The following is a 125,904-nucleotide window of genomic DNA, read 5'->3' on the forward strand; positions in this document are numbered from 1 at the left end:
TGTTCCATGTCGTAAGTGTCATGGATATCAACTGTGAAATTAAATGAGAAATGAAACATGTAAAAGAAAGAAAATCATGATCGCCATTAATAGCTGAAGCAACATGAGGAAAACTTCTGTGTTGTCTTCATATATGCAACTTTTTTTTTTCCATAGGAAGACTTTGTAAATCATTGACACAAGAAGGAATTACATCATCTGAATGAGGATGGACTATAAACAATCCTTAATTATATGCTCATTTTACAAGCTGAATCATTATTGTGACGACGGATGGGAACATGGATGCAGAGATCATGGTGGACTTCTACTATTATCATTATTGCTGAAAATAAAGGTAAAGGTAATGACAGGAGATAAAAAGATGAATAAGAGCAACTAAGCAAGAGAGGCAAGAGGGGGGGAGAGAGGTGAGATTTGATCCCCACAGAATATGCCAAAGATAATTCATATCTTACTCCATAACCAACTATCTGAATTCTATGACACTATTTAAAATAATAAGCCTTGTTAAAAATTACAAAACTACCCTTAAATAGAAAAAGAATACCAAATTGCCGAACTAGTCCTGATGACAAATGACACTTTAGCACATAGCACTTAAAAGACAACTAATTAAGATGACAAGAAAAATTAAATAACACAAAATCATAAAAACTTGTGACTAAGGACTTAGGTAAGCAACATGTATTGCATCTGCAAAGAACTTTACATTCCAGACTTGAATAACTACTGCAAGAATAATTAGAGCATATTAATTGTATTGCAAATATACTTAAAAAAAAGAAAATAAATCTACCAAGAAGATGACGTAATGAATAGCTATCTGGTAGAGGAAGATTGAAGGAGAAGAATAACACCATCATCCTATATAAGATTGGCACAAGGCCATCCTCATCAATCCTCAACAAAATTATTACAACCCTGGAAAGACATCACCAGAAGCTTGGAGATCTTAACATAAAGCAAGTCTGATTCAATCTAATTGAAGTCTTGGCTAACTAAAGCTAATTTTTTTATACTCATTTCAGATTCCAGTAAACTTAAATCTGCATTTTGCCGTCTAACACTTGAAAACGCTCTAAAAAGAAAAAAAGGACAGAATAAAAATGAAGAGTATTTACTTGTTTGGAAAACGAATACAAGGCAAGGGGGTAGAAGAGGAAGGAATGCAGTTTTTATGAACTGGAAATTTGCGAGAAGGTTTTTTTTCTGAATTCAGTAGCAATGGGTTGTGGGGGCAGCAGAAAATAAGAAGATTACATGAAGTCTTACAGACTGTTGGAGGTTGTGGCTTAGAAGAGTGGCTGTGCATGACAAGAAGGGATGAAAGGGAAGACAAATTAAGAAGAGGAGCTCATGTTTTAGATGCCAGGATACACGGATTGGGATAATAAGGAAAGAGAGAACAGATGATACTTAAGTTGAGGTTTTGTAATTGGAAGTGAAGGAAATGAAGCCGGATGTGAGCTTACACAGGAAACCTTAGAAATGCTTGGTTCGGTTGGACCTGTTGCAGGTTAATTAAGTTGAACTAGTCCAGTTCAGCAAGCCCAGCGATGGGTGGGTTCATGTTTTTTAACAGGGTTTGGGTTCAAGCGGTTATAATATAGAAATAGAATAGCTAAACTGAAGGAAAGAACTTAAAAAATAATTGGGTAGTTTGAAATTAATTCAATCTTCAAATTTCAGTTCAAATTGAAATTTGAACTGACTGTTTTGTGGGTAAGTAAAGGCTTTAGATGGGTCAATGCAGTGCATATTGAGGATTTTGCGGATGAATTTTAGTAGGGAGTTTAAATTTTCAAATTTCTAATTTTTAAGAGAAACGGCCTGGGCAAGACAGCAGAGTGGCTGCCATGGTTCCAGTGGCAGCATTTTTCAGCAAACAAGGAAAGAAAAATGCATAGAAAGTAATACAGCAGAACCTGAACAATAATATAGGAAAGGAATTGATGCTGCGACAGCAAAAACAGTTAAAAAATAGAGGAGCCTGAATTTCTGCACTGTGTCAATGCAGAAACAATAGAAGAACTCAGAAAGTTTCCGCTGACAAGCAAGAAGAAAATGCAGGGAAAGAAAATGGAATTGCACCGTGGCGACACAGAAACAAAAGTAGAATTCAAAATTTTCCCGGAGACGAGAAGTAAATGCAGGGAAAGAAAGAGAACAAAAATCCACAGTCTCACTTTGATACCAATTGACGATCACAAGATAGTGAAAAAGAAATAATACTGTACAGGAACAAATGGAGGGAACAAAGAAAGAAGAGATTATGAAAATTAGATAAATGATTATCTCAAAGGAAGGGAGGCAATTCGTAGGGAGAGAAAAAGAAGAACCTCATGCTACAGGAAACAAAGAGATTGATCCCTAGAGAAAATGCCAAAGAAATGCCACATTTTGTTCCCAACACAATCATCCAAATTATATGATCCTAAGCCCTATTTATAATAATAAGCTTTATCCAGAAAGTCAAAAAAATACTCGAACAAATAGAAAAATACCAAATTAGTGATAAAAAGGACAAATAACCAATAATAACTAACTTAAATACAAATATAGATGATTACTGATGTGGACATCCAACCGTCCATGCCTATCCAGGGAGGAGCTGAAGATCGACGGTCGTGATCGTCCTACGTTATCTTAAATTTTTAGTTTTAATTTTTATTTTAATTATGCATTTTTCATTTTTACCCTTAAGGGTCTAATTTTATGTAAACCCTAGGGGCATGATCGTCTTATTTTAGTTTCTTTTATTTATGAGGCCTATATATTGAGGCCCTTGCTAGTATAATGGTATGATGGAGTTTTAATAAAATTGTGTTATGCACTTTTGTTCCCTGGGAGGACGTTAGAAACAATCCCTATGGAGGGAATCGTAGGGCAACGCATCACCCGTCAATCTTCGAAAGAGTCCAAGGCTCGCGGTTCTATCTTTTTTTTCTTTGTTTTGTTTTTTCCTTATTTTCCTAAACTGCCACCTCCTCAAGCCCTCCACCAAGGCGCCAATCTTCTCACCCCATCACCTCCACGCCATCGGCCTACACCAACCCCTCCCTTCCTCCTCCCTTTCCTTGGCTGAAATCCACCAAGGCTCCACCCACCCGCCGACCACCTCCTTCCCTAACCCCACTTCCCTCCAAAAATCCATCTTTTCTTATTTAAGTTGTCATTAATTTAGAAAGATTTAAATTCAAATTAATCTAATTTGAATTTCAAATACATCCTTATTAATTACATTAACTTTGGAAACTTCTTTCATTCAATTAATTAATCAATTCTGAAATTGATTGGTTAATTAATCCCTAGTCCAAATACATTAAACCTAGACACCCCTATTCCCCCCTCTCTCTCTCTTAATCGGTCCCATATCCATGCCATCTTTAAATTCTCTTCCAAATTTGGCGCCAATCCCCTCTTGGTTGGCCAGCCCCTCTCCTTTGCCACCAAATTTCGAATTACTCCCTAATGCTTTCCTTATGGGATGCAAATTATAATAGGAAAGCAATAAAATCTATTTTCTTTAATTTGAAATTTGAAATTTCTTTCGTAATCTACCTTGTTTTATTTTAGGAAAGTTACTTAAACCAAACCTATTTGAATTTTAAATAGGTTTTGATTTAAATCAATCTTTCCTCATTTAAGGTTCTTAATAAGGCAAGCTCTAAATCCCCACCCCAAGCTTTACTTGCACCCAACCATGCCACCAGCCCTGCCCACTCCCATATATGTTCTACATCAATTTGGTGTCAGAGCATGGTTGCTCACCCGGGATGCGAACTTGACGAAGTCGAGCTCTTTTCCACCCCGGGAAAATGATGCGGACATCCAACCGACCATGCCTATCCGAGGAGGAGCTGAAGATCGACGGCCGTGATCGTCTTACATTATCTTAAATTTTTATTTGTAATTTTTATTTTAATTATGCATTTTTTTATTTTTACACTTACTTAAGGGTCTAATCTTATGTAAGCCCTAAAGGCATGATCGCCTTATTTTAGTTTCTTTTATTTCTGAGACTTATATATAGAGACTCTTGCTAGTATAATGGTATGATGGAGTTTTAATAAAATTTTGTTATGCACTTTTGTTCCTTGGGAGGACGTTAGTGACAATCCCTATGGAGGGAATCGTAGTTTCCACCAGCAGCATGATGATTGATTAATACAAATTCTGAGTTTTCTTTGTCTTTCTCAAAGTAGATTGTTTGAGTCAAGAAGAAAGGCCCAAGGTGTGGGCAATCGCAAAACCCGCCAACCTTTGGAAGGGTCCAAGATTCGTGGCTCTAATTATTGTTCTTCTTATCTCTTTTGATCTTCCCATCTCTTCCCCACACCACCAACCTACTCCACCCCTTCCTTCCCCTCTTTCTCTTGATTGGAGCCAATATCGCTTTGATAGCCTACTTTCCTAAAATATTATAGATAATTTGGGAAAGAGAATCAATCTGATTTGAATTCAAATTCAAATTTCAAATTTGATTTCTAGTGTTAAATTGAAAAATCCCTTAAATCAATCCAAATCAATTTCAAATTAAATGGGATTGATTATCACTCTTTCTAAAACTGAAATTTAATATTAGGAGAGTAAACCCATGCATGCAGCATGTCCCCCCCCCTTCTCTCTCTCTCTCTCTCTCTCTCTCTCTCTCTCTCTCTCTCTCTCTCTCTCTCCCTCTCTCTCTCTCTCTCTCTCTCTCTCTCTCTCTCTCTCCCCCCCCCATTAATTCCCCTTCTCCTTTGGAGTTAAATTTAAATTTCAAATTCCAAATCCCTCCAAATTAAAATATGAAAATTAAATTCATACTTTAAGTGGTTAGCCGCTCCCGTTCTGCATCAGTTTGGTATCAGAGTATGGTTGCTCACCCGGGACTCGAACTCAACAGGGTTGAGCTCTTTTCCACCCTGGGGGAATGATGCGGACATCCAACCGTCCATGTCTATCTGAGGAGGAGCTGAAGATCGACGGCTGTGATCGTCCTACGTTATCTTAAATTTTTATTTTAATTATGTATTTTCCATTTTTACCCTTACTTAAGGGTCTAATCTTATGTAAGCCTTAGGGGCATGATCGTCTTATTTTAGTTTCTTTTATTTCTGAGGACTATATATAGAGGCACTTGCTAGTGTAATGGTATGATGGAGTTTTAATAAAATATTGTTCTGCATTTTTGTTCCTTGGGAGGACATTAGTGATAATCCCTATGGAGGGAATCGTAGTTTTCACCAGCCGTAGGATGGGTCCGGGCTCGTGGCTTGAAATTCCTTGATGAAAGGTAATGCATCACCCATTAGTCTTCGGAAGAGTTCAAGACTCGCGGTTATATCTTTTTTTTTCTTTGTTCTGTTTTCTTTATTTTCCTAAACTGTCACCTCCTCAAACCCTCCACCAAGGTGCCGATCTTCTCACCCCATCACCTCCACACCATCGGCCTACACCAGCCCCTCCCTTCCTCCTCCCTCCCCTTGGTTGAAATCCACCAAGGCTCCACCCACCCACCGACCACCTCCTTCCCTAACCCCACTTCCCTCCAAAAATCTCTCTTTTCTAATTTAAGTTGTCATTAATTTGGAAAGATTTTAAATTCAAATTAATCTAATTTGAATTCCAAATATATCCTCATTAATTACATTAATTTTGAAAACTTCTTTTATTCAATTAATTAATCAATTCTGAAATTGATTGGTTAATTAATCTCTAGCCCAAATACATTGAATCTAGACACCCCTATTCCCCCTTCTCTCTCTCTCTTGATCTACCCCATATCCATGCCCTCTTTAAATTCTCTTCCAAATTTGGCCCCAAACCCCTCTTGCTTGGCTAGCCCTCTCCTTTGCCTCCAAATTTCGAATTACTCCTTAATGCTTTCCTTATGGGATGCAAAACACAATAGGAAAGCAATAAAATCTATTTTCTTTAATTTGAAATTTGAAATTTCTTCCATAATATACCTTTTTTTTTATTTTAGGAAAGTTACTTAAACCAAACCTATTTGAATTTTAAATAGGTTTTGATTTAAATCAATCTTTCCTCATTTAAGGTTCTTAATAAGGCAAGCTCTAAATCCCCACCCCAAGATCTACTAGCACCCAACCATGCCGCCGGCCCTGCCCACTCCCATATCCGTTCTACATCAATTACATTATACATTAAATAATAATGAAAAACACAAAAATTAATAACTAAAGATTGAAATAGATGACTTCAGCTATATACTCGCTTTAATTTATCAAAAATCCTTCGAAATAATTTCTTCCAATGTTTGACATTTTCATTATTAGACTTGTGCTTGCTGATTCACAAAATTTAAATATACTAGTGATGCAAAACAACTAAGAATATACTGTTTTTTAATGTAAATCTAATAAAAAGATATGCACAAAATCAAGCAAGCAATATCAAAACTCTTAATTCAAACAACAATTCATTTCATCTGAAGAAAACTAAAAAAACACAAAATTACGTGGACACATAGCATTGGTAAATTTGTGGCTAATTCCATATGCAGGAACAAGTATGGGTTCCCATTATTTCAATCTTGAAGACCCTATAAGACATATAAAAAATTTAGTATTAATATTATTTATTCTTACCTGTTCATAGCATCAGTGTGCTTCACATACAGACTGTTGTAAAGTGTTGCTTGCTCATAGCACAAAGGGAATTCCCCAGAGGCAATTCAATGTGTCACATTAGCCGTACGTTTTAGAAATAATGCTACGTGGTTATAATATATGGCTGTCATGAGCCCTTGTATTAGGAGACCACGTGCAAGCCTAAGAACTCCATTGAACCACTCGGAGGCATTTATTGTCATTATCCCGTAACGACAGCTACCATCATGTAACAAACTCCACTTAGTTGTGCAGTTGTGCTACCTTCAACCAACAAACTACTTTTCTTAGTTGTGCTACGTTTACTGGTCCTTTGATCACCAAGCTAATTTTTACTTCTATTTCATCCTTTTCATTGCTAAGGTCTATGATTCGTAACAGGACAGGATCATAAGTTAGATTCAACAAACATTGATATGCTTAAGAATACAAATGAAGGAATGAATGTTTAAGAAAAGGCAATCACATACAAAATAAAATACCAAGTTAATTAAGCAAGTCATGGACGCGAGCCAAAAGCATATTTGAATTTGCTAATATTAAGCAAAAAATAAAGAATGGTATACCTAAGGATCTTTTAGTACAATATAATATTTTTGGCATGTTGGTTGAGAGCTTAGGCTTCCAACTAAGAGATCTTGGGTTCGAGTCTTTGTGTATGCGTTGTGTGTGTGAGTTTGCCTTAAATGGCCTAAATGTCCAAAAAAAAATTCTGACATTTTTTTCAATCACTAAGGCTTAGTTAGCAGAAGTTGCAGCTTTTTGAAAAAGTAGTTGTAAAATTATTATGGGAAAGTAACTTATTTAAAGTTGTTGTTGGTATCATAAATATATTCTTTTTGAAAAAAAATATCAGGCAGCAACTTTCTTATAACAACCACACTCTAATAAATCTAATTATAAAAAATAGTTTTCCATCACAAGAATATTGAAAAACGGCTATAAAACAGTTACCAAAAGTAGCGGCAGTCTAAAAAGTCAAGTAGTGGGAATGCTGCTTTAAACAGACCCTAAGTCATTCAAGGTGGGATGTGGTATTCGATAAGCTGATAATGCATGAGAGTATTCGGACAGCTTGAAATGTTGGGTTGATCGCATCTAGTCAGTTTGTAGTTATGAGGGATGATAGATCCTCATACTTACAATGGCACCAATCTATTCGGGTTTAAAAACAAGCAAATCATAAACTAATCTAGATCTAGAAAAGGTCCATTTTTTCCGATCAACAAGATAATCATTTGTCATGCATTTTTAGGAAATCCTCTTTTTGAATAATCTATTGAAAATATAATTCTTAATAGTTTCATTATGAAGCCTGTTTTAAAACTTTTTTCAGCTAATTCAAACAAAGGATATTGGCTTGCACAGCATGAATTGGCATGCGTAGCAGACATAAACTGAATTCAAGTAAAAATTTAAAATCCATGGACAAATTATCAAAATTACAGCAACATGCGAGATTTTTCCCAGAAAGGGCATTCAAAATTCGGAAATCACTTAAGAAGCATAGATTCTACATCCATATGTTATTCCTTTCACCTAAGATCCGGACACTTGCGCCCCAACTCAACGAGAAGCCTCCCGCTTAAATTCTCACAGTTATGGAGGCACAGCTCCTGAAGCGACGAAGCACGCGCCAAATGCCCGATTGAAGAGTCATCGAGCCGGCTGCAGTCCAGCTTCAGGCTACGCAGATACGGGTTAGGAAGCAGTAACGTCCTCAACAGATCCAGCGTTGGCGCTATCTCCTGAACAACAACGAACCAAATCAGAGTAAGATGTAGACCTAGGGTAAAGCAGCTGCCCAATTTTTAAGTACTTTTGTTCTACTGGAAGGCTTACGAGGAGATGAAAGGATGGAGTGAAGGAAAGAGCGTGGATGGCGCAGGAGCGGAGATATCTACATGAGGCTGAGGCAGCGCAGAGGGACCGGAGATCAAGCTTCGAGAGAATCGTTGCTATGACGGCAGAGGGTAGACGCTCTTCCATTCCGAACAAAGGATCCGATGCCAGGTTTTTTTCTCGTCCGACCCTGCCGCCAGCGTGAAGCCTCGCTTCCACCTTGTCCTCGCGCCATCCGGCCATCTCCAACCGAAGTCGCCGGGAACTACTATTTCCGACCCGATCAATTGTCGATCACGAAAATACTTATGGGACTGCACTCACCACTTCGCTGTTTATTGATTTGTATGCACATATAAGAGTAGTTCAGAGTATAGATGAAAAACAACTTAGGCTGCATTTGGGACAGCTTTCTATCTGCTTCTTAAAGTCTTTTTTTTAATTAAAAAAATAAAATTTTTTACTAAAAAACTGTTTTAAGAAGCATAAAGAAAGCCGTCTCGAACAATTTTTTTACTGTTTCTTAAAGTAGCTTTTCAATACAAAAAATTTATGCACTGAAAATTTGCTTTAAGAAGCAAGAAAAGTGTCGTTCCAAACGAAGCCTTAGACTTGGCTTGAGACTGCTTTTTTACTACTTCTTAAACAATTTTTAAATACAAAAGTTATTTTTTTACTAGAAAGCTACTTCAAGAAACAATAAGAAGGCAGTCCCAAACGAAGCCTTAGGCTTCATTTGGTGCAGCTTTCTTAATGCTTTATAAAACAGCTTTTTAAAATCTGTTTTAAAAAATAGTAAAAAATCATCTCAAACAAATCATTAAGCATCGTTTAAGACAACTTTCTTACTAGTTTATTTTTTAAACTATACTCATAATTTATGTTTTGTCTACTGTTATTTTTGTTGCTTTCAAAAAATTTTATAGTAAAAGGATGATTTCTACAACATCTTTAAAAATTTACTCTATACATAAGTTTCATAAAGTAATAAGAAAGTTATCTCAAACTAAACTTTAATTAAAATATTTTTACTTATCTATGATATAGATTCTAAATGATGCATTTTACTATAATTGAAGAAAAATTTGCTACAATATAATTCACATTAATTATACAAGATGACTTCCATAGTGAAAGTCGAAGAAGCCTTGTAGCATTAGGGTTGTATCGAAACAAGAAACATCATTGTTGATGTGTTCAATCATTCTCCTCGTATGCGGGGAGACTACAAACACAAAAAAAGCACAACTCTTGGTGTCGACATTAGACATCACCATTGGTAGGAGAAATTATTCTGTGCAGTCACCGAATGGTTCAAAGGCAAATCAGAATATGTTGTCACCCGGTACCGAGCGCTACTTAGCAGTGGTACATAGCAGAAAAATGATGAGGTGTGTTCTCATTCATCTTTGGACGACGTTCGATGAACGCACAAAATAATTTTTCCATTAGTGGTAAGGGCAAGTGACATCCAAGTTGGCGGTGATAGATATTGACGAAGAACATGATAACTAAAAAAGAGGAAAGACGATAAAAAGTTAGAGAAGAAAATGATTTTTTTATTGATCTCATTAAAGCTTATACCCTTTTATTATACTACTATAACATGCTTTAACCAGTTGATGTGGAACATTATAGCTAATAGCTCTCATTAGGAATTCCTTATCTAGTTTGTTACAAGTTTCTCTAGAATATTCTATAGATGGGTTATATATGTATGCATTGAGTAGAAAAAGGGGGAAGAAATATTATACTCTTTGAAGCCTTAGAGCTTGTGTTCCTCTTATTCCCTGGATTGGGATCAAATCCTTCTTGCAGGTCAATTCTTTCGACAATCCACTACATCACCAGTGATATCAGGAATTTAACTGGAAACCTACTAACTAAACTCAATTAATATCTAATAATACAACAGCGCTAAAGCTTAAGAGAAACTCTTAAGCCACTGTGATGGTTCTCGGCTCCTACCCTATTGGCTTTGTGGTGGTTGTTGTGGGTGTAGGGGTGCAAATAAGTCAAGTCGAGCTCAAATCAGACTTAACTGGAGCTCGACTCGTGTAAAACCCCTCCAAATTTCATTTTTTTTAGTACAGTTAGTCTGTACAAACTAACCTTAGTACGGGAGGAACTGAAGAAAATTGTGAAAATCTGTATGGTTAGTACGTACGAACTGAGTAAAGTGCAGGTTCGTCCATACGAACCTGAGTTCGTCCGGGACGAATTTTTACCCGAGAGCATCGTTCAGGGACAAAATTAATTATCGTTTGTATGCTCGTATCCATATAGCTTCGTCCTGGGACGAATGGGAAACATCGTCTAGACAAATGTACATATCTTTTCTCTATTTTTGGACCGTTTGAGATATTTTGAAAAGAGAGAAAGCTGGAGAGAGAAAGAGAAGGAAAGAGAAGAGGAAAGCTCGGTTTTGGAGGCCGCGAAGCGATTTTTGTCCGACGCTGCTGTTAGAAGAATTGTTTGTCTCGCTGTAAGGAATCCAAATCCTATTTCTGATTTCGAAGATTTTGTGTTTTGATATTTTTCTGCTCAGTTTTGTGTTTCCGTTACCGAAATTCTTGCATATCTTTGTATTGACAAAACTTTTACCGCGTAACTTTTGGTATGTTATAGAAATGATGATTTTGCACGATTTGAGTATTTTCTGAAAAATTTTCACCGAGTATTTTGAATTATGTGTGATTTTTATCGAATAGAAAATTATCTTGATGTCGAAAAATAGTGCTTCAGTACAAGTAAAGTTTAGAAATGATGTTTTATCCGATTTCTAGTAATTGGTAGTTTTCTAAAACTGTGTATTTTATCTCTATTTGGGATTTATGTCGACTGTACGATAGTTTAAGGATTTTCTTAGATTGAGTTGAATTGTGTTTGTTGATTTCAATGCATTAATGAGATGTATATGAATGTGGATATATGATTGAAATACTGTGATATTATTGAAAGACAAGTAAAGACTGGTTGAACCGTTGGTTGAAAATTTACCTGTACAGGATGGTGGGCCGACGAGCTTTCCTTTAAAAAGGGTTTGGTGTTATCCTCTATTGATCACGTGATATAATGATTGGGAGTCATAAGGAGATTATTGTGCCGACGGACAAGGGTGACAACTCTATTTACTGAGCCAACGGATTACTAACATCGATACTAACCTTGAAAAACGCCTTAATAGCCAGTGATTGTACTTGTTAAGTAAGACTATTGTATTGAATTGCATGTTTAAAGTTTTGTTCTTATGATTTCATTATGGATTTATTGATTTATTGATATCGACGGATTTATTGATATTGAATTGATTTATTGATACTGAATGGATTTACTGACGGATTTTTGAGGTTATTGTCACTGCACGATTTCATTGATATTGCATACTGTTTACCGATTCTACTACTGATTCGTTGATACTATTGATTCACCGATACTACCGATTCATTGTGCTGATCTTATAGCACATGATACACTGAATACTGACTGATACATGTGATATAAGTGATACACTGATAAGACTGACAATATGTGATTCACTGAACACGTGATATAGATTAACTGTATTGCATGTGATACACTGAGCACGTGATATGGATTATGTTTTTACTATATTGATGTGATTTTAACTGTTCTTCACGATGTATTGATTTGATTGTTTTATATGATTTCATACTGATTGATATTATTGATCGGAGATTATTTCTTTATTTAATGACTTGATTGATTCTATTAATTGATACGATATTAATTTAACTGATATATTGATATTTATAAATTTTTTTACTGTTTACCGATTCTTCTACTGATGATTTTGGATTTTACTGATTATGCATTGATTACTATTTCTGTACTGATTTCCGTATCTGCATCGATTCAATGATCATGTGCAAGTGGCTAATATTGATTTGACTGATTGACATGCATATTGCTTCCGTACCGTGCTTTGACTTCAGTTGTAGGCTTTGGTGACCTGCTGTGCTATTTAAGCTCATTATATGTGGTTAATGATTTTAGGTACAGAACCTCCCGCATGAAGCTTCATACATCTACTAGTATAGTTTTAGTAGTTTTTAGTTCATGCATTGTTTTGTAGCATGTGCGGCTATTGTATATATTCTTTTGGACGCCACTTTTGAGATTGTAACTATGAAATGTGAATTATATTTTATGTTGTATTTATTTTCTTTAATGCAATTATCATTTATGGATGTTTGTATTGATCTGAGCGAAAAGAAAGAATAAGAAGAAAAGTATGTCGATGAATCCTTTCACTATAGATGCCTGGGATGTCACAACTCGCAAGCCAAATTCCGAGCTTAAACTCGACTCAAGCTCAAAAGGCGAACTAGAGATCAGGTTGTGCCACTAAAAATGAGCTTGTGTGTAGCTCATGAGACTTCTGTGGCCCGCCGGTCTGCCTTCTTTCCTCTTCCGCAGTTCACACCACTGTGCAATAATTCGATTATTTGATTGTATATTTACATTTATTTCAAAATAAATTTGACAATTATAAAACATATCATCAAATTCCTCTTATTAGGTCAAAATATCTGATCCCAAAATTTTTCCTATTTTATGTGTTAGTAAGGGATAATGAACATTTCAAATTAACTAATCATTTTTCTCCATAGATACAAAATAATTTTCTTAGCTCTCTATTTTTGTTCTTATAACATTTTGTAAAATGAAATATTGGTTTTATATTTAAAAATTACATTTATTATAAATTATTTTGCACATAATCTTTTTTTGACAATATAGTTCTCACTTTCCGTTACATTTTTTAGATTGTTTTGAAAATAATAATAATAATAATAGCCCTTAAACAAAACATTTGATTAGAAAAACTTAGCTTACATAAGATTGGTTTAAATGTTTATTTTCATTATTAATTCGAGTTTATATTTGGAATTAAGGATTAAGTTTTTTTCCATAAATTTATTTCCTAATGAAAATTTTAATTATTACCTTATTATGGAACCTTTTTTCTAAGATAGATTATGAATTCTCAAACTTCATGAGTGATTTAATGCTTGTTTAGAACGGTTGTAGTTTTTTATAAAAATTATTGTTAAATTATTATAGGAAATTATTTTTTTTTTAGAAATTACTATGGGTATTATAAATATGTTTATTTTTCTCTCATAACTTTATTATAGCTCCCACATATTAGTAAGACTTCGTTTGAGATAACTTTCTTACTGCTTTATGAAGCAGCTTTCCTGAAAAAAATCAAATTTAAAAAAAAATTGTACTAAAAAACTACTTCATAAAGCAGTGAGAAAGCTATCCCAAACTAAACTCTAAAGCAATTTTTTAGTTAAAAATTTTTTGAGTTCAAGAAATTTTTGTACTAAAAAATTGCTTTAAAAAAATAAGAAAGCTGTCACGAACTAATAAGTCTAAAAAAAAATTTGAATAAAAAAAGCAATTTCCCACCTCAAATTTTTCTAAAAAAATAGTATGAAATAACAAAAAATAGTTGTCGAAGGAAAGTGTGATTATGATCTGAAAGCAAAGCAATCAAAAAGTTATCCCAAACAAATACTTATGGCTTTTTCAGAAGCCTTTAACTTTTTGTTAAGATGTTGACAAAAAATAAATATTTTCAAAAATTATTGTGAGTATTATAAATATTTTTTTAAACAACAGGACAATAATTTTCATATTTATTTTCATAATTTTCATATTTATTGTTACAATAATTTTCATATAGGGAGATTTACATACATACCACTTAATATTATTCTATTTACATATTTAACACCTAAAATTTTAATATTACATAAATACCACCCATAGTTCATTTTCATATCAAATATCTAAGACTTCGTTCGGCACAACTTTCGTACCGCTTTCTAAAGAAGCTTTTTAATATAATATTTTTGAAAATTATAAATTATTGTATAAAAAATCATTTTATAAAATAATAAAAAAGCTATAGATAGACACCACTTTCATGGAGGCAAATAAACTTGTTTGATATGAATTTCTCTAATAATATAATTAATTGGCCTATAAATAATTTTATTTGAGAAAAATAGAAAACCCATGGGCTTAAGGGCTTAACCACAGTTGCAAGTTTGCAATAATGTTGTTAGTCTCATCCAATAAAATAATTAACTAGATAATATTTTTTTAATGATTGTAGGTGAACCAAAACTTTCATGGTGAGATGGATAATTTATCTTTCCTAAATCATAGGTTCAATTATTTCCTAATAGGTATATCAGATCATTTTAAAATAACTAAAGATTATCTTTATATAACCATATGATTTGTCTAACAAATATGATAAATTAATTTATTGGGATTGTAAATTTTATGGGGTTGGTATGAAAGATCCAAACCCAAATAGTTCAAGAGTTTATTTGCAAAATACATGTAATATTATAGATTTATTCTTTGGGTTTTATTTTATGAAATATGCATTTACTTAGTAATAATATAAACATTTTGCGAGCATTAAATCAATTTTAGTTGTTAACTGACAGTAAGTCATCAACGCCCGTCATCGTTTGACCATCATCACTTATTGACAGCTGATTTTGATGTTCATCGTTGTTTTATCACCATCGGTTGATCATTATCACCATCCATCACTAGATCTTCGTCTCTCTTCATGAACTCACACCGACAATCACTTGCTCAATTGCTTTACTTGTCATCAACTAATATCAACGTCATGATTGTTCCATCATAAAATTTTCACTTAAAAACCCTAATACCACTTGTAAGCTTCAACCTCATTTTATGTATATGATGCATGTGCAAAACTTCTGACGAAAACCTCGTTTTCCATTATCGCAAATCTTCAAGCACACAAAAATATCATAGTATCCTCTCTCAAAAATAAAAACATTTTAGAAAAAAATGAATAGCAGAATGAATGTCAAAGTAGTCTGACCTCTAATCATATATGAACTAATAAAATAACCCCTAAGAACAAGTTTTGTTTGGGACAGCTTTCTTACTGCTTAAAACAACTTTTTAGTACAAAAGTTATTTTAAGAAACAGTAAGAAAACCATCCCAAACAAAACCTCAGTCAAGTAATAGCCAATGTCAGTAATTCTCAAATTTCACTAAGAGATTCTTCAAAATTCTCAAATACATGGAGAGATAATAACAAAATGAGCACTACCAGTTATCAGGAACCAAAACTGAAGAAACTTGAATATGTTTTCCCATCAATTAAAGACATCATTGTAAATGCCACTCACACCTAGAAAGTAAGGACAAAGATAGGTTATTCAAGCTATGAAAACTTTCAAACAGATAATTGATTGGATTCACCATATGATTCATGACCTCCAAATGTACTGCTATGTCTTGTCTCCTATGCTCTCTTTTTCTTCAAAAGTAGAGAAGATCATCATCTTGCACCACATGCATTGTCTAAGATGACTACAGTTACTTCATTGCTCTTTTTTAGTGCCAAAAAACAGATTTGATATAGAAGATAATCGATTTAGAATTTTAATAATTACTAGGACTAAATCTAGCAAATGAAAATTTTGATCATATCACACATCATGTTTCTGATTCCCTAAAAGATTTATCTAAGAGATTCGCAATATAAATAGAAAGACGTTTCAGATACCACCATAGTCATTAGACATTTACTTTTGATGCATCCAATTTGGTACATTTGTATCCAAGAATTAATAAATTCCACCATGCATTCTTTACAAGATTTCTTTTTCCTTGAAAGTGAAATTTTTTTATGGTTCCAAAAATTCTTTCACAAAATAATTCATCTTTATCCTATTTATTAGTTTCATAATTTGACTTTTAATAAGGCACAATGGAGAAAAATGATTCATGTTGCTGATCCCATGTAGTAGGACAAAAGCTTGATGATATTGTTGTTGTAGTATAATGAAAACTATAGATTGAAAAAAGAAAATGGCAGAAAATGAATAGTAATCATTGCCATCTTCCTGTATCAAGTATCTGCAAGCTTGAAGTTTTCTTAAGGGTGGCTTTGTACTCCAATGGGCTCATTTTGTTGTTATTTTTTAGATTTTGAGCTAATTATATGGCAAATTCACATGCACATATATATAATACCTCAATCTCTCAACTTCTTAGGCTCTCAACTAATAGGCCAAGTTAGGCTGCATAAACAGACTCACTAAGCTTTATTTTTTAGGGCTTTGAACATATTTAAATGCAAATTAAATTTTATTTCAACATTGCGTAATTTGATAGCTTTACTTTTGCTGACCTACTGATGTAACTTTCTTTCTTTTTTTTTTCTTTTTTTTTTGGAATGGGATATCTACTCGCTGCCACCTTAGGTTGTGAGGCGCTTGGCAGCGTAACTAATCCTCTCAGTTGACCTAGAAGAGGCACCCACTCCAAATAACCTCATGGCCCGCACTTATTGGGAACCCACTCAAGAGACGTTGTCGCTTGAGGGGATTCGAACACAAGTTGGGGGGTTCCAAACCGTACTTGCCCACCAAGGAACCCCCCAACCTAAGCATCGGTGTGTTTCTTTCTTTTATTATCTAGAAAAGAAGAAAAAATACATTCTTTCAATTATTTTCTACCTGACCTTCCCAGCTTTTCTACCTTTACCAATCAAGAAACTTTATTCATTATTTTAATAAGAAGAAATAAAGGGAGCAAAATGCAGATCAATAGATGAAGAAGACCACAGAACAATTTCATATGGTCTATGAAATCTATGGAAGGTGTGTAGACTTTAATTAGCTACCTGAATCATTGCATAGATTCATGTCATGTGAAGTTAATTGAAATATCACTTTTTTGAGTGCTCAAAGAATCTTTTGGCATACAATGGATTTGCATAACAAAGAGCAGATGATATAAGTAATATGAAATCTGAATCTACCTAATGCTGCAGTGTTAATAGTGCCAAGACATAGGGAGAACAAATCCAAACAAACGACACCGGTCAAGAACTTTATGTAAAGGAGGCTTTCACGTCAAAGCAAAAAAATAAACAAAATAGAGGTTTGTTTGCTTACCGCACTCAAATCATCACTATCAATATCATGAATAGGAGTCTTACTGAAATTATTTGGAAATGTGCTCGTCTCGAGATAGGATATCGTTACCCTTCCTATGATTTCAATGATTTTGCTTATTTTGTGTTTTCTTAATTTTAATTTAGTCCAAACTCACAAAGTTGTGATATCTCAATTTTTAGTAAGCTTCCACCATGTAACTTTTAGTATGTTATAGTTTTAATCATTTTGCACATATTGGCATGAATATGTTGAATTTTTACCTAGTATTTTTTATATTTTGGGGAAAATACTTAATTTAAAACTTTTAGATAAATATAAAATTAAAAAAATAAGTATCAAAAGACCATGATATCAGTGTATGACATGCATACTTATTGCAATACAACTATTTTAGGTACATATATGTGAAAAAAGCACACTGCATTTTCTTATGAATTCTACTATTCTTGATTTATATGCAAATTTTATATGCATCAAAATGATAGAATAAGTTGAGTATTGAGTAAAATATCATATGTTTATCATATTTTACATTATGTGAAATGTGTGTATGCAAAAAATGATTGACTGATTTAGGTTTGTTAGAGACATATTACCCTGTATAAGAGACTGTGCCAACATACTTTCTTTTAAAATAAGATATGCGGTGTAATCCTAAATGATATGAAAATAGATGTATAACAAGACAAATTGATATGATATAACATGCCGGCGGACAGGAAGTAACGACTTATGATATGAAAGCCACATGACTTAAATAACTTGTGATATGACCGATTCCTGTAAATAGGATTGATATGATTAAGAATGATTTTTGTTAGATTTGTCTGTACAATAGAATATATATTCATACTGATAGTGATTGAATGATTACATGTATATTATTTCTATTGTCTTGCATTAATTTCAGTTATAAGTTCTGATAACCTACTGAGTTGTTAGCTCAATTTATGATTTTACATGTTTTTAGGAAGTGGTCAGGATCCAATAGAGTAAGGATAGATTTAGGATTCATGTTTTATTTTGTTTATGCAATTTTTTTTTAAATTTTATTCTTTTATAATCAAAAGCTAAAAGCTAGACTAATGAATGTATAAATTGAACTATTGGCTATTATACACGAATTTTGAGGGATGAATATAATTTTATATTTTGATGTATATGATTTTTAGTTGCTTTTGCTGGATAGATTTATGTTGATGAATTCATATAGGCTCTAATTAATTAATTAAGAGATTAAAAATAAACAATTCTTCTAAAATTTAATCTTGAGGTGTTACAGTGTCATTAACTAAAGAGAACTCTTTTGCATGCCATAAGATAAATAAATCTATCATATCAATGTACTAATTGATCTTCTAGCAATCTAGATTGATAAATATCAATTTCACGCATGCTAAATTTATATTTTATAAACTCAGTTTTGCACTATTCATCCTAAGTCAGTCATCTTTTTGAATATTTTCTTCAAGCAAATGTTATGAATATTAGAATTATATCATATATATAAAAGGACAAAAATCAAAGTAACTCATTTTGCAAATTCTTTCTAAGCATGTCCAAAATCAATTAAAAAATATATGAACTTTAATGTTAAACATCAATAGCATCCATTTGGGACATTTCTATCAGCTTTGTTTTTCAAACTACAATAATACTTGCACATAGCTAACAACTTTTGGATTGTAATTCATAAATTTTTGTTGTCTACGACCACTTTTCATGATCGAGCTCATTATTTTGCATTCTAGCAGTGCACCAACGTTCCGTGATTCACAATCCAGAGTTTTTCTTACAACATTTTCCCAAAAAAAACAACTAATATGATTGGGAACTCTTCTTATAATTTAAAACTAATTCAAATGTTAGCCAATACTCCATCTGTCTTCTCAAAGTCAATAAAATATACATGAATACAGCTCATTGGCAAGTAAAACAAGCTTGGACACAAATAAAACCATACTTAAATACTAAACTCGCAATTCTTTGTAAATCCAGTTTGTATCCAAACAGAGACAAATCAATAAATTAGAAATCCAGGACATTCTCCGGTATAATTCATTCATGATCACCTACTGCTGACTAGTGCAGGTCTATTTTCACCACAAACCAAATGGTTGAGTGGTCTTTCCTTAGATCTCTAGAGTAGAGGTTTAAAGTTCAAATCTTGCGAAAGCAATAAAATCTATTTTCGTTTATATGTTCAAATCCTTCACCTGCAATAGCTGCCCGTTGTAAATACTACTCTGTAGTTTTTCAGTTAATGAAGTGAACAAAGCCTTTAACATAATTAGAAGTTTGAAAAAATTCTACACTAAATAGAATTACTACCATAACGAAGAAGAAGAATACCCCACGTGACAAAGAATTCAGGCTTATCACACCCCAACCCCATTGCCCACCGAAAAAAGGAAAAAAAAAAAAAAACAATCATATACAGTCATAAGAAAAGACAAAAAGAAGCTTAGTTACTTGTTTATCTGAATTACTTAACATAATTCCATTGCCGGCCTTCCAAATTTAAATACACGCATAAACAAGAATTTTTCATAAGCGAATAAAGGAATATTACTCCAAAAAAAGCCATAATTCATTAAAAAAATTAAAAATTAAGAATGCAAGAATGAATCCCTCACAGGCCTACAACTTGTTTAACAGGATTACAAAATCTATTAAGCTGAAACACCCCTATCAAAGGTGGTTCTTTTTTCATAAATCAAAGGGAAAACATCGAATATCAGATCATATCCTACCTCAAATGTCAGTACAAAAGAATGTCAGAATCCCAGATATTTCAAATAGAAATTCAACATAAATAGAATAATCTGAATTAAATTTCATAGGATATATAAAACCTCTATCAGACAGATGCAAATTACAAAAAGCTAAAGCTACTTGCCCAAAAATGGTTGCCGCTCGGCCTTGGCATACACAAGAAAAGAACTTGAGAATCAAAAAATAAAAGCGTGCAATCAAAACAGAAAATTTCATACCAGTCAATGTCTTCAAACTCCTGATAGATAACAATAATTACAATCATAATCCCCACGACAACATTTATATATGTACACGATATCCCCAATACCCACAAGAACCACAATGTTTTTAACAGCGGCAAATTCACAAACACCTTACACACAACAATACTATTGCAATCCTTACACCAAAATATCAGCGCTTTCCATACTTATGCCAACATAAGAGCATGATGACGCACCTCCTAAAGATGTAGAGCCTGGAACGCTGCTCTCTTGCCGCCGCGAGCCACCCAAGCTTCTCCGACGATGACCGTTCTGAGGCCCATCCCTCGCCGTTAGCTTTCGAAGACCGCCGCGATGCGCACTGTCCCATCTCATCGGCGAAGATCAAAGAGCAGGGGGATCCAAACCAGTCATCTCCAACGCACTGTTAATCCATCTTTCTCATCTCTCTCTCCTCCAGCTAACTCGTTTCTTTCTTGATTCTGAAGGCCAAAACCGATTTTGGATGGTTTTCCTCTCTCGCGACAGAGTGGGCGGTATGCCGTTTTCTGCTCTGTTTCGGTGTAACCGTTTTACTCGGAAACGGACGGCTGTGATTTCGTACAGACATATTTCGGTGGCGGTCGATTAAGGGCCTGCGGCTGTCTTCGTACAAGCTTTCTTTGGATTTGGCTTCACGTGTAGTAAAGCAGCCGGGTCAAGATCGGCTCAAAATCAAAGTTATTAAGTGTTCCGTTGGTTGAGAGTTTTGACTATTAATTAAAAAAATTTAAATTTTAATCTTATATATATATGATATGTGAGTGAATTTACATTAATAACCCACCGTTGCTTAGTTTGGTTGGTGGATGAGTACGGTTGGGAACCCCTCAACCTATGCTCGATTCCCCTCAAGCGGCAGCGCCTCTTAAGTGAGGTTCAATTAAGTGCGGGCCAGGAGGTTTCTATGATACGTGCCTCCTCTAGGTCAACCGAAGATTAGTCACGCCGCTAAGTGCCTTTTCGAGGATAGCAGCGGGTGAATATCCCGTTCCAAAAAAAATGTATTAATTGACCTAAGTGTCACAAAAAAAAAGTATAGATTGGCTTACCAAGTACATAGACATACTATAGATTTAAATTCCATGATCAATAATACTTATCATAGAATAAATAATTTGCCCTATGTCACTTTAGCACGAGCATGATCCTAGCATTCCTTTATTTGACTCATTTCACTAATTGACCTTAAAATCCAGACAATTGCTCGTGTTACTCCATGTCAACCATCTTACAAGCACACTCTTAGTGCTATAAGGATACTAATATGTATATCAATCCACTCGAAAACCATCTTATCAGGGGGAGATTATTACGTGCGGATTCTGAATGTAACTTTTCATCGGGACTCATATTAGGTGGAGCTACATAGGCTTTTCTTATTATTATTTCTCTATTTTGTACACACTGTACATGCTCATGCATTTGATCACACACAACTATTGCAAGCTTCTCCATTCATGTCATAGGTTGTGTCTAAGTTTGCTTAACCATCAAATTTTCATAGAGAACCTCATAGATTAGAAAATTGCATAGAGAACCTCATAGATAAGATAAAAAAAATGAAATTTATCATAATATTAAAATTTTAATCATTAAATCATTCAAAATTTCAAATACATTAATATAAAAAATTTAAGAAGCTGCAATGATCGTAATAACTACAATGAGACTATTCTAAAATACATGAAATTATTACACCATTTTGTCTCAATGATTTTTTATATTTTGAAGATTTATTACAAGTCATTATATATTGCAGTCAAATATGCGCCATCCCCACGCTCAATAATTATCTTGAATGAGTGATTTATCCTTTTAATAAAAATATTGAAAAAAAATCTAAACAAGATCGCCATATTATATAGTGATGTAACATCAATTAGATCATCATTATCATTATCTAATATTATCAAATTTAGCAAGCATTAGCCTTTCATTAGTAAAATAGAATAAAATAACTTAGGTTTCATTTCTGATACATTTCTTTTTATTGCTCTGTTTTTCATAATATAATTATAATTTTTATTTGATTATTATTTTCAAAAAAATATTGTCTTTAAAAAATTTATAAAAATATTTTTTAACTTCACAAATTAATAAAAAAAATCATATGAAATGACGCCTTATACTCTCTCCACCCACGGCACGAAAAATTATTTTGGGTGGACATTGCCTATCATTTGAAGACGAATCAGGACGCGCCACATCATTTTTTTGCTATATAATGATGTTGTATACTAAATGACATGACGCATTCTGATTTAGCTTCGAAGGAGCACAGACATCCAAGTTGATGACTTTGTTTTTGCCGACTAAGAAAAGCTTGGTTTTAGCCAATCATGCCTATACACTATACAACCACAAATATGGCGAATTATTACGTCCGGTCACTGGACGTCCAGACATCCAATCTAAACGAGCCACATCACCCAAATATACTGTGGCCCGGTATATTTGAGTGACATGACGCGTCTGAATTGATATCCGAAAGAATCCAGACACCAGACGTAATAATTTGCCCACAAATAGTGAGGAGTGAAGGACCCCATTGTTTGGTAAATAATTGCGGTTGGATTCTCCCGTGCGCACCTCTCGAAAATAATATATATATATATATTTTTTTTAAGTGGAGGGCTGAGGTGACTGAAGCTTTGTGGGTAGGTATATTGCACTATATCATACCTTCAAAAAATAAATCATTATTACCTCTATAAGTTAATGTTATTCTAAATATTGCTTTGATTAAAATTGAGTTTTGATATGTTACCAAAAATAGTCTTAATTCAGCACGGATCTTAAAGCAAAATTGAGTTGAACACTTCTGAAGTTAAATCGGGGACCATCCAAACTCCGATTTCAGCAAACTTATAGTCGAACTGAACGTCTCGAAAAGATGAACCCAATGACATCAAAATAAGTCCAATCCTAGCCCAAATGAGTTTAAATCAAGGGTTCAAAGCTTTTTTGGGAGGTTCAAACTATAATTTGGATTACCAAATGAGCTTCAAACATGACATGCTTATAGTCGAATCGAGCGGCTCGACGAGACGAATCCAACGGGCCCAAGCTCACTGAATTCTGAAATCATTAAGGCATCCAATTGACCAATGAACGGTCCATGATCAAGGGATCGATATCAACCGTCCATTCAAATCACTCCCATTTTGACCTTGATCCTCCATATATTTACAAGACATGCCACTGTCAAAAAATTATAAATAGACCCCACTCTTCTTATGAGGGGGGAGGATAAGAAGAGAAGGAAGGGAGGAATTTGAGAGCTCTCTTGCCACCGACCACCGTTGGAGTTCCTGCCGATCACCGACGGAGTTATTGCCAACCACCGCCGGAGTTATTGCCAACCACCACCGGAGTTTCTCCCGATTATGCCAGAATTTTCTTGCCAACCATTGCCTGAGTTTTCTTCTGGACCGTCGCTAAAGTTCTTTCCAACCACTGACTTATTTTGATCAGTTCATCAATCGCCAGATTTTTGTTTGATTATTAACTTGTTGTAATTCTAGCATCTCCAAATAAAGGAGCAAATCAAACTTTGTAACCAATCCAGATATAATGGAAATTTCTCATCCGAGCCAAGCTCTGTGATTTTTCCCTTTTCGGTTTTCCACGTAAAACAATATCTGGTGCTTCTCTCCCTTAATTATCTGTTGATGTGTTGGATATACGTATATTGTTAAGACGTTATATTTTTTACTCTATTGTCGCATATATTCTAGTCCGCAACAAGTTTTTAAATTTAAAACTAACAAGAAAATTTAAGCTTCTTTTATAAAAGGCAAAAATCACATTTATTATTATTGTTTACTTTTAAAAGTAATCAAATAACAATTTTAAACAATATTAGAATTTATAGTAATTGCAAATAAAATTTTAATAATTTTGATGCAACTCTCTTTTAAAGCTATCATAAATTAATAATTTTGATTATAAAAAATAACTTATCATCATTAAAATATCAAAAAAGCTGAGATAATAATAATAAATAAATAAATAAAACACCAATTTAAAATAAAAATTATAAAACTTACGATTTGAGACAACTTTTTTATTACTTTTTAAAATAATTTTTTAATAAAAAAAAATGCAAGTTGAAAAATTTGTGTACTAAAAAGGCAGTAAGAAAGATATCCCATACAAAGCCTTAATATCACCAAGCTTTATTATCCTTTAATTCTGTAATGCAGTTTATAAAACTTGTAGAATAAATTTAAAGAATTCCATCAAATAAAAAATACGTTTTATTTTTTTATTTTTGTTATATCTCCATGCTAAAATCACATGGAAATGCATTGATCAGATTGAGGATTAAACCGTTAAAAAATGGTGGAGAGGTTGAAATCTTTGTCCGGTTCCAAACACAGAGAAGCCAATTAATCTAAAAAAAATGCCACTCCCATAAATAATCAACTAAAATTTTTGGGTCGGGCAGATCCCCAACCTCTACCATGAAATATTAAATTCATTAATTTGATTTTTTTTTCTTACTTTCGTGACACTTGACGCCCAGGCAGACGTGCCCTTGGCTAGTTGGCCGCAGGCGCAACTTGCGTTCAAAGACTCGATGGTTCTCAAGATTTTGCAATTCACGCCACGTATCGCATTTCGCTGCGCTCTATCGTATATTAATTCGAGTTTGAGCCTGCTATATCCTAGATTATGGGTGCAAGTATGAACAACCATCTCACTTGAGCTCGACTAGTTAGCACGCTCGTAAGTCAAAATTATGAAGCCAAAAAGCTTATATATGCTACGAGCTTGAGTTCGAGCTTAACAATGATCATTTGTTGGGTCAAGAACTGGTTGGATTTCTCCACCTTTTAAGCTAAATCACATTTCTCCCCCAAGAGCTCGAAAAAGCTCCCGTCACGATTTCAAGAATTTGGGGAACTTAGCGCTCACGAGTCAAGCTTGAGCGTATTCGTAATCCAAGATAAATTCAAGATCAACATACAAGCTCGAGCCAAATTTTAGGTAAGGCGAGCCAAATTTTAGGTAAGGCTCACGCCCGATCGCAACCCTACAAAATAAAGTAATTTAAAGCTTGTATCCAAAACTCACACTTTGCAAATCATAGAAGGAATTACCCTATAGAAATGGTGTCATGGGACTTGATTAGGCTGAAGGCCTTGATTAGTCCAGGTTCTACTCCAAAGCCTCAGAACTAAACAATACATCTTTTTTCGGAGTCAACATCAAAATGCCCTCAACGGTTCATGAAACCAAAAATGGAACAGGCAAAAGAGAAATCAATAGATATGGATGAGTTGGGAAGATCTGCAAATGGCAATTGAAAGCATGCATACAACGGATGGATGATGCCCAATATGAATAGACTTCTTTTTTGGGGTTTATTTGGTTGGATTACTTTAAAGTGTAAAGAATTTTAAATGCAATAATTTTATAAATTTTGGTGTTTAGTTGGAATAACCAATCCAGATATAATGGAAATTTCTCATCCGAGCCAAGCCCCGTGGTTTTTCTCTTTTCGGTTTTCCATTTAAAAAAATTTCAAGTGCTTCTCTCCCTTAATTATCTGTTGTGTTGGATATACGAATATTGTTAAGACGTTATATTTTTTACTCTATTGCCGCATATATTCTAGTCCGCAACAAGTTTTTAAATTTAAAACTAACAAGAAAATTTAAGCATCTTTTATAAAAGGCAAAAATCACATTTATTATTATTGTTTACTTTTAAAAGCAATCAAATAACAATTTTAAATAATATTAGAATTTATAGAAATTGCAAATAAAATTTTAATAATTTTGATGCAACTCTCTTTTAAAGCTATCCTAAATTAATAATTTTGATTATAAAAAATAACTCATCATCATTAAAATATCAAAAAAGCTGAGATAATAATAATTAAAAAATAAAAAAACACCAATTGAAAGTAAAATTTATAAGACTTAGGTTTCATTTGAGACAATTTTTTATTGCTTTTTAAACAGTTTTTTAATACAAAAAATTCAAGTTGAAAATTTTGTGTACTAAAAAGCTGACTTAGAATGCAGTAAAAAAGCTATTCGATACAAAGCCTTAATATCATCAATCTTTATTCTCCTTTAATTCTGTAATGCAGTTTATAAAACTTGTATCAAATGAAAAATACGTTTAAATTTTTTTTTTTTTTTTTTTTTTGTTACATCTCCATGCTAAAATCACATATAAATACATTGATCAGATTGAGGATTAAACCTTTAAACAAGGGTGGAGAGGTTGAAATCTTCGTCCGCTTCCAAACACAGAGAAGCCAATTAATCTAAAAAACTTGTCACTCCCAACCCCCAACCTCTACCATGAAATATTAAATTCATTAATTTGATTTTTTTTCTTACTTTCGTAACACCTGACGCCCAGGCAGACGTTCCCTTGGCTAGTTGGCCACAGGCGCAACTTGCGTTCAAAGACTCGATGGTTCTCAAGATTTTGCGATTCACACCACATATCGCATTTCGCTGCGCTCTATCCTATATTAATTAGAGTTTGAGCTTGCTATATCCTAGATTAGGGGTGCAAGTAAGAACAATCATCTCACTTGAACTCGACTAGTTAACACGCTCGTAACTCAAAATTATGAAGTCACAAGCTTATATATGATATGAGCTTAAGTTCTAACTTAGCAAGGATCATTTGTTGGGTCAAGAACTGGTTGGATTTCTCCACCTTTTAAGTTAAATCCCATTTCTCCCCCGAGAGCTCGAAAAAGCTCCCGTCACGATTTCAAGAATTTGGGGAACTTAGCGCTCACGAGTCAAGCTTGAGCGTATTCGTAATCCAAGATAAATTCGAGATCAACATGCAAGCGCGACTAAAGTTCAAGTTCGAGCCTGCCATTAATTTGGTGAGCCAAATTTTAGGTAAGGCGAGCCAAATTTTAGGTAAGGCTCACGCCCGATCGCAACCCTACAAAATAAAATAATTTAAAGCTTGTATCCAAAACTCACACTTTGCAAATCATTGAAGGAATTACCCTATAGAAATGGTGTCATGGGACTTGATTAGGCTGAAGGCCTTGATTAGTCCAGGTTCTACTCCAAAGCCTCAGAACTAAACAATACATCTTTTTTCGGAGTCAACATCAAAATGCCCTCAACGGTTCATGGAAACAAAAATGGAACAGGCAAAAAGAAATCAAGAGATATGGATGAGTTGGGAAGATCTGCAAATGGCAATTGAAAGCATGCATACAACGGATGGATGATGCCCAATATGAATAGACTTCTTTTTTGGGGTTTATTTGGTTGGATTACTTTAAAGTGTAAAGAATTTTAAATGCAATAATTTTATAAATTTTGGTGTTTAGTTGGAATGTAAAATGATGCAAAGTATAATAAATATAATGTAAAATTTAATAGGACACAATGGAGAAAAAGGATTCATGTAGCCGACCCCACGTAGTGGGATAAAGGCTTGATGTTGTTGTTGTTGTTGTTGTTGATGTTAGAAATGGCGCTCGATTGGAGATGATATGATTGTTACTGCATTTTGAAGTGGAAAAAAGGTTTTTCAGTTACAGATGCCCTAAATGTAGAACATATATTTTGGGTATTTAAAACCCTCAAAATTTTATTTTATATATATTGTATTTTTTTTTTTTTTTGTATATATATCATTGATATGTCACCAAAAAATTATCTTGATCAGGCACGAATCTTGATGCGAGCATGAATCAAAAGCTTCCAGTGAAATTAAATTAAAGATCATCTTAACTCTGATTTCGCCAAACTTATAGTCAAATTGAACATCTCGAATAGACAAACCCGACGACGCCTCATCCAGCCCAATCCAAGCACAAATAAGCCCAAATCAAAGGACCAAAGCGTATTTAGACGCTTTCAGAGCATCAATGAATAATCAAATGACTTCAAAATATGGCATGCTTATAATCGAATCGAGCGGCTCGGCAAGACGAATCCAACGAGCCCAAGATCGCTGAATTTGACACTGTTAAGACACCCAAATATTTGATAAATGCTCTATGATCAAAGGAACCGCTATGAGTCGTCCGACTAAACACTCCCACATTGCCCTTGATCTTCTCACTATTTATAAGCCATGACAATTTCAAAAAACTATAAATAGGTCACTCATTCTTCACATAAGAAGAGGAAGGAAAGAAGGGAAGAAATTTGAGAGGTCTCTCGCCGCCGGCCACCGTCGAAGCTCTTCCCAACCACTATCGGAGTTCTTCTCGATCATCCTAGAAGTTCTTCCCGACCATCACCAGAGTTCTTCTCGGCCGCCACCATATTTCTTCTCGGCCGCCACCGGATTTCCTCTTGGCCGCCTCCGGAGTTCTTTACGACCATTGAACGACTTCAGACTTTCGCCCTCTCATCAAATACCGCAAAATCTCTTCCTGATCACTAACCGCCAGACTTTCGCTTGTTCATATATTAACCATTCAAGATCATAAACACATGATTGGAATTTGGTGAAAATCTTCAACATATTGTATTCTCCATGTATTTAAGAACATGTCGATCTATGCATTTCATTTAAACAATAGTAGAATCCTTGTAACTGGATGAGACCAGTGGTTTTTCCCCTTTATATGGTTTTCCACATTAAAACTCTAGTGTCCTACTATCTCTTCAAGTTACTATTTGTGTGCTAATTTTTTGTGAATAGCAAGGACGTAAAATATTTGCACTCTACTGTCTCAAATTTCTCAGCCCGCAACTATAATATTTTTTTTACAGCCCCACATAATGGGTTAAAAGGTTGATTTTGTTGTTTTATATATTATATATTTTTGGTTTCAAAATGCGAGGAAAATAGAATGCAATACACTACAAATATTGGCAGCTAATATCAATATAGGGAGAAAGAGAAAGAAAAAGGTGAAGGAACAGGCTAACTTTTATCAATCTGAATGAGGATGCCTAGCTCAAGATGGCAAATCAGGCTATTAAACTCTCAAGCCATACATATTACCGTATGGCATGCGCCAGCCGAAGAGAAATTTAAGTGATCCATGTACGTATAAACTGACCGTCAAACATTTGTGAAAAAAATGAACTAAATATACAATAGCAGACAAAATTCACACAAACTAGAAAATTACCAGGCAACTCGACTTGATATTCAGCACCTGCTGTGTAGTAAATCTCTATCTTCAACTCTTTTCACTGCTATATTTGACATCAATAACAGAAACAACTCAATGAAGGCAAAAGATGCTAGCATCAATCTGTTAATAGGAAATTATTGCCTAAATTATACACAGATTTTAAATAGGTTGGCTTACTCGGAGCATCATTCCCCATCTCATAGGCTTCATTTGGGACGGCTTTTTTAGTGCTTCTTAAAACAGCTTTCTAGTAGAAAACTGCTTTAAGCAGCAAGAAAAAAGCCGCCCCAAACAAAGCCATAAGCATATTCCAGTAATCCAATCCGGAGATATAGCCTGCTCTAACCAGAACGAGGTCGGTAGCATCTGCCCACTGCAATTAACAAGAACACAAAATACCTTTCGGCTATTGATATCCAAGTCTTCCAATTATAATCTAAAGTGTTTGGAGTGAAGGATGATGTTTAGAACGGCAAGTAGATACAAACAAATTCTATTTACCTGCAAAGAATGATGAAATGGCAAATGAAGAGGCTTTACGAAGCTTCCTGGATAAACCGGCATTATCCATGTAAGTTGAAATTTGGTACCTCCTTCAGCAACTTGATAATTTCGAAAGTTCTCACATTGTGGCCACAATAAAGGCAGAGATCCAGTGGTCTCAACCCATCCTGAAACAAAAAAGCTAGCCTCTGAGTGCTCAAATGATGATTGACTGTCATATATCCAGCAACCATGTTAGATATTGAGCACAATGAAGATGTAATAAATACGGAAAACATGCAGAAGGAAATACATTGAATAAAAGTCGTTGATAGTTCTGATAATAACCTTCTTACCTGATATTGAAAAGAAATTTAAGCTTTAAAGCTTGTTGAAAATTAAAGTGCCCTCGGTAAATTGAATGCAAGTGAGGAGGATCAGACACATTATATTTGCACCCCATAATCCAACCATGATCAGCCGCAGAGAGGATTTTTTTATGAAGAACATCAGAACTAATACTAAAAATAAAAGGAGATGTGGGGTCACATTGTCATAACCCCCTAAAGCATTTGAATTGATTGCCCAATTGCCCAAAAGACAATAATCGTAGAATTAGCATGATAATCAATGTTTTTTCATCCAAAAAATAATTTTTTGAGGAAAATTTTTTTAGCCAGATTAAGAATAGAATTCTATTAAGAGCAATCAAAGGCCTTTCAATATCCACCTAGAAGACAAGTTTCATTTTCTTGTTAAGACAGGAATGAAGATTTTCACGGATATTAATAATGCATTTTGTGTACCCTTACCAAGAATGAAAGTTCCCTGAGAGGAATCCGCCAATTTAGCAATAATTTTATAAATGCAATATCATATTACAAATTGTTCTTCAATAACTTTATGCACTTAATATCCAACTAACACATTATTAAGTATAATTTTTCTTTTTTCTTCTGTAATAAGTAATTGATATGCTATCGACACCAGAATTTGAACTTAAATCATGAGTAATTTATTTATACTTCCCTTATTTGGGAATTATATGAGAAAAACAGCAATAAAAGGCCCGTAGGTATCACACAATACATGAAGTATAATTACAGGAAAGTAAAAAATCTCAAGGAAATCGCTTTTATTCACTTCGTTGACACAAACGGAGATATAAGAGCAATTTATAAGAATAGCATGATAAGAATAATGACAGAACAACCATTATTTTGAAAAAATGAATTCCAATCGCTGCTAAGGAGATGAATACCCACAACTAAAAACTACCACTCCCAATCTACTCTAAAATATCTTATAATCTATCAACATGCATGATGAACGATTCAATGGTTTCCCTCTAATCTCTTGGAGACAAAAAAATTTCTCCTCAAGTGAACTTAATTCGTAGTACTCTTCAAGAAGAGTAGAGCAATATGAATAAGCTCTTACATATTTCGTTCTAGTGTCATATAATGATTGACATTCTTGAAAATGAACAAGATAGCCATGAACGCCAAACAATTCAACGGTATCCCTTGGCTGAAAATGATAACAAAATAGACACAAAGATAACAACTATGAAATCATATGCACCATCAGATGAAAAACCTATATGGGAAATATTTGAGGCTCGAATGTAACATGATATTATAATAAATCTTCCACATTAGCAAGATTAATGTGAATGTTGGATGGCAAATCAGGCATATAGGACTAAGTCCAAGATTTCTAATAAATTTGTAAGATCATGGGGCTAGAAATTTCTAAATTTTTTAGGAAATTTGTTACATATCTAAATTATCATGTGTTAACTTATCCATAGCAATAATAAGCGCTATTAATTATTATAATATGTTCTTATTGTATTTTTTTATTTATCGATCTCTTTTCTTGTCAATATATAGATTGCACATAAATATGCTTGTACTAGAAAGAAATTTTAGTAAAAATTTAATGATTAATGCTTCTCAACCCTTTTTAATATAGCATTAGAGACAAATTAGGATCCTACGAATCTCCTCTAAAGACCTTCCGTTGATGCCACACTCCATAAAAATTTGATCTCCATTAGCCGGCGCTCACACTTTCCTCAAAAACCACTTATAAGCATTGATTAGGCCTCTATAATATTTATTACAATTGATAATTTTTTCTAAAGATTAACATGAATTTTATGTAAATTAATATATGGAGTGTAATTTTAGTAGTAATAGACCTAGTGAGGGGATTGTGACTTTGGGCGATCAAGTCATTAATAAGTGAACACGTTTTAGATATATTGGATCTATTGTTCAGAGTGATGGTGAAACAGATGGGGATATTATCAGCAGAATTCAAGTTGGATGGTTGAAGTGGGGGAATGCATCAGGCTTGTTATGTGATAGAAATGTACCCCTCAAACTTAAGAGAAAATTCTATAATTAATATGACAGAATGGAGAAAAAGGATTCATGTAGCCGATCCCACGTAGTGGGATAAAGGCTTGATGTTGTTGTTGTCTCTTCAAATGAAACTGCAGAAACCAAATATACATGCATGGGTATATACACATAAGTTCTATAAAATGTTTGCTTATAAAGCCATTTTTTATTTGTTAACCAACAACTATCTTGTTCATTGTCAAGAATGAACAAGACCTATTGATTCATGGATCACTCAATAGGGGGAGCACATGAATTATATCTAGATCTGATTAGAGAATATCAAATACTTAATTTATAAAAGTTATTTTTAAGTCAAACTTATTCTATACAAAAAAAAAAAATCTAAGTTTAATTATACATAATTATTTTATTTTCATAGCCTTCCCAATTTCTATTTTATTAGTTTATTGAAAAAAAAAACGTATAAAATGAATTCCTTCTCTAATTAAGTTCTTTGTTCACATCTCAGTACAATCTATGGTCTCTGTATCCGGCTACCAGTTCTTTGTTGGGCTAAACTTGTTCAGGTTCAGTTCACTATTGGTGCTCTCATTTTGTTATTGTTTCCTTCGACTGGCATGGCTTGTGCATATTTCAAGATAGTTGATTTCTAGATGGGCATGATATGCAACTATTACTGAAACCTTTATAGCTTACAGGATCATGTATTTTAATGGTTATGGGATATCATAATTTTTTTTAATTCGTGATTGTTAACTGCATTGGGATGCCTTAGTTTTTTTTTTTTTTTTTTTTGTCTTTTTTTTTGCCCATCAAAGGGGCGTGAATTTATTGTAGTAAGCGGGATTCAAGTTCAGGATCAAGGACATAACTTTCAACATCTTTACAAACTGAATCAACTAATACCCACATGATAAAATTGTTTTTTAAGGAGGGGTTTTGACATTATAAATACTAAATAGGTGATACTTGAGGCATAAATATTATTGAGTTTTCTATTTTCTTGTTGTACTTGGGATACTGGTTAGATTTGGATCTTTCTGTTGCAGTACAAATGCTAACCAACAACTTTTCAAGAGTGCACATCTCCCTATACTAACTTGAGATTTGGATTTTTAATTTTGGTGAATTTTTCTTGCTCTTGTTTCCTTATATAATTTTAAAGATTTTTATCTGCATAATTAAATTTGATCAAAATTTTACAACATGATCTTTTTTTTTTTGCAGTGTAACTTCTGATCGAAGTGTGACTTCTAATGACATTTAAATTCAATGCAAAATTATGATAAAATGATCATTAAATTATCTTTTAAATCTTATTATTTTTCTAAGTTTCATTTAAAAAACATATTTTTTGTTTTCATTAGTAGTTTGTGAACCATGAATTTGGATTTCATGAGAGTGAATTTGTGCATTATATTTATATAGATGTATTAAGAATTCTAGGCCCTAAGATGTCCTACATCATAAGGTGGTCCGGACTAAGACATTGAACATGGAAAACATTTAAATCTGCCTAACCAATCGTGAAGTTGGGAATTTTTTTTAACAGGGGCACCAAAATTAATTTTATCATTTCGAATGGGCTCGAATTCAACAATTTAAAAATTATTCCTTCAACATATTACCTTATTTTTTAGGGTCGTATCAACTCCTTTTTTCAAAAGAAGCCTCACGATATCTGTTCTTTGAGTTTGCACAGCAAGATGCAACGGTGTCCATCCATCCTACAAAAGAAATGAAAGTTGAAATGCAAAATTCCAAGAAAATTAATACTAAAGGTAAGCAAAAGAAATTGCAGCCTACATCATCAGCCAGATTAATGTCAACGTTGTATAGAAGAAGAATCTTTATACTCTCACTTGATGCAGTTTGCACGGCATAATGCATCAAAGTAGCACCATCCTGCAGCAACAATAAAACACTTTAGCACATTAAAATTTTCTTGTCAAAATTACTACAATCATACACTACAAAGATAGAACAATCATAAGTCTACTAGAGAAAACCAATATTAATTGACAGCATTTTTGCCCGGTAAAAAAAACATGAGAAGTTAGATCGATATTCACAATTATAGCAATTCAACTATACCTACAGAAACTATTAAAGCACAACAAATGAACAACTGCTAACTTGGTACCTAAAGAATTTTGTTATTTTAATTCGAACATAAACATGTGGTCATAATGAGGTCCATTATAATAATATCTATCTAATCTTTCGTTATTTACTTCTCAAGTTTCATTCCATCAATAACATATTCCACCAACCATGTCACTGATATAATTCACTGTCAACTTCAAACATGTGATAAAATCTGTAGCCTGTCACAATTTTTATAGCAAAATTACTAGATGGAATTCGACATATTTAAGGGTTTCCAAAACAAAATACAACAAATGAAACATATATAGTAATCTAATTTCAGTTAATCTGCCTTTCTTTGGGAAATAAACATATAAAGTAGTAAGCTAGCTTAGAAGATGTACTCACCATATCACGTACAAAAGGATTAGCTGAATTTCTCAAAAGGTAACTAGTAATGGCATGTTTCTTGGAAATTATAGCTTTATGAATTGCTGTTAAGCCATCCTGGAGAAAGAGACATTGTTTCTATCAAAACTTTGTTTGAGGAAATATTAAAATGCTATTCGTTCGAGAGCTAACAATTGAAACTAGAGCCAAATCTATAACAATTACCAGTAGCATCCTAAGAGTAGACGGCTAAAAGTATTACCTCATCAACAGCATTAATATCAACACTGTGCTTCAGCAACAAATCCAAAAGATAAAACTCTCCGGAAGATGCAAGAGTGTGCACAGGTAGCCATTTCCTCTGTAATTAAAAGCCTTACATGAATCATTTTTATCATAACAAAGCAAATGAAATGCAAGATTATGGCCAACACACCATCTAATGGAAATTTAAGCATTTAGTTAAAGAGTTTCACTTGATGCACGAGCTATGTTCCTAGGATAGCATCTTTCAAATTGTATATTAAACAACTTGCTTAGAGAAAATGTTATGTTAGACTATCATTTCGCTAGTTTTTGTCCGCTTTAAGGAAAAAAATGTAATATTCAGTCACATAAAATGCTTATGAAAATCAAATTTAATTTTTAAGAGAATATATATATAAACATAAATACCATCTAAGCTATTATTGCAAGGAAGAGAATAGGTTCATGAAAGGAAACTCCAGCATTAAATCGAAGCAAAATGACAAATGTACAAGTATTCATATACCCAGTGTGAATATTGAGAAGACACTCATTTTTCAGTTCCATCTTGAATATTCTTGTTAGCATATATAGGTTCTCGCCAAGAGTAACTCGTAGATTGAGAGGACAATTATTGCAAGACATCCAACAAACAGAGGACTTCATACCCATCAGATGCACAAGACAACTCACTAACCTGCAGATATCCGGGCTTCGATCTCTGAGTGGCAAATGGTTTAGTAACAAATCAGAAGAAACTATATGACTTCTTTGATGTTTAATTAAGTGATGGAATGTATAATAATAGGAAGTAAATAATTGCAAAGCCCTATAAGCTTATCAATTATAGAGAAAAATACATATTTACTATTCAATCATGAATTAGAGAACAAAGCAGCACAAGAATTTACTATTCAATCATGTATAAAGCACAGAGAGAACTAACCGAAGTTGCTTCAGCCAAACTAGGAATGCGTTTATTGAGAAGAACCTTTTCTTCTTTTGTGAATAGCTTGCGACGACCTGCTCATGTACAAGTAAAAATCAAACTAATATCCAAAAAAATAATAATCCTATGAGTGAAAGTCTCAATAGATCCTAGAAATATTAGCAGTATCACAAAGAACTGCTAAATGTTCAAATGTTTCATACAGAACATGCAAACGTATTTTACACAAAAGCAGATTTCTTTATCGCCCACCACTACTTAACTAGTGTCCACTTAGCTACATTACTTATGTGACGAAACTGTGAAGGAATAAATAGATCGATAAACAATGATACTTTAAATAAAAATATAAAGTTAACAAGATAAATTAATTTATGTTCAACAACCAAGCGAAAAACCTTTCAGAAGTAATAGTTTGGTCCTTTTATTCTTTTTTATTTGACATGTAGCAAATGGTGGACGAGTTTGGCAGAACCATAGCCTGAACACAAGATTTTCTGTGTTAAACAAATCCTAGATTAGGAGAGTCAAATGTCAAAATCCATCTGAAATTGTGTCACATTATCATTTGCCCACAGAACCACATTGATATACCATGACCAAGCATAGCTATCCAACATATCAAGCATTCAGTCGACAACGTTTAGGCCCGGTATGCATTTCACAGTATAGATCAGAACTTAGAAAAAGAGATGAATCTCATGTAACTTCTGCTGCTACTTCTGTGATCATTCTCTGGACAACGAGTTCAACCAAAAAAAAAGGTTGAACTACATAAACAAAACTGATTAAGGTCTCCACATGTATAAGCATGAACCAGTTATGATATAACAATATTTTGGTAATTCACGATTGAACCAAAATTGGTGTATCATGCTACGTCATTTATAGCATAAATCTTCAAATATGCTTAACTTAACAAAAGAAAAGAGGAAGAAAAGGTGTCTAATCGTCCTGAGTACACCATGGAGCGTAAGAATAAAAACCATTTGCTTCCATATTGCTTACTTCTTCAATATAACACAAGATTATAGATGCACAAATGATGGAGAATATTTCATTAACAGATTTGAAATATTTTATGAATGAGTATAACATAAAAAATAACAAATTATTCTTCAAACACAAAAATATGATTTTCCCATTGTCTCGATAACAATGTCAGTTTTGAACCTTTCATATTCCCATAGATTTTCTACTACAAAATATCTTTGATTGAATATGATTTATTTTATGCTGAGCTGTAGGATTCTGATGCGTCTTGGAAGCAAAAACCGTAAAGGAGATAAGAAATAAATACAGGAATACTAATTTATGGGCTGAATTTGGATTTCTTCTTCAAAAATAATTCAATATACAATTGATCTAATATTCGATAGATAAATCAGCTCTCCCACAAATCCTAAATGTCACTAGGCAACTCACAACAAATCCTAGAATAAACTTCAGCAAAACATAACCTCAAACTCAAAACAAACTCCACCTTAAATAGCCATAACACATAAGAAACATAATTGGAAGCTTCCTAATTAAAACCTCCATAATTCAATCCTTCCTAACATATAATAAACATAATTGGAAGCTTCATAATTAAAAACTCCCTAATTAAATCCTTCATGATATATAATAGACATAATTGGAAACCTTCCTAAATAGTTCTCCCTTAATTAGGAACCTTCCTAAATAGTTCCCCTTTGATTAAGAACCTTCTTAAATAGCTTCCTCTTGATTCCTCCTCCTTACATAATGAATAATAGCTCCCCTGGGCCCCACAAGGTGGGACCCCCCAACGTATCAATACTCATCTCCCAAAGAGCCAGCTTGTCCTCAAGGTGAAACAAAGGCATTGTCCATCTAGAAGTCCTTCTGGATCAATCATCATGTACTTGTGCCTTTGATAGACATCACAACTGGCCACCATCTCCTCCACATCTTTCTGGTGGAGCATTCTAGAATCCCTTAAAATATACAATGACATAATTGTTTTTGAGTCATGTTCTAGCTGAGAAGAAGTTGTATCTACAAGGAGTTCCCATACTTCATATGATAAATACTTATGCAGAATACTCCCAACACAATGAATTATGTGTCCTTTGGCATCCTTCCCTTGATGAACTTTCCAGGTGACCTTCTCTAAAATAGAGAGTAGATATCTATCACAAAAAATTCCTCAACATTTTTTTTTTCAATTTTAAACAATTTCAAACATGAACTAATTGGATTGTCTGCCAATCCTCATATTATTTCATTTAACACACAAACTGTCGTACTCGTCTGGCGAAGCAGCTGCCCTGAATAACACTAATAGATGTCAATCAGACGTTTGTAGTGGAGACTGATGCATCAGACTTTGTGTTGGGAGCAGTTCCATGTCGAGTCAGAGACTCATAGCTTGTTTCAGCTAGGTGTTAAAATCATCGTATGAAAGAGAGCTTACGGCGATAGTGTTGGTAATACAGAAATGACGACCTTACATGTTGGGACGACACTTCATAGTCAAGACCGACCCAAGGAATTTGAAATTCTTGTTAGAGTAGAAGATGGTCAGGGATGACTTTCCATGTTGTTGGGTTATGGCATTGAGATCCAGTACAAGCCCGGGCTAAAAAGTCAAGCTACATATGCTCTCTCCAAGAGCAGTGAAGACCCTCAGGTTATGACTCTATTTGTTCCCATGGTGGTGGATTGGGAGGCCTTAAAAGTGAAAGCGAGTAGGAAGAAGAGCTGAATAAGATCAGAAGAGACTTAATGCATGACCAGGATAGCTATCCTGGTTACTCTTTGATGAGCCAAAAGCTGCTATACCAGGGACAGTTTGTGCTTTCGAGGACATCGCCACACATCCCTCGATTGTTGCAGAAGTTTCATGGCACAGTTATTGGGGAACATTCAGGAATTCAGAAGACATATCATAGACTGGCAGGGAAGCTATGTTGAGTGGGCATGCAGAAGGATGTAGAAGAGTTGGTGACCAGCTGTGATGTGTGTCAAAAACACAAATATATGGTTATGGCTCCATGTGGTCTTCTACAGTATTTAGCATTACCCGAGAAGGTGCGAAAATATGTGATTATGGACTTCATTGAGGGACTACTTAGATAAGAAGGATTTTGATGGGGACATCGTAGCTTGGAAAGTCTATTAGAGACGTTGCCATCAATCTACGACCACGATTGAGTCGATGTACTTCTGAGTCATATTATGTATTTTCTTTATTATTATTTAATGTTGTATTTATTTTATTAGTGTTTCCATTGTTACCCCTTACTTAAGGAAGGTCGTATGTAAGCCCAGAGGGCATCGTCGTCTTTTATTTTCTTGAGTCATTTGTACGAGGCTATATATAGCCCTCTTGTTCCTTTTTATGTTAATGATTGAATGAAAAAAAATTTCACCCATGTTTAAGTTCTTATGAGAGCTTGAGAGAGATTGGAGCGAGATCCCTTGGAGAGGGAGTTTGGATCATCCACCAACCTTGGAGACGGCCGAGTTTGTGGTTCATCTTTTATCAAATTTTCCTTCTCTCTTCTTCATTTAGCCGCCGGCATAAGGTTTCACCAAAACCCTAGGCCGTCGGTCGCCTAACCTCCCCACCTAGCCGCCGGCTCACCACACCACCCTTCCTTCACCGAAATCCCCATAAACACCCAACATAGCCGCCGACCCCTCCCATCTCCCCTATCTTCCCTCCACAATTCAATTCCCCCTTGAATACTTTCCATATGCATCCACTCTTAATTTAGGAAGTTTTAATTTCAAAATTCAAAACTATTTGAATTCGGAATTATTTCTTAATTTAGGAAATCTATTTTAGGAAAGTTTCTAAATTAAACCCTATTTGAATTTCAAATTAAATGGGATTTAATTAAAACTTTCATAATCTCTAAATCCCAAATTAGCAACCCAAATTACTCCCCATAATCACCTCCCTAACCTATTAAGCCATCGGCCCCTACCCCATTAATTCCCATGGATTTATTTCCAAAACCCATCTCCCCTTTTGGAATTAATTCAAACCTTCAAGCCTCTCTTGGCCGAAATTTCCTAAGCCCACACACCTCCTTATTACTTTTCAAGATCAAATATTGAGTTTTGGAAGCAAATCCCCTAACCTCCTCTTTCTTGTCGCCGCCCATACCCTCCCTCTCTCCTCTTTAATTATTCTCAATCATAGGGAATTAATTAGAGCATTGTTTGGAAACCCATTTCCTCCCCAGAATAAATCCTCTTCCCTTTTGCATCCCAATAAAAGTTCTCCACAAAGATTTTGACAAGGGAGCTCCTTCATCCTTTCTCCACCATTTGAAGGCTTGAAAGAACACCTTTCTTTCAAGGGAAAAATTTAAGGAAGACAAAAGGACGTCGTCTACAACACATCAATCCTACAAACGTGATGCATGGCCGATCCAGATCTTGATTACGGCATCGCCTACGACGAACAAGGGTTCGTTCACATCCTTCACTCCACTTTCTTTGACGTCAATCCGAATATTACACTGTCTAAGAGTACATGGAGCGCATTCTAGATACTCTCACCGAAGCCATAGAGAAACAACTTGGTGCCGTTCAATGGTGGATTACGTCCAAACCATGACAAAAGTCTTCAAATGTTCCTACTCTTGTATTTTCGTAGTTTAACTCTCTGTTGTGATTTGATTTGATTCATGAAGGTCTTGTTCACCTATCTTTGTCAAGCCTAATAATCGTAGGAATTGAGTGTAACTTTCTATGCTTCTAATCTCATTGTTAGTGTAGGGATTTTGTTGAAAGCTACTACATTTGCTTACTATTGAGATTCTAAGTTATTTGATAATTCAAGCATTTGGCAAGTGGCTTAGCCTAAACGTAGGCATCTCTCTCTTGTTTTCTTTTGTCGTTTTGACTGCTAATAGTTTTAATCTTAATTGTTTTATTCAATAAATCGTGCAAATTCTTATCACATATCATTAAACATTGCAGTCCTGCATCAGATTCACTATGATTCTAGTGGTGTTGGACAAATTGAGCAAATATGCTCATTTTGTTCCCTTATGCCACTCATACACCACGGTGTCAGTAACCGCCGCATTTATTAGAGAGGTGATCCATTTGCATGGCATTGTGTCTGATCGGGACAAGGTCTTTCTGAGCCACTTCTAGAGATAGTTATTAAACATGCAGGGGACAATCCTTAAGCGGAGCACAACTTATCACCCCCAAACAGATGGCAGACGAAAGTGATGAATCGTAGTGTCTCATTGCTTTGTATCAGATACACCAAAGATGTGGGCCAAGTGGTTATGCTGGGTAGAATATTGATATATAATACTTCATATTGATCAAACTCAGGGTTTTTTCTTGATAAAGAGATGAGAATTTTGCAACAGTGGCTTAGCCTAAACGTAGGCATCTCTCTCTTGTTTTCTTTTGTCGTTTTGACTGCTAATAGTTTTAATCTTAATTGTTTTATTCAATAAATCGTGCAAATTCTTATCACATATCATTAAACATTGCAGTCCTGCATCAGATTCACTATGATTCTAGTGGTGTTGGACAAATTGAGCAAATATGCTCATTTTGTTCCCTTATGACACTCATACACCGCGGTGTCAGTAACCGCCGCATTTATTAGAGAGGTGATCCATTTGCATGGCATTGTGTCTGATCGGGACAAGGTCTTTCTGAGCCACTTCTAGAGATAGTTATTAAACATGCAGGGGACAATCCTTAAGCGGAGCACAACTTATCACCCCCAAACAGATGGCAGACGAAAGTGATGAATCGTAGTGTCTCATTGCTTTGTATCAGATACACCAAAGATGTGGGCCAAGTGGTTATGCTGGGCAGAATATTGATATATAATACTTCATATGACAATTCCATTTAAAATCCTATATGGTAGGGATCCACCTCATTTGATATATTATGGGCATAACAACACACCATTATCATCAATGGAGTTGTGTTAGATTTTGGCAGAATTGAAGGAACATCTACAAAGAGTATAAGAAATTATGAAAAAGTATGCGAATGGGCATAGAAGAGACATGCAATTTGAGGTTGTGGATAGGGTTTATTTGAAGATCCGACCTTACAGATAGAGGACTTTGGCTCGACAAAGGAATGAGAAGCTCTCACCAGCTACTTTAGGCCCTATGAGGCAGTGGAAAGCATTGGCACAGTAGCATATCGCTTACAGTTCCACCGACCTTAGCCATCCATCCCGTATTTTATGTATCGTAACTTAGACGACCCATTGAAAATCACACACCCTTGCTCGCACTACTGGACACATTGTCAGAGGATATGGAGGTAAACCATAGGAGCTAAAAGGGATGTGCCAAGAAGACAATGGGATGATGAAGGAGCTGATCAAGTGGAAGGAGTTACAAGAGTATGAGGCGACATGGGACCCATACAAAACCATTCAGAAGAAGTTTCTCTCTTTTCACCTTAAGTACGAGGTGGCTCTTTTAGAGAGGGGTATTAATGGACTGATGGATGATGTGGGCCCCACTAGGACGAACGACGTGCAAGTAAAGAGGGGAATCCAAAGGAGAATAACTCCACCTTTAATTATTTACCATGGGAAACTAAAATTGGGAGAGAATAAGGAAAGTTTATTTAGGGAAAGGGGGCTGATTTGAATTTAGATTTATTAGAGAATTAGAACAAAAAATTATTTAAAAAAGGGGGCTGGTTTGAATTCAAATTTGTTAGGGAATTATGAAAGCTTATATATAGGGCTAATTAGGTTGTTTGATTTGTAATATGTGATTTGTGTGTTTGTTGTGGTTTTTCTTTGGAGTTATTCGTAGCGGCGCCTAGGGTTTGTGGAGAGCCGATCTACCTCTCGAATAGTAAATCAACTTGTATATTGGTTTGTTGTTCCTAAGTCAATAAAATTAGTCCATAATTTCTTTTTTTCTTGCTGATTTCTGCTATGTTTTCTCTTCGTTATTACTGCTTTATGTTGTGCGTAAATCTAATTCCTATCCCTATCCTTACAAATACAGGAAACCAAGCATATCAAAATCCCAGTAGCAATGAGCACTTGAGCAGGTTTGTTAAAACTCACCGTGCGGCTTCTTGTCATCATTTCTCTCCCCAGGCACGTAATCCCCACTATTGAAAAATTCCGTAATGTCCTCCATAGTTTCCTCGTGAATCGCCAGTCTAGGGTTCCTCGGAGCCACCCTTCCACTATGCTCGCCCGGCTCCTTTAGTACCACAGCCCCACGTGGGAATCGCTTGGGGTCATCCAACACAACGGGATTAAGCTGCGACAGCTTCATCTCCCGGTAGGCCAAGTACTCCTCCATATCCGGCACGGGGGTTTTCTTCCGCGCCTCCAATCGGCTTCCGAACCTGACCTGGTGCGCGATCTTGCGCTTCTCTTTCTTCGTCAAGTTAATCTCCTCCACAACCTCTTTCCACTTCTCTGGGACCAAGCTGTTCGAATCTCCAACAGATGCCTCCGCGGAACTCGAAACCCTCCCCTTGTGCCGCTTCGGCTGGTTGCTGCGGAAAGGGTTCTCTTCGAAAGCGCCCTCTTCGAAGACAAGACAGTCACCAATGACGAGGTCCTCATCGTCTTCTTGCCGCGGTTCTTCCAAATCTCCTCTTCCTCGTCCATTGACTGGATCTTCTTGCTCGGGATATTGCCGTTGCTGGATTTGAGAGTATGGAAAGGAGGTGGCGGCGGCAGAGGCAGAAACTGAGGGCAATGAACAAGAGACTGAAAGAGCGGAAGAGTAAGGAGAGTGAAAGGGTCTTAGCTTGGAAGGGAGGTTGGAGAGAGTGGGCGGAAGGAAGGAGTTTCGGAGTAACGCGCAGGGGAGACGGACCGAGGCAGCGGGTGGAAGCGGAAGCGAAGCCATTCTACGAGCTCCGCGGATGGACTGACGCCACTCTCGCATCTATGGAACTGGAAATTCAATATTAGTGTGTATAAATACATTTCTCATAATTTAATTTTATCGATAGTATAATAACTAAGAATCAATTAAATAAAAATAACAATTATTTATCATATAAATATTTAAGATAATATGCAAATATCTTTAAAATTTTATTAAGACCATATTTTGTTACTTTAGTGTTGTATTGAATTTTATTTGATACCATATTCATAAATCTTTATATTTTGATTCTAATATTTTTTAATTACATGATTAGTACAAATAAATAACACCCAACATATTAACTATTTTAAATGTTTTATGAATCGGAATTAGTTCATTTGATTCGAAATCGGTCGATTTTTTTTCTATCTAAAATTTTATAGGCAACTTTATTTTATCCAATTTCACTATTGTTTGAACCAAATTGCATTTTTGTTAGGTTTAATATGTCATTGAAAATTGCTTTGATCGGGCATGAATCTCGAGGTGTAACTCTAATTTCGGCCCAAATGGATCCAAATCGATGGTACGAAACACATTTGGAAGATTTTAAGCATAAATTGAATGATCAAATGATATTCAAATATAACATGTTTATAGTCGAATCGAGGGGCTCGACGAGGCAAATCCAATAAGCCCAAAATCGCTTAATTTTGACATCATTACATATCTTAAATGCTTGATTAGCATTCTTTGATTGAGGAGATCAATATGGGTCGTCCAATGGAGCACTCCGAATTTGACCCATATTTTCTTCATATTTATGGTGCATGCCACTTTTAAAAATCTATAAATAAACACCCTCCCTCCCCTTTCCCCCAAGAAAGGGCGGTTTGGAGCTTGGAAATTTGGTTGGAGATTGGTGAGAGATTTGAGACTTTAAGAGCTTCAGCACCACCACCAGCAAATCTCTATCGACAATCGCCAAACCACAGCTTGTCCATTGACCATCATCGGACTTCCACCTAGTCTACTACCTCCATCGAACTTCCGCTCGGCTGCAGACCGCTGCCTTAATTTAACCCGACAATTGTCAAACTACCGTCCGGCCGCCGACTGCTGCTGGACTATTACACGATCGTTGATCGTCGTAGGACCATCGACTGGCCGCCGATTGCCGCCAAACTACCGCCTGTCTGCCAATCACCGTTAAATTTCCTATGACTCTCCAAAATCTAATTTAGAATACTTTATTTTTTATCTTTTAATTTACACATACAAAACTATCTAATTCTTTTATCAATCTAAATAGCAGCATAAATAAAATTATCGATCAATATATATGATACATCCTCAAAAAATTATCTTGATCGGGCACGAATCTCGATGCAAAATCAAATTGGAAACTTCCAAAATTAATTTCGGGAGCATATGAACTCCGATTTCAGCGAGCTTACAGTCAAACTGAGCGTCTCAGAAATACGAACCCAACGACACCAAGATCAACAAAAATTATATTAAACTATATGGTTAGATGTAAATTAAATTTAGATTAAAAAGTTAAATTTAAAAATTGAAAATATTTAAATTTAAAATTATCTTATTATGATCAGTGTAAATTTTTAAAATTATGAGGTTTGGGTTTTTATACTCTTATGTGAGATTAAAAAATAAAAATAAAAATAATTATGTAAGTTTTATATTTCATTTAATTTTGTCTCATATTTGACATGATAACATCATTATTATGTTAATTTTATTAAATTTTAATAATAATATTGTTTATTATGTCATCCGGTTTAACCTCGATTAGACCGATCTAACCGTGAACCTCTCATTCATCTAATTCATTGTCTAATCTGATTTTCACAACCTTGAAATTTATATAAAATTATTCATAAGATAAATATTTTTATTTAAAAAATATTGATGAAATCAGTTTGAAAAATGGATACTTGATTGTCCCAAAATCTACACTCTTAACAAGAGGTGTAAATTTCTTGAGGATTTTTACTAATGCTAAAAAATTATGAAAAAATTTGTAATTAAAACGCAATGACATCTATATTTATGGAGAAGATGTGTTTTAAATTTGACTTATATTGACTCCTGAAAAAACTATTTGTTTGGGGCATTACACTTCCACCTAGCTGCCGACCGTCGTCGGACTTTTGGTCGGCCATTGTCGGATCGCCACCTGGCCGCCACCTCTATTGGGTTGCCATCGACATACCACTCTGGCCACTATGTCGGTCAGCTACAGTCTCTCCAACATTTGTTTGCTCGCCAACTATGGTTCCTTCGACTACCATCGTATGTTGACTATAATTCCTCCAACCTCTGTCGCCTGCTGACTACGATTCCTCTGAATACCATCGCCCACCAACTATGGTCCCTCGTATCACCATTGCTTGCCGACTACAATCCCTCTGACTTTCGTCACCCGCCGGGTATGATCTCTTCAACCACTCGCATATCGACTACGCTCTCTCCAAGCTCCATCACCCACTAATTACGATCCCTCCATACACCATCGTTATGCCGACTATGATCCCTCCAACCACCGTCGCCCGTTGACTAGTCTTTCCAACTATCGTCACTCATCGGCTATAGCCCCTCTAATCTCCATTTCCTAAATATAGAACAACAAACCAAATGAATAAGCTAACATTCTCTTGAGAATGACTCCCAACTATATAATATGTTATATATTATACATTGAGTCAATGCCTTTCCCCCACGGAAAGGCACAATTTGTAATCGACTATAAATACTAGTAAAATCATTTTAACTAGATCAAGCCCCATGATTTTTACCAATTTCAAGGTTTTCCACGTAAAAGTCTTGGTCTCTTTTCGCACCACTCACTCGTTATCCATATATGTGTTGGATATTCGTTCAAAGCTAAGGCATTAAACTATTTATCTCTCTACCACCGTGAATATTCTAGTCCACAACAAGGTTATTTATTATAATTACGCTCATGCGATAAATTACATTAGTAGTTGTCGTTTTACTAAAAAAGAGTGCGTTAGTTTTAAAAAAAACTATCGTTTGATTGGACTAAAAAAATAATGGAAATTAATTTCTTATTTATTTTTAATTTATTCAATTTTTAGAAATTATAGGAGGAACTAAGAGCCTTGGCTCAAAATGAATTAAATAAGCAAACGATTATATGATTATCTTAAATCAGAAGTAGGGGTTTTAATATTTGTTACGATCTTAAAGCCCGACATGAACAAAATTCGAGTCAACCCGTTTGAAAAATAGGTTGTATTAGGGTTCCTATTATAACCCAATTACAAATTTGGGTTGGGTTTAGGTTAACTCGAAAGCAACTAAGAATTGAACCCGATCTTGCGCTTGGCTCACCTCTTGTTCACACTCGCCTCCCACTCGACTGGCCCTGCACGCGCTTGTCCACCAATGTTTCGCTGTGTGCGCTCTCCCGACAACCCTACGAGTGCTCTCACGCCCCTGCGCATGCTCTCCATCCCTATGCACGCGGCTTGCTCACCCGCCCGCCCTCTCCCACCCCTACGCGCGCTATCACCTTCTCCTTTGCACAATCGTCCACTCACTTGCTCATTATGCGTATTCCAGTCGGGTCGTCCCGAGTTGACCCGAGTTCGAACCGTCCAACCTAAAAACCCATTTTGACACCCTTAATCATAAGTCTAATTAAACGAAAAATATAAGAGGTTCGAAAGAGAATTAAAAAAAAAAATACAAATAAGTCAATGAAAAATAAATGTTAAAAGGGATACTCTTTGATCCAAAATCTGGTGGATAATATTATATCCTATTAGGAGATTTGTCTGGTAGGCTTAGATATACCTATTGTTGATAATAGGGAAGAGAGAGAGAGAGAGAGAGAGAGAGAGAGAGAGAGAGAGAGGTTGGTAAAACATTTACTATACAAAAACAAATTTAAGGGGAGAGGTTGGTAGAACTTTTACTATCCCAGCTAAGCATACAAAAACAAATTTAAGGTAAAAAATGTTGATAGCTTTCTACAAAAATCAAAATTTAGATCATTTCTTGAACACCCTATACTAATAGCATTTGCGGGTTACATAAAAGATTACATATATCTTATTACAGTGCCACACACTAGTAGGAAATGTTAACGAGTTTTAACTGGTCCTTGAGAAGGCAAAATTAATGACCTGATGTGTAGCTTTTCTCCAGGCTAATTCAGGAGAGGGAACAAGCATTGGACACAGAGCTATGTTCGGACTCTGCGCCAAATAATTTCTCCGTTCGCGGAGCTACAATACTCGTTTACGAGTCACGACCTATTTAACGATACAATACGGCTCAAGCGCATTGGCGTAAGCTTAGGGGCTGTTTGACAATAAGTGGGATTTAATAAATCCTATAAATTCTAATTTAGTAAATCCAAAATATGTTAAATCCTGAAAACTGTTTGATATGCTAAATGTTAAATCTTGTTAAATCTTGAAAAATTGTTTGGTAATATATATCAAGATTTATGGCTGTTAGGAATTTAAATTTAAAGGAGATATTTATGAAATCAAGATCATTGCATAAAACATAATAAAATTAATTTTAGTTAATAAAAATTCAATAAAAATCAAATTCTAAACTAAAATTAACCAAAGTGACAGTTGAATTATTAAATAAGCTAATTATATTAATATTTAATTACTAATTATATCATTAATTAGTCAATTAAGTTAAATTAAATAATTAATTTTTGCACTAATTATACTATTAATTAATTAATTAATTTATTTAAATTATATTAATTAAGTTAATCAATAATAACTTTGAGGCGTCTAGGTTTGCCTTTCATATTTTCTTTTCGTTGTTGCTGTTCGGCTTCGTTGCTTCGCAGGAGGTGTAGAGATTGCGCGCGTCGCTACTTCGGCTTACTGTTCGACTTCGCCCCTTCGACGGTATTGATTTTGTTTTTTCGGCTGGTGTAGATCCGTTGCAGGGAGATTTCCCAGAAGTGATAGAAGAGTACTTGCAACATGGAAACATGAAATGCATTGCTTTTAATCGCCGTGGAACTCTTCTAGCTGGTAATTGTTCTCCGTTGAAGTATTTATGCCTAAAAACATCCCACAGCAACGAAATAATTACAAAAAAGATTTTATGTGCTTTGCTTTGTTATTTTTTTTAATTATTTTTTTTTTATTTTGCTTTTGAATGAGTTACTTTATTGATATAATTGGATTTTCAGATAAGTTATGTTGCATGCTGGAACATTTACGAAGGTAGAATAAGAGAGTTTATTATCCTAGCATTGTAGTATCATTGTACTAAGATCCATCACACACATGAAAAAAGAGGAGCCACAAGAGATATTAGAATTTTTACATGTAAAATCTAGAAAAGAGAAAAACCTAGGGGTTTGTACCAATTAAAATGATTCTAATAGTGTTTGTCATTGGTTAAAAATGACGCCCTTTCTTCGAGGAAGGTGTTGATATGATGCAGTATTCATACAATATATGTAAAGTATTACATGGTAGAAGTTCCTATGACATCGAAGTTGTCCTTAAGAGATCATTTGCATATTTGTTTGGTAGAACTCTTTTGTGGTGGGGAGATTAAGGATCAATAAGTCTAGCATAAATCTTGGTGCTGACATTAGGAGTCAAAGTTGGCGTCGACGACATGCATCAATCTTATAAGGATGACATGTGTTGACATTATTAATAATGATATGTGACAATTAGCAAACGTCTGTGTACCCATGAGCGATGGTGGAAAGGACAATAGGTTAGAAAATTGTAGTTGGGCTATGATTGTTGGAGGATTGTAGTCGAGTGACGGTGGTTAGAAGGCCATAGTCGGTGATGGTATGAGTTCGGTGGTTCTAACTATGGCAGCTGGTCGGTAGTTTGACTGTGGCAGTTAGAGATTAGTCCTATGGCGATAATCAAATGGTGGTTCGATGGGGGTGTTCATGTGAAGATCTAGGATTCTTAGAGCAACTGTGCTCTTTTGAATCTCAAGTCAAGGTCCTCCATTTTTTGGGGATTCTTAGAGTATCTAAGTGAGGTTCTATTTAAAGATTTTTAATAGTGGAATGTTCCATAAATATAGAGAAAATTTTGAACACTCCATTAGACGGTTCATATTGAATCCTCAACATGATGTAGAACTATGAATACTTTAAATGATTGATATAAGAGTTTGCACGCTTTCAAGTAAGAGAAATAAGAATTAAAATGTTAGCCACTTAACGAAAATGGAAAACAAGAAAGGGGTGCCTTAGTTTAGGCCAACAACAACAACAACAATAACAACATCAAGCCTTTATCCCACTACGTGGGGTCGGCTACATGAATCATTTTTCTCCATTGTGTCCTTAGTTTAGGCCAAGCCACACAATAATAGTTAGGATCACAAAACAATTAAAAATTTAACATAAGCAAATATAGATGATTTTCAATAGCATCCCTAGATTAACAACGAGATTAGAAACATAGAAGTCCATCACTCATGCCCTACGTTTACTAAGCTTTGGCGGAGGACAATTAGCATGATATTTATGAATCAAAATATAACCACAATGGAGAAGTAAACTAAGAAGATAAGAGAATTGGTGGAAGAGTTTACCCAAAGGAAAGAGATACGACGCACCGGTGTGTTCGTTTGTATGTTAGAGAAAGAGTGGGCAGCAACACTAACTCCCTAGTGGCCTTTGGACAACATTCTAGCGACTTTCGGATGGATGATAGCCAACTAACTGGTCTGGATTCTTTGGACAGCAACCTAAAGACTCTGGACAGTAGTTTTCAAGGTTCTTATACTCAAGGCAACATACGAAACCTGTCCAGGAATCTGGACAACAAGTTGGAGAGGAGAATTTCAGGGATTTCCTCCTTCTGGATGCACGAGAGCTTGGGGGATGAGGTGGGGAATTATGTGGACAGCTGTGGAGAATATCCTGGAGTTAATTTCCCTTGCTTAGGTGGCATGTTAAATCAATCTCAAAATAATTGGAGGGAGGGGAGATAGGGGCCGTTCATGTGGGGAGTTAATTGGGATTGATTGGTTAAAATAGTGGAAAGAATTAATTAAAGGGGAGAGAAGAAAGGGGGCGGTAGGAGAGAGAGGAAAGGGTTTGAATTCTTTCCCAAATGAGAGGCTTAATTTTGGAAAGCAATTAAGTGACAGGGACTAGGAGGGAGGCCGACGACATAGAGAAGGGGATGGGGGTTTAGGAAAGGGATTTAATACTTGCTTAAGTGGGAATCCCAAATTAAGGAAGTGGATTTAATTCCAATCCAATTCAAAATTAATTTGGATTTGATTTAGAAACATTCCTAAAATAGAACTTCATATTTTAGGAAACAAATTCAAACTCAAATTGATTTGAATATGAATTAAATGGGTTACCTAAAATATAAAGGCCAAATTAGGAAGGGCTTTGATTGCATGCTTTGATGTGGGGATTCAAGGGGCTGGCGACTAAGGTTTGGGTGTGGGCTGGCGGCTTAAGGTGGTGGGGTTGGAAACCGGTGGTGTTGCGGGTGGTGAGGTGTTGGCCGAGAGGGGAGGAAGGGGAAGGAGCTTGGAGCTTGTGGTGGTCGGTGGCTATGGGGGTTGGAAACCCTAGGCCGACGACTAGGAAGAGAGGGGGAAAGAGGAAAAGAAAAGATAGGGAAAAATGAACCACGAAACCGGACACTTCCAATGTTGGTGGGTGATCTGATTCACTCTTCTAGGGATTTCTCTCTAAAGCTCTCACACAAACACAAGATTGCAGGAATTTTCATTATCATTCATTCATTAACTTGAAAAGAAACATAGGGGCTTATAAATAACCTCATACAATGAAATGAAATTAAAAGACAACATAGCCCTTAGGACTTACATATGACAAGACCCTTAAGTAAGGGTAAAACGGGAAATGCTTAATAAAACAAATACATAATGCAAAAAAATAAAATAAATACATATGATGAACAAAAAATAGATCGGCACGATCATGGCCGTAGATTGTCGGTCATGTCTTTGATATACTTTCCATGATCTAATGTCCCCATCACAACCATTTGTCATTCATTTAGCATTTAATTGTCTCAATGATGCTTGAATTAAGTGATCTTGATCTAATTGATTCATCTCATTGAAATAATTGATTTTACTATAAGCATGCTAGATTCAAATATCATTTATTCATCCTACTAATGTCCCATAGTTTTCAATTATGTTTTAAGTGTTTGATTTGGGCTCATGTAGATTCGGATCTTATCACTTTTGATATTAATGAGTTCATATTATCAAGAAATTATGTTCAACTATAAGTTTGTTGAAATTAGAATTCGGATGTTCCTGAATTTAATTTTATATGTTTCCAATTCAAATACGCATGAAGTAAATCTTAGAGTATTCAAGGAGTAGACTGATTTGTGATAGTGAGCATGGTAGTTACATTGAGATTGATCAGTTCAAAACTTGTAATTGAGTTTTTTGAGCCTTGTATTTTTGGGTTTTTTGAGTCTTGCTATTTTTTTGGGTCATTATGTTGTTTGGATAATTTCTAATATTTGGGCATTGTGTTAGCCGAATCAAGTGTATCATGCGTTAGGTGTCTTTGGATTTCAGCTTTAGCTAACCTAACAATTTCACCCATTTTTCTAGCCTAAAATTATCATACTTCGCCTTTTTCACCATTCATTGATCACCATCATCAAAGTTGACCTCCAGATCATCACCATTTTGATTTGCCACCTCATTATCCTCATCACCACCATCTCCATCTTTCTCTGCTCTCTTGCATTAATTCCAAGTCAAAATCGTGCTTTGGAACCTTTATGCATGGCCATGAACTCGACCTCTTCAAAACCCTATAAAGCATAAATTTTCTCATTTACGCATGCTATGGCCACCCCCTCCCCCATTTCCTCTTGGCTTGGTCTCTTGCTTGAAGCCTATATATACGCCACCTTGTTTTAGAATGAAAGTGGAGGGTGATATTTGAATGAAATTTTTTTTTTAGTTTTCTCTACTCTTTATTCCTTCCACCTTCAAGTGGAGGACTATTTGAGAGTGTAGCAATTGCAAAGCCTTATGAAGGATTTTAAAGGAAGGAGGTTTCAGTTTATGGTGAAAGATAGCTCGTTAAGAAAAATCTTTGCTATCATAAGTAAATATTTCTGTGTTTAGGCATGCTTAGAAATTTATGTAAACCATGATGGAAATATGACAAGGGACATAACTGATTCATCATACGTAGTTACAATCAAAATATAGTAAACTTGATACAATGCAAATATTTTGTGTTTCTGATGGCGATTGTTAACTGTGAGCTTCATGTCAGTTGGCTTTGGACATGTTTCATTTAGTCATATTAAAGCCAAATTAGCTTAACTTGTGTCACTTAGGATATTGAGATTTTGGTATAACTCTTCATAATGATGTTAAGCATATTGTCTGATGAGGGAGATTGGTTAACTATTTTTTTAATGACCGAATAATGAGAACAGGATATGAATAGTTAGTCACATGGAAGATTGCATCAAAATTGTTGGTTTGCATCAATTTACTTGATTATTTAGGGGTCTTTTTCGTTCAAGGCAAAGAAATTATACGTTTAATTGGAAACTTTGCTTTTATTTATTCATCCAGATATATCTAGTGTTGATGAGAAAGTTGGTGTAATGGATGTAAATCAGAATTACCATTGTTTAAAATGCACACATTTTTATTATTATCTCACTTTTGAAATGAACAATCTTAAATATTCCTTCCGCATTAGCCTATTTAGATTAGTCTATGGATATTAGCAGAACTTCCTGAGGTCTGATAAATCTCCAGGTAAAAATACTTATTTCTAAGCATGTTTTCCTTCTCACTGGTAAGCCAATTCCTGCATTTGTACTCCTTAATGTTGAATCTCTCACAATTCATTTACATTATTACATATTTATGTTACTGAAGTGTCAGTAAAGTACTTAAGTTGGCTATCAGACACTGCTTATAGGAGGAGAATTGGGCTTCGCTTGGTGAGCACAAAGGACTTTATTTGGTGTTATTTTTACTTTATTTCTCCGGGCTTGTAATTGTTTAGATAGTTGGATTAACCGTCTTGATTTGTTTGCCATGGGTGGAAAGTTTATATTCACTTTCTGGTTATTGGTTTTTCTTTCTGTCTTGCTATAAGGAAAATTTGTATGATCCAAGGAAAAGTGCCATTGATGAGAGCTCCATTTTTTATTGGAGAAATCTTGGCCCTGTTTCCCTTTTTTGTTAAATTATTTGATGACTCCTGTTCAGCAGCTTCTGCCTTAACCTTCATTTTTATTGATATTTGTACAGACATTGAGGGGCAGGGGATTGGGTTTACTTGTACAACAAGAGGGATTTAGCCATGTGTACTTTTAGAGAGGGTATAGATCACACTGTATATGAGCCCCCTAACCCCGTAGTCATAAACGCGGAAGATTAATTGGGGTGAATGTAGCAAAAATGTTTGAACTTAAATTTGTTTGGTGACATACCTGTTCATGAACTGGACTCTGAGGAGTGTGCATGTGAGAACTGAGGTTCTCCTAGAATCTAAGGCTTCGTTTGGGATGACTTTCTTACTGTTTCTTAAAGCGGCTTTTCAGTACAAAAATTAAAATTTTTGTACTAAAAATCCGCTTTATGAAGCAGAAAGGAAGCCGTCCCAAACGAAGCCTAAGTTAAACTACATTCTATTTCTGTGTTGTTGTGGATTACAAATTATATAAGATGTCATATGAATCATCTTGCAAGCTTGAAAAATGGTCATTTTCAAATTAGGCATCTGAGTTTAGTTTGCACTTTTCTCTTATAGATTTTTTAAGCCTAGCTATGGTGGAAGGTGTCATTGGTTTAACTTGATTGGCCTTTTTCTGCAGCATGCTGTTTCTCGAATAGAATCATTGCTTAATTTATTCTTTCTAATTTTGTCACACTTTTATTTTTATTTTCTCATTTCTATCACACCCAACATATATTTATCTATAACTTCTACTTCCCAACACTTAGATCCAATAAAAATTGTCCATCAAATTTTGATTTTATAAAAATTACTTTTAAATCTCTTTAATAATTTTATGATATAATATTTTTAGATAAGTTTTCATTTTAATCATCTAATTTTAATTATAGAAGTTATGTTCATCCATATTCTACTATTTTGTATAATAGATACCTGTAAAGTCATTATAGGGAAATGGCTGACAATAGTTCGGAATTACTGACAAGCTTGACCTTCTTGAATTGAACTTTAGTTGCTCACTTGCTCCAACAGCTTCAAAGTTTGCTCTAACTGTTAGGGATCACATCAGTATCAATTTTTTTTCCCAACTCTGTCTAGCCAATTTCAATGTGATTGAACTACTAAGTTCATATCATAATATATCATATCATGTTAACTCCTTGATGAAAATTATTTTGCATGGACTCTTTGATTGATTGCTTATTTTATATTTGTTTTTCAGCGGGTTGTTCAGATGGAAGCTGTGTCATTTGGGATTTTGAGACTCGAGGAATTGCTAAGGAGCTCCGTGATAAGGATTGTGTTGCACCTATAACAAGCGTTTGCTGGTCCAAATATGGCCATCACCTGCTTGCATCAGCTACTGATAGGTCATTGACTCTTTGGGATGTTAAGAGTGGCGAAAAGATTGCCCGAGTCACTCTACAGCAAACGACACTTCTTGTTCGTCTCCATCCAGGATCCTGCACTCCATCAATTTGTTTGGCTTGCCCTCTCTCTTCTGCGCCAATCCTTGTTGATCTGAATACTAGTAGCTCCACTGTTCTTCCAGTTTCAGTCTCTGATTCTGGAATTGGTGTTCTTCCTCATCCACGCAATAAATTTGCAGATGGCTCCCCACCTTATACTCCCACCGCAGCTACTTTCAACAAAAATGGCGACCTAATCTATGTGGGTAATTCCAAAGGTGAGATACTCATAGTGGATTTCAAAACTATCCGTGTGCGTGCAATGATTCCTATACTGGGGGGCTCCATTGTCAGAAATATTGTTTTTAGTAGAAATGGACAATATTTGCTCACAAACTCTAATGATCGTGTCATTAGAATCTATGAGAACCTACTTACTCAGAAAAAAGCTGCTGTAGCTCTTGAGGAAATGAGCAGTTCTTTTGATAATCTTCAAGGGACTGAGAAATTGAAGGCAGTTGGATCCAAATGTCTGATCTTACAGAGGGAGTTTCAAGATGCTGTGACGAAGATCCAGTGGAAAGCTCCTTGCTTTAGTGGTGATGGTGACTGGGTTGTCGGAGCTTCAGCCACCAAAGGAGAGCACAAAATATACATATGGGATCGGTCTGGATATCTGGCGAAGATCCTGGAAGGCCCAAAGGAGGCTCTAATTGATCTTGCTTGGCACCCGGTCCGGCCATTGGTTGTTTCTGTCTCTATTGCTGGTTTGGTGTACATTTGGGCTAAGGATTACACTGAAAATTGGAGTGCATTTGCTCCTGACTTTAAAGAACTTGAGGAGAATGAAGAATATGTGGAAAGAGAAGATGAGTTTGATTTGGTGCCTGAAACAGATAAAGTAAAGAAATCCAGATCTTTAAACTATTAATTTGACTTTTATAGTTGGATTTTACTTAACTTGCTCCATTGCAGGTGAAAGATTATGAAGTTGATGAAGATGAGGAAGTCGATGTTGTGAACTTCGAGAAGGACCCAGCCTTCAGTGATTCTGATGCATCAATGGAAGAGCTCTGCTTCCTCACTGCAATCCCTTCTCCAGATGCTCCAGAGCAGCAAGACAAGTATGTAGGAAGCTCCACTAAGGTAGAGGAAAGCACACATTCTGGCTCTCCTCTCTCTGTGGATGTAGAGCAAAATGACCAGGCAATAATACTTCCTGATTTGAGCCTAGCTGAAGGTAATAATTACTGCTCTCCAAGTAGTGTGAGCTTGGCTTTTATATCCATCAAATGTTTAGACGGCTTTTTTATTGCTTTTTAAAATAACTTTTAGTATAAAATTTTAATTTTTTTACTAGAAAACTGCTTTAAGAAGTAGTAAAAAAGCCGTTCCAAACGAAGCCTAAATCTACTCTGGAATTTGCAGCAGGTGGGAACTCTGCTGCAGAAGAAACTGTGGGAACTAATAGCTCAAAGAGGAGGAGGAAGCCATCAGCAAAAGGGCTCGAATTACAAGCAGATCAGGTTCGAAAGCCTTTAAAAAAGGGCAAATCATCTAACAAATCCTTCAAGTCTAAAAATAAAAAGAATGATCAGGATACAAATGGATTTGCACACGAGGAGGATGTAACTGATGAGTGCTTATAAACATTTTCAAAACTTTGGTAATTTAATCTGATATTCTCTTTTGCTCTCCTTGGATTAATCCTTATGGTTGTGGAATTATCATTAGATATATAGATAGATAGATAATAAAATTAAGTGTTGCAGAGATGAGGATGTTCAGGTGGAGGAGTGGCTTTACTCTTAGAGATAAAATGCGAAATGAGTATATACGTGAAAAGATTGGAGCAGCTCTAGTGGCATATAAGATCAGAGAGAGTCATCTTAGATGGTTTGACCACATAAAATGTCGGTCTTCCGATGACCCAGTTAGGAGAGTGGATGTATTAGATTTGACCAATGTTAAGAAAAATAGAGGTAGACCTAAAAAGATTTGGTTGTTAAAGTATTAGAAATTGTTTTTTTATATATATATATATTTGAATGAGAGTTTGACTCTTAATAAGACAATGAAGAAAATGTATTCATATAGCCGACTCCACGTAGTTGGATTAAGGTTTGATGTTAGAAATTTAATCAATTGTTAGGTTGTGAAAAGGCTAAAGTATTATTTTTTTATTTTTTGCTTTTATAAAATAAGAAAAGGAGATAATAAAACAAGTTTGATAAGTTATATATCAAAATGAGTTGTTTTAAAAATATAGAAAGCCTATTTTAAATGTTTTGTGAGTTTTTAACATAGATTTTTGGATTCTAGTAAATTATATTTTTAAGAGTTTCTTGATAATGTTTCAATTGTTTTTTTTTTTCTTCTCTCACTGAAGTCTGTGTAGATGTGTTTGTAAGTAGGTTTTTAAGTGATACTTTGATTTGATCTACTTAGGTTTCATTTGGGACGGCTTTCTTCCTGCTTCTTAAAGCGGCTTTCTAGTACAAAATATTTAATTTTTTTACTAAAAAGCCGCTTTAAGAAGGAATAAAAATATAAATTTATTCAAATCAGATTAAAATAAGGAGGAATATTATTTTAGAATTAAAACATTTTTATAGATTTATTCAAAATTTTAAATATTTAAGTCATCTACTTATGTAATAAATAATAATAAATTTAAAGTACGCAATATTATAAGATTTATCTAACCAAATGTTTATTTTACTATATATAATAAATGGCCAAAGTTGAGTGAATTTTTTAATTATTTAAGTTGAATATCATTTGTTTTATTATGCACATACTTCTTTTTATTGGTAGTTTATAAAACATTAAGCTTATAAAAGAAATCAAATATGCTTCAATTCTAATAATAATATACCAAATAAAACAAACCAAATTAAGGGAAAAAAAATAAAAAATAGAAAATATTAGCCATCTTATTGGCAACAACATGCCACATTTTATTGAAAATACGCCAATAAGGTTCATGCAACACCTTGTCCCAGCTAAAGGGTACTTGAAATAGTACCATAGAAGTTTAAAAAATGGGTTATTTGATTCATGGTTCATAATTTTATAACCTATAAAACAATATAATCAAAATTTCACTATTAGCATTTCCCTGCAACTGGGATTGAAAAGAGAGAAAAAAAAAAATTTAGGACTTAGATTTTTGATTGGGGTTCTTTGGACCAAGATGGGGGATTGATTTTATACTCCTGAACTTCCTCTTCTTGGTCTTCATCCTCTAAAACATCTTTGGAAAATGCATCAGGATTTGATCTGATGCAATTCTGCAAGGCAACAAAAGGGCTCACACAGTCTGATCCCTGCAAATATAGAGTTATAAGTCTGATAACCAAGCTTGATCTGTACTGTCGAGTGTAAACTACAGCAATAATTTATTTGTTTTTAATGCAAATTTATCAAGAAAAATCTAAGATGTGGCACTAAACTGGTTACTGGCATGTTTACAACAAGTACTTGATAAAGAATATTAAGGCTTCGTTTGAGATGGCTTTCTTACTGCTTCTTAAAGCAGATTTTTAGTACAAGAATATTAAATTTTTTGTACTAAAAAATTGCTTTAAGAAGAAATAATAAAGCTGTCCCAAACAAATCCTAAAATATGATCAAAGTTTCGGATCATGTTTACCTTTTCTTCAGCAGTGCTCTTAATAAAACAAACAAAAGCCTCGGAGAACTGAGATCCGCAAGGACCTTTCCTCAGATCAGCAACACATGGACATTCCAGTGCTCTCTGTGCTTTCTGATCCAATGTCTGCAACAGACCATACAAAATTGACATATTATCAAAAGGTGCTCGCGGAAAGGTATTATTTTGGTTTGTTTGAGACAGTTTCTTAGCTGCATTTTTGCTAGAGAGCAGCCAATAAAAAACCCTTGTCCGTTTGGATGGTAGATTTCACTGTTTTTCAAAATTTTGGTTTCATTTGGGACGGTTTTTTTTGTTGCTTTTTAAAGCAATTTTTTAATAAAAAAATAATTTTTTTCTACTAGAAAGCTACTTTAAAAAGCAGCAAAAAGTTGCCCCAAACTAAACCTTTATTTTAAAAAAAAGTAGGGGAAAGCATAATTAAAAAATAAGTTTTATAACATTAAGCTTTTCGACTATTACAGCATGCATATGGGAAAGAGCATACCTCATTTTCGTCACCGCCTTCGGCCGTTGCTTCTGTTGAAGAGAACAGTGTAAGATATTTGAAAAGAAACCACGCACATAAAAAACAAGCTTGACGGTAACAAAAACAATCAATAAAAAAGGAAGAGGAACACAATCAAACCAGACGTGCCTTAAACTTTATGGATTTGCTAAATCTCTTATTGTGTATTTTACAAGATAATTTTTAGCATGTATTCTGGTCATCTTCCATGACTTCTTTTGATACATTTTACAGAATAATCTATTGCTCTGATTGTTAAATTCATGAATAGCACAGGTCAATTGATTTCAGAGAAATGATTTCCCAACAAAAATCTATTAAAGCTTCTGAAGAATTCAAATATCAATAGATATGGCCATCAAAATCTATCAGGGAACTTGTTAGTCAGATTCATGATAAGATCAAATTAGGATTAGTTCAGTCACATTTTTTTGGAAATTGGTAGGAAGTAGGTAGTGTTTCACCTTTAACTCATTTGCAAACGTTATTTTATTTTCTCACTTCCTAGGCAATTTCATTCGGTGAGGTTCAAGATTCCTAGCAATGCCTGCTATTCCTTGAATCCAACTCATCAATGAAGACGAGATCCTATATTTAGCTTGTTTGAATGATTATGGGAAGATCAAAAGGAAAAGAAAATTAAAGTCTTTAAAAACAACCTCATGGAAATAACAAAGGTCCATAAAAATTTATTCGTCTATTGTGGGAATTTTTTTCATTAAGAAAGTTCAATTGAAAGCTCACCGAAAAGAGGAAAATTATCATGCTTCACATGCCAATTTCATCATGAAATAAACTTTATCTTTCTTTCTTCTTGTTTTTAGTAACTTACAGTTTAGGGTTCTCGATAAATTGACTTTTCTATGCTTCTTTCTTTTTTGTCCCTTCAATCTTGTCAACTTTTATAGTACCCCTTTGTTTTTCTTTAACATTTGTGTTTAATATACATTTTAAAATAGAAAACACATTATTCTCTCATCTTCTATCCAACGACCCTTCAATCTCAAAATATTTATATATTTGCCGTCACTTGTCGTGTATTCTACTTAATAATTTTTAGTTATATTCTTAATGCCTGCTTTGTCAGGTATTTTGGTCATCATAGATGACATTCTTTGATGCTTTTATAGAAGAATCCACTTGCTATTAAATTCATTAGTACATAGCTTAGGTTGATTCATTTTAGGGGAAAAAACAAAATCTGCTAGTACTAAAGGATTCAAATATCACTAAATAGATTTTTCATCAAAATTTGCCAAATAATTTTTTTATTCCAGTTCACATTAAGATAGTTGAGGACCGATCTAGTCCAATTGCTCCCAAAATGCTAGTTTATTATATAAGTAAATAGTGTTTGTTTCACCTATAACTTCACTCCCACTTCCCTACGCCATTTCATTTTTTCCACTACATAGTGTCATTTCATTCGGTAATGTTCAAGATTTGTCCCAATGCCAGCAATTCATTAACTGCCACTCATGAACGAAAGCAAAATTCTATATTAGCTAGCTTGAACGATTATAACAAGATCAAGACGAAAATAAATTTAAAGGCATTGGAGAACAACCATTATGAAAAGCACAAAGAACAATAAAAGCTTAGATGTCATCTTTGCTATACAAATAAACATAATACATATCTTAGGTTGATTGATTTTATAAAAAAAAATTCTCAACAAAATTTACCAAAGTTCGTGAAGTATTTAAATATCAGAAAATAGATTGACCAACAAAATAAGCTAGATAATTTTGTAATCTAATTCATGATAAGATCAATTGAAGCTAGACCAATCCCATTTTTCCAGAAATTGACGGTTTCTATATAAACAGCAGTATTTGATCATTAAATTCATTTACATTTCTCACCATCATTTCATTTACCCACTTCTCATGGACATTTGACAAGAAAGGTTCAAAATTCAGAGTAATGCCCACTATTTGTCAGCTCGTTTCATTGATGAAGTAGAGATTTGATATTTAAATTGATTATGAGAATATCAAGTGAAAAAGAACTTTAAAAAGTTGAAAAATATATTATGCATACAGGTCAAGACAAATTTAGCTGTCATAATTATAACATTTTCTTTAAGAATAAAGCTAACTGAAAATATGAATATTAATATGTTTGTATGCGAAATAAATTTCATGTTACTTTCTTTTTGTTTTAGTGCCTTCCAGTTTCATGTCACCAACAAAATAACTTATTGGTATTTCTTTTTTTTTCTTCAATCTCACTAAATTTCAATAGTACTCATTCGATCATTGTGATTTATTTTTAGTCATTGTATAATACAGCTAGATGATATAGAGCACATTGATCTCTCATATTTTATCCAATAACCCTTCAATCTTATTTTTTTAAACAAATTTGCCCGATCTTTTGTTACATATTCTATTTGGTAAATTTTTAGTCCTCTTCTAGATGATTAATTTGTTGTATGTTCTTTGTCAATAATTTTCTTTTATTTATGTCATAGAAGAATTTATTTCTCTTGATGCTAAATTCATAAACATGATACATAACTTTGATTGATTGATTATAGAAAAAATAAATTTCAACCATAGATTGTTAGGGTTCCTTAAGGATTCACATATTAATAAATCAAAATCTACAAGGCAATGTTTAAATTTGATTCTCAATAAGATCAATTGAGGGCCAATCTGTTTTTTTTTTTTTTTTTCAAAACTGGTGGGTCTTATATAACTAGTGTTTCACCATTAACTCAAATTTTCAATGCCATTTCATTTTGCCAATTCTAATACCATTTCATTCGGTGGGTTCAATATTGAGAGCAATACCAAATGTTCGCCAACTCTCTCTCATGGATGAAGACAAAACTCTATATTTAGCTTATTCAAATGATTATGAGAATATCAAGAATAAAAAGAATTTAAAAAGGTTGAAGAATCACTACTCGCTACTATAAAAAGCACAAAGGCCAACACAAATTTAGTTGTAATCATTATAAAAATTTCTTCATGAAAAAAACTTAATTGAAAGCTCAACAAAAATATGAACATTCACGTGTTTCGTATGACAATTTTTTGATGAAATATACTTCATCGTTCGTTTGTATTGCTTTGATGGCTTTCAATTTTCTATTTTCAGTTCTTTGTGTTTCTTTCTTTTTTGGTCCATTAATCTCATTTAATTTTCGAAATAGTTAGGGTCCATTCTAACTCTATTTTTTTAAGTGATCTTCTTTAATTTTTTTGTTTTGTATGCATACAACAACAACAACATCAAGCCTTTATCCCACTACGTGGGGTCGGCTACATGAATCCTTTTTGTTTTGTATGCATATCGAAAATATAAAGCACATTGTTCTATCATCTTTTATCCAGTAGTACTTTAATAGATATTTTTTTAGCTTTTTTATTATCCTGTATTCTACTTGAAATTTTTTTAGTCCTCTTCTTGATGATTGATTTGCTATGTATATGATCATCATTAACAAATTTCTTTGATGTATCCTATAGAATAATTTCACTTCTAAACATAATATATAACCTAGAAAACTTTTCTATTCAAAATTTGCTAAAATTACTCAAGGATTCAAGTTTAATAAATAGATTAACCATCAAAATATGCAAAGTAATTTGTACTCCCATTCACATGAAAATCAGCAAAGAGTTGGTTCAATCCATTTTTTTCCCTTTTGCCCACTCACTTGAAATTCGGTTTCGCCATTGCATATGAGGTGCCTTAATGTTCATCCTTTGGAGAACTTTCAATAGAGATTTCTTAGCGAATAAATTTCCACCACGATGATAAATCAATTTGTATCCACTTTTGTGCTTTTCATTATAGTTCCAAAGTTTTTAAGTTATATTTTTTGTTTGATCTTTTCATAATCATTAATGCAAACTAAATAAACAATTCTATTCTCATCAATTGGGGTGCGGCGGGGTGAAAGTGTAAAGAATAACAGGCCTTGCTCCAAACCTTGAATCTTATCAATGAAATGATACCGAATGAGATGTAACTAGGAAATGATGGGAATATGAAATGACGTTGAGAAGTGGGAATGAATCTAAAGCGAAGCATTGTTACTTATAATCTTATATAATAAATTGTCAGCGTTTGGAACAAACGGATCAGACCAATTTTGAACAAATCTTATCGTGAACTACTCAAAAATTACCTAGCAAATTTTGATGATCACTCTCTTTGTTGATATCTTAATTTTCCAAAACCTCTATAAGTTTTAATTAATTTTTTCTCGGAAATTAATCAACTCATGTATTATGTTTGTGAACTTAACATGCCAGAAAAAAAAAATTAGAGAAAACACATATATCAAAGGGGTATTAAGAAAATTGAATAAGATTAAAGGAAAAAAAAAGAAAGAAATATATAGAAGTTAATCTCTTGAAAACAGAAATTTGCAAACCATTAAAACAACGAAAAAGAAAGATGAAACTTATTTCTAAGGGAAACTGGCAAGCAAAGCACATTAATGTTCATATTTTTTATGAGCATTCAATTGAGTTTTCTTTTTTAAGAAATTTTGATAGCAATGGCGACTAAATTTATATTAATCTTTGTGTTTTCCATAGTACTGATTCTGCAACACCTTAAAATTTCTTTTCCTCTTTTATCTTCTCATAATCATTCAAGTAAGCTAAATATACAATCTCACCTTAGTAAATGAAATGAAACGACAAATATAGGACATTACCCAAAACCTTGAACCTCATTGATGAAATGGTGCAGAAATAATTGGCACTGAAAATGGAAAAAAGAAATGAATGACATTGGGAAGTGAGAGAGACGCAAAAGGTGAAACTATTACTTAGATAGGAAACCAGTAGGTTGAAGAAGAAATGGACTGACTAGTCCTAATATGATGTTACCATGGACCAAACTCAAAAATCATCTAGTAGATTTTGATAGCTACTCTATTTATTGATATTTGGATCCTTTACAACTTTGACGGATATTGGTTGAGGAATTTTTTCTCTAAAATAAATCAACCTAAGCTATGAATTATGTTTAGCACTTAATAAGAGAAATAAATTCATATATAAAAATCATAAAAAAAAGTCACCGATGATAATTTGACTACTTAATCAATTAATCATCACGAAAAGGACTAAATTTTTTTAATAAAAAACATAGCAAGAGATCGAGAAAATCTGTGGAAAAACAAGATCAAGGGATGAGGCATAAAAGACGAGAGAATATACTTTCTATTTTCAACACGTACATCAAAAATAAAGATCAAGGAAAACATAAGAAAACAAGGATATCAAATAGGTACTATGAAAAATGAAAATTAATATGCTTTATATGCCGATTTCCCGATAAAATAAATTTTATCTTTCTTCCTTGTTGTTTTAATGGCTTCCAGCTTCCTATTTTCAATAGGTTAACCTTTCTATGTTTATTTATTTTCAATTCCTTTAATCTTGTTCAATTTATTCAATACCTGTTTTCTATGTGCTTTTATTTAATCTCTATGTTTTGTATATATTTTGAAAATAGAAAGCACGTTGTTCTCTCATCTTTTATCTAGCACCCCCTTCAATCTCGATTATTTTTGCAAATTTGCTCAATCGATTTGTCATGCATTATAATTATTATCAATGATTTTCTTTGATGTGTCTAACATGATAATTCATTTCTTTGATGTTAAACTCGTAATCACACTACATAGCTTTGATTGATATCAGAGAAATTTTTTCTAAACCAAACCTACTAGAAGTCCTAAAAGATTCAAATATCAATAAACAGAGTGAGCATCAAACTTATTCTTATTTTTAGTTTATTTTCGGATTCTTGTACCAGTGGGTTATCACAAATTAGAAGTTGTTTGCCTCCAAAAGTGGCTCTCTGGCTACTGTTTAAACTTGTTGTAACCATCTTTACCTTCTCACTAGTTTAAAGCCACGTCTGCTTTTTGGGTTACTTTCTTCAAAAAGTAACCAAAAAACTAAGCAAGATAAACAACGCCTATAAGAAAAAAAAAAACAATTAAAGGAGCATGCCATAGCATTTGAAAAACATTTCACTTGACATAGATTATGTTGACTCCTGTTTTTACTAAACTTCACAATGTCCCACTGAACTTCCCTAAATTGTATAATGGGGTTGGAGGTACGTGTGGAGAATAAGCATTGTCAGGCATAATTGGGTTGCTTGTCGTGCTCTAGTACAAGTGAGGCGTGACAAACTGGTCAAGTTTTTATGACTTCAGAAGATCTAGATTAAAGCTCCAAGCCTTTCTGGCTACATTTGCCAATATCAATCCAAAGAGAGCGAGCAAAACCATATGCGTTTCCAAATAGCATTTCGAAAGAGTGGAATTTGATGGAAGAGAAATCACAGGTCCAGTCAACTTGGTGACAAGTTACAATGGTAACACATAGAGGCAGGCACTCTGTTATGCATGACAGTAAGAGAAACAAACAGACCGGTGAAATGATCATAAGTGTAGCATAAAATGAATAATATGTTCCAAAAGCACATAGAAGTCAAATAGAGAACAAATATTTTATTAAGAGCCATACTTTATGATGGGGACATCATATCATGGAAAGTATATCAGAGACGTGACCGTACGGCCACGATTGCGCCGATCTATTTTTTAGTCTTCATATGTATTTGTTTCATTTATTTGCTTTATGTATTTGTTTAAGTTATTTTTCCTTGTTTACCCTTAAGGGTTTTGTCATGTGTAAGCCCTAAGGGCTATGTCGTCTTTTATTTTCCCTTTCATTATATGGGGCTATATATAGCCCCCTTATGTTTATTTTGAAGTTAATGAATGAATTATAATCAAATTTCTGCACATTGAATTCTTGTGAGAGCTTGAGAGTCTTTGGAGAGAAATCCCTTGGAAAGGGAAGCAAATCACACACTAACCTTGAAAGAGTTCGGGTTCGTGGCTACTGGCTAGTTTCTTCTTGTCTTCCTCCTCTTTCTCCCTCCCTTCCCTTCTACTCCACGGCCCCTCCAAAAACTTCCCACCGCCGGCTACATCCACAACCCCACTGCCGGCCAAGGCCCTTTCCACTACTCCACCTAACTGCCGGCCATCCAAGGTGGTTCCCCTTGATTGGGTGACCCACTTAATTCATCCACCTCCACCTAACTCTAATCCAAACCCTAGCCTAGCCGCCGGCCTCCCCCTTTCCCCGTTGCCTCCAAATTTTCAAATTCCACATCATTACTTTCCTTTCTTACTTAGTCTCTCTTGGGAAAGTTTTCAATTTCAATCATTCAATTCAAATTTGAAGTTTGAAATATTTCCTAAAATATAATTCTATTTTAGGAAAGTTTCCAAAACCAAATCCAAATTGAATTTGAATTAGATTGGATTTAAATCCAATTCCTTAATTTGTGAATCCCATTTAAGTAAGTCATAATTCACTTGCTTAATTCCCCAACCCATCTCCCTATGCCGCCGGCCCCTTCATGGTCCCCACTTGATTACTTTCCAAACTTCAAGCCTCTCTTTGGGAAGAATTCAAAGCATCTCCCTCTCTCTAACCCGCCCACTCCCTCTCACCTATTTCTCTTTTAACCCTTTTCAAACTTAAGGATTAAATAAGGAAATAAATTTCCAATTTTCCTTCCATCCTTCCTCCCCAAAATCTGAACCAATTTCTTCCCCAAGCCACTTCCTTTGGCCGGCCACCTCTCACCCTTTCTTCCACTTGAATTCTTGAGAGAAACTTCTTTCTCTCAAGGAGAATCCTTAAGGAGAGCAAAGGACGTCGTCTACAACACTTCAACACTATGAAATCGATACATGGACGATCCGATCTTGACTCCGGTTTCGTCTACAACGAACAATGCTTCGTTGACATCCTCCAATCGTCTTTCTTCGACATCAATCCGGAAGCAGACAATTCCGCAGAGTACTTGGAGCGTATCATCTTCACCTTGTCCGAAGCCATCAAAGAGCAGATTTCTACCGTTTAGTGGCAAATCACCACAGTGCCACGACGAGGGTGAAGTTTTCCTCCTATTCAATTTTCTACCTAATCTTCTTCTCTTGTAGGTGGTGAAGCAAGCACAAGGAATCGTGAAAAGCTATATGCCAATGCTTAGTAAATGTAGGGCATGAGTTTTGACTTTCTATGCATTCTAATCTCATTGTTAACTTAGGGATGCTATTGAAAATCCTCTAAATTTGCATATGTTGAAATTATAATTGCTTTGGTGATCTTAACTTTTAGCGTGTGATTTGGCCTAAGAGGAAACACCTCTCTTTTGTTTTCTATTATTGCTAAGTAGTTAGCATTTTAATTCTTATTGTTCTTACTTGAAAGTGTACAAATTCTTATTTCATTTAAATCATATACCTAGTTCTACATCATCTGGTATTAGAGCATTGTTGCATTTAGATGCATATTAGGAAAATTTTCTTACATGTTTTAGCATATAAATCGCATCTTGCATAATTGTTTGTTTGCATATTACTTTCTTTTACTTCTACATAAGTCTGAGTCACCCTAAACATTAGGATGGACCCTGAACAACTTCACCGGACTCTATATCTGTTGGTAGGTCAAATGAACACCATTAGCCAGCAACTCAAGAAAAGCCAAGCTAACATCGTTGAACTCCGTAGAACTATTACTGACCGATTTAATACCCTATATCGAGGTAGGAACCACCATACTCCTTACACTCCGTCTATACCTCCTTCCATGTACGGGGACGATCCTTTCCGCATGAGGGACCACCTCATGCCCCTTATCGAGCTCTCCACTATGGACATGATAATAACCTTGATCCGGATATTCAACTGATGAAAAATATCAAGGTTGATGCCCCAATCGTTGATGATACACTCGATCCTCAGTTTTTTCTGGATTGGATTAAGGGTATGAATAGTTTCTTTAAATGGTACAACATCTCTGAAGCTAGGAAAGTCAAATTTGCTGAGATGATACACACCGGTAGGGCTAGTCAATTTTAGTGAAACTTAAAGAGCCTTAGAGAGTCCCGAAACGAGTATCCCATTACTGATTGGTTGTCGATGACGTGTGAGCTTAAGCAGAAGTACTTACCTCTCTCGAACTTCCCTAGGATCCTGGATAGGTGGAATAGGTTGACTCAGGGCAATAAACTATTCAAGGATTACATTGCGTCTTTTGATGACTCCTGATTCGTTGCAAAGGGGAGTCCTCCACCACCCCCGCACATATTCTGTCTATGTTTCATATCGGGTTGCTAGAGGATCTTCGCAACGAACTGTTTGCCTGGAACGTCACTACACTTGAAAATGGCTACAACTTAGTGTTATACCTGGAGGAAATCCGTTCCCAAAACACCCTAGCCGACGACTCTAGGCCTTCCTACAGACCTTCTGGTAGTTCCACTCCTCACACCTCCATTGCCCGACCGACCCAGGGAGCACTACCCAACCACCCTCTGGTCCTCCTACACCCAACTTGATTTTAGAAGTAAGTCTCCCACTCTGGATACCCCTTTGTTATGATGCATAACAGTAAGAGAAGCAAACAGACGGGTGAAATAATCATAAGTCTAACATAAAATGCATAATACGCTCCAAAGGCACATAGAAGTCAGATAGAGAACTGATATTTTATTAAGATCCAGACATTATTTGAAGCTAATTTTACAGGAACTGAAAGAAAAACACAATAACATAAATGTCAAGGATCGCAAAGTACTAGCAGTTTCCGCTGTATTCGTGGGGAAACAATGAAGCTCATGCTGATTAAATGCATATTCGTAGAAGTAATGAACTGAAAATTAGATGTGTTTTCTAACGAACAAAAGACTATAGAAATTGCATCGAAATAATGACAATTTTAAGACGGATTAACTACATGTTAACGTCACAGCTCAACCAGTGACTCAGCTATCCAAGAAGGTGAACTTGAGTATCCTAATTGTATAAGAGCCTGTTTGAATACCATCTAAATCATTATAAATGGAAAGTTCAATTTTCCTTCTCGATTGGGTATATGCATACAGCCAACGCTGTATTATGATGCCATCTTTAAACGTAACATCTGAAAGTTTAGTAAGATCGTTTTTCATCAGCGAAATATCGAGAGTTTGATTTATTAATCAATGTTTCCTGATTAACTACACTACCAGCAAAAATAATGATGCCCTATACATGACATTCCTGCAAATATAGATTGGTAGTTAGCGTTCTCCGAAACCTGAAAAGCCCCAGTGCGATATGAAAATAATAAAGAAAACAATCCATCACCAAGAACCTTTCGCCATGATAATATCTGAAAGGATACAAAAATAGCTTGCTTATAATGAAAAGAGGTAGATAAAGCGATGCTTGAACCTGCAATTAGATCTTCCATGGAAGGAGGAGAAGCAGACGAAGAAGTTCGAGTAACTGTCGAAGGTGAGGGCATCTTCTTTCCCTCATCGTCGGAAGCAAAGCCGCTCTGCGACTGACCCATCGAAGGAGGCGGCCGGAAATGAAGTCACGCCTCTGAGCGCGGCGACTGGGATTTTCCTGGAACGACTTCGGTGGTAAGCCGCGAGCGCCATTTTTATGTGAATTTGGGTTAACGGGTCGGTCTAGAGTCGAACACATTAACTGAAAATATCCGATCCGAATATGGTAAATCTTAATTACGTCTGATTATTAAGTGCCCAACCTGAACTGATTCTACACGGTAATAATTTAAAGGAACAATTATTAGGTCCGGACACATAGCGTAGCTCTACATCCGGAGGTCAATAACTTATCGACATGTGCTCTTACTCTTTATCGCGCAGCCCGATGACCCGACCCGCACCGGAACCCGGTATTGCTATGTTCGGGTATTGCTAGGTATTACTCGGTATTACTAGATATTGCTGGACAATAACAAGAAATACCGCTATGTCAAGACCAATAACGAGCAATACCTAACAAAACCGAGCAATACATAGCAAAACCGAGGTATTGCTCGGTATTGCTAGGAATTGGTCTTGACATAATGATATTTCTCGTTATTGACGAGCAATATCGAGCAATACCTAACAATACCCCGGTCTGCACAAATCAGCCAATACATAACAATCCCGGGTCCGATCCGGGTCGGGTCGTCGGCCCGCGCAATAAAGAGTATGAGCATGTGGCACCATTTTACTGACGTCCGAACGTAGAGCTACGTCAGGACATCGGACCTAATAAAAATTATAATTTAAAGGGCTGTTTGGTTTTAAGTATAAAGAGTACAAAATATGTCAATGTCGGTATAGATATAACATGAGGTTGTATATTTTATTTTTTCATTTTGATTTTTGTATATTCATGTCTAACTTTTATCATGTTATTTTTAGTATTTTACTATTTGTAGTCATGTGCTATAGTATAGTTATATTTGATGATGAAATAAAAGAGAGTTTTATGATGAGTTTATTTTTAGCATTTTATATGTTTTTAATAAATCTGTAATTTGTTGTTTGTTCTAAAATTCATAAGAAAATTTTAAAATTATATATTAGGATTTGCTTGCTGCAGCTCAACACAATATGACATGCTCATTAATGAATCTTATCGAGTTAGGTTGTGACAAATAGATGTCCATCAGTTTGTCATGTCAGTATACTATATCAATATGTTATATCTATATGCTTATCATTATGTATATCAATGTCCCTATCATATATCATGTTATGGTATATTAATATCAGTATTAGTTCAATCGATTCAATATCAGTTGTATTTAAAATCAATTCATATGATATCATGTAAATACAATAATTGATGTGATTATGAATAATAAGGTAGGACGTCTAGCTTTAATGTGATATTTTTTGAACATCTTCAAACCCCAACTGTCGACCAAATTGTTATCAGTCTTTAATTTAACTTTAATAGTCGATCGGTTGGTCATCAATCATTATCTTGTCATCATTATTAATAAATTTTAAATTAATTTATATGTGACTTTCAATAAATCAATGAAGAGTCGTCACTCTCTGTTCGTTAGCGCAATTAAATTAATCGATTACAGACTAACATCTAGGATCGATTACATCACAAATATTTTATTTAAAGAAAAGCCCGTCAGCCCACCCGCATATACAATATATTATATTTTAGTAGTCAACTCATTTTAATTATAAGGTTAACAACCAATATTCTTATTTATATGCAAATAACACATTATCTTATATTAGTTGCATCATTTTTTTTATGCATGTCAATATCATGTATGAAATACATAGAAAATCTAAACACAATGCATTTTATTGTATATAATTAAATGAATAATAATTAAATTTTATTAACTAAAAAAACTAAATATTATTTGCATTCTAAAGGATTAATTAAATATAATATTTAATGCATGTGCTGTGAACATGGTAATTTCAATTTATTTATTTAACCTCACATCACTTCAGAGTTTTCTCTTAGCACTTATATACATTTTTTTAGGTTTTCAAAAGTTAGGAATTCACATTGACTTCTAGGGTTACGTGAGAGTGATTAGTTGGTGCTTCTTTAACACATGTTTATTATAAAAATATAATGCTCATAAAAAAAAAAAAGTAAATATATATAATTTAAAATAATTTGTTAAGTACTTAAGTTTACTTTATTTAATATTTATATAATTTTATTAAAGTATTTAAATGGTTCAATTGGCGATTTTTAGATACTGCAACCGACGGTCCAATGCTAAAGCAATTCGTCTAATTGATGTGGTTGGTCCTGTGGCATATGAGTGAGGAATGAAGCTCATTGGGAAGGCTATGACAGGACTGGCTATGTGCATGCAAGGTGGATTGGAGTTCATAGGAGTTCAAAAGTGACGACATCACTAAAAGAGGGGTAAATTATTGGGTTCGGATATCGGACGTGCGCCACATCACATCATACTCGGTACCGAGTAGGGGTGTCAATATTTGACACGACACGAAAACGATACTCAGTACTTCACAATATCAAGCTCAATACTGTGAATATTGAACGTAAGCTTTGTCAGGTGTCCGAACCCAATAATCTCTCTACTAGAGGAGGTGTTTGTGGACTGGCTATAATGTATGATAAGATTTGAATATTCTCGATCAAGGTGGAGCTCTACCTTTCTTTAAAGTTGAAGAATTGGAATAATATTCTAACCACGATTCAAATTGAAATCGGTTGAAGTCAAATTGAAATCGGTTGAAGTCTATATGTAAAAATTGAAAAAGATTTAGGCTTCGTTTTGTGGTGACTTTTTATTGCTTCTTAAACAATTTGTCAGTACAAAATTTTTAATTTTTTAATTGCTTTGAGAAGCAGTAAGAAAGTCGTCCCAAGTTTTATTTGAGATAGTTTTTTTATTGCTTATTAAAATAGCTTTTTAGTACAAAATTTAGACTTTATTTAGGATGACTTTTTTACAACTTCTAAAATGAAGCCTTTATAGTGAAAAAAATAAAAGCAGTAAGAAAGCCTTCTCAAATGAAAGCCTTAAAGCAGCTTTATAGTGAAAAAATTAAAATGTTTGTACTAAAAATCTGTTTTAAAAAGCAGTAAGACAACCTTCTCAAATGAAACCTTAATTTTGTACTAAAAATTAGCTTTAAAAGGTAGTAAAAATGTTCGTTTTGGACGATTTTTTTTACTGATTCGTAAAGTAATTTTCTAGTGAAAAAAATTTAATTTTTGTACTAAAAAACTGCATTAAGAAGCATTAAAAAGTCATTCCAAATGAAACTTTAGTTTATACTGAAAATAATTTAGGAGTTTTAAAAATAACAAAAATTAATGTAGAATAAAAATTGTTATTGAGATTTAAAAAAATAAATAAAAAAAAATCAAAATGAAACCTAAATACAATTTTGAGATTTTATTGCAAGTTAGTTTTTGTCCTTTTTTCGAGATTTTTTTTTTTTGGGACATTTAGGTCATTTAAGGCAAACTCACACACACAACGCATACACATAGACTTGAGCTCTGGACCTCTTAGTTGGAAGCCTAAGCTCTCAACCAATAGGCCAAAAAGAGTTGTGTTTTTTTTTTTTTTTCGAGATTGTTGATATTCAGTTTTTGTGCTAGTCATTTTATTTTGTATTTTTGTCGGCATCTCCCGGCGGCGGAAAAAAAAGGAAAATTTTTCGCACGTATAAAGTCAAATTTCCATCATCTAATGAGGTCCAGGCTTCCAGCGCTAAGAGAAGGCCGAAGGACCGACCCAGGTTAAACCCTTTCCAAAACCTTTACGCTTCTGATCTGCCGCCACTTCGGTCGAGTTTCCAGGCAGGAGAAATGGGAGGTCCCTTCGAGGGCAACTTCGTCGCCGGTCACGCGGTCGCTGCCTCTGCCGCCGTCGTTCTTTCGTCTTCCATCGCACATCCGCTCGACACACTCAAAACCCTCGTCCAGGTACTTTTTCTCTCTTCCGCGTTCTCTCGCATGCCTTATGAGCACATTATTCATTGTTAGCATAACTCCAAGCTTAATTGACATTGTTTTCCACCGATTGGCGTAGTTAAGATTTTAATATATTTTTTCGACTGGTTTTCTCCCATGGTTTCATACAACAGGTGGGTGCCGGGTCTAAACAAAAACTGGGTTTTTCTCAGGTGCTGGACAGAGTGAGATCGGTCTCTGGGATTTCAGGTTTGTCTTTTCACAGATCTCTGTAGCTGTTTTTGGCGTTTGAATTTTCATTTCATGTGTTTAGATTGTATTTTGCTGTTTGCTTGTTTTAATTGAGAATTTCTACCAGTCAACAAAGGAGCAGTGTCTTTGTTTAAATATCTGCACTAGTGTAGACTGTTTAAAACAATCGGCAAAGGATTTTATGCTTATAGTTCTATGAAACATTCTTGATTTGGGCATTATTGCTGACATTAAGGTTTCAAATGTACATTCTAATTTTATTTATTTCATGCCACAACTTCCGCAGCTGTCCTTTGTTTCTGTTTGTCTTTTCTATTATGTTAATTTACTTCTTTAACAGCGGTTTTTGTTTGGAAAATATTGTATATGAATGTTAGGGGCCATACATGCACATTTACTTGATTTATTTCAAGATGAAAGTTGTACATTCAAGAGTGTTCATATCTACATATTATGAATTTTTACATGCTGTTGAATGATGACTTTGAATGGGTACATGCCATCTAATGACTTGGCATGGCATGTCAATTTTTACATGGCTATCACAGTTTTTAATCATACTAACATTGCTGGAAGAGTTTGAAATTTCAATACATGGCATTCATGCCATCTAACATAAATATTATTTTATCTCTTATTAGGCCTTTATAATGGTCTAGGCTTGTCAACGATGGCAAAGTTTTCAGGAACCGGAGCACGTTTTGGAGTTTTTGAAATATTATCGGCCTTTTATACAGGTATCATTGTTCCATTTCACTTTATGATGCCTTTTAGGGGAAAAAAAGTAATCAAATTTTCTTTCTTTAAGCTCCTATGTTACATATACTTTTAAATTTATGCTATGCTTAAAAAAGGTTATATAATGCTTAAAGGGCATGCTGCAGAAATTTTCTTATGCTGGTAAAAAGCTTAAAATTTTAAATTTTGTATGAAATGTTGAAAGTACATGATTCCTTCTACTTATTTGTTGTGAAATATGACACTTGATAAGCAAGTTTTATTTTTCTTTTAACAAATGCTTTAGTTGCTAGCAGAATATCATGTGGAAAGTTGTTTCCTTTCCAACTGTGCTGAGAATATACATGCACTCTTTTTTGAGGTTGCAAATGAACTGATATAGCTGCTGTTTATGTCAGAAAGAAAGTAATGGTGCTGGTAGCATTATTCCAAAATTTCATGAAAATTTTGTTTATGGTAGCATTATTCCAATTTTTCATGCACAACAATACATTCAAGCAAATTTGTTTAAACAAGCATGTTCAAGATAATTTGAACAAATAAAACTGCCAAACCTATTTGAATACAAGAATTTCTAAGGGCATATGCTATTAGTTGTCACATATCTATAAATTTTTCTAATATTATGATTTGTATTCATATCATTATGATAGAGGGTAGCTTTGAGCAATGATTTTGTTAGACTCTATTGTGACTAGAAAATCATGAATTCAAAACTTTTGCTCATTTAAATAGCTACAATAACCTCAAGAAGGGCATTGTAAATCTAATAATACAGGAAAAGGATAAGAGGGAAAAGCAGGGAAGGAGATATGCGGGAGTATAACAAAAATAAAGGAGAGAAGTTCAAGAAAAGTAGAGAGCTATGAATACCCGTGAATGGAGGCGGAAGGAAGGAGTACCCTGACGCTTGAAGGGAGGTGAAATCTACGCTAAATCCTGTGCTGAATTGCATAATTGGGCGTTTGCGAGATTTGTGGCTTCAATCGAGCGTGAGAGAGGCAGAGTTCGTGTGGGCGTGAGTATTGCGGCTATGGCTATAGAGATCGAGCGTGAATAGGGCTGAAGCATGAGGTTTTTAGGTTTAGTTAAGAAATAAATAACTAATAATATAAAATTTATTATTATATTATTTTGAAATTAAAATTATATAAAAAATTAAAAATTATATAACCTAAATTGAAATTGTGCACGACTTGCACCATTGCGCAGACATGGCGCAAATGGCGCCCGTCAACTTGAACCTATGCGCCGCGCCATGCAGATGGCTCAGTAGGTGCGCCGCGCCACGCCGTGTGCCATGACGCGCACCATTCTGCGCCATTGACAAGTATGCATCTAAGACTCCATGTAGGAAGGGATACTTTATATTGAATCAGTAGATCTTCCAGCCTCCCATTGCTGCTTTAGATGACAGTTGTTCTTCTGTTAATAATTCAGTGCGATTTTTTTTTTTTAAAGCAGCATACTGCAAACCGATGAAATATTCAATTAGGATTCTGCTTAATATGACATTCTTCCATTAAGGACAGATTATTTTGTCCCGCATTAAATGATAGATCTTGATTAAGAAACACATCCCCTCTTGGCCTTTTCCATTTCTTGTTTATGTTTGAATCTGCCCGTCAGTCAAATAAAGCTAGGAAATATGCTAGTGAAAGATATGCATAAAATTAGGATACACTTGAGAAGAATTCCTGTTTATTGAATAAATTTATCGAAAGATAATTAACATAGACAAAGTGGTGTTACTAGGATACTTGTTCTAGCATGAGATTGAGCTAGATTGATTAAAAGAGAGATTTTGGTTGGTAAGATGGTAATATTTTTTATATGCCGTATTCCCCTTTTTACTTATTTTGAGGCGTAGTGATTTACATTCTTAATCTACTTTGGTTAGTTGCATTAAGTCAACATTGAATCAAGTCGAACCAAACCTAAGACTGACACTTAGGCTGTGATTATTGAATTTCATCGAATTGTTCTAATCTGTTGGTCATCGATATATCATCCAGAATCTTCTAACAAGTCATTCATGATAGGCTATTCTAACAACTAACAAATCGAAGAAGTTCTTAGTCAAATAAGGAAAGTCATCCAGAAACTATTTAGCTGCAATACCCTCATGGACCTGTGACACATGGAAGACATATTCATTAAAGGGTCCTCGATAAATTTTCAACCAACTACACTGGATCATATTATTCGTCAATGTCTTTACCATGCTCATCTAAGTCACCTTCCTAGCAATAATGTAATTGACTACAACAAATCATTCAATCACTCATATGGTGATCATCCTGTATAGCCTTTCCTGTGGCGTTAACATTGGTTCCTGTTAATAAGGAGTCAAGCTTCAGGCGTGGTTATAAAAAAAGTATATGTTAATTTATTTCAAATTCTTGGTGCTAGATTATTTCGTTTCACCCTTCAAAGTGAGAGGTGTTACTCCTTGTTGTCTCCTCTGCTCGCTATGAGATGATTGTTTGGATATGGTGGAGAGCAAAACAAAGAGTCCATTGGAAGAGGAGGCTAAGCAAATTGCTTAACCGACTAATGCTTACACTCTTTACATCATCAAGGTTCTGCCTCTCACAAATTTCATGATGCCAATCTGGATTCTTATAAGTGCAACTCATACATGATTGACCATGTTGCATGTTTTCATTTTTCCTTTTCTCTCTTGGTGATCAAATGTAGCGTGCATTTACCTTTTTGAAGGAAGCATCCTTGTGGTGGTTCTTAAGGCTTCAACAACAATAACAACAACATTAAGCCCTTATCCCACTGTGGGGTCAACTATATGAATCATTTTTCTCCATTGTGTTATGTTCTCTAAGGCTTTCTTTAGGAAAAACTACTTATAAAGTTAGTTTCAATAAGTAATTTATCACCATTAAAACCAGTGGAACCATTGGAGAACTTGCAGACTTTATTAAACATTACACAAGGGTTGATTGAAGAATTTAGGAAGTTCATAAAGTGTAGAGCAAGATAACGGACAATGTTGACCTCATTTTTTTACCTGAGGTCACTTGAACATCACATAACCTCACTTTACTTCATGCCTTAAGAAGATCCAAACCCTATGAGAGTCAACCCATGGTGAGTTGACTCGGCCAACTCACCAAATTTGATTAAAGTCGCTTACATAAAAGTTCCTTCATTGAAATACCAAATACATTATTTTAAACCCCTTGGATTTGACCAAACCAGCACCCAAACATTTTTCAGGGTATATCCTAGGTGGCTTGACCCTGTTTGACCACTCAAACTGGTCAAATGTATGTAAATGTCATATTGGTTAAATATCCTTGAATTACACCCATTACTCTAGACTAGCTGGTTTGAACCGCTTTAAACCATTTTCATCGAAGCCTTGCAAGCTCTTCATCCAGTGCTTCTCCAACCTCGGTTCCTTCAGAGAAGTTTTTCATCTTGAGTTAAGAAAAAAAAGAAGCCGAAATACAAGTTGAGACGTTCCTTAAATCAAGGTAAAATAAAAAACCTAGATCTAGATCTTATTTTTAATATAACCTTCATAACTTGTTATATGAATTCTCCAAATTTCATATAACAAGTTAATTAATATATAAAAGCACAGATACGAAGTTTCATGATTTATATCGACTTAATAACAAGTTCTAAATCTCTCTTCAACTTTGTTTTTTGGATGACTGAAGTAGGAAGACATAATAATAACAGTTCAATTCCTTTACTCAAAACGAACATATGTGATTCTTGTTTTCCCCATGACAGGGGAACCTATGTAAGTACACATTCTTGTAGCAGAAAAACTCATTTACTAATTTTTACTCCAATAAATATTGAAAAGTCATGGAGTCCTACTCTGCTTTTAGATGCATTTTGTCCGAACAGGACAAGACCCAGGGGATTTTGGAATTTATTAGTTCTAAACGCTTGGCATTTTCAGGAAAATGGATGCCCTGACTAAACTGTAGTTGAAACAAGCATTATATATAAAATTAATTTGTAAATTTAAAATATGCTATGATTTGAAATGTTCAAATGCACTTATGCGCCAGTCCTTATGTTCTATTTAAGACTATTCTGTCTTTTTAAAACTCTGTATTGATTATGGTTTTAGCTGTCACCCTTGTTTCTGGACATCAGCAAGTATAAGTAATATTCAAAGAAATTTAAATAGGTTTGAAATCATGAAGCAAGCAATCTTCAAAATGATTATAGTTTCTAAGCTACCTTTTCCTTCAGTTTGATTTGTGGAGTCCATGTAGTTTGAATTGGATAATCACTTTAATTATAATAGTAACTTTTGTGACAATAATTGCTGTTTCTATTTCTTTCGGTTAAACATGCTATTCTTACCTAAAATGTTGGATATTGCTTGTTTCATCTGCTTGAACATGCCATTCAAATTGCAATACTATTTTGACATTAATTATGGATTATAAAATGTTAGATGGAAGGGAAGATACCTATGTGTATGTATCAGAGGCCATGTTGGCTGGCATAGCGGCTGGTGCTGTAGAGGCTGTTGTTCGCACCCCATTTGAACTTCTAAAACACAGGAAACAAACAGCTTCTACGTCAAAATCCAACATTCTGAGGACCGTCAAGTCTATGCCAGACTCTACTTCAATTATTTCAAAATTACTACCAAGATATACCCCTGATGTGAAGGCATGGAGCAATACTGTTGGTCTTCTATCATCCCTGCCTGCAAAGCATTCAAACCTGGATCCTGCATTGAAGCGATACCCATGGTTGTTGACTGGTTCTGGAAGGCCACCGCTTGCATCCTTTGTCAATGGACCTTCAGACATCATATCTTTGGAGGGTTGGAATGCTATGTGGAGAGGGCTTCGAGCTGGAATTGCTAGGGACTGTTTTTATGGTGGCTTTTTCTTCGCAGTATGGCAATTCTTACACATTGGAATGCTAACCTGGAAAGCTCTTCATTTGGCACCATCACCAAGGTTTGTATTGAAGTTTATTGCATTCTAATGAAAATATGTTTGCATGGGCTTATGACACTCTTGTTTTTCTTACTATATATAATTGCCAACTTTACACAAGCTAGGTTAAAAAATTAATGCATACACTCAGTGCATCAAATTGCCTGGGTCAATTTGAGGTGGTAACTTGGAAAAGATGCAATTATGTTTATGTAATTGCAGGCTCATACATGATCTTTTTTGGCGTGATAGAGGTAGCCAGCTAGGTGGCAAAGAAACAATGGGTTAGAAGGGTGACACCGAACGTGTGTCCAAAGAATGTTTATAGAGTTTGATCCTACATCAAATATTAATTTATGTGTACCTTTATATATTTTTATTTTGTTAGATTGCTATTGCCTTCTAATTTGGGTGTGGTTGCCATTTTTGGCTGGCAAAGAATCAAATATATTGTTATTGCACATTTTTTTGATCTTTAGCAATGGTGTGTGGTGATCCAAAGTTTCTGTAAACAAAGTATTTAATTATTAGGTCAACTTATTTTGAGGAACTGTCTGTTTTAGGTTTGTGAAACTAGAAGGTTTTATCTCCTTTATCATGATTGATCGCTTGAGAAAGAGCAACTCTTATGCCCCATGCGGAAGAGCTTGAGAAACATTTGTTCATTCTGGTAAATTGTATATGTTTATGGTTATATTTTCTCCGGTGTTGGATTAGGATTTTCATCGACGCGGACTCAAGATTTTTAATCAATGCAAACCCTCATTACTTTTTACTCCATCAATAAGTTGAGCACTTTTGATTAACCATGTCGCTCAACTCAACATTCAATGGACTTTTTAGCGTGCTGGTCTCGTGGAATTAGCTTGGGAAAGGATTGATTCCAACGTATAGGGTTTACTGAGTTATTAGTCGCTAGTTATTAAGAAGCGTTGGCAGTGAAATGGAGGTATTTTTGTTAATGACAACAGCTTATCTCATCCAAGGAATTTCTTATTGAAGAGTGAAGGCATTAATTGTTGGGAGCATCATTGGCTAGTTCAAGAAGTTCTGACAGATTTGGAGTAAGTCTTCACTCTCTTGGAAATGCCGTATCATATAACCTTAGCTATGGGCTGTTTGATAAATTAGGTTTGTATTACAAATTTTACTTTTTTTGAGAGCTTTGCCCAAATAGGTTCACAATAGCAGACATACAGGTTTTCATCAGTGCAGAGCCTAAGCTCGCTTCGCAACATGTAGTCACCTTGACTTATTCCTGATTGACTGCAATATTAATTGTTGGGAGAAGAGCCTAAGGATTTCAACAACTTTATGAATTAAGATTATTAAGGCAATGTATATTCTTCATTACAATATATCAACGTTTTAATTGGCTATATAAACTAGGGGATCCAGTCTGAATGGTCTATTAAGTTGAGTTTAGTGGCTTTTGGCTAATTTCGCCTATTTTGATAGGCCATTAATGCCGTGTTCTTGTTGATATAGCTCGTCCTTAACTATGACTAAGTCAAAGACGGGCCATGTAAAGCCGAATGACCCAATCTCTTTAGTGGTCAATCATTGCCACTGTTGATGACGACACTTATACAAAAAGGCTCTCCCTTAGCTAGGAGCACTCCTTGTGGGAACCTTGTGAAAACATGAATTGCTATAATGAATGGAATTATCCTTGAAGTACATGAAGAAGGGTGGCAAGGTATGGCTCTCGAACCTTATGAAGTTTTAATTTTATTTTTTAATTTTAAAAAAGAAGTAATTATGAATATTAAAGGGAAAAAGCCTAAATTAGTTTACCGAATATTCGTATGTTGTTAATTTAGTCTCAAAGCATTACATTTTTCCAATTTAGTCCCTCGATTATATAAAATTGATCCCAGGTTGTCCCTCAAGTAGAAATTTGATGAGCATTGGGTTACAAATTTGATCTCAATCTTGTTCCTCAATTACACAAAATTGATCATAATTTAATGCCTAAAGGATTATTTCATTATTTGTGATCAATTTTGTAATGTCAAGGGACTATGTTGGAGAAATATAACAATTTGAGACTAATTAACCACATATGAATACTCAGGAGATTATTTTTTTTCCTAAATATTAAATTTTTGTAGGACATATTTGTAACAAGTTAATTTAAATAATACCAAAACGTCTTTTCCTGGAGATTTATGCAATTTCCTATATATTTAACCAACATGTAAGGTACCATGTGTTGGTGTTGACACATGGGTGTGTGGGCTCCAAAAATTCGGCCCCGGCTTCCGCTCGCTTTTCTTCTTATTCGGCGAGGTAGTTTTAACAGAATAAGTTCTGGGGTAAATTTTGGAAGGCAGATGGGTTTGTAGATAAGACACTACCCAGAGATTTCGACCTCATTTTGTGATGATTTTATATTATGAGTTCTGGTTTCCTATAGGCGCAAGCCCCTATAGTTAATTACCCCTCCCGATCACGAGAGAGAACTTTCGATTAAGGCTAGTCGTCAATCAGATACGTAGAATATACGTGTTATCTAGCATATAATAACAGCATGGATTTGGATTTGAAAATTGTATTTTGAATTTAGGTATTTGGAGATTTAATATTTAAAATTAGAAATTGCACCATCTAACACTTAAAGCGGATGGTGGGGGAATGGATGATAGACCCGATCAAGATCACATGGTTCCGTCATCCCGGGCCATTGTGGTCACTGGTCTACTTAGTCAGAGGAGGTAGTCGACCCAACCTGACAGAAGGATCCTTGTCGGCAACCATGGGTTGCTTCGTCCAAGGGGACCTTGTAGACCTGGGATGAATGTTTGTCTAAGGGGACAAATTTGAATTCGCCTTAGCTTACAGAGGGCTTTGTGCCATATCGATCATATCCTATTGATTCATATCTCAAGGATTTGATGCCAATAAGGAACGCATCGGCTCTGACCATAACCAGTATTTCGTGGTGCCATTTGGCGGCAAAACCACTCGGTTCAGAGGGCCCCGGGTCATAACCGTTTATTATGCGGTGCCATTTGGCAGCAAATCGCCGGTTAGAGGACACGTATCACGTTCTTACTAGCAGGAGATTGTTTTGAGAATGGATCTTAGTGATATTTTCGACTAGGCATTTGGCTCTTTGTGAGCAAAAGTAAATTTTAATTTGTCCACCCTGACAAACTGTTGTGGAGGGTGGATGTATTTTGCTTTAAGTTATTGATGGATTTATTTCAATTTTAAATATTTTTGGATTTTGGGATTTTGGATTATCTTTGGAATTTTTGGATTTTGGTATTTTTGTGGAGTTTTGGATTTTGAATAGACTTTTAGGAGGCATTTGAAAGTATTTGTGAGCCCCTCCGGTTGAGATCTGCATTCAACACGACAATCATCGGGGTGTTTGGGGTAATTTCTCTTTATGGATTGAACCTTGTCAACTCTGTCGGGCTGTCGACAGAGGATCGGGTTTCGTTGGCTTTATGCCATTGATAGTGAATTCTCATTGTTATAGGTCTTGAAGGCCTAATATGAATGCATTAATACAAATATAACGATCGCCACAACCGTATATTTGTTTGTTGGTTCGAAACCTGTCGACTTCTATTGACCCGTATAGAAGGACCAGTTTCGAACTTGAATTCACCTGTCAACCCGCACAGCATCCCTAGACGTCACGTGTGTACCAATAACACGCTCGCCCGGGCCCATGCGGGTGTTTGGTGGCATTTTATAATTATTTATCGGACATTATCGACTCCTATTTATTTGCTTAGGAGGATCAAGTTCATATTTAATAAGCCGCGTAGCATCTCTAGACGTCATGTGTGTACCAATAACACGCTCGCCGGGGCCCATGCGGGTGTTTGGGGGCATTTTATAATTATTTATCGGACATTGTCAACTCCTATTTATTTGCTTAGGAGGATCAGGTCCATATTTAATAAGCCGCGTAGCATCCCTAGACGTCACGTGTGTACCAATAACATGTTCGCCGGGACCCATGCGGGTGTTTGGGAATTTCATTAATTTGACATACTCCTTTGTGTACCTATGTGTATACAAGCTACGGTGCACGTGTAGGGATATTTTGAAAATATTTGTAGACGCATTCTGTCTGCTTGTACGAATGTTGCAGATCCGGTGGCGTGTCGTAGTCTTGTGGACACCTTCTGTCTGCTTGCATAAGTGTTGCAGATCCGGTGGCGTGTCGTTGTCCTTTGCATGCAACGAATTTCCCTTTCGCTTATTAACATTTAATTCAAAAAGTTCAAAACTTGAGGTTTAGGACTTTATATTTCAGCTTTATCAATTCAAGGATTCAAACCCCCTATCATAGCTTTGTGATCCAACCATATCTCTCACTATCTTCTTATCACTTGCAAATAGATCACCCTTGCAAATTATTTGCCTTCAAAGATTGTTTAACGTGCGCGATGAGTTTGAAATCTTCATTGAAATGACGAATACTCATTGAAGACTTTGTGTTGTAAGCATGAGGATATTATTGCATCTCTCTATTTGATCCTTGTTGCATGGTCATCGCTTAAGAATGAGAGCTAGAGAATTTATCCATCCTCAAGCATTGCTTGCAATCACTCTTCATTTTTAGGTAATTATTATTTAGTGAGATTTGCATTCTAAATCAACATGAATGTCCTTCCATATTCATTTGAGAGCTTCACATTTTGATTGCATGTACATTGGTTGTAAGGGGATGTAGGAATCATAAGCCTCTCATGCATCTTCCTTTGCATTTAAGTTGGAGTTTACCACTTGTAATCTATACAAGTTAGATCTTATAAGGTTCATTTTGAAATTCTTTATGTCATCATTAAAATCAAATCCAAACTCAAATTTGAGTTTATCTAGTTCAAGCTTTGCTCCAAGTTTGAGTTCAAATGGTTCAAATTATGGCTCCTTTGAGTCAATATGAAATCCACATCCAAGCTTTGTTGTAGTTCAAAATCTAGTCCAGTGTACCAATTCAAGTCCTTTATCAATTGTTTAAGTCATTTGAGTTTGAATGTTCAATGTTAAGCTCTATGCATATGATTCAAGTTTGAATTCTTTGTGGTATAAATGGTAAGTTCACTTGAGTTCAAATCAAGTCTTTTGTATGAGTTCAAGATCGATTTCAAAACACAAGTTCAAGCTTACAAGTTTTCACCATTTGATTCAACTTTGAGTTCATTTGGTTTAAGTTTGGATTTAATGAATTCATTGCATATTCAGGTTCAAGTCTGATGCCAAAGTCCTCTGTTGTTCAAATGTGCTCAAGTGATCCTTGTAGTTGTTCCAAACTATAATCTCAAGTACAAGTTCTTTGCATTTGTTCTTTTGAGTTCAATCAAATCCAGGTCCCAAATTATTACAAGTCATTGTCTGTATTTCAGACAAAAATTCGGCAGCCTCCCGGCGTCTCCCCCATTTGGGGAAAAAACCAAGAGGTCGCCTACCCGGGGAGCATCATTGGCTAGTTCAAGAAGTTCTGACAGATTTGGAGTAAGTCTTCACTCTCTTGGAAATGCCGTATCATATAACCTTAGCTATGGGCTGTTTGATAAATTAGGTTTGTATTACAAATTTTACTTTTTTTGAGAGCTTTGCCCAAATAGGTTCACAATAGCAGACATACAGGTTTTCATCAGTGCAGAGCCTAAGCTCGCTTCGCAACATGTAGTCACCTTGACTTATTCCTTATTGACTGCAATCTTAATTGTTGGGAGAAGAGCCTAAGGATTTCAACAACTTTATGAATTAAGATTATTAAGGCAATGTATATTCTTCATTACAATATATCAACGTTTTAATTGGCTATATAAACTAGGGGATCCAGTCTGAATGGTCTATTAAGTTGAGTTTAGTGGCTTTTGGCTAATTTCGCCTATTTTGATAGGCCATTAATGCCATGTTCTTGTTGATATAGCTCGTCCTTAACTATGACTAAGTCAAAGACGGGCCATGTAAAGCCAAATGACCCAATCTCTTTAGCGGTCAATCATTGCCACTGTTGATGACGACACTTGATACAAAAAGGCTCTCCCTTAGCTAAGAGCACTCCTTGTGGGAACCTTGTGAAAACATGAATTGCTATAATGAATGGAATTATCCTTGAAGTACATGAAGAAGGGTGGTGGTGGCAAGGTATGGCTCTCGAACCTTATGAAGTTTTAATTTTATTTTTTAATTAAAAAAGAAGAAGTAATTATGAATATTAAAGGGAAAAAGCCTAAATTAGTTTACCGAATATTCGTATGTTGCTAATTTAGTCTCAAAGCATTACATTTTTCCAATTTAGTTCCTCGATTATACAAAATTGATCCCAGGTTGTCCCTCAGGTAGAAATTTGACGAGCATTGGGTTACAAATTTGGATCTCAATCTTGTTCCTCAATTACACAAAATTGATCATAATTTAATGCCTAAAGGATTATTTCATTATTTGTGATCAATTTTGTAATGTCAAGGGACTATGTTGGAGAAATATGATAATTTGAGACTAATTAACCACATATGAATACTCAGGAGATTATTTTATTTTTCCCCTAAATATTAAATTTTTGTAGGACATATTTATAACAATTTAATTTAAATAATACCAAAACGTCTTTCCCTGGAGATTTATGCAATTTCCTATATATTTAACCAACATGTAAGGTACCATGTGTTGGTGTTGACACATGGGTGTTTGATGTAGTGGATTGAAGGAATAATTGGATCTGCTGGAGGAGATACACAAACCATAGAATAACCAAGCTCAAAGATTTAAAATCATAATATATTCTTTATATCTCCTACTCCCTTACATTTACTATTTATAAATCAAAATAAAATATCTAGAATATTAAAGGTTTGCTAGTCCTTAAGCTAATTATAGCTATGATGTTCCTACATCATACTCCCTTTGCATTAGAAGAGCTCGACTCCATCGAGGTGCGTCATTGGGAGGGAGGTAGACATCAAATCAATCTTTCTGGGCTGAAAATTTTGAATGCAGACAAAATATTTTTCCACATATCTCCATCTAATTTCACAGTCATGAATTTGATTAGGAATTCAATATCAACAAGTTGATCTGCTCGACCAATGCAAATGTAGTGCTTCAATGATTTTTTTCAATAATTTCATTGCTTCTTCAATCATACCAAATCGAGCAAATCCACCAGTAAGGGAAATCCATACAAAAATATTTGGTTCCTCCGTACTACTGAAAATTTTAAAAGCTTCATCAGGATTTCCACATCCGATAATCATGGTAGTCCATGCACAGGTATCGAAGTTTCTCTTTGGAATGCTATCAAACACCTCTTCCGCGTCATTAGCCTGACACACGCACGGTAAACTTCAGTAGCTTAGGGAGCACGACTGGATTCTTATCCAACTCAGCTTCCTGAATATTAACATTAGCTCCCTTCCCTGTTTCAGTGACCGAGAATTGATGCATGGCTGAATGACACCAAACTCCAAAGAATTAACCATCTGGGCCTTTTTTGCATTTTTTTCCGATAGTCTCCAAACATCATTGACGGCCTCTCTTCAATTACATCCTCCATCTCAGTTTCTCTGCCTCCCAACTTTCCAATCCATTTTGAATCCTCTTTAGTCTCGTTCAAAACAGATTCATATGTTAGTTTACTAATAATAGCCTTAGAAGGAACTGAATAACTTGAACTAGATGATTTAGCTGAAACAATCTCATAAGCATCTTCTGATATTTCTGGAAATGATGCAAAAGGAGGAAGAGAAGAAAGGAATGCAGTACTCCTGAAGTCCTCCATCAGCCAGCGCTTATAAAATGTTGCAAATTTAGAAGTACCCATATTTAGAAGATCAACATATAGTTCCTTTAGAAACTCCAGCTTCCACTTCACACCGGATGCTCCTTCTAAAGATTCTGCTTCTCTGCCATGCCATGCCTTCAAATGAGAAAGATGCGGCAAGAAAAGGCCTTCCCAAAGTCCCGGAAGCAATGCTATTTGAGCTAGGCAGGGAAACAACAACAACAACATCAAGCCTTTGTCTCACTAGGTAGGGAGAATGAGAGAAAATTTGCAGTAGATGCTTCGCAGAAACTATATCCTTCTTTTGAATCTTAAAAACAATATTGAGATAAAGATGGGCACAAGCAGCTACATGTGACTGGGAAATCCACAAAAGTATCCATCATCTGATTTCATCGACTTCAGGCCAATGATGACACTATACTCCAGAGAAGTTTTCTTTAGCTCCAAATTGCTCAGGAAAACCTTGTTCGTGAATGCGGGATTAGCCGTGCGGGGTAGGAATTGGAGTTGATTTGTACGTGTGAAAGGCGGACGGCGGGCATTGTAGTCATATCGGAAGCGCAGGCGAACTAGGATGGACTTAGGACGGGCGTGGGCTGTGGGTCTGGTCGCCAGAGGAAGCGAAGACATTCGTGGGCTCGATCACGGTCTCAGTTGTGATCATGATCTCATTCTCGAGCGTGTTCTCGATTGCGATCGCAATGCATACAGTGGTTGGAATTAGCGGCGCAATGGCGGTAGAATAAGTTGGAGGTCTTAGTTTCAACGTTTGTATAACGAATTTGCAAAATCAATAGTTGAACTTGATATTCTGATAATTGGCAAACATAGTTGACATGGTTCAAATTACAAAAAAAAAAAAGAATTATTTAAAATCTTGTTGATGACCATATTAAGTTGAATCTCAATCGGAGGGGACCTTATCCCTTTCAATGCCTACAAACTCTGATAAATATAAATGTTTTTCAAGTGACTTTAATGTCACATCAATGATGGCTGTGTTGAAATTGAATTTCAATCGGAGTGAACTCTATCTCTTTAAATGCCTCCAAACTTCGATAAAAATACAATATATTTAATGTGTCTTTAGTATCACACTTATGCTGGCCGCGTTGAAGGTGCATTTCAACTGGAGGGGATTTTTGTATCAAAATACACTTTGAACTAAAATTGAACTCGATCCTCCGCCAACAAGTGGGTAGAGTTGACAATATTTAAATGGTAAAATGAAAATACTTAAACACCCAAATGATGATCGTGCTTAAAGTAAGTCTAGCTGGAGCGGTCAATTATTAAATTTTATCAAAATTAAAAGATTTGATATTTATCAAATTTAAAGGGGAATTAATCATCCATATCTTAAAGTAAAAATTATCCATCCTCCAAAATTGTTTGATCAGGGCAATGAATTTAAGAATAACTTTAGCTTATAAAGAGCGAATGCCCAATCGAGAATATCATTAAGATTCATTCTAAAACAATCTGCTGCTTATAAGAACATGCCATGTGTTATCTAATTGGTAGTTTGACCCATTGGCTTCACTGGGTAGGCCGTTATAACAGGTGCGCTCTTACTGGGTGGTTTTGTTGCAGATAAACACCACTATATTATGGTTACTTTCAGAGCCCGTATGCTCCCCAATGGTTAATACCCATGAGTAATGAATCATATGGTAGACTTGATAGGATATAATGCCCTCTGCTAGCTAAAATCGACTTGAATTTGTTTCTTAGATAAACATTCACCTCAGGTTTACAAAATACCTTTGTACGAAGCAATCCATAGTTGCCGAAAAAAATCTTTCGGTTAGGTTGGATCGATGACCTCCTCTGACTAAGTAGACTAAGGATCGTAATGACCCGGCCAATGGAACCATGAGATCTTGATTGGGTACACCTTCATTCCCCCGCCACCAATTTTAAGCGCAAGGTGATAAATTTGTATCCCTAAATATCTAAAACTGCTACTAATATACGGTAGGTACTAAAAAGATGGTGGTACTAAGTGTCTATTTAATTACTAGCCTTAATCGAAAGTGTTTTCTCGCACTAAGAGGGGTAATTAGCTATATGCACTTGCGCCTATGAGAAATCAGAACTAAGATCTTAAAGTTCTTGCAAATGAGAGTGAAATATTTTGGTGTAGTGTCTTACCTTTAACCTAATATGCTTTCAAAAAATTTACCTTGGAACTTAATCCATTACCCACAGATATCAGTCCATTAAACTCTCATGTAATCCACGACCTCTTGTATTGTGTGTAAGATGACTAATTTGGCTATGATTACGTTCAGGCGTTGCTTTTTACAAATTTATATGGTTTTTCATGAAGTCTATATATTGTTTTGCTGTTGCGCAGTGATTCTTATGTTTGTTTATTAAGCTCGCTCTTTATATTGTACAGATCAATCAATGAGGTTGGTCCAGTTTCGCCTTTGGCTTCTAGCCTTGCTGCTGGATTTTCTGGAGCTGTAGCTGCTGCCGCTTCTCATCCTTTTGACACAGCCAAAACTCAATCGCAGTGTATTGTTGTGCCTAAGGTATCCCAACCTTGTTTCATAGCGACATATTCCTTCATTTTATCATTTCAGTAAATATTGTAGTATCGTTGGCCTGTTGTCATAGATTTTGAATTCACTACCTTGATTTAAGCCTCTTCCTAGCCTTCCAAGACCGTTTGGATTTCAAAAACTTGAGCACAATTTGTTTCTTTATTCATTAGACAGGTATGCTTTGAAATTTGAAGTATAATGAAGCAGAAGATTTAGAAAAGAATTGATTGCTTTGGCATTCAAACTTTTCCATATCAGGATATAATCTTAAGATAGAATCACAAACTATAGTTGGGTGGATTGTTTAATTTGATGAATAAGTTCATTATGACATAAATTTTGTGGTTAAAGATTTATAAAATAACAGTTGGGAATTAGGTGAGATTTAGTTCAAATCACGAAGTGCCAAGCAAGGAGAGAAAGAAAGAAGATCCACACACAAAACACACTAAGAATTTTATATGAGTTCACCTCACTCAATTACTGGCTAAGTCCTATTGTTTCCGTTGTAAATTATATTATGATTTCAATTGCAGAGTTTTTGTAGTTTTAATCTATCTTATATCAACAAAAGACGATGCCCCCTTTTATAAAGAAAAATTTAGAGCAGTAAAAACATACAGTGAAATCCCTGAAATAGTCTTGCTAAAATAACTTGCAAATATTAGATATCTTCCAGTTTCTCCGCCCCTAAACCCCGGGTTTAGATAAACAAATTTGGTTAAGATGGTTTTTAGCTGGGGAAAAATTAGATTCCACAATTTAACAAAGAAGACAGGCCAAATATAACATGGATTGAAACTGTGAAAAAGAAAATTCCGTGCAAAAACATCTTATATGACACTTACAATGCTTGAATGGAGAATGAGAATTCATGTAACCAGCTCCAAGGCGATGATTTGATAAAGCTGTTTAGTTGATTCTTTGTGGCAAAAAAAAGATATATTTTCTTGTTGTTTGATTCTGAGGAGAATCTTGTGATGATACTTGTGTTCACATCTTATATGCAGTACATAAGCATGGAAAGGAAGTTCTTAAAATGGAAAACTTCTGGAATTTGGATAGAGAGAGTCACTGGCTTGTCCCCTGCAGATCGAAACTTGTTGCTTCGCGGTATTGGATTGCGAATGGCCTGCAGTGGTGTTGCATCATTTACCCTTGTTGCAAGCTACTTATTTGCCATTAAACAACTACTATAGTTGATGGCTTGGACCAGATATTGAAAAAAAAATTATGTCAGAATAATCTAATATAAATTAGATCAGAATGGGTTGGATTATCCTGAATATATTATACATAATAAATTATAAAATCCATCTGATTGAATTGATCTCAGGATATCTTGAAACAAAATTTTTTCCCGTATTGATTCATTAAAATCATCTGCCATAAATCTTGAAGATCACAGATGCGAAGGTATGGCCTTAACAATTAATCGTTCTTGATCTTTTGCATTTCTTTTCCTAAAAGTCTTATTTTTTGGCCAAATCCTTTTTTTTTCCCCTTAATTTACAGGTTGGGGTCAAATCTGTCCTTCGTTAAATATAATTTGTTCCCTGAAGATCTGTTGATCCAAGGCCAAGCTGTTTTAGGTTTCTCCATGAAGTCAGTTTAGAAAAAATGCTATCTTTTAACAGGTAGAGTGCGACAGTTGGGGGTAATCAGCTCTCTACTTTGCTGTATCATTCACATTTTTTGGTGATATAAAGAATGAACATTATGAAATATTTAGGGAAAAAATATTAATAAATGAGGCCATTCCATAATATTGTTAATTCATTGTTCTTTTCTTCAGTGTCTTCTGCATTCCAATGGCCAGTTAAACCTGAGTAGTTTCATTCAAAGTAAGCTTAAGATCTGCATGCCACCATTTTAAATTGTATTTGTTTGCATTCCAAGTGTTGCTTGCTTAGTCGTTCTTTCTTAAGAATTGAATTGATGTGAAATTTTTGGGTCAGAATATCCTATTCAATTTTGATGAAGATGAATTTCAAAGTGATTGAAAATAATATAATAGATTAATCGATTAAAAAATAATCAAACTATTGCGCTCATTAATTTTCAAAATAAATTTATTCTTTGAGATTTGTTCTCTAAAATTTGATCAGTTATCTTGAACTAATTTTTGTCCTCTCCTGAATTTAATCTTAAAGAGTATTTAAGTTGAGTTCTAGGGTGTGAATCTTTTAATAAATCTTTTGGGTTCCTTGCCTGAAAAATATGAGCAATTTGTGGATACAATGAGATGTCGGAAGATAACTCCACAATAACAGGGCAAATTATTCTGTGCGCACACCAGACGCAAGCTTGCGTCCAGATTGCTGCGCTTTTACTGTACTTTTGATGTATTTTTGCAAAATGACAACTAATACATAATTTTAATTGCATATTGGCTGTCCTTTTCTTGAGTATTTGCAAAAATACAGTAAAAGCGCAGCAAATATCTTACTCATTGAGTATTTGCTGCCCTTTTGTTGCGTTTTTCCAATACCCAGTAAAAGGGCAACAAAATGACAGCTAATATGTAATTAAAATTATGTATTAGGCTATTAGCTGTCATTTTGCAAAAAATATATCAAAAACACAGTAAAAGCGCAACAAATCCGCGTAAGCTTGCGTTCAGTGTTTGCACATAATGATTTGCCGTAAGGGAGGCTCTATGATTAAGAAGATAAACATGTGAACTGCTTGTAGAAATAGAGATGAGCACAATACCCATTTTTTGTCAAAATCAAGGAGTCATATGATTATCAAACAATTATATTCATCGTGAAAGAATTAAAAATATATTTATGAGATTTTATTTCATCAGAGGTGTGATTAAAGACTTAAGTTTTGTTTGGGATGATTTTCTTGTTGCTTTTTTAAGCAGCTTTCTAGTGTAAAAAAAATAATTTTTGTATTAAAAAATTGTTTTAAGCACTAAAAAAGCTGTCTCAAATGAAGTTTTAATGAAAATCTTAAACATAACCTATCACAATCCACTTGAAATATTGGCAAATATATTTTCTTCAAGGAAATTTGATTATTGATTTGAGCTTTTGAATGATATAAAACGATGTTGGAGATTATTTTTGTGATTCTATATTTTTCTGTTTTTCCGGTTGCATTAATAAGTAATTGTTAGTCTGAAATTTAGTTATCCATTGTCCCTACAGTTCTCTCTTATATATATATTATGGTCTTGCACAGAGTATCTAAGGTTCTGTGGTGTGTCTTCTATTGAAAAATTATTAGGTGCGCAGTGCACACCTTTCGCACAAGCATTGAGGGGTGCTCGGTACCGTTCGTTACTGAGCGGTACCGAGCACCCGCTAATACTTGTTGCGGGCGGTTCTTCCCGTCCGCACTCTGCACCTAATAATCTCTCGTCTTCTACTATATATTGTTCCTGCAAGTTAACAAAGTTCTGAAGCTGCTGCTGCATTAAGAACAAGAAATTAGAAGATGTCACTGCCGCCGTTCTTACAGACCTGAAGATCACTAGCCATTTTGTGAGAAATAATCTGACTGGCAATTCTGCACCCTCAAGAACAAGTGGTTATGGTCTTGCAAAGAGAACAAATGAAGTTAACCTAAATGCCATGAAATATTGAAATATTAGCACATCGGCAATCTTGAGATTAGTACATGAAGCGATTCAGAGAAGGATAAATTATTATGTGCAGATGTTGAACGTCGTCCGAAGATCAACCAGAATGAGTCACGTCAGTACCGCGCTCGGTATTGTTGATGTGGCTCATTCTGATTGGTCTCTGGATGTAGAGATGTGTTTGACATCCGCACAAAATAATTTCTCGCAAAGAAAAACATATCTGAGCTTAGAGCCTTTATTTAAACAAATGAAGAATAGGGGACTTAAACCCAATTGAGGAACATTTGTAAAAACTACAGGATGCTTATATATATATTTGGGTACTAAACAATAGCACTCAATCATAATTTTGCTTTAGACAATTTGATTGCGTTGTAGTTCTTAGGGCATCTCCAACCGAACGCCAAACAAGTATATGCCGTCCGTCCGTCGCTCCAACCGAAATCAAACATTTCCGCCATTTAATTGCAGGTGAACAGTGCGACGCCAATATTGGCGTAGCACTGTTAACCCACGCCATTTTACTCTCTCAACCGGTAAAACGCGCGAAAGGGAGAAGATCGTTAACTTCCGAAGAACACCTAAAATGACGTTCGATTGGAGCAGCACCACACCATTTTGGAGTTCTGTGTTATTTTGCCGTAAATTTTGGAGTTCTTCGTTGGAGATGCCCTTACAAAATTTCCATTTAAATGCATATATGGTGACATCAAATCAATATTTTTATTTTCTTCTTAGTTAATTTCTTGGAAATAATAATCCTTGGAGCACAAAGCATTGACTTTCTTTGAATTCCAACAATAAAATGGAAGTCATCATGAAGAACTTGGTATGATGGGTTCTTGAGAGAGTGTGCTTCCACTGAAAACCACCTTGCCCATTGTGGATTTTGGTGGCTTCAACTTTTCAGATAGTTTCATGGATTTAATTATAGATACTTAGATTTTATTTGGGATGATTTTTTTTACTACTTCTTAAAGCAATGTTTTAGAGAAAAAATATTTTTTTATACTAAAAAGTTATTTTAAGCAGTAAGAAAGTCGTCCCTAGCAAAATCTTAGACTTCGTTTTGAATAGTTTTTATATAATTTTTAAAAGCATTATTTTTATACTATTTTCTAAAGCAATTTTTTAGTAAAAAAATTTGTACTAAAAAATTACTTGAGAAAACAGTAAGAAACTATTCCAAAAGAAACCTTAATGTTTTAATAAAATAGTTTATTGAATAATGGACGAGTTGATTGTCTTTTGAACTATGAATTTTTAATATAAATTATGTTTTATATATTTTATTATAATTATAAGAGAGAGAGAGAGAGAGAGAGACCTTGTCATGCAAGGGCACTAAGGAATAAATTGATAATATTGCATGCAGTGCTATGTATGCTTTGATTTTAATGTCTAGATTACTAAAAAATAGTGCTAGCAAATTAAGATTTATACTTTTTCCAAAAATTCAATTTTCTTTGGTTTTTTTTTTTTAATTCTGAAAATTTATTGATTATTTCAAGTAAAAAAAATCATATATTTTTTTTCTTAGTTATATTTGATTCTTTGTAATTGTTGACTTACAATATTTTGAAATTCATATTGCTTTCTATCTACAATAATAAAACTGAATCTATCTATATTTTGTTTTATACAAACTATTTGTTTGATTTCTAAGAATTAGCATTACAGCAAGTACTAAAAATACAATTAGCATTTCAACTTAAATAAGATTCTCACAATTTCTCTCATGGAAGGTCGATCATTGATCGATGAGTGAGTGCATGAAATAGCCAATTCCAACAGTTTCAGAGCATTAGCCTTCTCATTTTCCATCCAGTACCAAATCTCCTCATCAAGGAAACAGAAAAGGTTCCATTTTTCAGTTTTCTGCAGGTTTGTATTCATCCAGGTGACAATGTCAACTCCATCTTCAAAGCTTGAATCTACTGCCATTTTCCTGCAGAGGAGCTCCAAAAGAACAACTCCATAGCTGAAAACATCACTCTTCTCATTCAACCTTGTTGAGTATCCATGCTCTGTTCATTATATAAGCTGTTCATCAAAAAAAAAAAAAATTTTGTTCCAAGTAAAAGCATAATATTAGGGGTGTCAATTTCGGGTCACGGGTCGGGTTCTGGTTGAACCCGGAACTGACCCGACACTATTTGGGTTCGGGTCAACACGACCTGGTAAAATCGGGTCCATTTTCCGGATCTGATCCTGACCCGCTTTGGGTTCGGGTCAGCCCGACATGATCCATTTAGGGTTTAGGGACAACGCGGCAGCGGAAGCAACGATAGCGACAGGGGCAGCAGTGCTGGAGGCTGGCGGGGCAGCGACAGCGATGATGGCGACGCGACAGCAAGCCACACGCAGAGTCGCGGATGCGACGCCTGTCACGCGGACGATTTTTGGTGATGCGACTCGACGCCAATCACGCGGACGCGGCAATTTTTGGTGACACGATGCCAGTCACGGACAAGCCACGCGGATGCGATGCGACTTGGGGCAGGCAGGCAGGCGGGGTAGTTGGGGTAGGAGAGGTCGCGGGGCAGGCAGGCAGACTCGGGCAGGGCCGGTTAGGCGAGCAGATGGGTTTTTGGGTCATTCCTGGGTTCCCAGGTCAACTCGAACCCGACCCGTTTTTCGGTTTGCCGGACCCGTACCCGACCCGCTTAGTGTTCGGGTCAACCCAAATCCGAAATTTTTAGATAGGGTTCGGGTCGGATTTTCTGGTTGGGTCAATATTGATACCCCTATATAATATGCAGGAAGAACAAATTGCTTATCACCTGGAGCAATGTAGCCAAGAGTGCCCACAATTGAAGATTTTGTTGAACTAGAATTAGTACTATCCATCAATTTTGCCATTCCAAAGTCTCCAATCTTGGGCTCCAGCTCAGAGTCCATAAGTATATTGCTTGATTTAAGATCTCTATGGATGACCTGAGGAACACAATCATGATGAAGATAGGACAGACCTTGAGCTATCCCAAGAGCTATGCGATGGCGAACCTCCCAGTCTAATGTAACCTGTGGCTTCTTCTGGTGCAGCACATCAAAAAGAGTTCCACCTTGCATGTACTCATAAACAATCAAGCCAAAGCCATCTCTTAAGCAATATCCAAGCATTCTCACCAGGTTCCTGTGCCTCACTAAGTTCAAAATCTTCAGCTCATGAGAGAAACTTGGCTCAGACAATTCTACCTTTTTAACAGCCCAGCAAGAATTTCCCATACCAATCTGTGTTTTATAAACAGTCCCATACCTTCCCCTTCCAATCACATACTTCTCACTCAATTCTTCCGTTGCAAGCATTATATCTTCATATGTCAGGTCTTCAGGCAAATCTGTAACGAAGTCTGCTCGATGAATTGCCGCCGGCGAAGAGTAATTTCTCATTCTGAAGTAACTGGTAATCAGTGCTCCAGCTAGAAGAAAAAAGAGACAGAGCAATACCATGAACAGCACCATGAATCTAGTTTTGTTTCCACTGTGTTTCATTGCTTGCTGGCAGTAATTTCCACCATTAGTCTGCAAGCACAAAGCAGGGTTCCCCATAAATAACTCTGGTGATGATGCTGCAAATTTAACCCAACTAGCTGGGAGCTTGCCTGATAACTTATTAAAAGACAAATTGACAAAAGAAAGGGACACCAAGTTGTTCAAGCTAGAAGGTATTTGTCCTGATAGAAAGTTGCCTGACAGATCTAGAATCTGAAGCTTATCAAGGTTACTGAGACTGCTGGGAATTTCACCTGACAGCCTATTATTGCTGAGATTCAAAGCTAGAGAAATGTACTGAAGGTTTCCTAGAGAATAAGGGATTGCTCCCTCAAGCATGTTCTTCCCAAGATCCAACTCTATCAGATTCTGGCTTGATGTAAACAAATCTGGAATATGACCTGTAAGCCTGTTCTCAGCGAGAATCAGATACTGTAACTTCTCCAATCTCAGAAGCTGCGGTGGAATACTCCCTGAAACAAGATTATGGCTGATGTCCAATTTAAGAAGCTTTGTGCAGTTAGCCAATTGAGGAGGAATTGTGCCTGTAAATCTATTAGAGGACAGTTGTAACGTCTCTATATTTAAAAGTTTAGCAAGAACAGGCGGTATAGGCCCTGAGAAAGAATTTTTTGAAATATCCAGCATTGTGAGATTGTGCCAAAGGGCAAGACTTGGTGGTATTTTCCCTTCAAAGAAGTTGTTACTAAGGTCAAGGTAAGATATTCTTGAATTCGAACTCAAATTTTCAGGTATAACTCCTTGAAGATGATTATTACTTAGTATCACCCTCGTAAGAGCTGAACAAAGAGCGATTTGGACAGGAAAGGTATCATTGAATCTATTCTGCCCAATTACAAGAACAGTGAGATTGTTACCTGAGCAGAGTCCAGCAGGAATTGGCCCATAGAAATCATTTCCTGTCAAGTCCAGCTTAATCAAACCACTCTCAGTGCTTCTCCCAAGGTCAAAAGGCAACTGTCCAGTGAGATTATTGTTGGCTAATGATAGATATTCAAGTTTCCGCAGATGAGTAATCTCTGTAGGCAAGCTTCCAGTTAAGCAATTATTATAAAGCTGCAAATCCCGAAGAGCACTTAATTTCCCTATCTCGGGAGGTATTGTTCCTTCAAGTTGATTATTAAAAAGCCAGATCTTTTCAAGGTTCCTTAGCTTGGCAAGCTCGGAGGGAATTGGACCTCCGATGAGATTGTCATGTAGCTCAAGCTCCACCAGAGAGCAGCAGTTGCCAATCTCTGCAGGCAGAGGACCCACGAGCTGATTATCTGATAAAGAAAGAGAAATCAAGCTGCTCAACTTCCCTATCTGTAATGGAATCGTCCCAGAGAGGTTGTTCCCCCAAAGATCGAGATTTTGCAGTGCACGGCAATCCCCAATCTCTTCAGGTACACTGCCACTGAAATGATTCTTAGAAAGAATCGCTGCAGTCAAATTCCCAAGCTTCCCCAAGCTCCTGGGTAGCTCACCCACAAATTCATTGTCATCAAGATAAAGAAGCTGAAGCCCGGGAATTTCATCAAATAAGTCAGGCACCGATCCTCCAAAACGATTAAAGGAGAGTGCGAGCACGGTCAGATCATGGCAATTGAACAAGCTCTTAGGAAGCGGTCCTGTGAGCAAGTTCCAATGGAGGTATAGGAAGGAGAGGGAGCAATGAGCAGCGAAATCCGGCAGCCGTCCGGTGAGGTTGTTTTGGTTAATATAAAGATATCTGAGATTCGGAAGGAGAGTAAGCGCCGGCGGGATATCGCCAGTGAGGAAATTCTCGTATAGGCCGAGGTACTCCATATCAACGGCGAAGGAGATTTCTTCAGGAATGGGGCCGGTGAGGTAGTTTTGGCCGAGGTCGAGGTGGCGAAGGCGAAGCGAGATGAATAGTGATGAGGGGATGGAGCCAGTTAAGTGGTTGAGCGACAGGTCGAGATAGTGAAGTGAAGGGATAAGAAGAAGGTGAGGCACGGCGGTCGCGAAGGCGGCCGAGAGGCCGAGGCCGGAGAAGTTGAGCGCAACGATATCTCCGGTGGCGGAGCAGGAAACGCCGGGGAAGCGACATGGAGGGAGCGTTTGGTTCCATGGTGGCGGGAAAGGGAAGATTTTTAGAAAGGAGAGGAGGGGGGAAGTGGAGGAGGAGAGCGAGGGTGAAGAAGAAAGGAGGAGGCGTGGGAGCAAGAAGAAGTACAGTAAGGAGAGCATTGGTCGTGCTGTCTGGCTTAACGAACAGAGATAGTCGTTGGGCCAACGGGCGAAGGAGGAGAGGCAAATATAACGGTGCGGTAGGCAGAAAATATTCTTTATTCTAAAGCTACTTCCATTACATTTGATTCCCATCATCACATTACCTCCATTGGAATGTTTACGCACGATGGTACTGTAGGTACATTGCTCCAGCCAGCTCATCTTGATCTATTAGTTTAGAGTTTAGACTTATAACTAAGAAGTCTTAGATTCGAGTCTTTGTGTATGCGCTGTGTGTATGATTTTATCTTAATTGGCCTAAATATCCAAAAAAAAAAAAAAAACATTGCAGCAGCAATGTGAGTTAGATCGAAAAAAACTATTCTATGTGGATACGGGACAATGTCCATAGATCCATCATAATATGCCACGTCATTCTTTTGCTCGTTACCGGTACTTGGTATAGCTTGATATCGAATGACCTGACGTGTTCCGATTGATCTCCAGACCGTTCGACGCACATAATTATTTCTCGTTAGATTGAACCATTTTTCTTCCTTTTTTTTTAATTTCACTTAAGAGTTGTATTTTTTTGGCATATAATAATGCATCTCTTTGTTTGTTTTGAGTATATAACAACGTGATAAGTGAAAGGCAAGGAGAGAGTATGGGATTTCGTATTTATAGTGAATTTTTTAATATGATATGACTGTGATTTTTTTTGTTTACAATTTCAAAAATTTTCATATTAGATCATGATATTTTCTTCTGTAATTTCTTTTTCTTGTTTATTTTACATTATGCGATTTTATTCCTAACAACATGAGCATTGTTGTTAATTGAGCTTCAATCTGAAAAGGCCTAAGCTTGCGAGGTTTTTTTTTAATAATTTTTTTGGAACACTCGGGTCATTGAAGGCAAACTCACGCACATCACATACCCAAGTTTTGAGCCCAAAACCTTCTTTGGTTGGTAGCCAAAGCTCCCAACCAATAGATCAAGTTGAGTTGCACGAGCTTGCCAGATTAGGCTTGGTGCGTGTACCAACTAGAAACTCTCTCTCCAAAAGTCACTGACAAATATGATGTTATGATTTGAGATCAATCATCGAGGTACATCATAAAGTTGGGCAATTATAGCATATTATGGTCAAATTGTATGGCTCGATGAGACAAATATAGTAGCACAATATCACTTGATTCTGACATCCTTAAGATAGTCAGATGCTTTATAAACAATCGATGATCAAGAAAATCAATATGGACTATATGATGGAATACTTTAGATTATGACCAAATTTACTAAAATTAGAATATAAAAAAATCCTATAAATAGGACTTCATTCTCTATAAAGAGGAATATACTCAAAAGTTAAGGGAATTAAAGAACTCTCTTATATTTTTCGATTATCATCACCAACAATTGTCTCCATCATCTTCACACTCATACGAAGATATATCCTTGTTGTTGGTTTTTTTTTTTTAATTGTCGGCCTGTGAACGTAATATTCCAGTAATTCCTATACGAAAATTCAGACAATCGTTCTCAATTATAAAAAATTTCATCGATAATTTTTTTTTCCTTTTTTTGAGTTTTCCACGTAAAAATTTTAAACGCCAACTCTATCGGCATAAATTTTTTAACAAGTTCACACTTATAAATGATTTATTGTTTACATTAACAACCTCATGGCTTTGGTTCTTTGAAGCTCTCCAATAAACTGAAACCACAAAGATAATCAAATCAATTTGAACTAATTAATAGCCGTCCAAACATTTTAGGCCGTTAAAAATGTCTTATTAAGATTCCATCAAAGCTAATTAGGCTTTAATGATTCCTATCAAAAGCATTTCGATCGACCACTCTTGAAAGAAAAAGCAATATATAAATATATAAATAAAAAAAAAATTTAGCTTAGTATATTATAATTAAGATTTTGATTAAAATAAAGTTAAATTTCATTAAATTAATTTATATGTATTGCACTCATCTTAAAGAGAATCTAACGATTTTGACCTCATTTTAATAAAAAATTGATGATTAATTATTTTTTTTAAATATAATATACTTTTATTAACTTTCAACATATTATTTTCCTTATAAAAATTATAACCATCCCAAATAAATTCTAAATATTATTAAATAGAAATCAAGGAAAAAAAAACAAACCATGCTTTTATATTTCTAATTCTTCCCATATGTTGCTGTGAATTAGTGGTGTTAAGTGCGTTATGTCGACTCGTGAATCAGCTTGGGCTTTGCATAATAAAATGCTCGTGAGCTAAACTCTATGTGCTAATGAGCAAAGCTTGAGGTCTCGACTCGACCTATTAGTTCCCCAGTCAACTTGTTTTAAAAATATTAATTTAAAACGAAGTTAAAATATATTAGTATTTTGGGGTTGAGCCGTCCGAGCGCCTCGAGCTGCTTTCGCCGGCGTCGGGCGTCACCGGCTGCTTTCGCCGGCGTCGGGCGTCACCGGATCCTTTCGCCGGCTTCCGCTGCCGCTAGCCGCTCCAGGCATTATTGTATTCGCGGGTCGGGTCGGGTTGACCCGAACCCGAAGCGGGTCAAGTTCGGGTCCAGAAAATCGACCCGTTTTAAAAAACGGGTCGGGTCGACCCGAACCCAAATAGTGCCGGGTCAGTTTCGGGTTCGACCCGAACCCGACCCGTGACCCGAAATTGACAGGACTAATTGAGCCCAGAGAAATTCCTACGTGGGCTGTAAGTTTAAAAGAATTAATAAGCCCAGCCCGTAATTAACAAGATGGATTAGCCCTAACAGGCCGAAGATATGACAAGAAATATATTATGGATTATTTTACATCCATTTTTAGTCCAAGTGAAAATGAGAAAAAAAGAAAATATTATGGTTGGGATAATGTTACAAGGTGATGGTGACAATTATGAAATAGTTGTTAGATAAGATTCTCTAACTTCCTAATTAAGCAACACAACTTTCCTCCAATATGGCTCATAGGATCGATGCATATAAGCTTAAGGATTTGCTAAAGATCTATCAACCCACGCTGCCATAATGAAATAACTAGTAAATAGAGTCATTATGTCGATAGCTCGATCATAACCCATAAGGTGATAAACATAACATATTTTGAAGGAAAAGATGGGAAGGGGTGTTGTCAGTTATGCGAGTTTGATGGATGTTATGCTTAATGAACGTGAATTTAATAACTTTTGTTCATGTGTGCTCATTAGTGTTGTGTGACAAATCCTAGTAGGGTTCGAAATTGACTTCTCCACATTTATTCTTGGAGCATAAATGCTTAAATTTAATTGTTAGATGTTAGGAACAAATTCCATTGAGAGTTAACCAGCACTGTGCAATCTAAAGTGGATTTAAGGCAAGGAACTAATCAACAGGTGTAGATCAAATGGGAAGAAATATCATTGGGACGAATTCCCTTGATATGGCATTGAGATGGTGTCACTGGCACGAAAGTTGGAAGTTATTAGTCAAGGGAAGTAAAATGAGATGGATCCAAGAAGGAAAATTATTGGCCAGAGTCCAATACAATGGGATGAAGTTAAAAAGATAGCACCAAGTGCTAAGGGAAAAAGTTATTAACTAATGTGACAAGAAGTAACACATGAAAAAAGTTGTTGGCCAAAAGGCGACCAAAAGAATGCTAAGATGAGAGACTTCACTTAAGAAGTCATTTAAAAGGGGTCTTTTCAGGACAGGTCATCGAGGTAAATGAATTCTTGTGAGAGGGACTAACAAAACTCAAGAATGAAAATTTTATGTGGAGAAGCTGTAGAGAAAAAAAAGCTTCTTAACATAAGGCACCCAAGTGTGGAGACTTCCCTTGTGGGTAGTAGGCTGCCTTTGAGATAAAACATGGTAAGAATAGCATCTATAGTTGGAGGTCTTTAAGATTTGGCATCGATTGTCTATTATTGGGGCAAGAGTCATTATGAACAAAAGTTGGGTTCTATCGACTCAAGACAGAAAGTCAACCAAGCAGAGATGGAGCATTAGCCAACATTGGTATCATTTGCTTGCTTAGAGGGCAAGTTTAACATTTAGAAAAGGTGTCAAACTATCCAGAAAGTGGCGCTAAGAGTACAACTAATGGTTCTCAACCCTACAAGTCGAGGCTACTGAGAGTAGAACTAATGGTTCTCAACCCTACAAGTCGAGGCTACACCAACTTGGTGATAGTCAACCTAAATGTTTCTTTTAGTGTAAAAAAGATCTACCTAAAACATCCACTAAGGGTACAACAATCCTAATGGGGGTAGGCATGCCTAAGTAGAGCATAGAGTTATAGTTTGGGCCTAGGTCAACTATTAAAGAAAATTAGATTAAGCTCCACATCAACAAAAATAAAGGTTTGATTTTACCAAGGGCTAGTAATATTTTTGTAGCTTCCTAACCACCTATTAAGTTGAGATGATAAAGGGCTCTCTATGCGAATTAAGGTTGACGCTCTATGGGTGAGCTCTTAAATGCATGATTTTAGAATGAATTTGTAATTTTTTAATGGAAAAATAAGTAAAAATAATAAAAAAAGATTTTACATATAATCATGTGATGCAAATAGTGTAGAGGAAAAACCTTGCTACTCTTAATTACTCAGGGCATTTGGGCACCATATTTTTATTTTTTGAATTTAATTTAAAAATGCTCAAAATAAATTTAAGTTGTTTGAACCGTTAATAAAAACAATCACCATCACTGGTATCCCCTGCCACCACCACCAATACTCGTTACCACACCAATAGCTACTGTCATTGCTATTGTTATCAGTAAACAGCGTCGCCATCGCATCGATAACAACCCTAATGACTTCCATCGGTGACCATCGCCACCACCACCCTCTGCAGCCTTCGTCATTAACAACCATTGACGTCGCTATCGTCGTCACTCTATGACCACAGCCATCATCCGCCGGTTCTCGCCATCAACAAGCAACCACCTCCTTCTTAATGACCTCACCAGGCAGTCGACTAGCCCTACAATCCCCTACTATCCTCGCCAACCTTCACCAACAACCATAAATCAACTTATTCTATATTCCATACAAATAAAAAAAATTATATTTAAGATACCAAATATATTATTTCAGTTCAAAATAAAAATAAAATATAAAAAGATTCCAAAGGGCCCATTAGATTTTTATCAGTTTGCATTGAATTTTTGCAATAAAATGAGAAGATTTGTCTATTCAATTATTAATTAATAAACTATAAATATCAGAGATAAATAAAATGAATTTCAACAACTTATCCATATTTTCATATAAGGGCTGTCCCCTCATAGCAAGAAAGAAATGGTGTTAGCTCACCAAACACATGGATTTGATTGTTGAGAAATAAATCCAGTATCATTTAATAAATATTTATAAATTACCAATCATTTCCTTCTCTTTTTATGATGGGATTTTTGATAACATAATATTAAATAAAAAAATTATTTCAAAAAATTATAATAAAAAACACTAATAATAATAAAATTTAAAATTATAAAATCAATTTTAAAATAAATAATTTATATTACACTAATCTTAAAGTAAATCTACGAACTATAAAAATTGCCATAATAAAAAAATTTAATCAAAATGCTATAAAATAAAAATTTTCATGTTATATTATATATTTATCAGTCTAAGTAATGATTTTGAAATAATCATATTAAGTATTTAGAGAAATATTGATGAGAATTGTTATTACAAATCCGGAGAATCAAAACGGTTCACTAGGTTGGGTTTGGGTCTAATCAAAAATTAATCCAAATTAAATTTGGTCAACTCAAACTCAAACAGTTTAAGAAACGAGTAAAAAAGGTGGACCCAAAACTAACTTTTCTTTTATTGACAGCTCTATTATAAAATTTCTTTTAATCACTTTGACATTTACATTAAGGTCCTTAACAATTTATATATAACAGACAATAATTTTTGTGCAGTAATGGAGGGCCACTCGTTCTAATTAAAAGTTACGTAGAAAGTAATCATTATTATCTCTTTCCATAAGTGGTTGGTTAGTCAATTTTTTCCTCGCATAATTAACAAATGGTTAGTTATTTCTTCTATTAATTAAAAAATTATGTTAATACATTAAAATTTATTTCTATTAATTTAAAAATATATTTAAATATTTAATAATTTTGAATTCATTAAATTTATGATAAAATATTAAAATGTCCAGAAATATTAATATTTTATATGAATATAATATTAATTTCAAGATAAAGTAAATAATTTTTAAATTTATTTAATAATATATATATACCGCGGCCTCGTCAACCGTCGTGTTTCTTCCTGTAGACGCGATCTTTCTCCGCCGATCCTCTCTGTATTTACCTACTTCAGAAGTCGAGATTGATAGTAGAGAAGGTGAAAGGAAGGATAGGAAGGAGATCTCTGCTTTAGAACGCACGGTTTTATCCGGCGAGGGTTTGATCAGGGAAGGGCAAATGTGGGTTTCCGGTGGGTTTCTGGAGGATAGGGTTTTTCTTGTGCGATTGAGGATTTGGATATAATCTGATACGTGGGAGGGGAATCAGAAGAGGAGAAAGAGGAGATGAGTGCTTCGAGATTTATAAAGTGTGTCACGGTTGGGGACGGCGCCGTCGGGAAGACATGCATGCTTATATCGTACACCAGCAACACGTTTCCCACGGTGAGTTTAGGAGTTTTTCTTTTTTCCTTTTTACGTCGTTGTAGGTGCGATTTTGTTAGGGTTTTCTGTATTGGCGTTGGAGTGGACGAGGGTCGTAGTTTTTTTTTTGGTTTGTGCTAACCCTGATGGTGGGGGATATGAGTTATAATTTATGTAGTGTTTGGTAAAGTTTTATGGTTCTTTGCTGATCATATATTTCGCCATTGATGGATTATGTTATAATTTGCTTGGTATTATGTCATATATTGTTTTTCGCTGCGCAAGTGATTTGGAAATCTATTTGAAAACAGGATTATGTGCCAACAGTGTTTGACAATTTTAGCGCAAATGTGGTTGTTGATGGTAGCTCTGTTAACCTAGGTTTATGGGATACTGCAGGTAAATTGCCATGTTTCTCTTCTTTGTCCCTCTTTCAATTTGCTTTGCTCTTTGCTTTTATACCTGGGGTGGGTCAAAAGCAGATATTTTTCTCGAAACCCATGCTATCTATCACCTTAGTTTTCCTTTTGTAAATAGGCCAGGAGGATTACAATAGATTAAGACCACTGAGCTACCGTGGAGCTGATGTTTTTATCCTGGCATTTTCCCTAATCAGCAAGGCCAGTTATGAGAACATTTCCAAGAAGGTACAATAATCCCTCCGATTCTCTGTGCGTCTGTTCCTCTGTCTTAAGTTTTTTTACTAACTATATAATTATCTTGTTGATATTTGTGTTTATTTACAGTGGATTCCTGAACTTAGGCACTATGCCCCTACTGTTCCTATAATACTTGTGGGAACAAAATTAGGTAAAGTTCTCATTGATAAACTTGCTTGGTGATTCTCAGTTCTTTGTTGCTTCCTTGTTTTTTATTTCCCTGCCTACAGATATTTTCAGATGTCTTGTTTGTTTGAAATTGCATTTGTGCCGTTAAGCTAATTAAAATTATAGTCTTTGATTGATGTACACATTTTTAAAATTGAGTTCTCCTTATAGCACAGGGTATGCATGCATATTATCTCAGTTTTTCATTATGAAATAAATTTGGATTTTTTTATTTTAATAATTATCATATATGTTGATCCCAAACACTTTGAATAAGGCGTTACGCGTCACTGCTGCTAACTGATTATATCCATTCCCGCATTTCCTAAATTGCGGTATGGAAGACTCCAATAATATAATTATCCATGACCACAATTCCTGAATTGCCATTATGATTGTTTTCTTGTATTTATAGAATTAGAATAATTTTCTATTGTTAATCCATTTTTAGCATTGAACTTTATTTGGTATTTTAAGTACAAATTAAATTTATTTAGCTCATTTTATAATCTTTATTTACAGAATTTCTTATTGATAGTTGATCTTATTTACATTTACAGTTTAATTAAAATATCCATTTAGGATGTTTTAACAAATTATATTATTGTCACGCCCATTTTGACCCTACAGGTCAACTTTTACGATGCTTAGAACAACAATTTTAATAACAATTTTATCAGACAACTATTTGCTTTCTTTACTTGGCTGCACAACCCAACACAATATAATACAACATAACATAGAATAACATTTTCAAATGTAGCTTGAGTTTTAACCTGCAGGGCTTTCTTTTTAATTTTTGGTTTGTTTTGTTAGACTTATGTTCTTTTACTTTTTTAACGTGAACTAACGGTGCATGGTCATTTTATGTTGGTTTAGGAACTTGTGCTGAAAATTTTTTGTTGGGCCAGGCTGCTTGCTGTTTGGTTCCTATGTTGAATGCTATTAGTTTTTCGGTTCTCAGCTTGCGTAACATGCACGGAATTACTGCAGAAACAAAATTAATCGATAGAGGAGGTTGAGGAGTGTATTAATATTTTTGAAACTAATCAACTTCACCCATATGAACTAAAAGTTAAATTTAATCAATTAAGAACCCGTTCATTTTTGTGTTAAACATTGTTAGGAGACATGAGTTTTACATTGGAGGAATAATCAATTTCCATTCGATAAATCATTGTTGTTTAAAAAATTGATTTTTATGATTTATTTGGCAGAATTCTTCTACTTGACGCCCAACTTTTTGACGAGGTTGATATATTTTGAATAATTATAGATTGATAAAATTTGAATGAAGTTAAAGCTAATGTACTATCCCAAGTTATAAATTTTTTTGGGACATTTACGTCAATTAAGGCAGATTTATACACACATCGCATACACAAGAGGAGACCTCTTAGTTAGTAGCGTAAGTTCCCAACCAATAGATCAAGGTGAGTTGTGTATAAAGTTATAAATTTTGAGTGAACTAGCATAAAAACTAGAAAGATTAGCACAAATAGTATTCTACTTTTTCTCCTCCTTTGAAGCATCTATATAAATGTGTGGTTTCTTTTGAATTCATCAAGCCTGTCTCAATGTCATGTCTTGCCTCTTCGGTACATGGTTGGTCTCTGATATTCATCTTGTGGTCTACTATGGCAGTTACGCGGTAGTTCTTTTGGATCATATACTTATCCCTTTGAACTTTTGCATGAACCATGAACTCTTATGTGAATATGTCAATAAGTAGATCAATGAAAAGTACTTATTCGTTTCCTTCTTCTATTTTCTCTTCAAAGTTCTTCTTTGTGGGCTGACTTTCTCTTTCTTCATGTATGTTGGTGGTTATAACTTACAACAATCTTTTCAAAAGCGGCTAATGTGGTAACTTTTTTTTGGTTATTTGTTTGAAAATATGATATGTGGATTTAGAGAAATACTTCAAATTTCTTTACCTTTTTTTAATTCTTTCTTTTCTTGATTGATAGGTATTTGACTCCATAGAGTTTTCTAAATTTTCTTTTCATCTCGCACAAAAGCATAATGAAAATATTATAAATTGGAACTAATATTTTGATACCAATATAATCTTCTTCAATTGTGATGTGTGGATGACTCATAGAATCGGTCTAAAAATACTAAGATGAGAATAGGGAATTTTTTGGAGGAACTTTTTCTTTCCATAATCTAATAGGAGGGGTAAGGGTGATGTTGGCAACTCTCCTCTTGGGAAGGATGTGCTATATGATCTGGATTGCCTTGTGATGTGTGTTGTAGGGACCGTGGGGGGGGGGAGGAAGTCAGTCATGTTTTTTTTTGGTGTATAAAAATAGGAGCAAATCATGTCTATCCATAATTCCAACCAAATAAACTAATTTAGGAATCCTTATTTGTATTTTCTATATGCATTCAAATTATGAATAAACATAGTATAAATCAAGATAATATTCATTTAAATCTCTCCTTAAAGGTTTGTCAACCATTTAGAAATAAATGAAGTTAAGGAGATTATATTGAGTAGTTGATTCACTCCATATAATTTTCTCTATCATTCTAATTTGTCCCTCTTTAGAATTGCAATTTATCCTCTTATAATTTTTTATCCGAAAGGACAATTCAATGTTAAATTTGTAATATTTTTTTTCTCTAGAGAACGCCTTTTTATTATTATTCAAACAAGCTAAAATATACCAACTCAGTATGAAGAAATGAAGGGTTCTATTAGTAGGGTTGAGATGAAAGGACTGCTAAATGAGAAATATTACATTTATCTGAGGTGTAAATAAACTAATTTAGGAATCCTTATTTGTATTTTCTATATACATTCAAATTATGGATTAACATAGTATAAATCAAGATAATATTCCTTTAAATCTCTACTTAAAGGTTTTGTCAACCATTTAGAAATAAATGGAGAAAGTCAAGGAGATTATATTGAGTAGTTGATTCACTCCATATAATTTTCTTTATCATTCTAATTTTTCCCACTTCTTATGATGGTGGTGAGACATGCAATGCTTTATGGTGCAGAATGTTGGCCATTAAAAGAAAAGCATAATATTAAGTTAAGTGTTGCTAGATGAGGAGGCTAAGGTGGATGAGTGGACTTACTCTTAGAGATAGGATACGAAACAAGCATATCCGGGAAAAGGTTGGAGTAGTTCTAGTGACATATAAGATTAGAGAGAGTTGCCTTAGATGATTTGGTCATGTAAAATGCCGACCTTTCGATGACCTTGTTAGGAGAGTAGATGTATTAGGTTTGACCTATGTTAAGAAAGGTAGATGTATTAGATTTGACCTATGTTGATAAGACTAGAGAGGGAGTTGAAGGTAGACTTGAATTATGGAGGTCAACCTTAGAGTCTAAAGATTTTTGCTTGAGTAGATCTAAAACAGAATATATGGAGTGTAATTTTAGTAGTATAGTCCTAGTGAGGGGATTGTGACTTTGGGCGATCAAGTCATTAATAAGAGTACGCATTTTAGATATCTTGGATCTATTGTTCAGAGTGATGGTGAAATAGATGGGAATATTATCAGCAGAATTCAAGTGGGATGGTTGAAGTGGAGGAATGCATCGGGTTTGTTGTGTGATAGAAAAGTACCCCTCAAACTTAAGGGAAAATTCTATAAGATGGTGGTGAGGCCTGCAATGCTTTATGGTGCCGGATGTTGGCCATTAAAAGAGAAGCATAATAATAAGTTAAGTGTGGCAGAGATGAGGATGCTCAGGTGGATGAGTGGCTTTACCCTTATAGATATGATACGAAATGAGCATATACGTGATAAGGTTGGAGTAGCTCGAGTTGAAGATAAGATTAGAGAGAGTTGCCTTAGATGGTTTGGTCACATAAAACGGAGGCCTTCCGATGACTCGGTTAGGAGAGTAGAGGTATTAGATTTGACTTATGTTAAGAAAGGTAGAGGCAAACCTAAAAAAACTTGGTTATAAAATATTAGGAATGACCTTTCTTTATTAGATAGATTTAATCGAGAATTTGACTTTTAACAGGACACAATGGAGGAAAAGGATTCATGTAGCCGACCCCACGTAGTGGGATAATGGCTTGATGTTGTTGTTGTTGTAAGAAAGGTAGAGGTAGACCTAAAAAGTCTTGGTTAGAAAATATTAAATGAAGGGTTCATGTAGCCGATCCCACCTAGTGGGATAAAAGCTTGATGTTTGTTGTTGTTATTCTAATTTATCCTTCTTTAAAATTGTAATTTATCCTCACATAATTTTTTTATCTGAAAGGTCAATTCAATGTTAAATTTGCAAGATTTTTTTTTTTCTGTAGAGAAAACCTTTTTATTATTATTCTGGCAAGCTAAAATATACCGACTCAGTATGAAGAAATGAAGGGTTTTATTACTAGGGTTGAGGTGAAAGAAGTGCTAAATGAGAAATATCTACATTTATCTGAGGTGAAAGAACTGCTTAATGAGAAATATCTACATTTATCATAGCGTGATCTATTGTTTTATGAATTCAGTTTATTAAATCAAGCAACAAAAACTATAACCAAATACATGACTATATTTGAGGATTTGTATTTTTGTTAAAAAATAATTGGATACCATAAAATATTTACTTTTAGATTTTAAGAAAAATTTCAGCACATTGGATTCCATTTTCAAGTTTGCATTCGATTTTAAACTAATGTTTTCTTCCATTTATGTGACTCAGTGCGTATGCTTGAGATGTATTTTTTCATTAAGACTGTCAAATTTAATGTGTTCCACTCACTACTTCTAATGTAACCATATTATTAACAAATATATAGGAGAATCTAATGCCACTATATTTGACTCTAATATTTCTACTAAAGGTTACTTTAAATTTCATTAAACATGTCATTATGCAAATGAATATATTATAGTGGGAACTTTCATATTGAGTGGAAGAAGAATATAATGAGATTAATGAGGGGGGTAACGTTCATGAATTTGTTGAAGAGTTTAGTGACTTTGAAGATGCTATTGGGAGTTTTGCTTCTTTAACATATTTGTTTGGAATATATATCTGTTAATAACCTTTATCTCTAATTGTTGAAATTGATTATTGAAACTTTCCTCCGGAGTTATGTTGTATCTATTGGTTCTTCTTGAATTGAAGGTGGACGGGCTTTCTGCATAGTTTTAGTAACTATGAACGAAATAAAATTGTTATCGTTGGACAATGTATTATGCGTTCCATTTATTTTATCACCTTTGTAAAATCTGTTTCATGGAAAGATCCTTATGAAATCATAAAAAATGAAAGCATTCTTTATCTATTAAGTTCATTGATTGGATTTAATGGTTTATTCCACCACTCATTCATTATTACCCCTTGTAGACACCAGAATTTTATTCTGAAAATTTAATGCATTTCCACCTTTGTAAAATCTGTTTCATGGAAAGATCCTTATGAAATCATAAAAAATGAAAGCATTCTTTATCTATTAAGTTCTTTGATTGGATTTAATGGTTTATTCCACCGCTCATTCATTATTCCCCCTTGTAGACACCCGAATTTTATTCTGAAAATTTAATGCATTTCCTTTGCCAGTCAAACTTGTTCTGCGGACTAGTTTTCTTGTAAATTTAGTCAGAATTAGATCCTTCAAATATTTGAACAAGTCTGGGCGTAGTGTGGCATGGCTATGGGCTTTGGACTACTTCAGCATATGTGGTTTTGGGACCAAACTAATCATGAATGAAGTGGGTGAATTTGTTCTGCAGCTATATACTTGAGCACTTCTGAAGTTTAAATTGACTGTATACTGGAAACGACTGGACTTGTTAAATTTAAAGTTAGTGGGGTATAGCTATTTGCTACTTTGAACTATTGAAACAATTTTATGATATCTGGTTTAGCACTTAGATAAAGTTTAATTATATGAAAGTAAAAATGATGCAGGACTATGTAAATGAAATGCAATTTAACTTAAAAGGAGTTTGCACAACTTTTGATTTGAATAATTCAAGAACAAAATTACTAGCGAATTCAAACAACGATTCAAAACGATTAGGAGTTATCCATTTAGGTTTAAATCACATGCTATGAGTTTTGAAACTTCCAAAATAAATAGAAAAATTAACACAACACATAGTAGTAGTTTTCAGTTTAATCCCTAATTTAGCAATGAGAATTAGGATGCATCGAGGTGCGCTCAAATCCTACGATGACTAAGTATAAGCAAGAGCAATTGGAAGAGTCCGTTGTGCCTGCAATCAAACCAACGAGAATTTAGACTAAAAGGAATAAGACGCAAGGGAAAAGAGAAACTTTCGTTAGGGAGAGGTGGAGATCCTCCACTCGACGCCTTCAAAGTGTTCGTCAATGGCTTCCGTCAAAGCAAATAGGATGCGATCCACGTAGCCTTCAACGGTACGGTCAATTTCTGTGACGCAAGGTACAACTCTCAAGTAGCGGCAAAGAGCGAGCTCCAAGTGTCCTTAAAAAAATCTGAAATTGTCCCTTTCAAAAATCTGAAAATAAATTCAGATTTTGGAGCCAAAATCTGAGAGAAATCTCAGGATTCTGGGCTTAGGAGCAAGGGGAGTTGGAAGGAGAAATCAAGCTTTCATTCCAGCAAGGTATTGAAGTGGGAGAGAGGGAATTTGAGAGGGAGAGGTGGTCGGGTAAGGAGAGAGGAAAAGGAAGGGCGGCGGGATAGAGAGGAAATCTGAGGGATTTTCTATTCCTAAATAAGTGAATTGATTTGGGAACTAGAATAAGAAATAAGGCTTAGGAAAAATCTGCTACAGGCAATGTAACGGGATTTGAAATTAATTTCCAAAAGCAATATGGGGAGAATAGGCAATAATTATTAATTAAAGTCAAGATGGAGGTGAAGGGGGCCGGCGGCATCCATGGGGGAAATATGGGTTTAATGCACTCAATTGTGGTTACTTAATTTGCGATTAGGATTTAGGAAAGAAACAAATAAATCCTATTTGAATTTGAAATTCAAATAAAATTGATTTAGTAACTTTCCAGAAATAGAATGATAAATTAGGAAAGAATTCAAATTTCAAATTAGTTGAATTTAAAATTTTGAAACTCTTCCCCAAAATTAATTTACCCAAATTAGGCAAGGGTTTCAATGGGAAACGGAGTGGGAGGGTGGCGGTGGCCAAGTGCTGGGCCGGCCGTATAAGGGAGTTGGGGAGGGATTTGGCCGTAGATATGAGGAGGATGGGGAAAGGGGTTCGGAGCAATGGAGGTCCGGCGATTATGTGAAGATTGATGAGAGAAATAAAGAGAAAAGACAAAAAGAACAAAACCACGAACCCGGCCGTCTCCAAGGTTGGTGGGTGATCCGATTTCCCTCTCTTAGGGATCTCTCCAAAGTTCTGTCCAAGATCACTCAAACGCTCTCAAAGCACAAGTGTAGGAAAATTATCATAATATCATTCATTAACCATGAAACAATGAGCAAAGGGCTATATAGCCAAGTACAATTGACTCAAGAAATAAAAGACTCAATTGCCCTTTGGGCTTACATAAGACAACTCCCATAAGAGGGGTACAAAGGGAAATAACAAAAGACACCTAAGCAAATAAGAAAGTACATGAATAATAAAATACACCAATGACTCAGAAATATAAAGACTCGATCATAGTCGTAGATCGGCGGCCACGTCTCTGATAAACCTTCCACAATCTGTTGTCCCCATAAAAAAAAATAGCTTTTTTAATGATATTTAGGCTTCGTTTGGTAGCGCATAAATTTTTCCGTGTGCGGTTTCAATCGGAAAAAAATAAGTATTTTAATGTTTGTTTGCTTGCGTCATTTTTTTAAAAGGCCTTTTCATATAACTCTGAAATAACACCGATTTCAGAAGTAAAAAAATTCTGCTTCTCCGTTATGATACTTCCGTTTAAAAATGAATAAAACTCCGGTGGAAATCAAACGAAGCCTTATTGTAGCTTCATTGGAAAGTGCTTTTGTTGGATTTTAGCTTATTTTTCCTCAATTGTTTAGACTAATGAAGATTGTAATCATTTGGAAATCATAGTATATCCATTCTCAATCATTCTATCAACAACTCATATAAGTGTTACTATTGTTTTTTTTTTCCCAAATATCAACTCTTAACAACACATTAGACAATGATTTTAATATAATTTAACCAAACAGTCATTTGTTTTATTCCACATCATAACACTATACTGTATAACTTTAGCACAACACTAGAAAATACAACAATGCCAAACAAAGTTAAACAATGCCAAACAAAGCTTTAGTCCTTGTCACTTTCTGACGTGCCCTCACAACCTGAAGATGGCGTGTCTGAATGTGTTGGTTTGATTTTATTTAATTATTGTGTTTTTTTTTTTTAATGAATCTGTAGAAATGAATCTGCCATTGTCCTATCAAATTGCTTATTTTATCTCTTTCATTGATAGATGTTGGATTAGGGTAAACTGAGTTTGATATTTTATACAAGCTTGCATTGTAAAAGAAGTCAATTCACGAGTAATCCGTCATCAACGTTAGACTTAACCCAATATCTATGGTATTATTTATGAACCCTTGTCCTTTATTCATAGTATTGCATGAGATGTTAAATCTATTTTTTGAATTTTTTTGCAGAACTTTTTAGTTGTTCATTAAGTAATGCTTAGGCCTGAATGATAAAGTAGAAAATGCCTGTCCAAAACCTGACTCAACATAAAGCTGATTGAATTCAATCTGACACGTTTGACCTGTTTATTATATGGTTCATATAATTTTTTGTGTCAACAAGACCCAATTAACCTGAATATGATTAGTTGAGGCGAAGGAGGGTTATTGGTTGGTCAAGGGGAGGATTCATTGTAGATCTAAAAAATTAAACAGGTTATTTTTTAGTTTAGTTTGGATTTCAGGTTGACCTGAATCTGACACAAATTTTCAATGGGCATATATTTTAGACCTAAACCTAGCCTTGTATATTATTTGGGTTAACCCAAGCCCAAAATTTTGAGTCAAATTCGTGGAGTTATCATGCTGGGTCATTTATTGACCCTCTTAATTATTATTGTTGTTAATATTACTGATTACTAGTTGTCACTTGGTGATATTTGGATGAAGATTCCCTCTCTCTTGCTCTCTCCTTTTTTGTGATCCAAGCTTCTCCATCTTTAGTTGGTGTAATCTTACCAACTAAGATGACCCAGTGGCTCAGATTGAATGTTAACTCTATTCTTCTAGTATTGGATTCATGTTAACTCTATTCTTCTAGTATTGGTTTCGTCTGGTCTCTTGAAATTGTCATGATTGAGGTTTAAAGCTTGGATTGGAAAACAAAGTGATTGGCATAAACTGATGCTTAAACTCAATCTTTGATGCTTAAAGTCAATCTTTTGATGGACCAGCCGATTTGATTGGGAGGGAATTAGGAAGTGTCCTAATCAAGAAGGAGCTGTTTAGGAATGTACTTAATCAAAGGGGAATAATTAGGAGATGTTTCCTAATTAAAGTGAACATATTTGGGGCTGATTTAGAGGGGATTAATTAGAAAATATTTCCTAATTGAAGAAGGCAGATTTGAGGGTTGATTTGGACGAAATTAATTAGTAAATATTTCATAATTGAAGATGACATATTTGGGGGCTGATTTGGAAGGGATTAATTAGAAAATATTTCCTAATTGAAGAGGACAGATTTGGGGGTTGATTTGAGTATTGATTTTGGGGGGAAATAATTAAGGAAATAGGAGGGAATTGAGGGAGGCTGTTTAGGTATTTGTAATTTATTGTTTGCTTTAAGTAGGTAATTTTTCTAGGGTTGAGGGTGTGTGTTGTTTAATTTAGATTATTCTTAGGTTTATTGGGCTCTAGCTAGTGGCTAGGGAATTGGAAAAGTTGGATCTTCCTCTCCAATTGAAGATCCATTGTATCTTGTTTGTTTTTCTTCACATATCTTGCCATAAAAATAGTTTTTCCTATATTTCTTTCGAATTTGTATCACAGTTCGCTAACTTTATTGAAATCACATTTATTTCCTATCAAATTAGTATTAGAACACTTTTTTGGGACCTATGATGGTGAATAAAGTTGATACCTTGTAAGATCGTCTTAAAAGAAAAGGTTGTCAACTCAAATCGGAATTTGAGGACAAAATGTCATCAATGGAGGAAAAGTTTTTCAAACTAGAAGGAATGATAAAGAAGTATTTCTTCTTGTCAAAGGACATTATCAGCATCAACAACATTCAATTCCTATCAAGCAAAATTGTCAACAAAGCATGAACAAATTTGCTAGAGTAGTTAAATCTGATGCAAAATTTTGTTTAATAAATTTTGCTTAGACCGGGCAAAATTCCAAAGCCTCTGTAGTTTTTCTATCTCAAGTGAACAAGAATTCAATGACCTCACCTTTAGAGAATATGGTTCCTGTCAGCTCAACATTTCCAATTACATTGCAGATGACATGAAGGTGATTTTAAAGCCACTTCTAAAGAGGGGAAAAGGTGAAGGAATGAGATTTTTGGTAGAGTGGCAAAGTTTGGAAGGCGAAGAAGATGGGGAGAAGATAGAAAAACCAAACATTGTTCAACTACTCATGCAGCAGTATCGAGAGGTGTTCCAGCTAGTTTAGAGGTTACCGTCAAGTAGTTTCACACAAGGTTTAAAATTGCGTAATTAAGCCTCAAGGCGTAAGCCTCGAGGCGGTGTGAGGTGTAAGCCTCATGGACGCAGAATTGCGTAAATGAGAATTTAAGGGTTTTAGCAGGTAAATAATAGCAAGATTCTATCATACAATAAAAACATCTAAATGACAAGTCAATTAGTGAAAATTAAGAAAATAGATGCAATAAGTCTTGCAATCAAAAATCCCCTAAAGATCAAGAAGTAAATAATTGAAGCAAAAGGCATATCTGAAAACAAGTCTTGAAACTCCTATTCTGAGCACATTAGAGAAGCTCAAAAACATATTCACGAGACGTGAACGACAGTAACTATTCAACCCTATCAAAATCTCTCCAAATCCAAATTGAGAAAAACACCTAAATCCACCACAACTCAAACTGCATCCTCATCTTAACAAAAACTGCCGCACACACTTCTTAAACACCAAAAGCAAGAAAATACAAATATGAAATGCAGTAGAAATAGAAAAACTTGATTCAAAGAAATAAAATCCATTTCATCCAATTAAACCGAAAACCAAACAGAACCCTGATAAAAACTCAAACACTCGCTCAAAACCAACAAAATCACAAAGCCCAAGGCCTCGAGAAAGCTACAGTATGTTTCATGAGGCGTACGCCTCACTCATAATTGAGCAATTGCGCCTCTGAGGCGCGCCTCAGACAAGGTGAGGCGTACGCCTCTGGCAGGAGCGGAATTGCGTAAGCCTCGAGGCGTTTTTGGGTCAAATTGCGCAGAGGCGCGCCTTTCTTATTGCGCAATTTTAAACAGAGGTTTCACATATCAATGTTTGTCCATTCCGTTATCCCCAACTCCAAAAGGATTAGATCGAGAGATTGATCAGGGAGATGTTGGAGGCAGGGATCATTCGACCCAGTGACAGTCTATTTTTCAATATAGTGCTATTAGTCCATTGCTAAAGCAGTTTGTTCCACCTTGAGGACAAGGTGACACTTTGGGAGGGGAGTATTGATGGACTAACCGATTTGATTGGGAGAGAATTAGGAAGTTTTCTAATCATGAGGGAGCTGTTTAGGAAGGTTTTTAATCAAAAGGGATTAATTAGGAGATGTTTTTTAATTGAAGAGCATATTTGAGGGCTGATTTAGAGGGGATTAATTAGAAAATATTTTCTAATTAAAGAGGGCAAATTTGGGGGTTGATTTGGAGGGGATTAATTAGAAAATGTTCCTAATTGAAGAGGGCATATTTGGGGGTTGAGTGTGAAGGGATTAATTAGGAAATATTTTCTAATTGAAGAGGGCATATTTGATGACTGATTTGGGAGGAAAATAATTAAGGAAATAAGAGGGAATTGGGGGAGGGCTTTTTAGGTATTTGTAGTTTATTGTTTGTTTTAAGTAGGTGATTTTCCTAGGGTTAGGGGCATGTGTTGTTTGCTGAATTTAGATTATTCTTAGGTTGATTGGGCTCTAGCCAATGGCTAGGAAATTGGGAGAGCCGGATATTCCACTCCAATTGAAGATCACATCTACTTCTTATCTTCTTCGTTTCCATTAATCTTCACTTTTTCTTTTTTCTACAAAATCTTGACCAATGGGAAGATCTACTTGTTTGGGCTGGACTTCGCAACAACATTCACTATACTAGATTTAGGCTTTGCTTGGGATGACTTTTTTGCTGCTTCTTAAAACGGTCTTTTATTACAAAAATTAAAATTTTTCATATTAGAAAATTGCTTTATGAAGCAATAAAAAAGCCATCCCAAACAAAACCTAAATATTACTACTTAACATGAACGGGAGGATTCTTTGTTTAAGTTATGATGTGTTTTTTGAAGGGTTGATGATTGGTGATATTCTGAAAACTGAGAAAAATCTTAAAACTTTGATCAAGTTAACATTCATTAGAAATGAAGATGATATGATTTTAGTTAAGATGAAGACATTAAGGATTCATGATGAATTCTATTTTGAGAAATTATTAAATGACAGAAATTTAGAAATTATTTTGAAAGCTCATAACAAATATAATAATGAGATTATTGATTTATTCAATTAATTAAAGTTATTTCTGAAGAGAGGATGCATCATCATAAAGTTAAAATACGAGATACCTTGTAAGAGTTGGAAAGTTAGGGCGAGTACTTTTATTATTTAGTTGACAAATATTTTCAATGAAATATTAAGAATAAGACAGACAAAAAAGATTGCAGAAGTATTTTGATACTTGATTAAAACAAAGGAGATGTTTAAGATAATGTTAATGATAAATGAACCAAACTTCTAAGCCGTCTAATAAAATTGTGGGGATAGAATAATGGAATTTAGACTTAGCAAATTCTTCAATTTTAAATAATCAGTTTCCTTTCATGATAGGAAGGTCGGTATTCAAAGTAAGATGGTTTGGTATATACTTTTTATAGATTATATAATTTCAACCAATTAAATATTTGCTTAAATATGTGAAAAGTTATAGTTATGGAGAAAATGTTTAGATGATGAAGATCGGAGGATTAATAGAACAAAGGCTTAGTGTATGATATGCTATTTTGGAGGTGGGATGTTAATGATTATCAGTAAAGCACAGTAACTTTTAAGTATTTAGATCTATTTTATTATGACATAGAGAAGTAAACAACTTGTAGAGTTAAGAATTGATGCTTAAAATGAAGAAGTGCCTCATGTCTCTATATAAGAAGGGCATATCATGAAGTCTTAAATGATTATATTAGAGGAATTGTGCTAGACTGATCCAGCCGGTTCATACGGGATCGGCTCAACGTAACATAGGTGAAAGAGTCCGCCTCCTGTATGAGCCGCACAAGCCGCAAGATCGAAGGGAGCTGTTTTGGAAGGATTTTTGAGGGAGTTAGGAGGAATATTTGAATGTAGGGAGTGTTTAGAGATTTCCTTTTTGATTGTATGCATTAAATACTTTGTTTTCCTAGGGTTAGAACATCTTGAATTTGGTTGAAATTTAAGATCTCTTAGTTTTTTGGGCTCTAGCGGCGTCTAGAGATTTGGGAGAGATATATCCTCCTCTCGAATAGAGGATCAACATGATTTGTGAATGTAGTTAGCTTTTGCAACACTCGACAAGAAAGAATGAAGCATAAGAATTCATGAAGCCGCTGCTAAATAATTTAGGTGATGATACTAATGATGACAACACTGAGCTCATAACTTTTAGTTCTGTGGACTTCAACAATTATGAACCCCCAAGCTCCTTTCATCCTAATCTCTCATGTCCCTTCTCTTTTCAGGATTAATCCTATAGTTAATGTTTAGAATATGTTGTATAGAATTAGCCCGTCTTTAACCGAACAATGCCATCTTAAATCATTTCAGATCTTCGTGAAGACAACCAATTCTTTATTGACCACCCAGGTGCTCTTCCGATTACCACCGCACAGGTAAAGCAAGGGGAATATATGCCTCCACTACTATGTCACCACATTGCTTTTGTTATTAAATTAACTTCGGCTTTATTTGGGACAGCTTTCGTACTACTTTTTAAAGCAGTTTTCTAGTACAAAAAATTTCAAATTCAAGAAATTTTTGTACTAGAAAGCTGTTTTAGAAAGCAAGAAGAAAGCCGTCCAAAACGAAGCCTTAATTGCTTACATGATGTTAATTTGAAGGGCGAAGAGCTTAAGAGGAAAATCAATGCTTCTGCCTATATTGAATGCAGCTCAAAAACACAGCAGGTGTGGGCCTAATCCTTAATCCACTATGCTAAACCTTTAAAATAGCAACAATGTTAAAATTTCCCTTACTGAAAATCTGTATATATTCTGGACAGAATGTGAAGGCAGTCTTCGATGCGGCCATTAAGGTAGTTCTTCTGCCACCCAAACAAAAGAAGAAGAAGAAGAAGAGAAAGTCAAAGAAGGCATGCCCCATTTTGTGAGGAAAAACAAAGTGCAGGTAAGGATAGCCGGCAGCTTTTGCTTGTTGAAAATCTCATTATATTTGTTTAATTTAAAAGAAAAGACGCTGCTTGCTTTTGTGTATATTCAACTAACAACAGCATGGTCATATTAAGATTTCGTTTGGGACGATGTTTCTATTGCTTCTTAAAGAAGCTTTTTAGTACAATTTTTTTTTAATTTTTGTACTAAAAAATTGCTTCAAGAAACAGTAAGAAAGCTGTCTTTGTTTGGGACGATGTTTCTATTGCTTCTTAAAGAAGCTTTTTAGTACAATTTTTTTTTTTTAAATTTTTGTACTAAAAAATTGCTTTAAGAAACAGTAAGAAAGCTGTCTCAAACGAAGCCAAAGTAAAAGCACTATTTAATGGTGGTGTATTTCGTTTACTTGGCACTTATTTTTTGTCGCTGCACAATTATAATTTGAAAAAAAAAGTTGGGAACTCCTGACGAGGTTTGTATAATTGTTTAGGTAATTGTAAGATGAATGAATATATTATAATTTTTTATTAATTATAGACCTGTGACATTTTATTAAATCCTCCTGGTTTGAAATATCGTCAACTTACTGTGCTTAATGTATGAATAAGCTTAATCAATTTGTCCCATTGAAGCATGAAAATGATTATTTTAGCACTATTTAGGTTTCGTTTGGAATACTTTTGATGTTTACTAAAATAAATTTTCAGAATTAAAAAACAGCTTTATAAAGCTGCAAAAAAGTTGTCCATGACTTTCTTACTGCTATTTGCAATATTTTTTAGTAAAAATTCTTTAAATTAGTTTAGAATATCTCAATAGTCTTAAGTGTAAATGAATTGACTATCTATCAAATTTAGCTAAACTAATTTAATTCTTACACGAGCTCATTTATTAAGCTTGAATTTAGTTTGTGAGAAATTTATTTTGCTCGAGCTCGGCTCAATTACTCAAGTTCGATTAGAAAGCTCATATTTGACTTGAGAAATAGTTAAAATACATTTAATATATATATTTTTATATTATTATGAAAATTAATTTTGAAATATATTTAAATTTAAAGTATCGGCTCGAAAAGCTTATGAGTTGAGTTGGGCTGAGCTCGAGTATAGGCTCAAGCTCGAACTTGTATCTTGATAAGCTTGTCTTATGAGCTTTTTAATAAGTCAGAGTTCAAGCCAGCTCACTTACACTTCTATGTATTTTGCCAGAAAAAAATAAAAAAGAATCACACATTAATTAGGTGTTATTATCTCCCTAAGAAGTCTCACCAATTCACAATTAGGTAGGAGCATCCTTTTAGTGAGAGCCATAAATCATTAATCAACAACATAACTTATAGGTGTGAATAGGAAGAGCATAGGGTGGGCAATTGCCCATCTTGAAATCTTTTTATTTATAAGAATAAATATATTAATTATTTTTCTCACCTTCATAAACGCAGTTACCTAGTTCTAAGAAAAAATATATTTTTTTTATTTCATATATATATAATTACGTATTTCATAATCTTATTTTACTCACGCTAAAAAAAGAGGCGGGTTCCATCTCCGAACATGAGAAAATTGTTTGTCGAGCTTAAAGGAAATCACTAGCCTAGCATGAATGAATGGTCAAATAATTGAATAGCTAATCAATAATTTCTCAAAAGTTGTTCACTTGAAATAGTATTCCAAAAGACTTGGTAATACTTTTTCCTTTTTCAAGATTTTCACCCAAAAATTTATGTGATCTAAACTCTATTTATCTCTTTTATTTTATATTTACAGTGATTTATAGCTTAGAGAAGAAAATATTTGCTCTCTATTAAAATAATTGTTTGACACAAACTTAATTTTATTAATAAAAATAGCCTTTCAATATAAAGAGGAATAAAAATTGTTAGGTAAACATTATTAAATTTATTTTAAAATTAATATAATATATTTCAATATAACTATGGGCCGTTGTTGGCCGGTGCGTGCGGTCGGGTTCGAGAGAACCGAAGCTGGGATTTTTTTCCGTGTAAAACTCGTCGCTATAAATCATTAAATATTGAAAGGATCGCCTTTACTCATTCCTTCTGAAAGCTTCCTCTTCTGCAATTTTGATGGTTGGGTCGTATAATTGAGGTGAGCAATCCCTTCGTTGTTATTTGATTTTGCTCAATGTACTTTTTTTTTTGTTTGTTTCTTAATTGAGATCCCTTTCAAATCATTGTCATATCGGTGTTATTGTCGGTTTCATGTGGATGGGTTTGATCTAGGGTTTAATTTCTTAAGTTGCGTAAACGTTTGCTCTGCTCGTTTATTAATGAGCGATAGCGGAATTATCTAAGAGGGTTTGATTTCTTTCGGAAAGAAATTGTGTTATTGACGCAGAATAGTATTCAGACGTACCTTTCTGTATCAGAATTCTTGTAATTTCAATATTCAAAACTTCTGCATTAACAGTTAGATTTGTAAAATACTTAGCACTTTCATATTTCCCAGTGTTTTAAGTAGAGGCCTTTCCTGTATTAGTTGTTTTGAGACTTGTGATTTCTTTATTATTAATATTTATTTTTAATTTGTTCCTTTCTTTAACGAGATTTGACTTTTCTGTTCTTCAATTAGAGTTTGGCTTTCAAGCTACTTATTCAAACGGATCTGGTGGAGGTTGGATAAGTTGATGATGGATGTTTTTATGCGCAATCTATTATACCATTCATTTGTTGTTTATTTCTTGTAAAACCAATGCTACATGTATTCTCATATTTGTTAGAGGAAATTTGGGTTGGGACATTTGATTAAATTTTGGTTAAGATTTGATTTATTTTGAGTGCAACTTCTAGATCATAATAATAAAAAAATTTAGTCAAGATACGCTGAGCCAAATTTTTTCCTTATTTGTTGGTTCCAGCAAAATATTACTAATTAATATGTTACTGTTTCATTATCACATAGCTGTTGCTCATGTTCTTGGATATAAATATTATAGTTAGTTGTTCAGGAAAAATATAATGATATAATTTGTTTTATTTAGGCAATTGAATTTGTTTGAGTACATTTTGACTGTAGATGAATTATTGAAATTTCTGGAACTCCTACTATTGGTGTACCTTCTATAATCCTTTCTTTCGTCTTCCTCTAATTTGAATATTCCTTGATAGGCCAAAACTGTGCTGATCTAAAGGTGAAATCCTAATTTAAACTGACCCGAAATGTTGGTTAGGATGGTTATTACAATTATTATGTTTACTATGAGATGACTTCAAACATATTGTACTATTTTGGAGGCCATCATGATAAAAAATTTGTTCAAAATATCTTTAGTCAAAATTTTTACATATTTATTGGTCCCAGAAAACTACTTTTTTTAATATGCGTGGCAATTTTATTATCACATGGTTGTTGCTCGTGTTATTTGATTTAGATATTATATTTATTTTCTCAGGATAAGGATAATCATATATTGTGTTTATTTGGTTCATTCAACTATGTTCGATAGGTACCCTTTGACTTTAGATGGATAATTGAAATTTCTGAAACTGCTGCTATTGGTGTTCCTTCAATGACCATCCTTTGTTTCTGAATATACGAGACTGGCTTCCCTGTTATTGCTATAAATACCTTTTATGGCTCTCTTTTTTATAGTCCTTGATAGCCAACACCTGCTTCTGATCTACGGTGAAATCTTTATGATTCTCATCTTTTTTTTTTTTTCAGTTTTATTTGCTTTATGGTAGGAAGTTTTCATATATAAGTATTCATAGCTTAATTGTTTCCTTTATCAATTTATAGCTTAATACCTTTTAACTACGTTTAGTTGTGCGGGGCCGTTCCAGTATAGCTAACACGCAATTATTTATTCACCGTTTCCTTTTCAAGTTATTGCTTTTATTTTAGGGGCTGTTTGGTAGCAGATGCGGATTTGAGCAAAATCCAGCCAAACGGCCTAAAATGCAAAACCAAATCTCACAGCAAATGAAAGCCGCCACAGACGGAAAATTCCGCCTTTTGGTGCTAAATCCCTGATTTCCGAAATCCTATTTCTTGTCGGATTTACGAAATCCATTGGCTCGAGAGGAAGAGTCAGCTCGTTAAATCCGCTCCATAGTCAAACAGTCACACGGGATTTAATAGGATTTATCATGTATGTTACCAAACAGTTTTCAGGATTTAGGCCTCTAAGGATTTCCAAAATCCGGATTTAGAGGATTTATGAAATCCTACTTAAATCAAATCCTAGATGATACCAAAAAACCCCTTAGTGTTTTGTTATTTCGTCCAGAATATTGCATTTAATTTGCCTAAAATATATGCATAAGGAATTCCTTATAGCAGAAAGCAAAGTAATTTGGGTTTCTTTGTTTTGATTATACTTTCTTCTATAGAGGAGGTTGGGGC

The 125,904-nt window shown here is 34.9% G+C and overlaps 7 protein-coding genes across 12 annotated transcripts in view; 3 read left to right on the plus strand and 4 right to left on the minus strand.

The window, feature by feature from the left end:
* Window positions 1–8,803, minus strand: part of LOC110106048 (F-box/LRR-repeat protein 10) — a 14,643-nt gene extending 5,840 nt beyond the window's left edge. For both annotated transcript variants that reach the window (XM_020835775.2, XM_020835774.2), the window contains exons 1-2: window positions 8,463–8,803; window positions 8,160–8,368 (exon numbers count right to left, since the gene is read on the minus strand). In XM_020835775.2, coding sequence (XP_020691434.1) covers window positions 8,160–8,368; window positions 8,463–8,705 — 452 coding nt within the window. In that variant the 5' untranslated portion in view covers window positions 8,706–8,803. The remainder of the gene's footprint in view (window positions 1–8,159; window positions 8,369–8,462) is intronic.
* A 20,556-nt stretch (window positions 8,804–29,359) lies between these two features.
* LOC110106059 (ankyrin repeat domain-containing protein, chloroplastic) lies at window positions 29,360–44,013 on the minus strand. Of its 5 annotated transcripts, none has more exons than XM_020835789.2 (9): window positions 43,175–44,013; window positions 36,115–36,191; window positions 35,185–35,283; window positions 34,941–35,039; window positions 34,251–34,349; window positions 34,073–34,171; window positions 30,088–30,257; window positions 29,764–29,959; window positions 29,400–29,644 (listed from the first exon to the last, which is right to left on the minus strand). In XM_020835789.2, the coding sequence occupies exons 1-7, from the start codon at window positions 43,974–43,976 to the stop codon at window positions 30,150–30,152; spliced, it is 1,383 nt and encodes a 460-aa protein (XP_020691448.1). In that variant the 5' UTR covers window positions 43,977–44,013; the 3' UTR covers window positions 29,400–29,644; window positions 29,764–29,959; window positions 30,088–30,149. The 5 variants fall into 5 exon arrangements, with proteins under 5 accessions (XP_020691452.1, XP_020691453.1, XP_020691446.1 ...); XM_020835788.2 differs by having other exon boundaries at window positions 29,400–29,647; XM_020835793.2 differs by lacking the exon at window positions 29,764–29,959 and having other exon boundaries at window positions 29,360–29,644.
* Window positions 44,014–48,438: 4,425 nt separating this feature from the next.
* Window positions 48,439–57,293, plus strand: LOC110106036 (protein RBL). The gene is made up of 5 exons (XM_020835759.2): window positions 48,439–48,444; window positions 48,814–48,994; window positions 55,400–56,487; window positions 56,562–56,826; window positions 57,018–57,293. The coding sequence occupies exons 1-5, from the start codon at window positions 48,439–48,441 to the stop codon at window positions 57,233–57,235; spliced, it is 1,758 nt and encodes a 585-aa protein (XP_020691418.2). The 3' UTR covers window positions 57,236–57,293.
* A 1,220-nt stretch (window positions 57,294–58,513) lies between these two features.
* LOC110106067 (mitochondrial intermembrane space import and assembly protein 40 homolog) lies at window positions 58,514–70,251 on the minus strand. The gene is made up of 4 exons (XM_020835805.2): window positions 70,059–70,251; window positions 59,750–59,781; window positions 59,242–59,367; window positions 58,514–58,915 (listed from the first exon to the last, which is right to left on the minus strand). The coding sequence occupies exons 1-4, from the start codon at window positions 70,177–70,179 to the stop codon at window positions 58,751–58,753; spliced, it is 444 nt and encodes a 147-aa protein (XP_020691464.2). The 5' UTR covers window positions 70,180–70,251; the 3' UTR covers window positions 58,514–58,750.
* Window positions 70,252–73,776: 3,525 nt separating this feature from the next.
* Window positions 73,777–92,110, plus strand: LOC110106070 (mitoferrin). The gene is made up of 7 exons (XM_020835809.2): window positions 73,777–74,087; window positions 74,249–74,324; window positions 74,969–75,064; window positions 79,507–80,023; window positions 90,169–90,304; window positions 91,327–91,732; window positions 91,832–92,110. The coding sequence occupies exons 1-6, from the start codon at window positions 73,971–73,973 to the stop codon at window positions 91,513–91,515; spliced, it is 1,131 nt and encodes a 376-aa protein (XP_020691468.1). The 5' UTR covers window positions 73,777–73,970; the 3' UTR covers window positions 91,516–91,732; window positions 91,832–92,110.
* Window positions 92,111–95,471: 3,361 nt separating this feature from the next.
* On the minus strand, window positions 95,472–99,641 carry LOC110106042 (leucine-rich repeat receptor-like protein kinase PEPR1). The gene is made up of 2 exons (XM_020835765.2): window positions 96,695–99,641; window positions 95,472–95,938 (listed from the first exon to the last, which is right to left on the minus strand). The coding sequence occupies exons 1-2, from the start codon at window positions 99,618–99,620 to the stop codon at window positions 95,610–95,612; spliced, it is 3,255 nt and encodes a 1,084-aa protein (XP_020691424.2). The 5' UTR covers window positions 99,621–99,641; the 3' UTR covers window positions 95,472–95,609.
* Window positions 99,642–105,871: 6,230 nt separating this feature from the next.
* On the plus strand, window positions 105,872–121,554 carry LOC110106047 (rac-like GTP-binding protein 5). The gene is made up of 7 exons (XM_020835773.2): window positions 105,872–106,249; window positions 106,540–106,627; window positions 106,766–106,875; window positions 106,975–107,038; window positions 120,978–121,042; window positions 121,271–121,336; window positions 121,432–121,554. The coding sequence occupies exons 1-7, from the start codon at window positions 106,151–106,153 to the stop codon at window positions 121,537–121,539; spliced, it is 600 nt and encodes a 199-aa protein (XP_020691432.2). The 5' UTR covers window positions 105,872–106,150; the 3' UTR covers window positions 121,540–121,554.
* Window positions 121,555–125,904: the final 4,350 nt, after the last annotated feature.

The sequence above is a fragment of the Dendrobium catenatum genome, unplaced genomic scaffold (genome assembly GCF_001605985.2).
Source record: "Dendrobium catenatum unplaced genomic scaffold, ASM160598v2 fragScaff_scaffold_1497, whole genome shotgun sequence".
NCBI classification, from domain to species: Eukaryota; Viridiplantae; Streptophyta; class Magnoliopsida; order Asparagales; family Orchidaceae; genus Dendrobium; species Dendrobium catenatum.

Coding starts and splice junctions, on each gene's coding strand:
- LOC110106059 (XM_020835793.2), bottom strand. CDS start 43,976: ATGGCTTCGCTTCCGCTTCCACCCGCTGCCTCGGTCCGTCTCCCCTGC. Junction 36,192..43,174: donor TGATGACAAGAAGCCGCACG/GTGAGTTTTAAC, acceptor GTACATGAGCAG/GTCGTCGCAAGCTATTCACA. Junction 34,350..34,940: donor ATCCTTTTGTACGTGATATG/GTGAGTACATCT, acceptor TTGTTGCTGCAG/GATGGTGCTACTTTGATGCA.
- LOC110106036 (XM_020835759.2), top strand. Junction 48,995..55,399: donor CCGTGGAACTCTTCTAGCTG/GTAATTGTTCTC, acceptor TTTGTTTTTCAG/CGGGTTGTTCAGATGGAAGC. Junction 56,827..57,017: donor TGATTTGAGCCTAGCTGAAG/GTAATAATTACT, acceptor AATTTGCAGCAG/GTGGGAACTCTGCTGCAGAA.
- LOC110106067 (XM_020835805.2), bottom strand. CDS start 70,179: ATGGGTCAGTCGCAGAGCGGCTTTGCTTCCGACGATGAGGGAAAGAAG. Junction 59,368..59,749: donor AAGGCGGTGACGAAAATGAG/GTATGCTCTTTC, acceptor GGTCTGTTGCAG/ACATTGGATCAGAAAGCACA. Junction 58,916..59,241: donor AGAGCACTGCTGAAGAAAAG/GTAAACATGATC, acceptor CTATATTTGCAG/GGATCAGACTGTGTGAGCCC.
- LOC110106070 (XM_020835809.2), top strand. CDS start 73,971: ATGGGAGGTCCCTTCGAGGGCAACTTCGTCGCCGGTCACGCGGTCGCT. Junction 75,065..79,506: donor ATTATCGGCCTTTTATACAG/GTATCATTGTTC, acceptor ATAAAATGTTAG/ATGGAAGGGAAGATACCTAT. Junction 80,024..90,168: donor CATTTGGCACCATCACCAAG/GTTTGTATTGAA, acceptor TATATTGTACAG/ATCAATCAATGAGGTTGGTC.
- LOC110106042 (XM_020835765.2), bottom strand. CDS start 99,620: ATGCTCTCCTTACTGTACTTCTTCTTGCTCCCACGCCTCCTCCTTTCT. Junction 95,939..96,694: donor TCTTGGCTACATTGCTCCAG/GTGATAAGCAAT, acceptor TATAATGAACAG/AGCATGGATACTCAACAAGG.
- LOC110106047 (XM_020835773.2), top strand. CDS start 106,151: ATGAGTGCTTCGAGATTTATAAAGTGTGTCACGGTTGGGGACGGCGCC. Junction 106,250..106,539: donor CCAGCAACACGTTTCCCACG/GTGAGTTTAGGA, acceptor ATTTGAAAACAG/GATTATGTGCCAACAGTGTT. Junction 106,628..106,765: donor AGGTTTATGGGATACTGCAG/GTAAATTGCCAT, acceptor TTTTGTAAATAG/GCCAGGAGGATTACAATAGA.